Source organism: Clinocottus analis, unplaced genomic scaffold, assembly GCF_023055335.1.
Source record: "Clinocottus analis isolate CAN_PGR_092001 unplaced genomic scaffold, fCliAna1.0.p SCAF_1, whole genome shotgun sequence".
NCBI lineage: Eukaryota > Metazoa > Chordata > Actinopteri > Perciformes > Cottidae > Clinocottus > Clinocottus analis.
Window position 1 is genome coordinate 17,246,262 of NW_027175820.1, and position 144,179 is coordinate 17,390,440.

At 39.8% G+C, this 144,179-nt stretch overlaps 5 protein-coding genes across 14 annotated transcripts in view; all 5 read left to right on the forward strand.

Moving 5' to 3' along the window:
- Positions 1-46,091, forward strand: part of tln2a (talin 2a) — an 80,118-nt gene extending 34,027 nt beyond the window's left edge. The window contains exons 3-58 of the mRNA XM_068596216.1: positions 2,673-2,844; positions 3,547-3,644; positions 4,983-5,112; positions 5,433-5,585; positions 6,271-6,413; positions 6,684-6,811; positions 7,063-7,126; positions 7,234-7,338; positions 9,477-9,632; positions 10,239-10,340; positions 10,769-10,845; positions 12,884-13,064; positions 13,341-13,454; positions 13,682-13,790; positions 14,477-14,685; positions 15,795-15,893; positions 16,135-16,302; positions 17,021-17,155; positions 17,426-17,585; positions 19,152-19,318; positions 21,517-21,645; positions 22,543-22,656; positions 22,877-22,990; positions 23,159-23,293; positions 23,523-23,651; positions 23,852-23,954; positions 24,756-24,964; positions 26,169-26,288; positions 26,563-26,769; positions 26,896-27,035; positions 27,381-27,474; positions 27,588-27,677; positions 27,809-27,931; positions 28,025-28,168; positions 28,797-28,958; positions 29,238-29,378; positions 29,559-29,740; positions 30,371-30,503; positions 31,038-31,139; positions 31,462-31,632; positions 31,722-31,868; positions 33,902-34,003; positions 34,376-34,495; positions 34,791-34,937; positions 36,118-36,284; positions 37,172-37,355; positions 37,507-37,632; positions 38,742-38,858; positions 39,112-39,297; positions 39,419-39,526; positions 40,338-40,443; positions 41,118-41,242; positions 42,705-42,893; positions 42,998-43,180; positions 43,296-43,421; positions 43,953-46,091. Of these exons, the coding sequence (XP_068452317.1) occupies positions 2,709-2,844; positions 3,547-3,644; positions 4,983-5,112; positions 5,433-5,585; positions 6,271-6,413; positions 6,684-6,811; positions 7,063-7,126; positions 7,234-7,338; positions 9,477-9,632; positions 10,239-10,340; positions 10,769-10,845; positions 12,884-13,064; positions 13,341-13,454; positions 13,682-13,790; positions 14,477-14,685; positions 15,795-15,893; positions 16,135-16,302; positions 17,021-17,155; positions 17,426-17,585; positions 19,152-19,318; positions 21,517-21,645; positions 22,543-22,656; positions 22,877-22,990; positions 23,159-23,293; positions 23,523-23,651; positions 23,852-23,954; positions 24,756-24,964; positions 26,169-26,288; positions 26,563-26,769; positions 26,896-27,035; positions 27,381-27,474; positions 27,588-27,677; positions 27,809-27,931; positions 28,025-28,168; positions 28,797-28,958; positions 29,238-29,378; positions 29,559-29,740; positions 30,371-30,503; positions 31,038-31,139; positions 31,462-31,632; positions 31,722-31,868; positions 33,902-34,003; positions 34,376-34,495; positions 34,791-34,937; positions 36,118-36,284; positions 37,172-37,355; positions 37,507-37,632; positions 38,742-38,858; positions 39,112-39,297; positions 39,419-39,526; positions 40,338-40,443; positions 41,118-41,242; positions 42,705-42,893; positions 42,998-43,180; positions 43,296-43,421; positions 43,953-44,081 (7,638 nt within the window). The 5' untranslated portion in view covers positions 2,673-2,708 and the 3' untranslated portion in view covers positions 44,082-46,091. The remainder of the gene's footprint in view (positions 1-2,672; positions 2,845-3,546; positions 3,645-4,982; positions 5,113-5,432; positions 5,586-6,270; positions 6,414-6,683; positions 6,812-7,062; positions 7,127-7,233; positions 7,339-9,476; positions 9,633-10,238; positions 10,341-10,768; positions 10,846-12,883; positions 13,065-13,340; positions 13,455-13,681; positions 13,791-14,476; positions 14,686-15,794; positions 15,894-16,134; positions 16,303-17,020; positions 17,156-17,425; positions 17,586-19,151; positions 19,319-21,516; positions 21,646-22,542; positions 22,657-22,876; positions 22,991-23,158; positions 23,294-23,522; positions 23,652-23,851; positions 23,955-24,755; positions 24,965-26,168; positions 26,289-26,562; positions 26,770-26,895; positions 27,036-27,380; positions 27,475-27,587; positions 27,678-27,808; positions 27,932-28,024; positions 28,169-28,796; positions 28,959-29,237; positions 29,379-29,558; positions 29,741-30,370; positions 30,504-31,037; positions 31,140-31,461; positions 31,633-31,721; positions 31,869-33,901; positions 34,004-34,375; positions 34,496-34,790; positions 34,938-36,117; positions 36,285-37,171; positions 37,356-37,506; positions 37,633-38,741; positions 38,859-39,111; positions 39,298-39,418; positions 39,527-40,337; positions 40,444-41,117; positions 41,243-42,704; positions 42,894-42,997; positions 43,181-43,295; positions 43,422-43,952) is intronic.
- A 4,727-nt stretch (positions 46,092-50,818) lies between these two features.
- LOC137799490 (tropomyosin alpha-1 chain-like) lies at positions 50,819-60,276 on the forward strand. Of its 9 annotated transcripts, none has more exons than XM_068596587.1 (10): positions 50,819-50,932; positions 51,361-51,486; positions 53,798-53,931; positions 55,040-55,157; positions 55,373-55,443; positions 55,575-55,650; positions 55,755-55,817; positions 56,037-56,106; positions 56,727-56,805; positions 58,343-60,276. In XM_068596587.1, exons 1-10 carry the CDS (start codon positions 50,819-50,821, stop codon positions 58,362-58,364), a joined length of 873 nt encoding a protein of 290 aa, XP_068452688.1. In that variant the 3' UTR covers positions 58,365-60,276. The 9 variants fall into 9 exon arrangements, with proteins under 9 accessions (XP_068452688.1, XP_068452612.1, XP_068452759.1 ...); XM_068596511.1 differs by lacking the exon at positions 58,343-60,276 and adding an exon at positions 57,235-57,367; XM_068596658.1 differs by lacking the exon at positions 56,727-56,805.
- A 748-nt stretch (positions 60,277-61,024) lies between these two features.
- Positions 61,025-66,866, forward strand: fbxo22 (F-box protein 22). Its single transcript, XM_068597022.1, has 7 exons — positions 61,025-61,419; positions 61,744-61,876; positions 62,158-62,245; positions 63,609-63,707; positions 64,879-65,031; positions 65,151-65,316; positions 65,558-66,866. Exons 1-7 carry the CDS (start codon positions 61,289-61,291, stop codon positions 65,949-65,951), a joined length of 1,164 nt encoding a protein of 387 aa, XP_068453123.1. The 5' UTR covers positions 61,025-61,288; the 3' UTR covers positions 65,952-66,866.
- A 1,155-nt stretch (positions 66,867-68,021) lies between these two features.
- On the forward strand, positions 68,022-112,597 carry LOC137800085 (transmembrane protein 266-like). The gene is made up of 11 exons (XM_068597141.1): positions 68,022-68,665; positions 69,418-69,543; positions 82,061-82,252; positions 96,217-96,371; positions 98,155-98,228; positions 99,609-99,665; positions 99,860-99,998; positions 103,677-103,792; positions 106,000-106,195; positions 109,861-109,923; positions 110,430-112,597. Exons 2-11 carry the CDS (start codon positions 69,530-69,532, stop codon positions 111,068-111,070), a joined length of 1,647 nt encoding a protein of 548 aa, XP_068453242.1. The 5' UTR covers positions 68,022-68,665; positions 69,418-69,529; the 3' UTR covers positions 111,071-112,597.
- A 14,026-nt stretch (positions 112,598-126,623) lies between these two features.
- On the forward strand, positions 126,624-131,255 carry isl2b (ISL LIM homeobox 2b). 2 transcript variants are annotated; one of them, XM_068574706.1, is made up of 6 exons: positions 126,624-126,745; positions 127,145-127,334; positions 127,699-127,961; positions 129,167-129,462; positions 130,218-130,385; positions 130,582-131,255. In XM_068574706.1, the coding sequence occupies exons 1-6, from the start codon at positions 126,688-126,690 to the stop codon at positions 130,696-130,698; spliced, it is 1,092 nt and encodes a 363-aa protein (XP_068430807.1). In that variant the 5' UTR covers positions 126,624-126,687; the 3' UTR covers positions 130,699-131,255. The 2 variants fall into 2 exon arrangements, with proteins under 2 accessions (XP_068430807.1, XP_068430814.1); XM_068574713.1 differs by lacking the exon at positions 126,624-126,745 and having other exon boundaries at positions 127,210-127,329.
- Positions 131,256-144,179: the final 12,924 nt, after the last annotated feature.

Consider the following 144,179-nt stretch of genomic DNA (forward strand, 5'->3'; position numbering starts at 1 on the left):
AGTAGCTACCTGTATGGATATTGAGACTGAACATTTAATATGATATTCTTTCTTAAAAAAGCATTAAAATCTGTCATCCAAAATGCATTTTCACTATGCAATCAAACTACTGAATGCAAAGCATGAAAAAGAATGTTATCTCCATATGGCAGCAAATGGCCAGGTCATGTCATTGTGCTGTTTATTGTCTCATTAAAAAGATTCTGAATGGGTGACAAAAATGGAACTTTCAATGTGAACAATGTCATCTCAGTCAACAACATGCTCATATTTACAGTATGCAGAAGTTGGAGCTGCATTGTCAGCTGCACCCATGTTGTTTTTGCACCCCTCAAATCCATTGATAATAAGGAAGATGAAGAGTATGTGATGGGAAATTAGAAACAAGTCAAATATTCATAAACATGTAGACAATTACAGCTTCCTCAACAGTTCATACTCTGAAGTCCTGCTGAGTCCGCTAACGGTTCCACTGATAACCATTTCATTATATTTGATCATGTCCTATCCTCATTGCTTCTTCTCGTCTTTTTTACGTCTTCCTGCTGTTTGTCTGCTCATTCTTAAGTCGTGTAGAGGCTGACGCAGAAGGCAGCAATTAATCATTTCTGTGGTTGGTCTATTGTGCAGAGGCAAACCAATACAGAGCCAAAGGTAAAATCCAGACCACTGAGGCTTATTTACTGAATTCACTCGTGTGCTGGTCTAAAATAAAGGGTCATATCTGTATGAGAACGGTGTTTCTCCTCAAAATTCAATCGTGCTCAGACAGTGAGTGATTGTAAGAAAGTGTTTGGCTGTGGTCCAACTGCTATCAACAGGAGGTTTGTGGAAGTGGTTGACTGATTTTAAGACTGAGCCCAAAGCAATAACGCCGACCATTTAACAGGCTACATTAAAACCTCGTGCACCAATCAGGGCAGTTATTAACTCTCATGGCAACTTATGTTGTATCTCAGATGATGTCGTACTAGAGTGTCACCATTGTGTGCCGGACAAACACCTTCACCTCTGTATGTGAACACATCTCGCGTGAAAACCAGATTCTGAATGTCTGAGTCAGGGTCAGAAGCTAACGGAGCAGCTGAGGGGCCGCCTCTGTACTCCTGCCATGTCCCGCCTCTGTACTATAGCCGTGGCCCGGGCTGACCCCTCACCTTCGACCCCGCTGGCACAGAGGGGCCTTGTATTCCCATTTATTCCAGACAGGAGGTGCATTGTTGGGGATGTTAAGCTTTCTCCTTCTTCTTCCTGAATTTAATCTCTGTGAACTACAGCTGTCAAATCATATTTTTATTTTCAAACCGTTTTTTTTTGTTTTTTTGTGCCACTTGGGGGCAACAGAAACGAGTTGTGAACACAGCATTGACAAATCCCCACTGGTGAACAGCTGCTTATTTAGAACAACCAACAAAGAAACCTTGTCATTTATTTGGAGTTGTGTTCATGGCCACCAGGGGAATATTAGTCCAATACTAACTCTTTAAGCTTTGTTTTTGGTCTCCACTAAATGTTGCTGCTAAATGCTAATTCTATGTTCACCAGCTTATTGCTCACTGTATGCCGTGTCTGCCATTTGGTGCAGATTCATCTGATAATCATCTGTGGGTTCATTACTACGAGTGACCCCTGTCACATGGTTGGATCTTTTCATATTAACATTTTATACGTTATTAACATACAAATATGAGATTATAACCTTTTTAAATATAGTTTTCAATTATTTTTTTTAATGCACTGAGACAAGGACATTACGTAATGATGAACCGATGTGGTTTTCAATTTTTTTGTTTTGTTTTACCACGGTGTGTTGTTCACTGTACTTTTTTGGTTAACTTTATTTGTGGAGTATTCTAACAGCAAAACGGACTTTCACTTGAGAAGATGGAAAGCTGGAAATTGCTTTGCTGCCCCTGCATGCATGAGCATCATCTTTTCAAATACAGGTTATTTTTTTTTAATATTTTGGTCCCTGAAAATGAAACAGATTTCAGAAGTGTGATGTTTTATTAAGTGGTTTTTTTCGTGTGTCTCATATGAAAACGATTGTGGAGAGTTGCCTCTCCAGTTCCAGTTGTTGTGGGTATATTCGTTGCTTTATTCGACTGTAATAGTCTCTTGCTCACTATATTCAGTGTCTTGTCTTTGTCTCCAGCAGGGACCAGATGGGCCGTTTCAAAAAGTGATACATTTGTTGTCGGCTCTTTTGTTTTATGAAGCATAACAATGGCCTAACTGTGCACAAATTAGCACTTTCTTCACATTCATGAAATTATATTGTTTATACAAGGGTAGCCGTGCAAAGGAGAACGGTCTGTGTGTGTGGGTGTGGGTGTGGCATTACTGCAAACTACAAGAACGTGCAGATGTGTGCAGAGAATACTGCTTTAGTTTCTGCTTTTTCTAATGGGGAAAATAATAAAGATGTTACCCGTTTTATCAAGCATAGCAGCGAGGCCACAGTGGATTAATGTACAGCATATTCAAATTTGAAAATCACAATTATCCTTCTCGCAAGAGAAATGTGTATCGGAGTGTGAAGTGTATGCGTCAGCAAGTCATTCTCTCCCAACATCTGGCTCATTCGTCACAGTCAAGTAGTTGCATCACTTAAGTTTTGGACCTCCTGGACTTGCAATAAACCTCTGCTCCTCTGTCCTTCTTTTCTGCAGGTGTAGCTGCAGCCCCCGCCCACACCGCCTGCCAAAATGGTGGTGCTGTCGCTGAAAATCTGCATTCGACAGTGCAATGTAGTGAAGACGATGCAGTTTGAACCCTCCACAGCCGTCTATGACGCCTGTAGGATCATCAGAGAGAGGGTCCCCGAGGCTCAGACTGGACAGGGTGAGAAAAATTAAATGACACTCTGAGGTTTAAACTGTAAAAGGGATGCAAAAGGAATAATGAAAGCTACCGAACTAAGTGTGTTTTGAGCTATAATTAGGCAGGCGTTGGCAAAGATAAAAATCTGAATATGTGAACTTCCACTTTGGCGGACAGAAAACAGTTCCTACATGGAACTGCTCAGGACAAGCTCTTTGGTGTATCTTGAGTAACTGGGTTATGATTTCTTAAGGGACATTGCGGTTGAGGTTTTCAAATTTGATTTTTGCCATCTTGAGCACCACAAAGTTAGGTCCATTTATTCCCAATATAATGAAAAGAAGGCAGACATATCTGACCGTAATCTCCAAATATAAGCACTACAGTTAAGAGGAAACGTGTATATTAATAATTAATGCAATACTATTGTCTGATAAACTAATGCTGGGATCAGACTACTGATACTTTTGTCTAGTTAGGCGACCATTGTGAAAAAGTGGTAATGGGACTTTGCCGATAAGCCACATGTTGGACCACAATCGGTCAAAGCGTGCTATCTTTCACTACTTCTATAACGCTGATACAAGTGATCAGAAGGAGGTGGTAGGGTCCGACTTTACTATTCCACCAGGCAGCATCATCGTTCCCCTTTGCTGATCCTGCCATAAGGACTAACTTTCATCACAGTCTGTAAAATGCTAATGTTTCTCCTCACTGTTCCAGCTTCAGACTATGGTCTTTTTCTGTCGGATGAAGACCCCAGAAAAGGCATCTGGCTGGAGTCTGGAAGGACATTGGACTACTACATGCTCCGTAATGGGGTAAATATATACATCCGTTTAAAGCAACAGTTACGCTTAAGCATGTGCATTAAAACAGCAGTGGGATTGGGGGCAACGACAACAACAAAACAAGCTCGCAACAACACAAGCTCACAACTTTACACAAACAGACTGACTCTAGCGATGTAAAGTACTATATAATTACATCATGAAGACAAGTTTTTCAATCTCCTTTTCTGCATTTCAGCATCCGGAACAGCACACGCACACGCGCACATCCTCTACACACACGCGCACATCCTCTACACACACACAATATCCACGCTATCTGTCTGAGAATCACAATAATGAATGTTGATCCAGCGAGCGAGACACTGAACCCCCGGTTGCTTCCGTGGCGCTTTACAGCAGCCCACTGCTCCAAAATGACTACGGATGGGTAAAATGCAGAGAATAATTTCCCCACTGTGGGATTAATAAAGGATGTAAAATAAAAAATAAATACATGCAAATCATGAGGGAATACTAGTCCTTATTTCATGTGCTGTTTGGGATTTTTTGGGATATCACAAACCCGTCCCCAAAAAACGGGATGCACTGAATATGAATAATTATTATAATAGTTTATATGCAGCTCATGTATGTAGTCGTTGTTTTAGTAACCTCCCTACGAGATTGCAGATGTTTTAATGGCCAACTGCTAACCGAGATATCGCACGATGGGATTTTCTTTATTTGAAAAGATCATTAAAAAAATCATCAAATAAAAAAAAATACTTCATTAATACATCAATAACGAGTGGGAACAAACACGGTGTACAGTATAATTCAAGGCATCAGCAGTACAAAAATAGCAAAAGCAGAATGAGAGAATAAAAGCACAGGAGGAAATTTGGAAATCAAGAAAAGAATTGAGCACATCAAAGGATGCTGTTTAAAAGTGACTTTAAAGAAGCGCTCCAGCCGGCTGCAGATCCTTTGCCAGTCTTGGAACCCTGCTGCCAAACGCCCGAGCGATTCCGGTTTGTCGTGTAATTCCTGCCTCTCGGTACATCTGTGCGTTTGGTTTTGCAGCTCTAAATGGTTTCTCTTCTTCAAATCCACCAAAGGCTACCCAGGTAGAAGGCATGACTGTGACCAATTATTCTGAACCAAATCTCTCCTCATTGTTGTGATTGGAAGGGAGCAGCGAGCTGTGATAGTCAGCCGTTAAATAAGGTTTTCTGGCCTATATTCTCCCCTCTCTTCACGCAACTTGGATGCATTTGATCATTTTCTCAGCGGGTACTTCCTCTGCCTCTTTTTCTTACATTAAATTCCTGAATTCCTCACTTATATTTTGGTTCTCTTCTCTGCACCTTTTTTGTCTATGCGCAGGACATCCTTGAATACAAGAAGAAGCAGAGGCCCCAGAAAATCAAAATGTTGGACGGGGCTGTGAAAACCATCATGGTGGATGACTCCAAAACAGTGGGAGAGCTGCTTGTGACTATATGCAGTAGAATAGGTACGTAGATTATTTTACCGTCCCCTTGCTCCTTGCTTTTGGTGTGTGCTGTATAGATTTCAAGTCTTACTTTCTGTTTATTAGGGAAGATCAAATTTAGAATTCACTGTCCTCTTAACCTTGTTTGGCTTGCAGGTTGATCGCTCTAACAGGAGAACATCACTTTTGTTTTACAAGAGCTTTTGCAAAACACAGACAGACTTGAATGTAAAACACAGAAATACTAAACGTGTGAAGAAAATAATCCTGTTAAATTGAACATGTATCCAACCGGATTTTCTGGACATCGTAGATGATTTTCGTTCCTGTTTTGATTCCAGGCATCACAAACTATGAAGAGTACTCTTTGATCCAAGAGACGGTGGAGGAGAAGAAGGAAGAGGGGACGGGTACGCTGAAGAAAGACAGGACGCTGCTGAGAGACGAGAGAAAAATGGAGAAGCTGAAAGCCAAATTGCACACAGACGATGACTGTGAGTTTAGTGGAATTACATTTGACCTGGTGGTGTAGGTGATGCCAGTTATTTTGCCTCAGTGTTTATGTTCAACACTCGTTTGCATGCTCTGATGGCTTGATATTAGAATTAAGTAACATTTTTGAAGACTAGCAAAGGATCAAAGAAAAAGGTTTTTTTTTGTTTATGTAAAGCTCTTTAAATTGTCTTGATGATGATGATGAAATAAGCCATACACATTTTACAAGCTTTTCCTTTTGTTCAGTCTACAGATATGTCATTGCTTACTTGTGCCACTGGAGCATAGTGTTAGTGTTCTGCTCATCAGACACAGTTCAGAAAAGCCTACACAAGCGCACATAACATGACAGTTCAGTGTGTGGTTTAGACACGTCTTTGACTTTTCATAGAGCTGGCCATCAGGGCAAACTCAGTAGCCAGGCAAATGGAGGACTAATGGAAATAGCTCAGAGTTGATAGCCATGTAATCCAGATAATAAAGATAATGCTGAGGACGCACAGATCTCGCACACGCTTATATAACTCACACCCGGACATACAGGGATTTCTCTTATCCCTTTGATTTTAAATCCTTTCTTTTCTCTGGACCTACGTAGATTGGATTAATGTGAGAGAAACCAAATCATATATAACTAGATTTGTTTCATGAACTAATCCCCATGGATGCGTTTTATTTTGTCAGTGAACTGGCTGGACCACAGCAGAACGTTCAGAGAACAAGGGGTGGAGGAGACCGAGACCCTCCTGCTCAGGCGCAAGTTCTTCTACTCCGACCAGAACGTGGACTCCCGAGACCCCGTCCAACTCAATCTTCTTTATGTGCAGGTCTGACCCTCAGGCTAACATGTTTACCACCACAGGAGAAAGATAACTGCAAACCAGGAGGAATACAGTACCATCCATATCATCACCTAATGGTGACACGATTGGCAGTGACAGAGAACCTGGATATTAAAGAAATGTGTACTTCTTGCAAACAGTTTTTAATAATCAGATACAGATACTTCACTCAAAGCTACAATATAAGTAGTTCTCAGTTCATTTTGTTTGACCTCTCACCCAATTAATGAAAGATTACTTTTGTTTTTCTTTCAGGCCCGAGACGACATCCTCAACGGTTCTCACCCCGTATCATTTGACAAAGCTTGCGAGTTTGGAGGCATTCAGGCCCAGATCCAGTTTGGACCTTACACAGAACATAAACACAAACCTGGGTTCTTGGAGTAAGCATCTATCTCACGAAAATAACATTTATCCATACTGAATGATTTAGCATTTTTAAGAAAATAGATCTTTTCACTCCATTGTAAGTCAACCTTTCACCAAAGTCCCAATAGAAACATTAGTATTTATATTATGAGTTCAGTTTCAGGAGTTTATGAAATTAATGAGTTTTAAGGCTGAGGCAGAAAAAATGAGTGCATGCTTTTTGTATGAATGAATCTGATTCTTGTGTGTTTCATTTGCATTCTAGCTTGAAGGAGTTTCTACCCAAAGAATACATCAAGCAAAGAGGAAACGAGAAGAAAATATTCCAGGTGTGGTCATATTGTTCATAAAAAAATGCACATATTGTTTGGTTTACATTTGACAATTGTGCACCATGCTGTTCAGATGCTGAATACATGTCAATTCCAACCTGCAGGACCACAAAAACTGTGGAGAAATGACAGAGATTGAAGCAAAAGTGAAATATGTCAAACTGGCACGGTCTCTTAGGACATATGGCGTCTCGTTCTTCCTGGTCAAGGTAAGTTTTAACATGTGTGTTTATTTATAGAACTTCACAAAAATACACAATTTTAGTAAAGTTTCACTGCGCGATTGTTTTCACTGAAAAGATCCTCTAGCCTGAAGTAATTTGATCCTGTTTAGGGGAAACGGTTTTGGAATTGGTTTATTGTAGTCAGAGCCTTTCATATCTCGAGTGGGGGAATCTGTTCTTTGAGCTCGCTGTCAACTTGGTAAAAAGGTTGACTGCAGTATCCAGCAGGTGGAGAACATTGTCTGTGTCCACCAGAACTTTCAAAGCTTCTCATGTCACCTAAACCAATGGGGAGCCATATTAACATTTAAATATCAATTGTCATTTTACCTAATGTTTTTTGAGAATTGAGAAAATATTTTCATCGACAAATACATTTGTCAACCCTTTCTACAATGAGTCAAAGTCATATCCATTGTTTTTATATTGCTATTTTGACCCCTTCACATCATTTGTACCAAGAGGACATCCTGCATTCGGTCATGGGAAACTTCCCTGTCTGTGTCAATACATTGCTTTCCCATTGTCACCTGTTCTGACTTCATTGTTGAGCTCTCGTAGAAAATGAGATTGTTTCTGGTAATTGCTCGGGGGGAAAAAGTCACTCCTACTGCTGTTACTGACTCTCTGCCAGACAGTTCCTGGTTTTTCCTTTCAGCACCAGGGGAAAAGGTTAGAGATGAAGTATAAAAAAACAAAACACACAAACTTTCTATTTGGCTGGACCTCACCTCACCGAATCCTCATTTGCTGAAGCTCACACATTCCACAGTCCTGCAGTCCACATTGTACATGTGCTTTTTATTCCTATTAAGAGTAAAACTCACAAATCCTGAACCATGTCCCACCTCCTGCCCTTGGATCTGCGTTCCTCCTGATCAGTTTGACATCTTATCTGCGCACCTTTGTCGTTTCCTTCATTCTTGAGTGTAATCCAGTGGAGCAGAAACATCTTTAAAATAACCCTGGAAAAAAATGCAGCCCATAGTCCCGAACTCATAACCCTCGGAGGCCCCAGAGGGTTTACAGGCCCTCCCAGGACTTTTACACAACTCACCTCTTTGCCCTCACGTCACAGCCCATCACAGTCTGTCCATCTGCTCACCGACTGCAGCTCCTGGAGAAACACTTTCTCTTTCCATGCAAGAGAAAGCAAAATAAGTCAGCTGTTCTGCCGGCTCGGAGAGCGACTGAAGTATGACATTAGAGGCTTAGTGAATACAGGGGGAGGTTGAGGGTTTTTGACAGGCAGATAAAGGCATGATTAAGACATAATGCTTTAATTACTAAGTGGGGAAAAGTTTTGTTTTTTTTTGTAACTGGTTAGACAGATGAATACCCATCTTGGCAGATCAGTCTGACAGCAGAATTAGATTTTCAAGCTGCAAGCTTATGAATTTAAATTCTGTCGCTTGAACTGTTAATCTGTCCTTTTTCTATAAATGCCTTTTTATTCAAGTAATACCCTCAGCAGGCCTGGGAATATGGAAATGAGTTGTTTGCTAAAAGGAAGAGAAGTGACATTTTATAAATGGTTTGTTCGCATCCTGAGTATTGGTGTCTTGTTAGTGTGATTAATTCTACCTTTTTATTTATGCAACATTGCCCAATGATGGAAGTATTTTCCACAAGTGTCCTGCAGACATCAAACAATGAAAATCCTATGTTATAGTTGTAAATACAGATGAGATAAGACAACCTGACAGTTGAAGCATGTAGATGTAAGGGGGAGCACTGCATGGTCGCCGGCAGTCCATAGTGATACAAGAACACTATGGTGGATAAATACAGTCCTACAACTAGTGCAGTGTTACAGTATAAGGGCTCTGTGTGTGTGTGTGTGTGGAGGGGGGGGGGGGGGGGCGTTAATGATTGTTAAAATTATTAAAAACAGACATCCAAAATGTTATGTGTAATTAAACGCAAACTATGGCTTAGAAGTTTGTGAAAGCTAAAAATGTCTTTTTAAATGAATGTGAGGAAAAAATAAATAAGGTCTACTTCATCTACATGGAGTAAATGTTAAGTTTTAGTTTTATTGTCCGTGTTGATTTCCTGAAGTGCTAAATGTTTTTAAAAATTTGGAATGGTTGAATGAAATAGTGTTTTTTTTTTATTTTTAGGAAAAGATGAAGAGTAAGAACAAGCTGGTGCCACGGCTCCTTGGGGTCACCAAAGAGTCTGTGTTGAGGGTGGAGGAGAAGACCAAAGATGTGGTTCAGGAGTGGCCACTCACCACTGTGAAGAGGTGGGCAGCGTCACCCAAGAGCTTCACCCTGGTAAGACATGCATACAAACAAACCTACAACATCTCACTGCACGCTGATCCAGTCTCGTACTCATTGATTCATCACTGACTTCTACATTTTTCTTCACCATATTTTTTCCACAAGGTCTCAGTACTGCTGGCTTTGTTCTCTCGGCTGTTTTATCTTTTATTCATTCTGTCCACACCGAGCATGAATCCCTTGTAGTAAATAAGGAGGCTAGGCTCACAGTAAACCCAACTGTTCACTGCAGTGGCCATAAAACAATCACTATCGTGTTCAGTCTGCCTGTCCTTTCCTTCTCTCCCGCACTTCAGTTATTGAACAGACTCTTTTGTCTTGCCTGTCAATAGCCATTTCGTAATGACACACACACACACACACACACAGACACACACAGACACACACTGGTTGCTGTTAATTCAACACTGTGTTTTTGTGACATTGGGAGTCACAATGTTTTTCATTTGTTGTTCACATAGAGTTTGACCTGTCGTGAATGAGATGGGCTCACCACATTGATTTATCGTTTAAGTCGGCCCATAAAAGGTGTACAGATTTCTACTTAAAAAGTCCTTGTGTGTGTGTGTGTGTGTGCATGTGCGTGTGTGCGTGCAGGACTTTGGGGAGTACCAGGAGAGCTATTACTCGGTGCAGACCACTGAGGGGGAACAGATCTCTCAGCTCATTGCCGGTTACATTGACATCATCCTCAAAAAGGTGAGACATTTATCTCTGGAGATACTGAGTCATAATGAATCAATGAAGTCTCGGCTCTGTTGATGTGTTCAGGCTTCTGTGCTGTACAGTTGCAGTTAAGTAAACAGAAATACAGGGCATTTCTTCAAAATACTGAAAAGATATCGCTGTACACCTGTCGAACGGGTAGCACAACTTGAATAACAAGTGAAAAGCTTCGCACTGCTTTGCTTTCATCTGGTTTATTTCATATAACATATAATTACTTTTATCGGGTGTATCCAAAACCTAAAAATAAAATGAAATGTGTCAATCTGAAACCAATCCAGGCCTATTTTTTTTTTATGTCACTCTAAATCATAAGATTTAAGCCTTGGGATTATGTTTTTTAAATCATTGTGAGCTCCCTTTTGAAACTAAACGTTAGTCTACTTTTCTCTCTGCTGCAGAAGCAAAGCAAGGACCGCTTTGGATTAGAAGGCGATGAGGAGTCGACCATGCTTGAGGAATCTGTCTCTCCGAAAAAGTATGTAAATTAGTAATAAGTAATTGTTTATATTTTCTAATTATATATATATTTTCCCGCAGTGAATATGAGTCTGTTGACTCAACAACTGGTGGATGGAGTGCCATTAATATGGCATACACATTTGAATTGTCAAAGGAATGAAGTCTAACATTGTTCCAATGTTTTGCTTCTTGACCTGCAGGAATGTATAGTTTATACATTCCTTTTAACAATTGTCTTTATTGTGTTAATGGTTAACTTGCAAATATTCGCATGCTAACTTTACTGGCATGGTAAACATAACTGCTAAAAATTAGCATTTGACTGTGTTATTGTAAGCATATTAGCATGCAAATGCTATCATTTAGTTCAAAACAACCATGTGCCTAAATACAGCTAGAAAGAGCTGCTACTTCTTGGACAGAGAAAGCTTCACAGAAGCAAGAAAATGGCAAGAAAACAAAAGCTACTGGACAACAACATTTAGCAGTAGGGGCAAACTCAAGTCGTGGCACCGGCACCTCATAGAGGACATGTCCAATTCCACCAATTAGTGGAATTAGGGCCAACTGCTCGTAGTGCCCCGGCATCTGAGGTGGGAACCGGAAGGGCCGTTACGTAATCAGTGGCAACTGCTCTCGGATGCCGGGGCATTTTGGCCAGATGCCCCGGCGTCTGAGGTAGGAAGCGGACATGCCTCTGTAAGGTGCCGGTGCCACGATTTGAGCTTGACCTCTTTCACATTTAGGTTGTATAGATTAATCCTTCCAGTCGACCACATGTGATCCCATTCTCTCCTATAGTTTTATAGTCCAGTATAAACTAAAGTATGATAAGGGTTTGTCTATGAGTTCAACGTATTATTGCACAGTTATGGCATATTCTATTACAACACAATATTCGACTGGGTGCTTTTTCAGTTTCCTTCCCCCCACCGCCCTTGACCACACATCCATCTTCCAGGAGGTTATTTCACCACATGAGCGCGTCCTCAGCTGGACTTTATCTTGAAAGATAATCATGATGCGAGGACATTTTGCAGCACTGGATGAGCAAAGGCCCATTCTGAACATTTCTTGATGAGATGTGTATTGGCTCATTTATCCACAGTGGACTCTCAATGTGTAACTGAAGCCCCGTTTGCTGTCCAGCCTCAATTGATTTCCTGCTTTAAACTAGGACAGCATTTGCTGCAATTGTTATTGTATTTTTTTTCTACTTTTTTTATCGGGGCTTGTGCGCAGGGCCAAAGGCAAAAATCTTTACTACTGCAAACATATAGCAAGTCAAACTCTGGAAGGCCTGATATGAGGACAAACTGAACAAAGCTTTGTCTCTCAGAAGTACACAGTGGGAAGACTCTGCCGCGTCAGTCTGCTTTGTATTAGTGGCCCACTGTCACAAACGAACACAACCACATTGCTTGGTGTTTAATCCCTCCCATGGTCACACTCACACACAATGAACACTAGAAACAGACTCTTTTTTTCTTGTTCTGTTTATTGACTTTCCCCCTCTTTTTGTTCTTGTTCTTGCTGGAGTAAGTAGTTGCTCTGTTCATAGTTTGTTGGCTTTGGTATATATTAAAGAAATAAAAATGATATGGGCTAGTGGAATACAACATGGTATGTTCCTTAGCCTCTGTGCTTTTCTCTTTGTTAAGGATGTCAGTGCCTTAGCGTAGCATGCATGGTGAAAAGGTGAGGGAAGAGGGTCAAACGGCTGAGTGTCATTCAAATGAGGCGGCGCAAAGTGAATATCGGTGGAACTAAGGGCTGTGATGTTGAGCTGAAAATAGACATAAATAAGAAGTAGGCCTGTTTTCACTAAAACACATTTATGATTCTCCATACTGCCCGACAAAGACCAAGAGCAGTAACCAAAACTAATAAATAGTCAATTTGAAGCCAATTGTTAAAGTATTTGCTTTGGACAAGCTTAATAATGTAGGGAAAACAACTTAAGTATCATGAATAAACATGGCTTTTTTAAAGACGAGCGATTATCCCTTAACATTGTTAGATGTTGCACTAACTACCTGTTTGTGTGCCTGCAGGTCCACCATCCTTCAGCAGCAGTTTAATCGTGTGGGCCGGGTGGAGCATGGCTCCGTGGCACTGCCAGGGGTGATCCGCTCCGGCTCCATTGGCACAGAGTCACTCAGCATGGGCACCATGCCATCTGCTCAACAGCAAATCACAATGGGTCAGATGCACCGTGGACACATGCCACCTCTTGTAAGAACAGCAAAATGGCTCTCAGTATGATGTTTGCCGAGTTGTTTTTTTCACATATGAAGTCATTTTTAAAGGTTTATGCCACTCAAACAAGTTTGCCTTAGGTGGCACAACTAAACGGGTGCATTGTCCTTTTTTCTCTCTTCGTGGCTGATACATTTAATGTAAACAGATTCACAAGGGGGCAATCATCTTTCCTCAGCACAGCTCCTTGAAAAATCCCTCTAGGCTGCATTGTGTGAGAAATTAACCTGTTTTGTCTTCCTGTATGTGTAGAGTTCAGCACAACAGGCTCTGATGGGAACCATCAACACCAGTATGCAGGCTGTGCAGAAAGCCCAGATTGACCTCGGGGAGGTCGACAATCTGCCGCCACTGGGACAAGATATGGTACTGTACAGGACGCATACATTTGCATACAGAAATCCTAGGGACTTGTACTTTATACACACGCTATGGTGTTGTAACACTTTCAATGCATGCTTTCAGTGAAACGGCCATGATGGAAAAGCAAAGTGATGAATAATACTTCTGTCTGCAGACTGACAGCAATGTTGAGGTGAATTTATGAATGCAAATGATAGACTTTTGGTTTGGTCTCCCTTCTGTGCACCTAGGCATCCAAGGTGTGGATCCAGAACAAGATGGATGAGTCAAAGCATGAGATCCACTCCCAGGTTGACGCCATCACTGCAGGAACAGCCTCTGTTGTCAACCTCACTGCTGGTCAGTGGCACTGGCGTCACGTTCGTCTGCTAACACAGATTGTATTTACCGCAATTCACTGGATATTTAATGTCAATGTGTTGATGCTGGGCCACATATATCTCTGCATAGCTTGTGGGATTTGTTAGCCCTGAGGCCTTTTCGGAATGCTTAATGAAACCAGTGAAAGTGTTAAGACGTGCCCGCAGTTTTACAAGTACATTTTAGGGGTGCTATTTTCTTCAGAGCTCAAATTATCTGGCCAATTAGTGACTTTCAAGCTGATCCTTTCCATGTGTCTGGTGTTCATTAACATCATTGTAGATCCAGTATAAATTCTAATAGATATCCCATATCCTGCTGTGGTTTGGTTTAATAGGGCCCAGTGAAGGTACCTATTGGCTCTGGTACTGATCCATTCCAGGTTGAAATTGGTGGATTGTTTATTTATTTTATTCGATATGTGCTTTAGAATGATTTGTCCCAAAGTTCTATCCTTTTCCTGCTTAGTTCCCTTTTCTAAAATGGACTTATGTGTTTAGACAGTCTCTAATCTAAGTTAAAGACACACTATTTGTCACTTGGTTACGCAACAGTCTGTGAATCTTAAAAATACTTTAATTTGGACAAGCTTTGTTTTATCCACTTCTCTCTGACTCTATTTATTTGATGGCTCTTATTAATCCGTCCTATCTCCACGTACTCAGGTGATCCGACTAACACAGACTACACCGCCGTGGGCTGCGCCATCACCACCATCTCCTCAAACCTGACAGAAATGTCAAAGGGTGTGAAGCTGCTGGCTGCACTGATGGAGGACGACGTGGGCGGAGGTAATGACCTGATGAGGGCTGCCAGGACACTCGCAGGGGCCGTGTCTGACCTGCTCATAGCTGTGGAGCCGGCTTCTGGAGAGGTGAGCAAAGGAACCCCGGACCATGAGATAATGATGTCTTTTCAAAACATTGTCACTCTATTTTTGTACCATACAGTTTACTGTTATGAAACTATTACATTAGTGTCTTTATTGTGCTTCTGAAAATCAGCCATGAAGGATTTTCTGCCTTTCCAACCTGGCAAATACTGTCTGAAGACAGAATGGGAGACATTAATGGAGACATTTATATGTGGGAAAGGAAGAACAAAATTGAGAATAACGTGTGAAAGTGAAGTCTGACTCTGGATTTTAGCCAAGCAAAGCTTTCACTACTGTGTTCCTTGAAATGACAGATTTTTATGTTTTGATGTCTTTTCTATCCAAATTACTAAAATCTAAAACATGAATAAAATGTGCCATATAGCAGCTCTACTTTGAGACAATGCCTCACCTCTTAAAGATGCAGCGTCTGTCCTGCTCCTCCAAACTACGCCTACTGTAATCATATTATCTTCCTCAGCTGCTGGCCGGCTTGACTAATTGAATTGTTCAGGTCGGTCTAAATAAAGACCTCAGACTGAGGCTGAATGACAGACATTTTTTGCCTATATGGAAACTAAACTTGCTTGATGCAGCCTCCATCTGCTTGATTTGCTGGACTGTAATGTTCTCACTGAGCTCGATTAAGAGTTTGTTGTTGTGGCAGTAATATTTAGAAGTTAATGTACTGTACAGTTGTTGGCTAATAATCTGCATAATGCACAGTTCTGTCGAGCGTTTGGTCAACCCTGAGCTTTACACACACAGCTGCATTATGCATACAAGTAGTTGGAAAGAGAACTTGGAGCCTGCAGGTTAGTGAGGCGGAGAGATGTGGGCTGTTTGTTAGTCAAGTATGTCTTAATGCAATATGATATATTTCTTTGTCTTTAAATAGCTAACATGTTAAGCGATGTGCAGTATGCAGTACTCAAATGGCATTCATGTTGTTTTAGTTGCAGCAAAGTGAAACCCATTACATGCTGCTCAGGAGTCATACCTCAAAAAGAGAGATGACGCCATTTCCAACCAGGCGTCCAAATTTAGTTTCCTGTGTGTGTGTGTGTGTGTGTGTGTGTGTGTGTGTGTATTTGTGTGTGTGCATGCAGCCCAGACAGACCGTGTTGACAGCAGCAGGCAGCATCGGCCAGGCCAGTGGAGACCTCCTGCGCCAGATTGGAGAGAGTGAGACAGACGAGAGGTTCCAGGTAATGCTGCACCCCGTCCATTTATCACCATCCTTCCAACACTCTGTATAATAATTAGATATAGCTCAGTCCTCTGTCCATAAGGAATTATTTGTAAACCTTTTTCTGCACTATCCACATGCCTATGCCACAATAGCTTTCCACTGTTTATGAGAATGAGATAAACATTTTATAGGAAAGACTGATGGTATGTGTGTTTTTTTTTTTTGTTAGTGTTAATCTTTGCCTCCCCTTGTTGTAGGACATCCTGATGAATCTGGCCAAAGCAGTGGCCAACGCTGCAGCCATGATGGTGCTGAAGGCCAAGAACGTTGCCCAGGTGGCCGAGGACACCGTGCTTCAGAACCGGGTCATTGCTGCTGCCACCCAGTGTGCCCTGTCCACCTCCCAGCTGGTGGCCTGTGCCAAGGTACAAGACAAAGTTGGATTAATTGAAATAGAGGAAGGACTGGCATTTTATCGCAATTTGTACGACTTGCGCTCAATTCCCAAAGACGTAATTCTGTTGATTTTATGCAATTTATTGGGTGGTGCAATTTCTTAGGATTTATTATGTAAGGTCTGTCTCGGATTTGAATATTAGCCTTGCAGTTGGATGATAATAACTCCCCATTTGCTTTATTATCATTTTTCATAAGTACATTGTGCAGTGCGGTTTGGTAAATAACAATTCCTCAAAGACTGAAATAAACTCCAATTTAAGTTAATATACCAGGATGCACCAAGGCACCATTAAGTACCCTGTGCCCGCATTGTATTTGAACGTCTTCAATTGAACAACCCACATGTGTCTTAATTAGTTTAAATGCCCTCCTGGTCCCAATCAGAATAGTTACATTAAACCAATCCTCACCTCTCAGTGATGTCATAAAAACTATCTGCTGACTCATTTTCGAATAGTTTTTTCCCCTTTGCTTTTCTCCGTGAAACACAATTTAATGATGTAAAGACTGAAGCAGTGGCTTTCCAATTCAAAATATATTTGGCGTTTCTGCTTGAGTCGCATCAGGAAAAGTTAGATGGCGATAACTTTGGGCATTATTTATTTATTTATTTATTTTCCCCTACCATTTTAAACAGAGACATTCCTGCTTCCTCATCACTTTCTTTCCCCCTTATTGTCATAGGTGGTGAGTCCCACCATCAGTTCACCGGTTTGCCAGGAGCAGTTGATCGAAGCTGGAAAGCTGGTGGATCGCTCGGTGGAAAGCTGCGTCCAGGCCTGCCTCTCGGCAACAGAAGATGGCGAGCTCCTTAAACAGGTCAGCTTAATCCATGTTAAGACCAACGGTACACTGAACTCTGTCAATCCATGGAGCATTTTTAGTTTTGTCTCAAAAGATGTATCGCAAGTTCAGCCCAAAAAATACTTATTGGCAACAAATAAGTGGACTAGTTTCTTGCTTTTGCCGTTTACATTTTTTACTTAGGTTATTCATTATTTGTACGAACACCCAGCTTAAGAAGAAGGCAATGATGCAGTTTAGGAGACGCAGCACTAACGTTAATGATGTGCATCTCCTGTGTTGAAGGTGAGCGCGGCAGCCAGCGTGGTGAGTCAGTCTCTGGGAGATCTCCTGCAGCATGTCCGCCAGTACACCTCAAGGGGAGAGCCCATTGGGTGCTACGACCAGGCCACAGACACCATCATGACCGTCACTGAGAGCATCTTCAGCTCGATGGGAGACGCAGGTGAGTCCAAAAGAAGATATTGATTGGAGGTGAAAGTTAAAGAATCTTAATTGTGCAGCCTCATTCAGCTGTTGTGGGAACTTTTTCAAATATGGTTAATGGTATAAAATGCAAGAAAAAGGCAGAATTTTGTTGAAAGTATTACACTTTTATTTGTGATTGGAGTATTTATGTAGACTACCTCGTTGAAGGAATAAGTTAATTAATTGTCCTTTTAACTAAAAGTTTTTTTTTTTATAATCAAAAAAGCCATTAAAGGTTAACTGTTGAGACAACCCACAGATAGATCATTTCAGTAAGTTTTAATATTTAGATACTATTTTTATAAGCTCTTGTTATGCTTTAAAATGTCTAAAAACCCATCTTTGCCAAATATATTGTTTTCAAAAAAAAAAAAAAAGAATCTTAGTTTTAAAACTTGCTTTCCACAGCTCTAAAGTTTCTTCTTTTCAGAGTAGATGTCTTACTGTGAGTCATCCATTGCATCTTCTCCTCAGAGAGACTGGCATGATGGTGGGTTTGAATGGACTGCTGTCAGCAATGGGGAAGCCACAGAGAAAAGCTGACAGTGATGTTAGCAAGTCTGACAGCAGAGAAAGACGGATGGACAGAGAGAGCTTCACAGAGAATATCCCGGGCCAGTGGTCAGCTTAGCCAATTCGATTCGCTTGATAGACATCTATAATTGCTGTTTGCTCTGCTGAGGCCTGAATACGTGCAGCGAGTTGGCAAATGTCGCCTTTAAACTGGTGTCAAATGTGTCAGATAATGTAACAACGGAAGAAAAAGCAGAGTGAATCCTTCTGTTGGTAGATCAGCCGATTCTCTCCCATGAATTTTTACCAAATAGCTTGTGCGATGTCCCATTCGTCTGCTCCGACGAATAGAATATAGATAACAACCCCTTTTCTTATCATGTTTTGTCTTCTCTCATTAGTCTGATTTTAAAAATAAGTTCAGAGGGAAACTCGCTGGTGGAAAAGTTGCATCCAATTGTGTTTCCACACATCACCTGCAGGTGTTAAAGCATGATGCACATCTGATCAGGCAGAGCAGCAGAGCGGATTCAGAGATTCAACCACGTTGAGCTGAGTGAAAGATGTTTGTGTCGTGGTTTCTCCCATCAGGGTCTTTTTTATGGTGCTGGCGTTGAACTTTCTGTTTAAAAGTTGTCCCAACACGAATCAACTTAATATCAGTTATTTTAACAATAGGCTCAAAATGTGTCTTACTGATGCAAATGAAATGGTGTCAAATATAAAAATATATGAACTAAGATTTGCCAGCATTGCATCATTGGCACAGTTATTATTGCAAGCGCTTAAAGAAATGAGGATTTCTGTTTTTTTTTTCGGTCCAAATTGTTCATGACAATAAGCTCTGCAAGATTTTCTGCAAATGCACAGAGCTATGCAGTTAAATTAAAATATAACATTATTAGCATGCTTTAATTTCTCATTAGTATGACTCCTCCATTAAACCACTGCTGTCACCGTTTTCCCATCCCTCTCCCTCCCCTTCCTCCTCGCCTCTGCACTCCCTCTGTCTCCTCTCGTCTCGTCTCAGGAGAGATGGTCCGTCAGGCTCGCGTGTTGGCTCAGGCCACCTCGGACCTGGTGAATGCCATGAGGTCTGACGCTGAGGCCGAGGTGGACGTTGACAATTCGAAGAAGTTGCTGGCAGCCGCTAAATTACTGGCTGACGCCACAGCAAGGATGGTGGAGGCAGCAAAGGTAACAGCGTGTGAGATACAAAGCATGAAATATTTATGAGGTGTATCACCAGCAGTGACAGCGATGCTGGTGTTGTTTTCCCAGTGTGTGCGTGTGGACAGATTATGCGAGTCTCTAGATGTCACCATTATATTCTTAGTTTCCTGAAGTAAAATGATACTTTAAAACAAGCATTAGTCCAAACATAATTCACTTGTATACATACAGGTACACTTCTGCATTGAGCCCGTCGTCAGTATTTCGGAGCGGTGGGCTGCTGTAAAGCACCCCGGGGAGTTACTTCAGTGTCACCAAAACATATTTTTGTGGAGGGCTTTGGTTTTAATCATAGATAAGGCATTTCCTGAGACCAGGTGAACGTCTACAGGCCTGGGCTTTATTTTCTTGTACAGGGTGACCTTTTCAATGACAGCTGAGAGGAAATGAGCTGGGCCGGCCGAGGGAGGGGGGGGGGGTGTATGTGCGTACCTGCACAAAATAGGAAAAGACCAAGTATGACTGTTAGTGAAGTGATTCTGCTCAGTCTTGTTGATAAGAAGTTGTTTCATAAATGAAAGACGTCCTTTAAAACTTTCTTAAATAGAAAAAATAGGACATGGGAATAGCTTTAATTTTTTGGAAGCACCCCATTGCCAAGGTGTGTTTTACAGAATTTGTCCAATGGTTTTGGTTGGCGAAGTCTGTACACAGACATTGAATTAGTGAGCCTTTTAGAGGTTTGCAGATTTTTTCTTTTCAAATTAGATTTGAATTCAGACTTGGTTGTGAACTATAAAGTGTTTTCTCATCTCAGTTAAAACATGGTTTTACTGTCAACGCAGTAGCTGCAGGTTGTCAGGAATAAATTGAACATAGTTGAGCTTTGCAACACTCCCAACTCGGGTTCAATGACGCTCTGACACCCATTTTGTTTCTGTAATTGTCATCAAATTACTATTAACTACAATACATTGCTAGATACTGAAAGTAACCTGGAGCTTTCTTGGAAACAATTTATTTGTAATCTTAAATATACATGAACAACTTTTTGCTTTAGATATTTAATAAGATGACACAATAAAAGTGCTACTACTTTGCTTGCACGATACACAATATTGAATATAATGTTTTAACATGGTATTTAACAGTTTTAAGACACAGAATTGAAATGTTCCCTCAAGATCTTCTCACATAATATTATTATTATTAAGAGCTCAAATGCTTTCTTCTCAGACTGCTGAAGTACTTATCCCATCATCACCTCTCCAAACTATCTATTTATCGCTCTACATCAGTCTCATTATCAGCCTTCACACCCACACACTGATAAAAACTTTCCATTTCCACCATGAAAATGAAATGATGCCCTCCAGCTGGTTTGATGGTCGAGTTTGATGCCAGACGTATCACCGTTGCAGCTGTAAATGTTTCTGCGTCAATGGAGGCGCACACTTCAGCCAGCCGTTACCTTGGTAACTGATTGATTGGGCTTGTGCAGTTCTGGACGGTATCTTTAACAGCTTCTTATTATGGATTCTTGCGTGTGAAATCTTGTGCACAAAAAAAAAAAATCCTTTTTAAAAAAAAAAAAATGTTTGTACACTTTTATGACTTGTTCACATATTTGTGTCTCTGGTGACTTGTGTTGACGTCTGTGGGTTTAAACATTACCTTGGTTTTCAGTAGCCCACACACACCTCTCGTAGCTGCAGTTGAAGCTACAGAGTTCCCAGTTAAGGAACCCAGTGGCAGCAGCTTTCTGTCCGACTGCAGGAGACACGGAGGTGCCGAGTGATATTAGTCTCCACTGAACCCAGTTACCTTTCACCGCTGGTTTCATAAACAGGAAAAGGAGGGGGGAAAAGCTGCTCGCTAATGTGAATAAACATCATCTTGTGACATTTTAGCATCCGACAAAGAAGTGATGAAGACGAGCTGCAGCTCAGTTTGAGGGCAGTGATTTCAATCTGTGTCATGTTCAAAGGTCTCACTCCACTGATTGCACATTTCAAGATGACTTTTCTGCGCTGGCGGCAGTTATTGTGGCTCTGCTGCTCGTCCAACTCGGTGTGACGAGTGCAAATATTTGGAGAAAGTCACAGAGTTCTTTGAACAGATCGTTTAGCCTTTATTTGTTTGTCTTCCCACCCTCACACCAGCTGTTTCTTCATCCTGCTAACCTGTCGCGTGTCATTGCTGACGCGTGTTTGTGTTCTCAGGGCGCGGCGGCGTACCCAGAGAACGAGGACCAGCAGCAGAGACTGCGGGAGGCAGCGGAGGGGCTGCGTGTGGCCACCAACGCCGCTGCTCAGAATGCCATTAAGAAGAAACTAATTAACAGACTGGAGGTCAGTGACGCCGGCCTGACCGTTACGACATTTTTGTCCCAAGAAAAATGGTTTCTTCAGGATGAGAAAACTGAATAAAATATGACGTTAACACCAGGATCAATCGTAAATGTCCCCTTTTCGAAATCACTCAATGTTAAGATCTCACATCGCCGTCTATTAGTACAGCTGGACACTTTTCTTGGCTGCAAGTATTTAATGTTGATTTCAGTAGCGCGTCTTTTGTCGCTAAATGTCAGTGTTCTTCGACCGCTTTAAATTTGTTGTTGCTCTTTTTAAGTGGTCTCGAAGTAAGAAAAAGACTAATCCATAAAATGGATCGAAAGGGGCTCATTTCCCTCAGGGTTATTTGGCTTGCAGCTCAATTTCTCTTCAAACTAAGATATTAAACTAATTAACAAAGTTTATGAATTTCGCAGCATTTAATGCTAAACTTCCTTGTCCCTAAAATGTGTTACCACATGCAGATGTATGCACATTTTACTTCATCATTATTTGTTGCTGTGATACTAGGATTTTTATTAACTACAATAATGTATTTTTGTATTAACAAGGTTTATATACAACTTTCATTTATGCTGTATTTACAGTTAAATGCATTACAATATGCCGTTTAGTAATGTTTGTATCTTACATTGAGAGATAAGGTGCTTTCAGTTTATCATCTTGTGTAATATTTTAATTTTTTTATTTAAGGAAGCAAAAAAGGAAACATATCAGAACAATAAGTCTTTATTCCTCAAACTCGACAGGACAATCTTTGAACATTCAGATTCGAAAGCAGAAATGTAAACGTAGAAGTCTTTTTTTTTAAAGGACAGACACAGTACTAGACGGAGACCTACTGCTTAACCATATCCGACATGTGGATTTCTTCGGGGTCTTTGTGTCTCTCAGAATGCTGCTAAGCAAGCTGCTGCAGCAGCCACACAGACCATCGCTGCTGCTCAAAACGCTGCTGCCTCCAACAAGAACACTGCTGCTCACCAGCAGCTGGTGCAGAGCTGTAAGGTGAGCGACAGTAGGGTGCTATTTAAACTTCGGTTTGCTACATTGTTCCTCATATTTTTCTTTTATAATCCTAATTGACTAAATCAGCTGTTTAACGCCATTGTATTGTGGGCATTCAAATTGCTTGCATGATGATTGATAGTACCAAAGGGGGATTTTATACAGAGTCTCCCTTTTGACTGTATTTAAGCCTGTGTATGTGCATGTGTGTCGTGTATAGGCAGTGGCAGACCACATCCCTCAACTTGTTCAGGGGGTGCGTGGCAGTCAGGCGAAGCCAGAGGACCTCAGTGCACAACTGGCACTCATCATTGCCAGCCAGAACTTCTTACAGGTGACTATCTATCTATCCATCCATCTATCCATCTACCCATCCATCCATCCCATTCACATTTCTTTAATTTTGTTGGTTAATGCTCCAAGGGAAAATCTAATTCTATTGAACATCTTTTTTCGAGTCTAACCATTTCCATCCCCCCCTTCTTTCTTTTCCATTCTGCAGCCTGGTAGTAAGATGGTGACCTCGGCCAAGTCATCCGTTCCCACGGTGACGGATCAGGCTGCAGCCATGCAACTGGGTCAGTGTGCCAAGAACCTGGCCACCTGCCTGGCTGAGCTGAGGACGTCGGTACAGAAGGTAGAGCACAGACACACAGAAGCATTCGCATATGTGGCCGCGCGTACAGGCAGCCTCTGTGGTTTACATGCAAAAACCCAACGTATTCATCCAAGTCATGCTGAAATTCGTGGCATGGCCAAAAAATATTTTCCAAAGGTGGTTTATTTTTTTCATCATGCTTATTCAACATCAGATCGGTTGACTTAACGGTAGTTTTATGCACTTTCCTGCAAAATACTTTTTTTAGGCTCATGAAGCCTGCGGCCCCATGGAGATCGATTCGGCGCTCACTGCCATCCAGACCCTGAGAAGTGAGCTGCAAGATGCCATGCTGGCTGCTGTCAATGCCCAGCTGAAACCGCTACCAGGAGAATCGGTAAGATATGTTATTTTAGAACCACGAGATTTACTCAGAAACCCAACATGAAAAATGGCAGTTGCATTAAGTTAAATCTAGTTCCACACAATATATTGACTAACGGCAACTCTTGTCTGAAGCAGTGCACAATGGGCTTTGAAGCCCAAATATTTAGTGACTTACAGATGTCTTGTTTTCCTCCATTCCCTCGGCTTTAGTTGGAGAAGTGCGCTCAGGATCTGGGCAGCACCTCTAAGTCAGTTGGATCCTCCATGGCTCAACTGCTCACCTGTGCTGCACAAGGAAATGAACACTACACAGGTTGGTACTGCTGACACACTGGCTTTTTCAAAAATACATTGAACCTCAAGACCAAGGAGCAATCAAAGCCCATGTAAGACCTCCATCCAACTGCTTTCCGGTTTTCAAATAAACATATCTCTTGACTCTTTAATTACAAACTGGTGAACTTACACCATCAGCATGTAATAGGTAATAGAAATCCTTGTTTTTATACTTTTATTGGCTAAATGTGGGGTCACCGCCACATATGTTTTTATATTTTTAGTTACTATAATTATTTGCTTTGCAGTATTCACTGTCCTTTGGATTATCACTTTGAATTATTTACACTCAGATTTATACAGTTTCTAATTCACAGCGTCCAAAGTTTTATTTCAGGTGTTTGCCCTGATTTTACACCGTGCTCTAAATAGGCTGCTTTAGTGAAGCAGTAGGACAAGGCCCTTTTTTTTACACCCTAATGCTGTGTTCACACTGAACGCGTCGAAAAAAGGGTGTTCACGCCAAAAGCAGCATGACTAATTGCGGCGTCACAAAGGGAAAAGAGCGATCTTATCCGCTATCCACTACAGAAGAAATAACCACTGGTGCTGCTTTGTACTTGTTGTTTAAATTCCACATACGTCAGAACATCAAACTTCATCGTGTCTGGGTTCATAATATTATCCGTAGTCCCACAACGGCGTCTGAATGACCAGGATGTCAGTCTTTAGGATGTAAAAATGTGTTTTTGGGAGTGACATTATCTTGTTATAAAATGGTCCTTTTTCTGAGTCGTTTGTCACATCTGTACTGTCTTCTACTTGTGTATGTGTATAGGAATAGCAGCCAGGGAAACCGCTCAGGCCCTGAGGACACTGGCCCAGGCGGCCCGCGGCGTCGCTGCCGCCACCACGGACCCCAATGCTGCTGCCGCCATGCTGGACTCAGCTCGTGACGTTATGGAGGGCTCAGCACTTCTCATTCACGAGGCCAAGCAGGCACTGATTTCCCCCGGAGACGCCGAGAGTCAGCAGAGGCTGGCGCAGGTGAGATGTTTTGCGATTGCTCGGGGAAATGGAGTCCATTCTTCTTGTCTATCTTCTTTAACACTGCGTGGCTCATGAGGCTGCAGGCTGCAACGCTCAGGCCTTCATCTTTCTGTCAGACTACAGCACTAATGCCTTCAATGAACGGCATCAAGTATCACTGCATGGACTATTCTGCAGGTGGTTAAAAATACACTCACAACTTGTGGGTCCATGAAACCTTTGTTTGCAACCAGTGAGTCACTTGTAATTGAGCTGTTATGCCATCATGTCCACCCTCAAAGTTAATTCAAGGAAATGTTATTGTAAATGTATTTTTAATACATTACACATCAAACACACTATTTGAGAGCGAATGTTCAATATTGATAAACATTTCATCAAACTCATTGTTTTTTTTTACATAGAAATAATGTGACTTTTAATGGTGAATAAACAAAATATGTTTATTTTTTAGAGAATAATTCATGCATCCATGTAAACTTGAAAGTAAATTCATCTTTTTTTGTCCAACTCAGTTTAATTCTTTGTTCAATATATTTAGCTAAATGTTGTCTTTTGGATCAAGTCCGAGCCAGATGAATGACTACAGCTGCATGAACGTAAACGGCTGTCAAATATAGCAAGGGACTCGGATAGTAAACCTTATGGCACATTTATAGGCAAAGTACCTTTTTATTATTATTTACGTCTTGTGATCCTCATATTTTCTCCACAAATGTATGTTTCTAAGTAGGAAAAAATACAATCTTTTTTTTCCCCATCTTGAGAAATTACTTTAATTTAGTACTACTTTTTTATTTAAAATTACAATATGAGATGACGTTAAGAAGCCTGCACTGTTCTTTTAAATTATGGTATTTTCTTTGCTTCACTAAAGTACCTTTCATGTTGTCATATGCTTTGGTAGTGGCCTCTCGTCGCACACCCGAAGAGAACATCTGCATGCGCATATATTGGTTATCTATCTATCTATCTATCTATCTATCTATCTATCTATCTATCTATCTATCTATCTATCTATCTATCTATCTATCTATCTATCTATCTATCTATCTATCTATCTATCTATCTATCCATCCATCCATCTATCCATCTATCTATCTATCTATATAAAAGAACAGACTTACATGGGGATATCAATCATTCTGCTGCGTATAAGACCCTCTAACTCAGTCTACTGTGAACCTGGTGTGTGTTCCAGGTGGCCAAGGCTGTGTCTCATTCCCTGAATAACTGCGTCAACTGTCTGCCTGGACAGAAGGATGTGGACATGGCTCTCAAGTGCATCGGGGAAGCCAGCAAGAAGCTGCTGATTGAAAATGTGAGTTGCCTCTGTGACTCACCAGACCTCTGCCAGCAGAATCATCTGGTGTGTCTGAAGTGGCGCACAGCAAAAAGACCCTTGAGGAGTGTATCAAGATTAATGACGCATTAGAAGTGAAAGTGACTCCAGTGTTATCTTAAATCACAGAGAGCTTTTCCACAGTTCCCAATAAACGGGAATTGTGGTCGCCGTCACTCGTATATGCATGTGTTATTTCACTGCTTTTGATTTTGGTTTCATCGTGAACTCCTTCTCCGTGTCCTCCGTTCAGATCCCTCTGGCTTCCAAGTCATTTCAGGAGGCCCAGTGTGGGCTGAACCAAACGGCGGCAGAGCTGAACCAGTCTGCAGGCGAGGTGGTCCATGCCTCCAGAGGCTCTAGAGGCTCCAGCAGCAAGCTGGCGGTGGCCTCTGGAAAGTTCAGCGAAGACTTCGATGAGTTCCTGGACGCTGGTATCGAGATGGCCGGGCACACTCAGGTCTGCCTTGCTGGTTGTGTTTTTACAGAGGGCTCTACCAGCCTTTTTTCATTCAGTTCAGACAGCATGAGCACTTCTCAAATGCAATCAATTCAGTTCAATGTGATGATGTATCTGTTATTTTAGAAAAAGGACGACCAGGTGCAGGTGATTGGTAACCTGAAGAACATCTCCATGGCTTCTAGCAAGCTGCTGCTGGCAGCTAAAAGTCTGTCTGTTGACCCTGCAGCTGCAAATGCCAAAAACTTGCTCGCTGCTGCTGCAAGGTAACACAACTAGCAGCATACACACCTACAAATTGTTTAATACTTTTATCTAATATTTTCTTAGTTTCCCTTCTGAAATTGTTAAGATGCAGCCTGATTGGAAAGTTCCCTATTGTATATGGAATGATAAGTATTTCAAATATTTAAGCTTGCACACAAAACTTTACAGACACGCGAGAATACAATCACAGACTTTGTTATTAAAGCACAAATATCTCCAGTAAATGTGTTCACAAATGTTAAAGTCTGCACACTTTCAAATACTTTGTACCATACATCTTCAATGGCTACGGTGTGATTGTTATTATTTTTTAACTGTTGTTGTGCTTGTCCATTTTGTTTCAGAGCAGTGACTGACAGCATTAACCAGCTGATCACGCTGTGTACGCAGCAGGCTCCTGGCCAGAATGAGTGTGACAACGCCTTGAGAGAGTTGGAGGTAAACAGAACTTTTCAACCTTAAGATCAATCGGGAAAATAATTAATAATATCACCAGAGGACTGATGGTGAGTTCAGTTGACTTATTGTCTCCTGTGGCATTCATCTCCCAGGCTGTCAGGGGAATACTGGACAATCCTAGCGAGCCGGTCAGTGACCTCTCCTACTTCGACTGCATCGAGAGCGTAATGGAGAACTCCAAGGTAGGCCTACAAATCAAACGGCCAACTCATCAAACACAGACGCGATCTGCACACACAGAGCGCAGCATCTTAAGCATTCCTCACCTTTCTTCTGTCTTTGGTCCGATGTCCTGCTCCCTTGTTCTGTCCAGGTCCTGGGAGAGTCTATGGCAGGGATTTCTCAGAACTGCAAGAATGGAGATGTGCCGGCATTTGGAGACTGCGTCGGCTCAGCCTCAAAAGCCCTGTGTGGCCTCACTGAAGCTGCCGGACAGGTACAGAATCAAATGGCCTTTTTGTTGGTAGTGGCAATGCTGGTACGTGCTGCTAATGGGAGTTTATTTTTGTTTTTTTGTTTTCTTCCACAGGCCTCTTACCTGGTGGGTGTGTCTGATCCCAACAGTCAGGCGGGGCACCAGGGGTTGGTTGACCCCATCCAGTTTGCCAAAGCCAACCAGGCAATCCAGATGGCCTGTCAGAATCTTGTAGACCCAGGCAGTAGTCCCTCCCAGGTACATGCACAATGTTCTCTTCATAACGATCACCCAAAAGTCCGTCTGATCTACATTATTACAGGATTAGGTGTTTGGCGGTGTGATCAGACGGGTGTCTTTGCTTTTCTGCAGAGATGTCACAATATGATTTATTATCGGGTCTGAGTGTTAAACTTTAAAACGTTTGACGTACAAAAATATCCCTGAATTCTTTCCTAATGCTGACCTTATCGACTCATCTTTGGACATGTTGCACCTAAGTGAGGCCCACTTCTTGTGTTAAATGAAATAGGTAAAGTAATTGTAATTTCTTACTTAACCGCACGACCGGCAGAACGGAGCTATTGAAGCGGACACAGCCATCTTTTTATAGCCCTTTTTATGCAAATCCCTCTCCCAGATGTGTCCAACTGTTTTGCCACTGCAAGTGTGAAAGTCCCATATTTACTTCATTATCACCTTTTTTTATTTTCATCAACAACATTCTTTGTTGAAGACCAACAGTTTTTTACTTAATTATACTTTACTTAATTATACGCTACCCAAAGCGTTCTGACGTAAGTCACTTTACTCAAAGCTCGCCAGTCTATACGAGAATCCATGCTAGTTCAGCTAATTTACCATCTCGTTGTTCATTATGTGGCAGGTGCTCTCCGCAGCCACCATTGTCGCCAAACACACCTCGGCTTTGTGCAACGCCTGCCGTCTGGCTTCCTCCAAGACGACCAACCCGGTTGCCAAGAGGCACTTTGTCCAGTCTGCCAAGGAGGTGGCCAACAGCACTGCCAACTTGGTCAAAACCATCAAGGTAGAATTTATTTTCCAGTCTAGTCGAAAAGGTTGTCTCTGTCCTCTAATTGGCTCTCCACAGTATAGATATGGATTTAGTTTGGGCAGTAATATATTTTGTGATGGATGCGCAAGGATTTTAGTGAATCCGCTGTTGAATGGATTCTGAAACAATTGGGATTCTTGTTTATTCTGGCACATAATTTCTATCAAACGTCTGTCAATGACTCATTTAATTCTTGCCTTTTTGGTTTGGCAACTTGTGATGTTTGTTTCATGCACCTCTCTCCCTGCCTAGGCTTTGGATGGTGATTTCTCAGATGAGAACAGGAACAAGTGTCGCTTTGCTACGGCTCCGCTAATCGAGGCTGTTGAAAATCTGACAACATTTGCTTCCAACCCAGAGTTTGCCAGCGTCCCAGCTCAAATCAGTAGCGAGGTACGCCCACATGCGTTTTTAGTATTCACACACAGCTATTACATGTATTATTATAATACTAGTTTTTACAACAAATGGAGGCTGAATGAATGGATATACTGGGGGAAAAAAAACCCTGGATATTATAATGAATGCATACATTTCTGCATTCTCGCTGAAGTTTGCGTTGTTTTTCTTTAGGGCTTTGCAGCGCAGGAGCCCATCCACCAATCAGCACGCTCCATGCTGGACAGCTCCACCTACCTGCTCAAGACTGCACGCTTATTAGTTATCAACCCCAAAGATCCGCCCACCTGGTCGGTTCTGGCTGGTCACTCTCGCACTGTGTCCGACTCCATCAAGAGTCTCATCACATCCATCCGGTTAGTGAGCGACATTGTATTCTGATGCCAAGACACCTTGATGGGGAACTAATTCCCACCCATTTTTTCTGCTTGGTTGTCTACACCTTAGCTTTTTACACAGTCATATTAGCATTTTAAGTTCTGATGCCCTCGTACGGAAAATGAAGTACTGGAAGTTTGGCTTGGGCCTTTTTTAATAGCATTTAGTTATACATTGCATTGCCAAAGTATACAAATAGGAATGGACTGCATCCATTCCTATTAGGGAAGGTTTTCCTGTCAGTGTGCCGCCATGCATGGAGATGGACGTTAAACTAAACTTTTTCTGCCGACGTGGCCGGCGCCCACAGACCGCTCGCAGGCTTCAAAGCTAATTTGGCTGCCCAGCTTCATCTCCCTGTGAAGTGACGAGACCCTCCAGGCCACATTTTAGCTGTGTGACCTGAGCTGCAATGAGATGAGGGAGCCGGTAGAGAAGATGTTAGATAGACATCCTGTATGTGGAAGTGTTAGTGTGAAAGTCGTGTGAATCTTTGCACTTCATTTCTCTCTTCCTGTCTGCCAACATGTATCATTTTCTCTCTTCTTTTTCCGACCATTTTATTGCTTTATGTTTCTCTTCTTCTCCTGTTCCAATTTTATTCTCAGGGACAAGGCCCCAGGCCAGCGGGAGTGTGACTCGTCAATTGATAACATTAACAAATGTATCCGGCACATTGAGCAGGCCTCTCTGGCCGCAGTGAGCCAGAACTTAGCCAGCAGGGACGACATCTCACTGGAGGTAAGCAACCGTCAGAACATGACTTCACATTTTCCTCAGACAACTACCGTTATCTTTCTCTGTTTGCATTTGTCTTTATTTGTTCGTCTTTGTTTGGTTGTAAATCTCTATTCAGTTTTGCGGTCGGATTGTTTCTTTTTCTCGTCCTTGTCTTGCTTTTTGTGTCTCTCTATTAAAATTTTGATCTAGTATTTGTTTTAATTAGGTGTTTGTTCATTTTAGGTCACTGACAGAAATCAGATATTTGATTAAATTTAAAAACTTTGTTTTTATTGATCCTGTAGTATCCCACTGGATCTAATTACTCCTCTCCCTGTGATTGATATATTTAAATGCAAAACTGGTCACAACACAGTTTTGCATTTAAATATAAGAGTTGAAGCTTGCATATTAAAAGCCGGAGTGACTTCAGGCAAATGTTTCCATGTTTATTTCTATGCCTACTGCTTTTTAGAAGCTGAATCATTTGAATGTAACTCTGTCTCATGTAAAAAGCAACACAAAAACTAATTTATTTTGATTTCCTCTCTTCAGGCGCTACAAGAGCAACTGACATCCACTGTGCAGGAAATTGGCCACTTAATCGACCCCGTTTCCACCGCTGCTAGAGGCGAAGCTTCCCAACTAGGACATAAGGTATATAGGGCAGGGGGTTAATTACTTTACTTAAATAGTGGAGCCATGGAGCAACACATTAATACTTTAGTGGGTAGCAGTATTACACATTTCCACATGTTCTTTAGACAAACTTGTTTTGATCATTATCACAGCAGTATCTCTATTAATACATCAAAAATATTATGTACCTATTTTATATGCTTTTTAAAATTACTTTTATAAGCTAAAGGCTCTTTTTAAATGATCATTGATGAAGTTTTTTGACTGTAAATCCTCTTGTCCTTTTTGAAAAGAAGGAGTTCTCCCAGACCTCATTAAAAACTTGCACCCTTTGCCTCAGGTGACTCAGTTGGCCCGTTACTTTGAACCACTGATCATGGCCTCTGTGGGTGTGACTTCGAAGCTGAGGGATCACCAGCAACAGATGACTTTCCTGGACCAAACCAAGACCCTGGCTGAGTCTGCCCTGCAGATGCTCTACGCAGCCAAGGAGGGCGGAGGAAACCGAAAGGTATAACAATCGCCGCTCATTCTAATATGTTGTTTCTTCGCCCCCTGGAAGGATTATCTGGACAAATGTCCTTGTGTCCCACTTCACAGGCGGCACATACCCATGATGCCATAGCAGAGGCAGCCCAGCTTATGAAGGAGGCAGTCGATGATATCATGGTGACACTGAATGAGGCTGCCAGTGAAGTGGGCATGGTGGGAGGAATGGTGGAGTCCATCGCAGAGGCCATGGCCAAGGTGAGTGCTGCTGGGCACGGTGTGTCTCACAGGATGTTGGGGGTCAGGGAACACACAGTAAACACACAGTTTTATTAAATGGTTTATTTGATAAGGGGACAGTGTACATTAATAAAAACATTTCAGTAAATAAGCCAGAGTTATGCTGCGTTCACACCAAAATAGTTGTGATTTTTTCGCAATGCTTTTTTGCCCGAGTTTACTTGCTCTACTGGCTTTACTGCGTAAAAGCAGTTACCATTTACCTCATATACCATTAAAATAGCCAGTAGTTGTGCTTTATACTTGTTCACGTCTGTACATTGACTTGTAATCCATACATATAATCTACTCGCGCGAATAATTCGCAACTCTTTTGGTGTGATCGCAACACTGGCCAATTTTTCCTCTGTAATTCCGAGATGTTAAAAAAGAAACTTAAAAACGGAAATCAGATTAAATATACAAGATTGTCAAATGTTGATGCTTTTACAATGCGTGCACAAACATTGAATGAGTGAGAATATTAAAATAGTATCCTTACACAGGTGACATTGTCAAGTACTAACAATACAACACAGAGGCTCACAGATTCAACACACTGGATTTTCCCTGGATACCAAGATTGTGATTGGTCAAATCAATTCAAACTGGTCCTTTTATTGAGATTCAAGACGAGACGTCATAAGACTAAGCAGAAAAGCTCAATATTCTTTTCTGTTTTTTTCTTTTCAACTTCTTGCTGCACGGATTACTGAAATAAAGTGAGAACAAGGTTGTGGTTGCCTGCAACAACAAATCAAATCCCTTTTTGTTCATGCACCATCAAAATGAGTTGACAAAATTGCATACCGGAAAAAAAACCTGTTTTTAGAAAACCAGTGTATTCAATCTGTAAGAAGTGTATGGCGACTACAGGGAAACTTCCAGGAAAGCAACCATCATTTTCTAATTAAGATTGTCTCCTTCTTTAATTGTAATGTCCTGTTACTGTGTAATGTCTTCATTCCAACCTCAGTGTCTCGATGTCTGCTTCTTTGTCACAAGCCATAGAAGCAGAGGTAATTTGACTGTCAATGCAGTCACCCTCAGACAGTGTGAGGTCTTTGGATCATCTTTCCAATTAACAGTCCAACTGCTGGCAAACGCATAAGGTGCGAAGCAAGAAAAAGTCTATATCTCAAGTGCAGACAGAATAGCATCAACTAATTACATCCCTCATCACCTCTCTGGGTGAGAGTTATCGCGGGAGTGGAAAAGTGCCTCAGGTGTGGCTCACCATGGGGAACAGTATCTCTGCGCTACCGTTTGTGTGGGACGTCATTAATAATTAATGGTGGTGGTTAATTTTGGATCTGCATGGTGAGCGCGTGTTTGTTTTGTCCCTGTGTCACTCAGTATGTGCATTCAATAGTTGATTAAAAGGAGATCATCCTTTTTAGATAATTCATCAACGTAATGGTCATCGTTGGTGATTTTAAAGGCTTTTCTGATAAACTTTTTGTCCAGACTGCAGATTCAAAAATGTTATCTCACTCACCAGGTTATGCGAACATCGTGTACTTGCGATATTGTAGATTAATTTCGACACCAGCGTGCTCCCCCCTCGTGATCATCATCTCTCTGGTCTCCTCAGTTTTGAGACGACTGATCGCTGTGTTATTTAGCAGAAATGCCAGAAACAGAGTGAATGCTGCTGCTCAAATCTTTTTGTGGCTAATGCTATTTTAGAGCTGTAATTACATAGTAGATTTGGTGGATAATGTATAATGAGTGTTTATCATTCATTCAGTGTTTATTTGAAAGTAAAATTGTGTCAATGCTGGATTGCAGCTGAACTGATGCCTGCGCACCAATATAATTATTATAATTGAAAGGTAGATTAGGTTTAACATGTCACTGCAATTTTAAGAGCTGAATGATTGATTGTGTTCATGTTTGAATATGTTTGTGTTTTTTGTGAAGGACAAACCAATCACACCTCAAATGAAAATTGCTTTACCATTTTAACTGTGTGCGTGTGTCTTTGTGTGTGTCTTTGTGTTTTTCCTTAGCTGGATGAAGGTACACCGCCTGAATCTGACGGCTCATTTGTAGATTACCAGACCAGTATGGTGAAACACTCTAAGGCTATTGCTGTCACCGCTCAGGAAATGGTAAGCCTTCAAGATTGTTGTTTACATTGTTAGGTTGTTATGCAGATTAGATGAGAAAACTTTTAATAGGAAATGTTTTCAGAATTGTCACGTATAAAAAAATACAGCTAATCAACAGCAGCTGGACGAGTATTTAATGTCTAATATTACATTTCAGATGAAATGTCTACCGGGTTAAATTAAATGTACATGTTGTTCATGACCGACCACTTTTTTAAAATATATATACTGTCATTATATTGAACACATTTAGTGCTTTATAAAGACGCATATTACTATTGTACAGGCAGCCACTTAATTCACAGTTTAGAGCGGTGGAGTAAATGTGTGCGTTCCAGTTTGGACTGACAGTGAGTGTTGTTAATCCCTCAGATGACCAAATCGGTGACATGTCCAGATGAGCTGGGCGGCCTGGCCTCTCAGGTGACCGTGGACTACAGCCAGCTGGCCGTTCAGGGACGACTGGCTGCTCACACAGCTGAGCCGGAGGAGGTGAGGATGGCCTGGGTGTCACCCAAAGACTCATTGTCCACCCTGTTATACAGCTTTGCTACATCAGTCTGATGTTTTACTTTTGAACTGCACATGTATACAAACTGGTAGGTGAACAATTAGCATTGAGGAAATATAACATGGTTGAGCTGAGATACATTTTGTGTGTAAACATCGCAGTAAAGATTGGATTATTTATCTAAATGATCTCTTACAAACTGGATTTCAGTTTTTTTTGTTTGCAGAAGGTTGATCGCTTAGTGAATTGGTATTGTACTGTGTTCTGCGTTACCAGATTGGTTTCCAGATCAAGAATCGGGTGCAGGAGCTCGGGCATGGCTGCATCTTCCTGGTCCAGAAGGCTGGAGCTCTGCAGACCACTCCCTCAGACGGCTTCACCAAACGAGAGCTCATTGAATGTGCCCGTGCAGTCACAGAGAAGGTATTACTCTGTCATTAAAAGATCTGGGTTTGAATTTTTTGGTCTTTTTTTATTTTTAAGAAATTCATGTAATTGTGTAAATGTCTAATTTATTCATTTTTACACGTTGTCCTTTATTATTGACTGCTTATATCCGTTTCTATCTTTAATCTGTTTTTAATTATGTGAATACAAAGTCGTTCAGGGCTGGAGGTTGTATAAACCACAACAAACTAACTGCACTGATTGGTTCTTTACACCAAGTGATTCTGTTCTCATGGTATCAACAATGTGAAAGGCTTGGTGCTATAATTAATTCTATATTATATGCCTCTTGAATTAATGCTTTTTGGAAGATGCGAACGAAATGCTTAAGCTTTAAAAGATGACTGGTTTTAATTCATAGTCCTTGAAAAAAATACATTACTCTGCATACTATATTTGCTATATATGTTTATGTTGTATAAAACAAAAAATGTGTGTGTGTATGTATGTATGTATGTATGTATGTATATATTATGCATAAATCAGGAGTTTATTCTTTTGTTTAATGTCTTCACAACGAGAAAAGAAAGCCTTTGCTGTGTAACCTGCTTGTTCTGTTTTTATCTCCTATTCTTCTCCTCACCCATCATTTCTTTTATGTGAGAATTCAAGTGCCAAATCATTTCTTTTTTTTAACTCGCAAGTATCCGGAAACATCAGTTAATCAATTTCTACTGCCACTCAGGCATCTGTGAGGAAAACAAATGGATTCAATACCAGTTTGACACATACTCATTTCACCGAGTGAGTGATGCGCCAACATGGTGTTTTGCTGTCACAGCATCCAAATCCTCTTGCGACTCGTGTTTTGGGCTTCTCAGTTGAATGTATTATTAGTCATGGTCCAAGAACAATGCATCATAGAAGCGTCAGAATGTATAGCAGCGTGTTTTCTGTTTTCTTTTCTGCTTTGGCAAGTGTGTGTTGGACTCTACTGCAACTGACCAAACAATATAATTATTACTCAACAGTAGTAATTGATAAGAGTAGACTCTGTTAGAAACACATTTTTTTTTAAAAATGGTTGTGATAGATGGATAAAATACACAAATTCAGCTGCTTTTCAAACAGTGACGACATTTAAAATGTACTTTTACGTCAAGATATCTGCGCACCTGTATGATTGATAAGGTGGGTTGTCTGTGTGTGTCCTCAGGTGTCTTTGGTGCTCTCGGCCCTCCAGGCAGGCAACAAGGGCACTCAGGCCTGCATCACAGCAGGCAGCGCGGTGTCTGGCATCATCGCTGATCTGGACACCACCATCATGTTTGCCTCTGCCGGCACACTCAATGCAGAGAATGACGAGTCCTTCGCTGATCACAGGTTAGAGCTGGAAATGTCCCAGATTGTGTCTGCAAACAAGTACAATTGTGTGAGACATCAGTTAAGTCTACAAGTGCAAGCTGTGACTTGAGACGAAGCGTTTCCCTCTGGTTATCTTTTATCTGAAACAGACAGTATGGCATATTAGCTGGTGAACAGGGAGGCAGGAAGTCTCTGCTGTTAGAAAGTACAAATTACCCTCGGGGTTTGAAAGATGGAGAAAGTGTCACATCGCTTACTCTTCTTGCTCTTCGACTAAAGACTCCACTTCGAGACAGAATTCCCATTGTGCTGAAGAAAAAGAAAAAACAAAAATAATTGGTTGTATTCTATGAATCCCATATTGTTTTGCAAATCTTCTGGTAAAAGGTTCATAATGTAGTGTCTGACTGTTGATTAGTCGGCCTGGTTATTTCTGTATGAATTTTCCTTCAGAAAGATACATATCTACTGATGCAAGGCAGAACTTGGTACATTACATGCCGCTATGGCCAAAACGTATTAACCCAGATTCATACAGATAATTGTAATTGAAATGATACTGTACCCCACTGAAGAATCATGAAAGCAAAAATGTAGAGAAGCCCTGTCGGGGCAGGATAAAAGAAAATGGAATCCCTTTTCCATCTGAAGTTATGTCACGCAGCTCGCTTAAAATCAAGAAGAAACTTTGCCACAGCTTCTGACAATCCTCTTGTCAGTTTCAGAGAAATAACAGACACAATATGAAAAGAGAAGTATGCCAGTGAGCATTATTTTAATGACTGTCTCACACATTTACATTTTTTAGTTCTCCGATCAGGGTTTAAAGCCATTCATTGATGATGTGACTTGAAATATGACTTTTGTCTCCATTCATTTTTTTGCCTCCTAATCTTCCGTCTCAGGGAAAACATTTTGAAGACGGCCAAAGCGCTGGTGGAGGACACAAAGATGCTGGTTTCCGGGGCGGCTTCCGGGCAGGACCGGTTGGCTCAGGCCGCCCAGTCTTCTGCCAAAACCATTACCCAGCTCACAGATGTGGTCAAACTGGGAGCTGCCAGTATTGGCGCTGATGACCCTGAGACACAGGTCAGCCACTTTTGTTTTACATCCATTAGTTTCCTGTTTGTTCTTTATTTACAGATATTGAAGAATGAGGCTGTTCATCGCAGTAACCTTTCAGAGTTTCCTTTTCTTCCCAGAGTTGTAATAAATTGCTGCCCGTGTGTCCTTTCTCCAGGTGGTTCTCATAAATGCTGTAAAAGATGTGGCAAAGGCGCTGGCTGAGCTCATTAGTGCCACCAAGGGTGCCGCTGGCAAGGCAGCAGATGATCCATCTATGTACCAGCTGAAGAGCGCTGCCAAGGTGAGGACATTACCGATACTGGTTTTGGTATCATACCAACTACAGGATATATGCATAGTTGACGTCCTCCTCTTCCTCAGGCAGGGCCGTTCATCAGCTACAGCACCTCTCTTGTCATTATGAAACCTATTTACATGAGTTATGTCCCCATAATGTAAATGAACAGGACATTCATGTTCTGGATAAAAAGGAAACTGGGATATTGGTATCAAAGTTAAACATTCTGAATCCTTTGCGTCAACACATATCCGGTGTAGTGGCCATTTGGTAGAAAAATGTAGAAAAAAATCAAAGTGCCACTGACGCACTTTGTGGTATATTTTTAAATCGTGCCCAAAAAACTAGGTGTCCTAAACAACAAAACAATTCAACTAAACAACTCAGTAACAAAAGCTGCCTAAATCTGTCAAATCAAATTTAAACAAACGGCTATAATATTCAAACAATGCTACTTAGGAGTAAAGCGGCTAAATACTGCCTACATGCAGTGTAGTTCAAAGTGTCAGTGTGCTCGTCATCACCTCGAGCTGTGAAGATTTAAACGTTCAGTCTGTGGCAGCTCAGTGTGTCATGGAGTCTTATAGCAGATAATATTAGCATGCCTCACATGCAATTTTAGGACCTGGAAGGGGAAAAAATATAGTAAACCATTTTAAAGATTTTAACTTCAAGTCTTGGTGGCAGTGAGCTTTCCTAAATGGGCTTTGTGCGCCCCCTGTCTTTTTTGTTTGGGATTGTAAACCCTCATAGACTTGTGCAATGCTTCAGCCACAGAAAGAAATTGTACTGTAGATTTAATCAATTATACAAAAAAAATGCCTAAATTTGCTCAATAACATTCTTGAATGAAAAACATTTTATGCTTATGAGTCATGCATAGTGTAAGTTGTCTTATTGTGTTGCAGTGTGAAACCTTACTTTTTATGTCGAGGGTCTTGTCTTTGTTTGAATTGTTCATATTCTCCCATCGTTAGCTCATCATTTTCATAATTTGGTCTTTATGGCGCCCATACACATTCCCACGTACTTCATTGCTCTTAAATGTCGATATGTGCAAACAAAGATTTGATCAGTTTTCTCTTTTTTGTGTTCTCTTGTTTGTCCGCCAGGTGATGGTGACCAACGTGACGTCTCTTCTGAAGACAGTGAAGGCCGTAGAGGACGAGGCCACGCGAGGCACCAGAGCACTGGAGGCCACAATCGAGTGCATCAAACAGGAATTGGTGGTGAGGATGTGTGGAGGGCGTGTGCATGGCTGGATCACTTATCACAGATTGATGCTAAATTGTGTTTTTGGTGATTCAGGGATAACATTTTGGCTTTTTGCCTTCAACTAATCTCATCGTGAAAATGTGACGGGGCTGTCTCAGCAAACATAAATTGGTTTTGTTTGACCGGATATTTTTATTTTTTACCACCGCCCCAATCAAATTTGCTTACTGCCTGCCAAATGCCACCCGCCCACTTTGTCGTGCCCAGGTGTTTCAATCCAGGGACGCTCCCAACAAGACGACCACACCTGAGGAGTTCATTCGCATGACTAAGGGCATCACAATGGCAACCGCTAAAGCAGTGGCAGCAGGGAACTCTGCCCGGCAGGAAGACGTCATCCATACAGCCAACCTCAGCCGCAAGGCAATTTCAGACATGCTCACCACCTGCAAGGTCCTTTTTTTTTAACCTTACTATAAAAATGCTTCATGTTATGTTGTTGCACTATAATATATATGTAAGGAAAGTTAAACCGTCCTCTTGAATCTGGAGCGTATACATTTCTGTTTTTCAGCAAGCGGCCTACCATCCAGAGGTCAGTGAGGAGGTGAAGAACAGGGCACTGATGTTCGGATCAGAGTGTACAACTGGATACATCGATCTACTGGAACAAGTGCTATTTGTAAGTTGAAGATTGCGTCAGTCTAGAAAGAAAGAGAAAGAGAGAGTAAGAGATAGTTTGTGGTTTGCATTCACAAGTAAGACATTGAATGTTCAGAATTCAAGATGTTTTTGTTCTCATATGCACAGATAACAGACAATTACTTTACACAATGAAAAGGTTACAATAAACTTAAGGTAAAAAAATAATAAAAATAAGGCACAAATTATAGTAACGGCGTTGCACAAAAATATGATAACAGTATTGCTCAGTGCATAAAGTGCACTATGCATTGCTACAATGTTGATGGCAAGCAGCAGCGCTGAAATGGAAAAGCATGCTCTTAAAATGGCTTATGCCAAAATACATGAGACTGATTTTCATTCACTTCTTATTCTCCACTTAAATTTTTCTTTTTCAAATATATGAAAGAAAAAAAAATAGGAAATTGTATATTTTATATCTTATTTCTCCAACACGCCTTAGTGACATATTCAAACTCAAAATGCTTTCATTTTAAGGGCTCTGGAAACATTCTAGATTTAATATTTATCAGCTCTTTAGTCTGAGGAAGGACATATTTTCAAGACATTTGGGGACATTAATTTAACCTTTGGTATAGTGTTGTGGTTTTGAATGGTGCTTGGCCACATGGAATTTTAGGAGTCAATAAAAATAAAATCTAATTTAGCTCAAGTGAACCCCCGGAGAGCAAAAATAAGCTATTACTTTCATTATTCCAGTGGAGATCATCCCTCATTAACCAGAATGTTCTTGTTCTTTTCAGGCAGAATAACGTTTTCTAAATGTGTGGTTTTATGTGCGTTTGTAGGTTCTGCAGAAGCCAACTGGAGATCAGAAGCAACAGTTGGCAGCTTGCTCTAAACGAGTGGCAGGAGCTGTCACCGAGCTCATCCAGACCGCAGAGGCCATGAAAGGTAAGGTCTCACACTCTACACACACCGAATCCTTCGACAGTGTTATATGGGATGACCTCAAATAACTTTGAATTCTTTTACTAATGAAGCTTCCAAAAAAAAATCTGCCATGTTTAGAATCCCCAGTAGGAGGCTACTACATCTACAAGATTATACGCTCTTAATTTCCCAAATAGCAGCGAAACATTCCTTTTTAAACCATCTTTTGGTAATACCCCTGTCCTCTTTCTCTTGCCACAGATGGAGGTAAGTTAGGATTGTTTTCTGTACTGTGACTTAATTCACCAGTTGTGACCTGTTCGACACCGCCTCTCCTCGGCGCTAACATTAATTCATTTAATCTCCTTTTTAAAAATTCAGTTGCTCTCAGGCTTCTCAAGTACATTGAGTCAACTCCAACCATCGCGCTTCGTTTAATGTGCCATCTCATTTTAAATAAATCACTCCATTTTCATTGCAGCGAATGGCAGTTTGTGGCCTCCATCAGCTATGCATGGGATGCAGTGACGTGTGACTCTCTTTTTGTGTGTGTTTGGGTGTGTGTGTGTTTGATTGGTGTTGTTGACGTGGCATGATCTTTTTGTCACACCGCTTCCTGAAGTACTTTTTTTATTCTGTTTTCAAATGGAAATCTTAATTGTGTGTGTGTGTGTTTGTGTGCATGCGTGCCTCAGGTTCAGAGTGGGTGGACCCCGAGGATCCAACAGTGATTGCAGAGACGGAGCTGCTCGGAGCGGCAGCGTCCATCGAAGCAGCAGCTAAGAAGCTGGAGCAACTCAAACCCCGAGCCAAGCCCAAGGTGGGTCACCACATTACAAACTGTGACCTTGTCACTGTATGGAGAAGTGAAGCAGATCGTAATTTTACTATAGAGTGGTTCCTTAGAGCAGTAGAAAATAATTGTTAAATAAAGGAAATGTTCAGGGTATGACTCGTAAAACACAAGCTTTCATTGCTGTGAACATAACTGTGTATGTTGAAGGCAGTAGTAGATGAAGTTATGAGATCTTTTAGCAAAGGTATTACGATCACAATGTAAAAATACTCCAGTACGAGTAAAAGTCCCGCATTCTAAAGTATAAAGTCTTTATTAGACAAATGTTACATTACATTACATGTCATTTAGCTGAGGCTTTTATCCAAAGTGACTTGTGCATTCAACCGTGAGTACGAACTCAGAACAACAAGAATCAAGAGAACAATTTCTTCAATAAAGTCAAACTACAAAGTGCTTTAAGTAAGAGCCATCTAAGTGCCACTGCTGCTGTCTTTATTCAAGGTTTAGATGGGTTTTTTGTTCTTTGTAGCAATGCTTTGAAGCATGATCCCTTCAACCTTTTATCAGTGTTATCTGCTTGTCTGTAAATGTCTCCTTGTCAGTTGTTTTTTTGTGTGGTTTGTCTTCCAAGTTGGGAGTGAGACATTTTCTTTTTTTGACATTTACAGAATGTTGCTCTGTCTCGTGCCGTCTCCTCCTTGTTGAATATTTCAATCAAACTTTACTTGACTTTGATCTAAGATCACTAAAATTCACTAGAATCTCTTAATTTGAACTTTCCATAACTATCACTGACATTCAAGTTTAACCCATTATTAACTATCCGTGCCATTCCAACTTTATATCATTGCAGCTGAAACTTCCCACATTTTTTGGTTAAACTCATACAATATTCAGCCATATTCCCTTTTGCCATGTTCCCCCATCCTCCTCCCATCATCCATCCTGTGGTAGTTGTAGCTAAAACTTGTCCCAGTATATGTCCTCTGGCTCCCAGTTAACTCCTCCCCTCCTTCCCTGCCTGCTCCCACCACCGGAGGCCTTCTCTGCAGGGCTCTGTCTGATATGTTTGATATATTAGGTTGTTATTCAGTTCCAACTATATATCAAACATATTCCTACAGTGTCCCGCCCTGTCAACAGACTTGTGGTGTGAATGTGTGTTTTAAACGGGCAGACTAGAGTATGATTGGATGTGTAACACTGGCAGATAATCTTCGTGCCGAGTCCTGTTTCTTCTCTGGTTGCATTTAGTTCCTTATCAGCTGGTAAACAAGATGCCTTGTATATTTTCTCTTCGTCACCAAGTGTGTCCGAATCACATGTAACTTTCTTCATTTCAAAGTTAAAGAAATCTGTATACTTGAAGAAGAATTGTGAGCAATCGGCGATGATTTGACGTGGTATTTTATTGTGCTAAAAGTAGCAAACATCCGCCTCCTTGAAGGATCACGTCTGACTGCTTGGCCTCTTTACCCCTCAGCAAGCAGACGAGACGCTGAACTTTGAGGAGCAGATCCTTGAGGCAGCCAAGTCCATCGCTGCAGCCACCAGCGCTTTAGTCAAATCGGCCTCGGCTGCCCAGAGAGAGCTAGTGGCTCAGGGCAAAGTGGGCCTCATCCCCGCCAATGCTGTGGACGACGGACAGTGGTCCCAGGGGCTCATTTCTGCTGTGAGTATGTAGTATGTGGCCATGTGTACGTGGCCATGTTATGCCTTTTGCAATCCGAGGCACAATTTTGCCGACAACATGTTCCGTCTGCTTTTCCTTTCCAGGCACGTATGGTAGCAGCAGCGACCAGCAACCTGTGTGAGGCAGCCAACGCCTCCGTGCAAGGCCATGCAAGTGAGGAGAAGCTCATCTCTTCAGCCAAGCAGGTGGCTGCCTCCACCGCCCAGCTGCTGGTGGCCTGTAAGGTGAAGGCTGACCAGGACTCTGAGGCCATGAGAAGACTACAGGTGCAGCTCAACTCGCAATGTGTTCTCTTAACATGGAGCAGATGCAGTGTTCTTGTTTATCAGTGTTGTTTGTCTCTTTAAGCTGCTGTTATCGACGGATCTCTTTCTTTAATAGATTGCTGGAAATGCAGTCAAGAAGGCCTCTGACAATTTGGTGCGGGCCGCTCAGAAGGCAGCGTTTGACAAAGCGGATGAAGCCAACGTGGTGGTCAAGACAAAGTTTGTGGGTGGAATAGCACAGGTAATCACACACAACAGTGGAGGGAGCTCTCACTTGCTAACTAACCTGAGTGGGAAGCATGTAAGTTCACACACATGATAGTTCATTTGTTAATTGAAATTTGTGTACTTATTTAATTCTTTTTCATAAATGAGCATATAGACATATTAGCAAAAGATTATGTTTATTTAAACATCCAAACAAAATAAATACTGTCTGTCCTCACTGGGATTTAGGCTTAAATAATTTCCTGTATGTGTCACAATATTATCACGTTTTCAAATTGTCTTTGCTTCACTGTCACACTTAACTGAGCACTGACATTTGGCAGCATTTCTTTAATGCATCTAAAAATGTAGACCACGTTTTTAAATGTGCTCCAGTTTCAAGATTAAAATGTGGGAATTGAAGCTTACTGCGCACGCACACAGTAATTCATATTTAAGTTTGTGTCTTATGTGAATCAAAAGCAGAATGAGTTGAATCGAGGCTGCGATCTCAAAATATGTTTGACAGTTATATAGTAGTCAAAATGTGTTTTTGTCTGTCTAGATCATTGCGGCCCAGGAGGAGATGCTGAGAAAGGAGAGGGAGCTGGAAGAAGCGAGGAAGAAACTGGCTCAAATCCGGCAGCAGCAGTACAAGTTCCTGCCCACTGAACTTCGGGAGGACGACAACTAAATATTCAAACTCGCAGCTGCAAACGCTTTCAAAAGCCACGTGAAGATTTTGTCTGCGTTTGTTACGAGTCGTGTCCTTTTTAACGGCACACAGCGACTTCCGATGCGTTTTGACTGATTTAACGAACCAGTAATGCCCAAGTCTGCAGTGAATCCGCATCACATGGAAAGATCTCAAAAGTCCACTACCTGCAAGTTTCAATCACTACTGTATGGAACTGACTACTTTCTGAAAACTGACAACAACAAAAAACGCCTGAAGAACTGCTTATTGTCCTCATGTACAGCACAACCACTTTGATTGATCCGATGTGAACCAGAATGTGACGTGCTCTGGACAAACTGCACAGCTCACATGCTCTCATGTTTGCCCTTAAGCTACAGTTTCTTCTTTCTTTTTTTCACAAATTGCAGCTCTAAATCATAAACTTCTGAGATGAAGAAAAGATTGTAATGCCATTCATGTGATATAGCCGTTTAACTGCAACGTCACTTTGAGAGCAAAAAGATTCAGCTCTGAACTCTGATATTGTTTAAATGTTGGCCTTTTTGCTACAATTTGGCACCTTAATATCTGTTTCAATCGTTAAGTGTCTTGACTTTAATTCAGTAAGGACACTAAGATGCATATTGGTGTTTCTCAAACCATAGTGTACATTTCAATATCAGACAGTTGTTTTGGGAAATCTGCCTTTAAAGTAGACGATGATGTAAGCGTCTTTCTTTGCTTTCATTTTTTTAATGCGAATATTAATGGGCTCTACATGCAAAATGTCTTTCTATGGTGCAACAAATTCTACATGTTTGTCGAAGCTCTTGAATATAGGTGTCATCGTGTGAAGCTGCTCAGACTCAAGTAGAATGTTTTACATTACCGTACCATGTGAATTCTTTTCTACACAGGACCACATGTTACCGTTGAAGGAATATTTATTACTCCTGAGTTTGTTTGTTTTTTTTAGCAGAGAGGGATCAGAAATGGTCTCTGTCTTATTTCCCACCACTAGCAGAGACTGTGGTCAGATATCTTTCCCAATCCTTCATACATCTTATGGGTACTGAGACCCACACACAGTATAAACTGAAGTTTATCATCATGCAATAACATGGATGGTGCTCTGGGGGGCAGTATTTGTTTTCCTTACACCATGCAAACTTAAAGTAATAATATAGGAGATCATATTGTATAATTAAGTGGTTGTTTTAGTTTTAAGTGTATATTGTGGTTAGAGTAACCAGACGGGTTGATCGGCTACAACATCTTGCAAATTATGAATCCCAGTATCTCGGACTACTTGAATCAATTGAATGCCACGCAGTGCCACTTCTGGGCTTTGTCTGATGGTTACTTCTCCCTGCAGATTCACTTTGGCCCTTCTTCTTGGTGATTTTCTAGTCCTTTCTCCAGCAATACTCAATCACTGCCAGGGATTGATTTGAGTCCATCCACCTCCCAATTCTGTAATTTCAGAAATAGCATATGTCTAAATCGGAAAATAACTTTGCAATAAGCTAATTGTTTCAAATAAAACTGGTTGAAATGTCTGTTAAAATCAGTGGATTTAAAGAGAAGGGACTGCAACACTAACTGCTGCAGTTGATCTCCTTTTCTGGTCCATCAGTCTCCGAATTGCAGAGTGCTTTGTGCGACTAAACTCAATATGCTACTTAGAAGAACTGCAATAGAAGAACCTTGTTGTTGACAGAGTTTGATTGTAGTGTGTTTGGTTCCCTCGTCTTACTTTCTGGGCTGCGTTTCTATATTAAACAACAGTATATCGTAAGATTAGGTCCTGCTGTGAAAATGCATGGCTTTGTGCTTCAGATGCATCTCTTTGTTTATACAGTGGCAAAGTAAAACGTATAAGGATGCACTGAGTGATTCTGACCTTCACGTACAAGACAGTATACCATAGCTAATGGCTCAAGACAGACCGTCACATTACAGTTTTTACTTGTTTTTTTAACAGTTTGTTCTGAATTTAGAGATTCTTTCTGGCATTTAATTTTGTGTGAGTGTGTGGGGGGGGGGGGGGGAGGTGTGGGGGGCGGTGGGGCAGGGGGTCCACTATTCATCAGTCAAGTCTTTAGTGTTATTATTAGTGCCTTAGTCCGTAGCCCATACAGTGTCTAGTCAGCTTGAGTAACAGCGTCACCTCATCGGCCAGTAGAAAGTACCGGACGAGCAATTGTTTGGGAATGTAGGTTCATGTCCGTGGGATTTCTAACATTTAATGTCTCAGTTATTAACATACTGTTCCTCTAAGTGCTGAACCAACTGCACCCCCTCTATTTTTGTCTTTTACACTCTGCCACATGCAAAGCATTTTGGTGGTTGACAGAGGAACTGTCCACCAGTCAACAAAATGTGTTTCTGTAGATGTACCATCAGTATGTGTGTGTGTGTATATATATATGCATACATAAATAATGGACACATTTTTGTACTGCATTCCATGGGCATGTACCACAGTGCTTCTAAACTACGACAGACTTGAGATTTTCGTCTGTCAACTGCTTTATTGTAGGTTATGAAGTCACTGATATTTTATGGATTGGCTTTTTCTCCTTGTGCTTTTAAGCCTCTATGAAAGATAAATGTGATGAGAACATGTTGATATATCTGTCACCATTAAGATGTTGTGGTGCATTTTCAATGAAGTGGATTAATTGAAGTGTCCTGTATGTTTTTCACTCGGAACAGAATCAAATTAAAAAGTACACTACAGTAAAGACGTACAATATAACAGATATTTATCCGGCCTCAATAAAACTATTTTTTTGTATTAACTGAAAATAAAGCATTTCAATGTAACATTGTGTATCAAGATTCCTTTTGTGTTGTTTTTTTTTTTGGTGGAGCAAAGCCAGAAATGTACATGAATTTCACAGCAGGGTATGATTTTTAATTTGGTACATTTGTAATCAAATTTGCGACCTGCAGAAGGGACTTTCCATAACACACCATTAGGTGGAAAAAAAAAAAGTTGAACGCCTTCATGCAACAGGTAAATATAATGAAAATAAAACAAAGATGCACACTTGACCTTACTCAAGTTATTTGGAGCACCTGAGTCACTTCCTTCACGAGCTCAGATATCTGTCGCCTCATCCAGAGTCGTAGCTAACGTTGAGGACAGAAGGGTCGTGTCCTCTGTATTTAGTAAGGTTTTTACATTCTACAATTTAAAACTTTTAGGTAAAGAAAACTAGCTCCGGCTATCAATATTATAACCCAGAAATTTCTTACTTTGGGTAATAAACTTATTTTTACTTTAATACATAAGTGTTGAATAAAGGACATTGTCTTGACTGGGAAACTTTAAATCAGAAATTATCTGATCAAAGAATAATTGAACAAGACACAGTCGACCAAACATTCAATTCAACACACTTTTGACACAATTCATTTTGATTAGTACTCAAAATGTATCGAGAATCAACACCCCGACCTAGAAAGACTCAATTCTTCACCAGAATTATACTTCTGTCACTTTAGAGACAACAGTAATTAAATCTTTATGTTATTTTGAGAAACAAAGTTTACAGAAAGTTGGCTAAATAGATCTGACTCTCCACATGTATCCCTCACGACCTCTTAACAGCAGTTATTGACAGGATACAGAACCACAACAGGTTCTCCAGACTGTGAATAACGGAGAGAGGGAGAATGGAGCGCTGGCAAGCGAACAAGGCCTCTTTACGCGTGTCAGTTGAGTGTCAGGTACGGTATTTCTAAGTCAGTGCTAAACCTGAAGATATATTCAGGCCACGCCATGAAGTGAGAGCCTCGCTAAATCTGTCTGGGACTAACATTTTAGGCGTCAATGTCAATTACTGTGGCACAGCTGCTTTGAACATGGCTTTTACATCAGGAATCCTTTTTCTGCCATTTCTCCTGAAGTTGCTTCTTTATGCTGCTTTTCTAAATGACCGAAATCAAACTATCTGTAAAGCTTTTCATATTTCCCTGAGCCTACTGGGTCTGACTTCTAACGAGGCCCTGTTACGTTGACTTGGCTGGGGAGTAGATGCCAAAAACCCCGTCGAAAAGGACGAGGGCATTGAATTGAATGTGGACAAGCAGCTGATAGAAGATAGCTCATACCTTATTTTTACGCCCTAAATCTAATTATAATAAAAGTCAGAAAGCAGATACGGTTACTGATGACTGCTGCATGCTACTTAGCAAAGGCATGGGCTTTATCCACTAAACACAGTTGTATTCAATACAACATTACCTGTCCTGACTTGTGGGACAGGTACAGAGGACATTCTCAGCCACATTGACTCAAAGTCACTGCTTACTTTTTTTTAACAGTTTCATTTCAATAAAACAACAATTGTCACATCAGGTTGTTGGCTGTGTTAATCCGATGATGTAAATTGACACACCAATGACACGCTGTAACAAGCATTCACACCGGCTAAACCCACTCATCACGCTGATATTTTTACATGACCTCACATACAACCTCCTCATGTCTGAACCTTTCTGATGAGCGCGATCAGGTTGATTTGCAGCAAGAGATGAGTTCTGACTCAGAAGGACTGGGTGCAACACAACATTGTTCTGCCTCAATACTTTTGATTATTGCGGAGGAAGGGAGAAACTCCAGTCTAGACATTATCAATAAAATCCTCACAGTACTCACATTTTTGTGTGAGAGCTTCTCAGCTGTCTCCACACATCTATGTTGAACCATTCAAACAGCACAGGCCTTCTTATAGATTCAAGAGATTTTCACACCGATGAATCATAAATGCATACACAACCATCAAGGTCTTTAAACTTCACATGTGGCTCTTCAAAAGGACTTAAAATCATTGTCAGAATCAGAATCAGAATCAGAAACTTTTTATTTCCACGTGAGTTTGTACAAACGAGGAATTTGTCCTGGCGGAAGGTGCATCACAACACAACAACAACAACAACAACAACAAACAGCAGCAACAACAGAGAACATTTAACTATACAAGAGAAAGTATAAAATAAAATTTGGAAAAACAAGTTATATGGGTAAATAGTTTCCTGCATGATGGGAATTCTGTGAATACTGAGGGTAGGTTAAATTGTATTTGTCTAACAGTGAGAGAAAATGTAGTTTCACACCTATACAGACATTTTATTTTAAATCGGGAAATGGTCATTAAATAAAGGGGTGAATTTTATACAGACTCCCAAGAATTGTATAATTATTTACAGACAATCAAAATCCTAATCTTAATCGAAGTAAATCATTAATTGTTGAACAGGTACAATGTGTCGATGTTCGTCTCACTTAATCCAGGGCGCTTGCGCCATGAGCCTCTCTGATCTCTTTCTATGACGAACATGCTTTTAGGCTGTTTAATAGTCCACAAAACACATTGTAGGATGACAACACAGTGACAGCTGACTGCCTTAAAAAAGCTCCATGTCCATGCCTGGACTACCAAAGAGATGCAAAAAAAAAGAAAAATGGTCAAATCAATTTGTGCAAAAAGTAAACTTCATAGAAAATATTCTTAAAAGAAGTTTCAAATTAATTATCAAAACGTTGACAGCATTTGTTGGATCCTTCAAGCTTCTTCTTCAGTTGTTCAAATCTTATGTGTCTGATTGGGTCACGATTCCTCCTGTTTTTCTCCCAATTAGTTCACAAAGTAACCACTATGATCTGATTTGAAGACCATCTTACATCCCATTAACACCCATTAACTAATATTTAGCCACATATGGAGCTTGATTCTTCTTCTCAAGGTCCAATTCCCCCAACATGAGAATGAATTACCGTAGTTGACAGTAAACTATTATTATTATAACTATTATTACCATCTACCCGTCCAGACCACAGGTTGTGTATGACAGCTGCGGCTGTGCCAGGGGCCCTGTGAATTATCACAGAGGCACGGTGAGGGGGGTTGTCAAAATGCCAATGCTTCTGTATTTTCCCCGGAGCACGCCACTATATCCACTGCGGCACATTTGAGATATAACTTTCAAGCATGTATTAACTGATGGAGTTGAACAAGCTTGATGATATATCTCTACAGAGAGCAAAGCGTATCTGATTGCTGTACGGGTGTTCAAACTATGCCACGAGGGAGCAGTTGAAATCATCCCTGGAAGACAAACAAGCCACATGGCTTCTATGACCCCCCACAGGGGAGGGGAAGAACAATCATATACAGTGTAGTTGTCTTACATGAATAGCTCTGATCCAAATCATTCTAGCTGCAATCTCTATTGATATATTGAAATGTATATGATTTATTATACAGCGACTAAAATCCTTTATTTGAGCAAATCCAGAATTAAAAAGTATAATAAATCGAAAGACACATGATCAAATTATTTCTAATTAGTCCCCTCTGCATTCTTTTCCTTGGTGATAACTATCTGCAAGTTTCTCTCTTTTACCCCCCTTAGAAGAACTGTCTTGGTGTGAAGGGGGCACCCTCCTCCTGCTCCTGACGTCTACACCCATGTAGAGTCATAGCAGTGGTCAAATGTCGAGAAAGAACGAATCACTGAGGAGATCCACAAGAAAAGACAGGTCTTGCGTTGACGAGCAGCTGCAGTGGTTTCCAAAAACGTATTGGGTGTCCATTAACTGCCTGTCCTAATGACATACTTGAGTTACTGAGACTCAGGCGAGCTCGCACTCCAGCTGGCCGTTCAGTGTGGCTCGGACGCTCCGATCCGCTCATTCAGTTTCTTCTTGGTTTACGCGGACACCCCGACAATAAGCAGCCATGGATGCCATCAAGAAAAAGATGCTGATGCTCAAGCTCGACAAGGAGAGCGCCTTGGACAGAGCTGAGCAGGCCGAGTCAGACAGGAAAACTGCTGAGGACAGGAGCAAACAGGTCGGCACCCATTGGGAAACCTGCTGTGGTGCTTTTACGCACAGGCGCCAATGGCACAATGCTGCGTGATTCTGCATGTCTCGTATCCTGCGAATAGGATTCATATATGTGTCTTTATCTGAGTAAATACAATTTTGGAAATAATAATATATATGTGTTTTTGTTGTACTTCATTATTTTGACTTCATGAAGTTGGCAACAAAACGGGAATTGTTTACATTTACTTTTAGATTCCTCCTTGTTTAAAAATAATATGTTATCAGATCAAATGTTAATATTAACAGCCTCGAATGGTTGCGTTTCTAAATAGTTGATATGGAGTTTGTTAAGTACAGCAATTATGAGATATCAGTACTTCTTGTGATTGAGTCTGAGAGTAATGGTGTCTGTCTGCAAGTTAGTACATCTTCTGTTTTTCTGTAATCAAGCTTGAGGATGACCTAGCAGCACTGCAGAAGAAGCTGAAGTCAACTGAGGATGAGTTGGACAAGTACTCTGAAGCCCTGAAGGATGCGCAGGAGAAACTGGAGGTCGCTGAGAAGAAAGCCATGGATGTGAGTTTGGCTGACAGTACCACTGACTGGTGGAGAATAAGAGGGTCACCCATTGTCTAATGGTTTGACCTTGAACCACCTTTTGGGTCCCCTTACAAAACTAAGATTACCAGCGCCCATACAGATTTAGTCAAATGATTTAGTTTTTGCAATTATGAATTATAATAGATATATGGGTTATGTGAATGGTTCAATTTAACTCTTGTGCATTAACATAGCTGGCTTCATTCAGTCATCTGGACAAATCTGAGGTCCAATGTAAAATTTCAGTCCGCTTTTTAAGACAATATTTTTGCATTTAAAATCCTTGGCAGTGTTGTGGTTGTTTTCGTTTCAGCTGGCACTTTACAGCTTTGTCCAACAATGTGAAATTACCTGTTTATTGAGTGGGTTTAATGTTACACCAATTAGGCTTACATCACAATCTGCGACAACGACATCAACAACACAACAATATTATTAGGATAACATAAGACTATACAAGATAAACTTGATTCCAAATATATACTTTAGTGATTGATTAAGAGGAATTAAGATGATTGATAGGGAAACTTAAAAAGTACAAAAACGGATACAAGCGACAGATAAGAGGTGCATTCTGCAATATGAAGCATGAGGAATAATTAACATAGAGGTACCCTTCCTCAATACATTACACATTCCATATAATCACAATTTGAATCAATCAATAAATACATAACACACATATATACAGTATACACACACACACACACACACACACACACACACACACACACACACACACACACACACATATATATATATATATATATATATATATATATATATATATATATATATATATATATATATATATGAGTTAAGTTCATCATGTCTGCATAGCACAACAATATACACTACTGCACGTAGACATAAAATTGTGTGGGGGCTAATCAGTACAAATACGGGTGGACAGAGTGCAAATAAATGGGGAGTATGCAAATAAAATAATAGTTATAATAATAATATGATCTATGTTGCGCTAATTCGACAATTAGTTATATGTACAGTAGGATCATTGTAATTTAGCCCATGACCATGACTGTGTCTTTTGTTTGGAGCTGTGATTTTGATTGGTTGGCTCAAGTTACCAGCCTGATGAATTAATACCAGACAAAAAGTAGAAAAAAAAACTTAATGAATTAAATTGAAAAGCAACTCAAAAGAGTAATCATCACAACTAGAGCACGTTGATTTATTTCATAAAAAATAGTTTATTTCTTGCGTGTAAAAACGGGCACTTCCGGGGTTGTCGGCATGTCCCAATCACAATCTCATCAGCGGTCGATTAAAGGCGGTGGGGGCAGGGATCAAACGCGCCGCATCTCCCAGTGTGTGTGTGTATGTGTCAGCATTGAGGCAGCCCGCACAGAAAACTAGCTTAGCTGAGACCAACAAAACAAAAAAGGAGCAGAAATGGCCGGTGGAAGCTCTCTGGAAGCTGTGAAGAAGAAAATCAAGTCGTTGCAAGACCAAGCCGATGTGGCGGAGGACCGGGCAGCGATATTACAGCGGGAATTGAACCAGGAGAAGAGTGCGAGGGAATCAGTAAGCCGCCCCTAATTATTTAAGGCAATTAGCCTGCAGGCTGCATTAGGCGAAAATCTAGTTAAAAAAAAAGCAGGGTGTCTGGTAGGCCGGGGCAGCGACGGGTGTTGCTCGAATGCTGTCAGGTATCAAGTGGACATGCTTGAAATTAGCACACTATAGGATGCGAGTAATGATGGGGAGATGAAGGGACGCCACCTTGCACGCCCCGAATACAGAAGCAGCCTGTAACAAGTAGGCTAACATTGCAGCAGCAGGTCCTCTGAGATCAAACCTGTCCTTTGTGAAACTCCCGCAGGCTAGCTAGTTGGAGCACATGGGAGTTGTTTTCCGCCCTTCGAATTACTCAATTGTAGCCATGTTTTGTAGCAGTTCATGGGACAAGATAAGCACATTACGATGAGTGCAGGCTTGACTGGACATGGTAAAGACATGGTAAAGAAGTGCGCCTAAAGTAGTCTGGCATTGTCTTTAAAAGGTGCTGTTGACGTGTGGTGGGTTTAAAATGTGGTTTAAAAGAAGATAAATGCCAGTCCAGCCCCTAGCCTGCAAATACAATGCATATTAAATTCTGCAGCCCTCCCCCAGGCTCTTGAGTCCTGACCCAGCCCAAGCTTTCCTTGGAGAGTATGGGATGGGTTGGATGTCGTTCGCTTGCAAAGCCCACTGAAACGTGCATGATGAGGTTAGGCCATACAAATACACTTCATCTGATTGTTTGTGATGTGTTCTGCTCTCCCAGGCTGAGAGTGATGTAGCTTCCCTGAACAGACGTATTCAGCTGGTTGAGGAGGAGTTGGACCGTGCTCAGGAGCGTCTGTCCACAGCACTGACCAAGCTGGAGGAGGCAGAGAAGGCTGCTGACGAGAGCGAGAGGTGGGCACCTTGCACCTGCTAAACAGACCCCACTTGGTCAACACAATCCACTCATGAGACTCTTTGTTATTCCTTGGTATTATACAGAAAATTGTATTTTTATTTGGTTCCCTATCACCTAATGTATTCATTGTTTTGGTGCAATATACTCTTTGACTGTCAAAACCTAAAATATTTTGTCACAAACGCAAGAAAATCCAGTCCTGAATCACTTCTACAAAGTATCAGTTTGGGGCTGTTGCAAACTTTTTGATGTACGGTGGTCCTTCTGGTGCGCAGTGTCTCTACAAATGGGGAAAATGTGTTGGAGTACTCTCGCACCGAGATGTTGCTGTAAAACCTCAGCATACTAAAAATCAAAGATTGCACCTGACTCATGCTTCTGGAGTCCCGCTCCTAACATTTTGCTCAGTTCTGCCACTGGTGGCCGGAAGTCATATTGCACTAATGTAAAGTATTTGTACCAAATTGAAACAAAGGCCTAGAAAAGTAGTTTTTTGAGATGATGATTTTCGTCTTGGCATGACTCATTATCGTTGTTGAGTTGATAGATAGATATAGATTTTTTTTTTATGCAAAATATTTCCTGATTAATAGTGGAAGCATCTTTAGCGGCTGATTGAAAATGTAATGATGACTTCTAGTGCAGGTATCGACAGCATGGTGAATGAAGTCACACACCTCATCATGAGTGTGTGTCATGTTCTTAATCAATCAAACATTTTTTTAATAGCACCTTCATGCAGACTAGTGCAGTTCAAAGTGTGTCACAGATGACTGACACACTGAAAAATTAGACAAATCAAGTGTGACGGCTCTCTACTTGGTGTTTACACGCTCACAGTCCTCACGTACAGTGTTGGCCACCATCATAGGATGAAACCAATATTTCTGTAAAGTATCCAGCTGTTTTGTCAAGATGGTAATACAATGTGTGTGAAAGTCTGGGTAGTCCTCAAATTTCAGCTCACCTTCACCAAAGGTACTGAAGAATGTAATTTCCCGGGCGCTAAGAAAATATACTGATCTTACAAGAGGGAATTGTCTAATCATATTGGCCTTTTGTTGTGCCTGTGACTTACCCACCATGCCGTTTTCTTTCATTCAGAGGCATGAAGGTCATTGAAAACAGGGCAATGAAAGACGAGGAGAAGATGGAGCTGCAAGAGATCCAGCTGAAGGAGGCCAAACACATTGCAGAGGAGGCTGACCGCAAATACGAAGAGGCATGTTTCTCAGCTGTTGACTGCACTCTGAACTATGCATTGTTTACATTCTGTTGTTTTAATGGAACAGCTGACATCAATGGACACTTCCTGACAGATGCATATTATTGCTGCCAAGTCCTAAATAATCAGAGTTATAGTTGTAAAATAAATTGTATTCTGTCTTGCTGTTGCTGTATCAATGTGAGACTAAATTCTATATGTTGTGACTTCAGGTGGCCCGTAAGCTGGTGATCATTGAGAGTGACTTGGAACGTACAGAGGAGCGCGCTGAGCTGTCTGAGAGGTAACAACTTCGTTCCCTTTTCCCTCCTTCTGTTCCTTCCAAGTCGCAACTTTAAATAATGTTTCAGGCAAATTAAATTTAGATTTTTTTTTCTATCTTCCTACTTGTTTGAATAAACCATGAACCAATAGCAAATGCTCTGAGCTGGAGGAGGAGCTGAAAACGGTGCAGAACAACTTGAAGTCTCTGGAGGCTCAGGCAGAGAAGGTAGGAAGACGAAACATTGCAAATAACATGACATGAACCCGGTAAGTGCGTTTTCAAATCATCTTGTATATTTGCCTAACTCTGGCCTTTGTGTGCAACCACAGTACTCGCAGAAGGAGGACAAGTACGAGGAGGAGATCAAGGTTCTTACAGACAAGTTGAAGGAGGTGAGTTAAAGTAATTTAGCATACTAATAGTGTGTATGTGTATGTATATATATATTCCTTCCATAATCATTTCGGTGAGGTGGCTTTTGAAACTAGTGATGAGTCAATAGTTACTTGAATGAAGTATACTATGTAGATATTTTCATTTTTCAGCACTTGAAGTGCATGCAGGGCTGTGGCTATTGTAAACCTCTTCATGCTAACATTTCCTCCACTCAGGCTGAGACTCGTGCTGAGTTTGCTGAGAGATCGGTCGCCAAGCTTGAGAAGACAATTGATGACCTGGAGGGTATGAGTCTTTTCCACTTCATTCTTAGCCATTTGAACAAGTTGTTTTTACAGAATGTAATGGTGCCTGTTACAGTGCAATTGTGATGTACAAGGCAGTTGCTATTCAACAAGCCAACCCTTATTTAGGTGTCCTTATAGAGTGAGCTCTGGTTTTTAGTAATTACTCAAAGGGATACCCTTAAAAAAAAGTGTCTCTTTTTGTAAACACTAGTGCAGTGTGAGGTCATTTATCTGGTCAGCAGAGAGTTAAATGGGCCTCTGTACAAATATCCGCGCTGTCGGTTCTCTGTCATGGAGGGAAAAAACAACGCAGTGATCATGTGAGCAACAACATTTCTCACCACAATGCCATTTGGCATTCTGGTGTAGTGACTGATGAAGGCCAGCGAGTCCGTAGCGGTCCTCACAAGGTCGTTGAACATGTGATGCAGTTTCTCAGTGACTCCTCAGGAATCTGACACACCAGCAGCTGTCTTACTATTTCTGTCTTGCCTCTTTTTTTGTTTCTCTATTTGTGTTGTCCTTTTTGACTTTTGTTCTCTGACTATTATTTGTTTCTTTTGTCTTATTTCATTGCAAATCCTTCACTGCCACCTTAAAATAATTACCACACAATAGATGAGCTGTATGCCCAGAAACTGAAGTACAAGGCCATCAGCGAGGAGCTGGACCACGCCCTCAACGACATGACGTCCATGTAATTCCCCACATGCTGGTTTATGCTTTGTGCCTTGGTTCTCAACACCACTAACCCTGTTACCATTATGCAATAGCTCCCTCTAGTGGCATGTTTGAGTGCAGTGATTTTATTTTTTATTCAACTCTAATATACATGGGTAGATTTTTAGAAATCCTCTTTCACTGCTTGCCTAACCTTGATGTGTGTCTGAATTAAAGGTGCTTGATTCTTAGATTAGATTTGCAAAACCTTTTTAGTTACCTTCTAACTGCATTTCGGAGTGGTGCTAGTCTCTCTATAGCTTTTTGTAACTTAGACACATTTCCTCATAAGCTTCCTTTTCCTTAGTCTGTCTGGCTCTGTTCTGCATCATTTTTTTCATTTAAGTCATTTTATCTACTATACCTCTTTATTTTTCCAACACTTTTTTTGTTCCTTTTTTTACAGCTAAACTTTTACACCCCTCACTCCAGAAGCTGGTTGATCATCATCATCTCTCCTCTGTGCACCACAGCCCAACTTTCTGTCTCTGTACTTCCTTACTGCACATTGGGCTGCTGCCATCCATTTGTTCCGATTTCACACAAACCTTTAAGCCGTATTGCTTTGTGTAAAATAAACATTTTTTCCATCTATGCCAGCACTTTCCCCTTTCTCTTGGAATGTTTCTTCATTTATATTTGTCCCTTTCCATTTGTCCCTCCTTTTTTTTATGTCTCCCATGTCTTTTTAAGTTGTTTTGTTGAGTGGCGATTTGAATAAACTCTGAAGCGCTCACATTTACTGTTCCTTTTTCAGTTTGAGAGGACTGCTATTCGTTACGATGCAGTTGGGGTGTTTATTTATTGTCTTTACCTTGCTCAAACTAGTGATTTAGATGAAGTACGACAGTGTCCACTGTGTCGGTCATGACAGTGTCCACTGTGTCGGTCATGACAGGTTACTTGCTTTATTTTGGCCGTTTGTGCGGCTGCTTTCTGGATTGTAATTACAAGTTTGGAGTAAAAACTGTTTCCAAACTCTGGTATCTTGAGCACACTCTAGTGGCCAAAAAGATCAACTGCACCACCGGGGGATTTAATTTGAAGTATCAACTTGCATCATTAAGATGTCTGCATCCTTCTTTCTAAGGAAAGGAGTTCTATCCTGAAATAAGAATACCATTAGAAATTGATTTTAGTGTTGTCTTTTCCAGTACTATTACAATATCACTGGGTAAACGTTAATAAAAACTTCTCAGTAAAGACTTCAGCAACCACAAAAGGAAAGAGTAGGGCACGTTGCCATGGGAAGCCAGGTCAGATGGTGACAGCTGTTGAGACCTTATAGAAATGTAAATGATGAATGGGGTAAGCTATAGCGTTGGTTTGTAGGGTTCATAGAGCGGGCGGTCCGTCTTCAGTACTTCTGGTAGTATAGCACTTTGCATTATAAGATCATGAGGTACAAACTGACACTTGTTCTGTGATTAGCGTCAAAGCACTAACCATTTGTCTGTTGTACTAACCTGCCTTCTCTTTCCCTTTTTTCTCTTCCCTGCTTCCTGATTGTCAAGACCATCTATACAAGCAGCTTGACAAAAACCGCCTCCTGACCAATGAGCTGAGAGTAGCCTTAAACGACGCGTAAACTGGAATGAGCTCTCGAATGCTTTCATTCTTTTGAATCTCAAACGTCTAGGCATATTGTCTCAAGCTGTGATATAACAAGGGTATAGACAACTGTGTCTATGACACAAAGCTTAAACCAAGTAATGCTCTTAACAAACGTGAATACAATGTAATATGTTCACAATAACGCATGCTAAAACAGGTGGGAGGGCCGGCAACCTCAAGTTATGAAAAGTTGCAGAATGGCTTTTATATGTACTACTCGGTTATCGACGGGGCTGTTGCACTTAAATTGGTGAGGGTGCTCGTGGCCGACATCTGGGGAAGGCTCATACAATGCCTCTCTGGGTCCAGAATCCTTGTAAATCCTCGCTAAACTGAATAGACAAGTTATTAGTTTTTTTTTAACAAATAACCAAGAATTAATTAAATTACAAGGCAGTATCCAGCTGTCCTAAGAACTAAACTGCCCATTATTTAGTTTTTAAAGAATATTTGACTTGCACTTTATTATTTTTGTTCTTGACAGGCTGTCCCCAATCTCACAATTTGTATGAGTATGATTTTGTTTAATGAACAAACCTTCTGAATTCACTTAAGTCGAAATGGTAACAAAGGGTGGAGAATCCCTTGGTTTGAAGTGGGAAGGATGTGGTGCTGACCACGTTACATCTATCGGTTAATATGAGCCTACCAGTTAGAGATACGTTGTTGTCGTCATATATGATTATATATGTGGCGCATGTGCCCATTACATCAAATGGCAATGTAATGGTGCAACTTTTAAGCTTAAAATTAAAATGGCTTTGGTAACAATGTTAAGGAGTTACAAGGGGGAGTTGTGGAGGGTAGACTTTGTGGCAGCAAAGGTGGAGGTCTCCAATTTGGGGTTAAATCAGTGATCCCATTTTTGTTTGACCTGAAAATCCTTTGGAGTGGATTGCATGGACTCGGTACTGGAGGTCATGAGCATAATTTTAAACCTTGGAAATGGGACATTCTTTTGTACTATACCTATTTGCAGCCCTGTCTATAGCTTGAGTATAAACTTCTGAGTGAGTTGACTTACAGTATTGTAGTTAAGAATATGTGCGTACTTTATGAATGCTAGCTACGCTGTTTGTTCTCCTGGGCTTTGTCTGTTTATATCATGTGTGTCTTTGGGCTGTTTGTTTGTTTATGATTTTTAACCCCTGTAATGCTATATTAACAGATGAACTCACACGTGCTAAAGAAGAAGGCCTGAACGTAAAGCAGATGCTGGATCACACTATAATGGAGTTGGTTAACATTTGACCAAGCTCTGTTCCTCTCCTCACATTGCCTCGTCTGTTCTGAATATGGCGGATCTCCATATACGGCTGCTCCAAGTAAATGTTTGGCCTTGTGTTTATAAGTGTCCTCTGAAGAAAGCAGCTCTATACAAGGTAGCACACACTGCTTTATTGAGCTAAAGTTAAACTGCACTGTTTTCTTTGCCCTCTGTAATCAAAGGTCAGTCATAGTTCATTGCATATCTTTAACGATTACATGTATATGTTGGGAGAATTTGCCCTTTTTTGGGGGGGAAATGCACTGCACATAATCGTTGTCATCAAAGCCATAAATTAAGCCACGGTTATATAAAAGGGACTTTTATTATGTGTTTTTGTAAAGTTGTTTGTGTCTTTGTTTATTCTGTATTGTAAACATTCATTTAGTGTGTGACGTAAACTTCCTTGCAAGGAAGGAATTCTTAGCACGGTTGCCGTAGCCTACTGTTTGATCATCTAAGTAAGAAACATTTTCACACTATACTCTGTTTTCTGTTCATGTTGAGAAATCATTTGCTTTTTTGTGTCTCCCATTTTATCTTGGAAAAGTAAAGATCATAAATAAATGGTTGGATCAAGTATACTTTATTCCAGGTCTGGCTTTGTTGCAAATATTTTTTTAATTATTTTTTTATTCCAGCAAGAATTAAGGAGAAACCTTTTAGTTGTCATTGATGTGGCTATGTTATTAAATTGTATTCTTTGTCACTCAATTTAAGCAAAGCAAATTAGAGCTCCAAACTTGTACAGTAGATGTGTCACTTGTATTTCAAATGAGAAACACAACATGAGGTATTACTGTTTTAAACATGAACTATATTGTGTCTCCGTGCATCACCAGTGCAGTGAAATGTGACTGATTTTAATTTATTTTGTATAGCCCAAAATTACAAATTTGCCTTGGAAGGCTTAACATTCTGTACACACAACTTCCTCTGTCCCGGGCCCTCACATCGGTTGAGGAAAAACCTCCCGCCCAGAAAAACTTTTTAAGGGTGAAAAGGGGAAGAAACTTATGGAAGAGCAACAGAAGAGGATCTCTCTCCCCAGATGGGACATATTTACAATAGATGTCATGTGTACAGAATTAACATAACAGTTACAACACATTAAATGCTCATGGCAAATGATTAATGTAATGATGAAAAAGTTACAACTTCCAAAAATAACAGCAACAGTGGATTTAGTAGAATAATAAGTGACTGATGCCAATACAGACTGATGGAATATATTACGGTCTATGGCCTCAGTATGGCTTTTTTTTGCTCCATGTTCTTAAAATAAATTAATTATGAAAAGGTGAAATGACAAGCATTTCACAAGGGAACAAAAAAAAGTATCTGTACAAATGAGAATATTTTGAGCAGCAATGTTCTTTCTTGTATAACTACCAGTCAAAAACAATCATTTAGATAATTAAGTTGAACAAGAAACAGAAAATATAAGGGGAAACTTTAAACTGCCACAGCTCCTCCTCGCCGCAGGGGGGCAGTGTGTCGCAGCGGCGCAGGAGCAGAGTTGAAAGGTTGTAGCTGGGCAGTCTGCAGGAAATCCCCGACCACGACTTGAGAGCAAAATATGGGGGAAAATGAAGAATTTACCGCGTATTTACAAGACAGCAAAGCTGAATACGTACTCAGCAATGTCGCCGAAGTGGTTGAGCGAATTCTGACTTTTGTACCAACCAAATCTCTGCTCCGGATCGCAAGGTAGCGACAAATACATTAACTTAACTAACGGTAATGGCTGTCGAATGGAAGCGAAACTACTTTTTCCACAGACATATAGACCAGATAGAAAACTAATGTGGCAGCCAGAGTGTCAGAGGAGTCGTTTTACTTTGACGTAACGTGTTTGTACTTGTTGCAGCTAACAGGTTTATTGTGTGTTGCCAAGCTAACGTGAGCTAGCCAGTAGCTTAAAGCTGTGTGTGTGTGTGTGTGTGTGTGTGTGTGTGTGTGTGTGTGTGTGTGTGTGTGTGTGTGTGTGTGTGTTTGCGTGTGCGTGTGTGCGTGTTTGTTTCTGGTTCTCAGTGTGTGCCGACTATGGAGAAACTGTGCTCGGAGGGTGCTGAGGACTCAGCAGCAGCTGACCTGGGTGTCAGCTTGTGGGCCGTCTAACACAGAGGCCCACGTCCTCTGCAGCATCTTGGCTGAGGAGGTTGAGGTAAGTGTGTTGTTTAAAGACCTGTATCGTTACTTGGCGCATGCGCAGTTTGCACAATATTCTGAAGGATCGTGGTGTGTACAGATTGCACAAGTGTGGATAACACTCTGATGGAAGAAATTATCCATGCTCCGCCAGAATTATTATATTTTTTTTGTGGTCCTGGGTTAAAATCCCTAGTGTAAAAAAAGAGAAGGGTGTGCATGTTGGCTAATGTAATTTATCCATATTGCAATTCATAAATGTTTTAACACATGCCCTTTACTTGTGATTCTTTGCAGAAAGTGTTTCTTGTGCCCAAAACAGTTCTGGCGTTGGTGGACTTTGAAGGCTTTGCTGGACGATCTTATTGCTACAGACAGAGTAAAGGTTGGTCTTAGATATTGGTATTCACGGCTGTTAGCCTATTTTATATTGTGTTCATGTGACAGAATATGTCAGGTAAAGGGATAAGTACTGTATCATGCACAGTTGTTTGTAAAAAAAAATAAAAAAGGGGGTGCAAGAAATATTCCAATCGTTTATTTAACTAAAAGTTTAATAAACTCCATGTAAAAGACTTTCATTCAAACCTCAATTATGTAAAACTATGTAATATGTATGAGGAACAGAGTTGAGTTTTACTATTTGATATGCTTTTTTAATAATTAATATTACTGCTATATTAATGTGTAGATTGTAATTCAAGCCTGTGAATGTCTAAGAATGCACTATTTGTAACTCCTTTATTTACTGCTGGATAATTTAACAGCACTGCATCACATTCTATAAGATCACCATATATTTGTAGCATTGCTGTCTGTGAGAACCACGTGTATCCACAAAGTACATTTTTCATGAGCTTAGAAAAACAGTCCTGTTTTTAGCTTTGTGAAGATGCGTGTTCCAGCTTACCCAACACTATTTAAAATGTATTATTTACCTTTAACAAGTAGGAAAATAAAAGAAGTTTTCATCTTTAAATTTATTACCAACATTCAAAAACAACAAACTCTTAGATGCATGGTTTTTGCTGGACAGGACATGTATGAAAAATTAGATGATATGTATTGGAGTAAAAAGTACAATATTTGTCTCTGAGATGAAGTTAACTGAAAGTATAAAGTAGCATCATCTAATTGTTGATATGTAGCTATTACTAAAATACAACATAAGTTGGATTGTGTGTATGGGTACCATCATATTAACTGGAAGCCACTATTAATGGCGAGACTACTTAAATTCATAGGATATAGAATTAACATGACTTTCTTTGCAGTAGTCTTCATAACTGGATAGTGATTTAGTGAGCTCTGAGGCAGAGTTTTTGGCATATTATGATGTTGACCTGTTCACTGTTGGTTAGCTCTAACTTTTGACCAGTGTTCATCTTTAACGCTGCAGTTTCAGTAGCACATGTCGTTGTGACGTTAAATAGTCAAGGTTTTATTGTTATGGCTGAGTATTGTGACACTTTTATCATGACTGTTTACTTTGTTAAAAAACAGTAAGTAAACTGAACGTGTCATTCAGGTCTGTTTATAGTCAGTTTGCTTTGTAGTTTATTATAGGTATTGAATTGTAGCAGTGTTTTATCAGACTTAACAATGCTTTGCTAGTGTACATTTTTGTGAATCTAAAATTGTTTCATAATGTGCTCTTGAATTTGAGGTTTATGCTTATGTTTCATATGAAAATAATAAGTTTACAATAAGTCAGTCAACATTCTCAATGTTTTTTTACTTCTCTGAAGCCAAAAAGATTCGCCACAGTCCCGACACGGTTGAAGAACTAAACCTGCTCTTCCCGAAAGGCTGTGACATCATGGGCATCACCACACCAGGCGTCGTCTGTAAGTCTTCCTCTTTTCTGTCTCTTTCATATTTCCCCATTCATATAGAAGAAAACTAATGAAACCCCACTAAAAAATGGGTAGCCTCATAAAGGAATCATGTAGTTAAATGTTTATATAAAAAGGTTTATTATTAGAGCTTAAAAAAATATGTGGCCTAGCATGTTCATCTTGCTAGGGTACTCAAGAAAAAATGAAAGATAACCAGCTGTCTTAGGTACATCAAAGAGGAATAGTTCACCTTTCACCACAGAGGACTACTATTAATCTCCACTGCTGCTGCCTAGTTGTAAAGCACCTCTGGCGGCGGGCGCTTCCCTGCCTTTCCCTCTGACAGATTGCCTCGTCTGCGCGGTGCTGTGCTCCCCATTTTTCCATATAATCACAACCCTGCGGAGAAGTGACTCTCCATCAGCCATATTCTCTTTCCTCGGGATGAGGGCTTGTCAGGCTCTCGTAGTTGATCAGGTTTAATGGCAGCCTCAGCTGTTTGTGATAACACTCATTTTGTGATATTGCAGATGAGGGTCAGCACAAGGTCTCCACACAAATCTAATTCAATTCAATTAAATCTTTGATTGGATTAGGTTGAAATATATAGATTACTTGCAATAAGTCTGTCAGTAGATCTTTGCCTATTGGTAATTGGTTTGCACAGTATTTAAAAATATGACATGTGATACACCTAGACATAGTATTTCTCCGTAACTGCTTATGAATTCCATAAATTGGAGGATGGGGACGAATAAGATACTAATGTGCTGAATTTGCTTATTTTGAATCAGTGAAATGTTTTCCGTAATATACAAATTCAGTTGCATACCAGTGAGCTCAGCAAAAATGTAAACCCCCGGTCTAAAAGGTGTACGAGTGTCTTATAATATTGTAGATAAATGACAATATAGAAAAAGGTTTTCTCATTTGCACGGGGGTTTATTCGTCTGCTGAACTCTCTGAACTGAGCCTGTGTAGAATTGCCTTTAGCGCCATTGATTGAGGGTAATCCAATCATGCCTGGTGTTCCTTATGTACATTTTTTTCAGAGGCTTATGGTGTTGAGCAAATATCCAATTATGTGTCTTCAGTCATCAATGACAAGGGCCTACTAGTGCCCACTGTTCTTCAGCATTGATAACTTAATATTCTACCTCATGCCTGCTACTCTGTGCAGTGACTCCCAGTGGCTCCTGCTCCAGCCTTCCTCAAGAGTACCAGGAGGGGGAGGCTGGCTTTGCACTCATGCTCCCCAGCATAGAAGGTGTCAACATCAAGCCCTTTCATTTTTGCAAGAAGTCCATTTCCCCAACGGCTCTAGAAGAAGCAGGTGAGTGTTGGCTTGCAGCAATTATTCAATAATCTAAACGGAGAAATGCAAAACTTATAAAATCTTCCAGATTTTTTTTTTTTTTTTTAATGTATCAGTTTGTTGTACTTTCTTTCCAGGACTAGTTGACAACCCAGAGCTTCGCGTAGTACTGCTGTTTGTCTATGAGGCATATAAAACTGGAGGAGTACACTTCCTCAGCCAGATACTGGAGCCTCTGGCAAAGACCAAAGCTCTCATCGCTGGAGGGCTGGTAGAAAGTGTCTTCTCTCCTCCCAGAAACTGGTGAGTTTATGTCCTTCACTAAGGAGTAATGCTTTAACACAAAAATAAAAATTGAAAGTTTCTGTTGATAGGTCAGACAGGCTTGACAAAAACAAATCACTTGCAATTGACCCTTTGTGATTTCCTGTTCTTCAGCCATCTCAAACTCCCATCATTTGTATCTTTGTATTAGGAGTGAGATGTTTAAAAAGATGTTTTCAATATTCACAATCTCACTCTCCCATCATTTCTCACTCTGTAGCTGTAGCCAGGGGTCATATGGTGTGGTGGGTCTAGCCTTCAGTGGCCCTAAAGTGCAGGGGGCGTCTGTGCTCCTGGACCAAGACGTCAGCAACTCAAAGGCAGCTGAAGCCACGATCCAGCGGCTAAAAGCAGCCAAAATTCCAGAGAGGAACACCTTAGGATTCATGTTCGCCTGCGTGGGCAGAGGCCAGAACTACTACCACAACCAGACCAACGTAGAGGCGGAGGCCTTTCACAAGGTGTTCCCCAACACCCCGCTCTTCGGCCTGTTTGGCAACGGCGAGATTGGCTGCGACCGAATCGTTAAAGACGACTACACGCTGTGCGACACTGACACGGACAGTCTGCAGCATGAGTACACTACAGTCATGACCCTAGTCCATTTAGGCTGACGGACTGACCCACAGTGACAATGACCAAACGGTAGTAAAAAAGAAACCGCAAGTCGGAACAAGAAATATTTTGTACAGTGTCACTCAAATTAAATATTGCTGTCACCATTTCCGCTCATAAAGCAGGAAAATGATCCCTTTCGCCAATGTAAAGGCATGATTTGGGAAATTGTGTCCATTTGAGACCATCAGCTTCATATTAAAACGAGAGATTCACTAAGTTTTAATAGTATTAGTATTAAAATGTGATGGAGCTCTCTTGTAAAAATATATGTGTATATATTTTTCCTAAATTTCCCTCATATTCAATACATATCTTACCCACTGACATTAACACCTCGTGTTCTGTTTGTTTTGCGGGTAAGTTAAAATATACACTTGTGTGTCCCACAAGCTATTGTTGTAGTTGGTGATTCAGCGCAGGCACTTTTTATTCATGTAAGTAAGAGGAGTGTGGTCCCTCTTCCACACAATCAAGGCAATCTTCATTTAAAAGCCTTTTCTTGTTACTTACATTTTACACTTTTGGTTTTTACAATAAAAATATGCGTTAACCTACAAATAAATACTCTTTTGCTAGATATCTATATATCATGGTTCAAATGGGCATGGTGGCGGCATTCAGAATCTTGCAGTGCCTCCTTTTTGTTGTTGTTGTCCACATCAGGTCATATCGTCTACTTCCAACTTTTAATGATTGGGCTTCATGCTTATTGCGTCTCCTGCAGCGGAGATCCCCCTGAAACAGAAGAGAAAGTAGAGCAGAACGGCGGCCCTGTTGGCTGTGTAAGTGACACGGACCAGCAGGAACGCTGTTTCACCTCACTTAAGTCTCAGCTCTGTTACAATTTCAAATAAATAGTTATACTTTACAAAGTTAGAAAATAAGATTAATTGACGTAAAGGATGATGATGATGATGATGATGATGATGTTTTTTGTGTATATTAATGGTTATTAGTGAAATCCTGATGGTACACCCTGAGACTCCAAATGAGATCAAAATGTGACACATACCTTTATACAATAGAATATTGGTAAAGATTCATTTATGCTTTATAAATGTGTTATTTTCTCAATGGCTCTGTCATTGATTGTTGCCACACTTTTTCCTCACAAAGAATAATATTCTGATGACACGAAGGTGCAATTTCCAGTATGTGTATATGTTTGTTGATCAGTTACGACTACATGTTGAAGTTCAGCTTTCAGATAACAGCTGCCACAGTGGTTGTTTTTTGAGAAAATTCCAATATGTTTCGAAAAAAATAATTTGAAGGCTTCTTTTGTATTTTAATTCACAAAGATGCCCTTACAGGTTTTGAATGGGAAAGTAAACAGTATTTTAAGCTGGTGTTTTTGGCTCATTTAAAACGTTTTGCCGATGATGCACTTTTCTACATGTGCCAAATATATGTTCTGCTCATTTTGCTCAATAAATGACATTCAATACGTATGTTTGCGAGTCTTCCTGTCGTTCTTTACCGCCACCACTACGGCAGCAGCTTTACACCCAGTCCCTCAACACGCGGGGCGTTACGTATCCCTCCTCGGTTGTACTACAGACCTACTACTTTCACCACTTTTCCTTATTTACGCACACCCTGAAATGTGAGCCTATAACATCTCCAGCAGCCCACGTCCAGGCGTGCTGAAATAAAGGAAGAGACGCTCGAGATTGATTGATGTGCGGTTTAACCATCGACTGGCTAATGCCGATGAATGACAAACGGTTAAGCCAATTGCTGTAAAGGCAATTTATATTCCCATAGTATCTTTATTTTGGGAAACCATAAAAAAACGCTCATGACACGGAGAGGGACGACCTACCAGGCGTAAAGCTAATAAAATCATCTGTGGCGATAATCCGCTCTCAAATTGCCCTCAATCGGGAACTGAGAAAATCCACTCTCAGGCTTTTATTTTTTCTCTCTCTCTCTTTCTCGCACTCACACACACACACACACACACACACACACACACACACACACACACACACACACACGCACACACACGCACACACGCGCACACGTCCACCCCACAGACAATATTTTTAGACTGCTATGTCGTGACCAGAGCGATGCAAATGTCACACGCTTCATTGGCTACTGTCAGTCTCAGGCACGAGAACGTCAGTGTTTTGATGGCGTTTGGATAAAATCGTGTTCCCCGGCCGCTGCTGCTGCTGCTGCGTGGAAACCAGGTGGGAGAAGACAGAGAGCCGAGGCTGCGGCGGGCTCGCTTCAGCACCTGGACAGCTCCTTTCGCAGGGTTCCCCGCTGCGCTCGCCGGGGAAACCCTCGGCCGAGGAGCGGAACCTGGATCTGAGACAGCACACGCAACCCCTCACCGCTCCGAGCCAGGAGGAGGCTGCACGTAAAACAAACAAAAAAAAACAACAAAAAAACGGTCGTCATTTGCTCAGTATGAATGACACTTATAGACGCTACTATGATCTTGGCGAGTGACAATGCTTCTTGCGTTTGAGCGTCAGACCCCCTTTTGGTTTTGCACTGAAATCCAAGCGGTGCAAGTGGGAGCAGCGGAAGCAGCGGCAGTGCTCGTCCAATGCAAAAGTGCTAAGGATAGCTGCAGCCTACACACACTGCGAGCCTGCTGCTTCACTCACTCTGATCATCACCGAGGGAGACATTACTATCAGCAAGGGGGCAGCGGGAGGCACGATTACCCGTCAACAATGTAAATCTCACACAGGTAGGTCCTCTGCATGCGAATACATCATGAATGCAGCCAGGAGCTCTCGGTGGTTGTGACCAGAAGTCTCTTTTAGTTGGAATCTGATAGCAAGTAAATCGTTTTGATCACAGATGCATTTATTAGTCTGATGGCAGGATTTGAAAACATATTTGTGTTGAACGTTTGATCCCGGAGCTGCAAGCAGATACATGCTTTGAGGCTGTGATTCAAAGTTTACATTTGCAAAAGTTCCCTTAAGTTTGGGGTGACAACTGTCTTTTTTTGTGGACTATGTGCATTATGGCCTTGGCTCTATTGGCAATGTAGTATTTATTGTTTTTTGAAATTTGTATGGCATTCAACTTTTCCAAAACGTCTTCTTTGACCGATACAGCTGCAGGGTTGGGGTTTTCTGTCACCTGGACATTTATCACTGTGGCTGATATACACAGTTAGTTGATATACCTTATCCCTCAAACAGCATCCTCATGGCTAGTCAAGCAGGGAGAAAGCAATTACTTCCACCAATTTAATATTTTACATCATCAGATAAAATAAACCAATTGTAGAGGATGTAGTTTAGAAGGGGCTTCATTTGGCTGTTCAATTTTCTTTAAATGTTTATGGAATACCCATCAAAGTCACCAGAGAGCCAACCCGAATATTATTCGACCTGTATGTAAGATTTGTGAATCTTGCTATGTTTGCATATATGCACTAACTTTTATCATAAGTTCTTTACTTACAATAATGGCAATGCTTTTCCCCAGGTTCAGAATGAAAGCACCGTCTATCAGGTGAAAAGGTGAACTGCAGCCAGAACTGAGAGAAAACCTACTGACAACCATCTCTACATCTCTCCACTCTCCATCAGCCAGCATCATGGCGAACACTGAGTGAGTACAGTTAATTGCTTCTAGTCTTCCTTACTTTCTTCTCATATTCAAAACCAATACTTTTTTCCTTTCTGTTTCTACATATGGCGAAAGAAAATGGGTCAAAGTGTAGTACATAAAAATGTATGGTCAAATGTCAAAAATGCAGAATTGAGTGCCCGTTGGATATGGATCACATTCTTATAGATTCCTTCCTGTTGCTTACACTTGGTTTACTCATCGTGCTTTTTTAAAATCTCAACTTCTTCTCTTCACACAGTCTCTTCTCTTCACAGTTGCCCATGTTTCTGTGCTTCCTTTTCTACAATAATGACCTTTATTCACGCAGACACTGCTACCGTTGAGGTGCCTCTGACCCTCGTCACTCTGAATGCTAAACGCAGACGCACACTAAGATGCAGAAACAAACCTGCACAACGCTGATTACAGAGCGTCCATTCTGTAGCCGTAGGTCACTATGTTAATCCTCGCTGTGAAACAACATATAGATTATTATTATCCATGTCTATTATGAATTAACACATTTTTCCAACAACTCTTTTCCACCCCCAGTATTCTTCCAGCTTTCCATTTTTAAACTGTGCTCTCCAAGTGAGAACAGCTGATGCATTACAGAGGGAGCGTGCTGAAGCTTGTGTGTATGCATGTGATTGTGTGTGACGACAAAGTAAAGAGGAGAGGGAGAACGCTGAAAATCATTATTCTTTGTTAACTCATGATTCTGCTGACATAGCATGACTCTCTAATTTGTCTAATCTTAACTCACTGCATTTATTCTCTTGACCTAGATGAATAGCCCTAACTCATTGCTCCCTTTGTGCTTTTATAAGAGAACCAGTTCTGCTCGTGGTCCCATACAGAGCTCAGCGGGTTTCAGTAGCAATGTCATATCATGCTGCTTTTAAGGTGAAATGCATCCTGAAACAGATGACTATAGCTCACAGTTGCTTTTGACAGTCCACCAGAAAGAAGCGTTCACTCTTGAAGACTGATGATCATTTACTTGAGAAACTGTAGAAAAACAAAACCATCTCAAATGAGAAACACACATGGGTTTTATTCCTACTTATTTATTTATTTTTTTAAATGTTCTGTCAAATCAGTCTTTTTTTTTTTTTAGCTGTGGGAGAAGTACTAAGATCTTTTATTTTGGTACGAGCATAACAGTGTAAAACACACACAATTTAGTAGTTATAAAGTACTTGAAATCTAAATAATGAAAGTACTGGTTCTATATCAAAAATGGCCACTTTCCAAATGTTATCTTTGGTGATATTTGGAGCCATCCTTTCGTTTTTTTCTTCAAGTGAACACCTATATCATTCCAGCTTCATGCACCATACATCATTATAACATTGTCATTTTCAAACTAATCAGCCTTATCTGTGGGGTTTTACGCCACTAAATTGTTTCTGGAAATGCCATCATAATAATACACTCAGTCTTTCCTGAATTAAATATTCAGAATTAAAAAAGATAACAGCTGTTGCTATGAATTCTGCACAATGCTCAAACTGTCACAGGCAACACCTCAAATGTAGAAGTACAGAATTGACTTTGTCTCTCGTTTTCCGTCGATGCAAAAACACAAGTCAGTCAGTTTCACAAGTCCACAGAAATCTGACTCCGTAAATCTTTCAATACCTGTATTCCCTTAAGTGTCTGTTTAAATTAAAATAATCTATTATTGGAAACTGACAAAATGTAAAAAGGTCCACAGACCTCTTTCGATTGTAAGTAAGGCTTATGTTCATCTGCCCACATGGGTCTCTGTGTCTCCTGTGTCTCACACAGCTTGTATCTGTAAAGGTCAGATAAGAGGCTGGTCACACCAGGGCCAGAACAGTGCATTGTGCAGTCCACTAATTCATCACAGTTTAATCTGCAATATTATTAATGAGCTAATGTGCCTGGCAGACTCCATTAATATCCACTGGCATGAAATTACGAAAGGTCCTCTGGAAGTTGAATGGGGTGTTGTAGGAAATTACCTGAAGCTATCTTTAAATTCTGGAGATGTGACACATGTTTTGCACTACAACATGAAGACTGCTAAACATCAAGTAATGTTTTCGAAGCTATGGCCGTGACAACCCTGTTGGGTGAATGGACCAAGGTGTATACTGACCACATGGCAACCGAAAGGTGAGGTGAAGTATTGTGTTTACTGCAGGTGTTGCTGTTTTAGCTTCGTTTAATCTGGATGCCAGTGAAGTCCCGTAGGTGAAAGTTGACAGTTTTTCTTTTGCCTCATCTTCATCTTTTGATGTGAAATCCATATTACGTTGCATGTGAGTCAGCAGCAAAGATGACAATTACACACAGTGTTCACCCTCATAGCAGCAAGAAAAATACATTTATTTAGTGTATGGCGCAAGTGTGAAATCTCTATATGCTGTTTTAGATCTTGAGTCTAACTAAATTGAGATTTTAGGAATGGTTTGCAGTGATTACTGTTCCACAATCATTGTGCTTACTCATATGTGATGATTGTGTAACACTAATATACGATGATGTCCAGCTTCTTCAAAGTTCCCCACAGCAGCTGGTGGGAGCAGAGAACATCTGCTTCTTGTCTCCATGTTCTGGCCAAGTTTGGGGTGTGTTTTTGATCCTCAGGCGTTGTGGTCAGCCTAATCTAACGTGTGTGTGTTGAACCTTTGGTCCACTAGAGCTTTGTGGAGTGTGGTTCAGGATGAAATGTGCCCAGATGGAAATGCATTTTCTTTATTCCCACAGAAAGTTTATTTTCAAAGCTGCCGTTACACTTTTCAAAAGGAGGTGATAAGCAGTGATAAACACCTGTTTAATATAATGTGTGGGTTTAAATATAATTTCTCAAAACATTAAAGTAGGAAACGTCAGATTCATATTTTGTATTTGCACATATATTATGGCAGCATTTTCAACTGTACTAGACTAAATACTACCGAGACATACACATATCCAGAACACAAACACTGCTAATAGGACTGATATCTAGTCGATCTAAATCAGAGAAAAGTAGATCATATTTTTATATTACAAAGTGTACGTGGAATTTAGGATTTATGAAACGTGTCCAATAAAAGTTTAAACAGGATATTAAAGTTCACTTTGAAGCCAAATTAAATTAAAAGTAATCAATATCCAGTTCATGTCAGGATTTTCTTTCTATGTAATTAGGCTTTTAAAGATTTTTTGTGTGGGATATTTATGGCTTTATATGTTATCCAATAGTAGAGAGATGGCCCCTAAACACGATCCAGGCAAACGGCTATGTTAAGTTGTATAGATGTACAGCACTAGCGTTAGCATGCTCACAATGTCAATGCTGACATGCTGATGTTCATAAGCAGCTTTTGCTATTAAACAAACAAAGCATTATTTTTCATTTCCCTGGGGCTGCTTGTAAGTCTGTGTTACTGCGTAGGGGTCACGAGGGTCATGAGCGAGACACCTCCAGTTGTTGAAGGAAGAACATTCATCAGCGCCAGTGCCTCCCAGTTACTTTCATGACCTTCTGTTTTGGTCAGTAAAGTCCCTTGAGCAACTTTTGTCACATAATGACCTTTCCTACCTGGCCCACAACTCTACAGTCCACAATGTACTTTTATCTGCCGGCCCCAGGGAATCCTGCTCCCCTGAATATCACTTCTATCCCGCGGGTGCTCTTCTGCAGTTACAGTCTTATTAGTGTTTCCATAAAATAATCTTTTTGAGAGATTCAAAACTGCCACTTTCTGTAAGATAAGAACATCAGGGATTCTCAGAAAGGTCACTATTTGTATTCAAGACAGCAACAACTTTATATTTATATTTGCACTTGGATGAAAAATGTTTGTCTTTTGTTATATTTCATTGACAGTGTTTGGATTTTGGTGCATAAACTTTATGACCATGTATGAATGGTAACAATATTACTAGAATGTTGGTCTGCAGAGTTTTATTTACTTTGCCTGGTAGTTTGATTCTTGGGTTGTCATTAGATCACGCAAAGATTGTCAGGCAAGTAATGCGTGGGCGACTGTTAGCATAGCTTTAGTTATATCAGAACTAAAGAGTATTTTGTCAATTAAAAAAAAAGAGCAAAGAACAATACGATTGATCAATCAATCTAGGAATTCATTGGCTATCGGTTTGACAACAGGCCTTTGGTTGCAAGGGGCTATATTTCTGGGGTCCCAGTGTGGCCAGTTTATATCCTGGCCAATACTTCCTTTTCGGAAATGCATTCTCGAATTGGAGTTGAGAGACAATGTGTACGACTGGAATGTTTTGGTCTACGAGCACATTTTAACCAAAAAGCTAAATCGTCATACGAAAGCCGATGGGTTCTGAGATTGCATTGCGGCTAATGCATTTCTTTGCTCTCCACACAAACCGTTTACCTGCGTTCAACCAAAGCCGGCTGCAACGTGATTAGTCACTACTACTCTGACTACAAAAAGAGACAAGAACGCTTCTGGTGCCAACATCTTGTCCAATTGCCCACAGATTTTACATATAAATGTATTCTCCCCAAACCAGCTTCACTATTTCTGAATATCAGGAACTATGATGTACTGCCCACTTTGAAAATGAGTCTGCATTTTCACATTTCGATGCAGCATTGATGTAACTTTGACAGAAGATTAAGTCTTTGTGAGTGTAGCAGAGTAGCAAAAGACAGTCCCTATATTATCCCAAATAGCTTCAAATGTATGTCTAACTCTATTGCTTCACATAAGAACACTTTACTGAACATCGTACAAATCCATAAGCTGGGTCAGCAGCATTACCCAATATCTCAACCGGCAGCCAGGCAGCACACCAGGTACATTACTGTAAGCTGTGAGCTGGCGGGCTCTGGACAGCTTGTGTCTGTCATGAGTGGTTATGTGTACGGTCCTGATTGTTTGGAAAGAGAGCCAAACCTGCTGCTGTGCTGCAGATGAGAGGTGGTATGGATGAGATGTTGTGTGGAGAAAAAGTGTGGAGAGGGAAGCATCTATCGGGTCAACCCGCTGTGGCGTCATGCTGCTTAGCCACAGTCTCAGAGTGGTAATTAAGTTTTTGAAAAAAAAAGTAGGTGTGGAGGTATTTGTCGTAGAGGCACGCTGACAACGTGCATCAACGTACTATAGTCCAACGTACCCTAGTCCATCCTGACATACATGTACAATAGTTGAACATATGATGACTTTGCATTGCCTTTGTTGGTTGGACATTTTTTAATTGCAACATTGGTTGCATAACTAAATAAGTAATATGTTGCGCGGAAGCCAATAAAGGTTTTCATGTTAGGAACTGGTTTGCTTGAAAGACTGAATAACTGCAGTAGGGGGATTTGGCTTTTACAATATATGCAAATTATTTCAGTTTTCATTTTAAAATTAATGTTATACTACTGTCCATAACCATAATTAAATGTGTATTAATCACTTCAAAAAAACATCCTTCGGTATTATTTATCAAGAGTTTAAAAGCCAATACTCAACAGTGGCGTTCCATAAATATTCATAATTAAATATGCATTCATCACATAATTTCTTTTTTATGTATTAGGAGTTTAACAGCCAATATTTGACAGTAGCAGGCAATCTTTAATCACATTGTGATTTAAGTCACGATCAATCCTGATTTGTGCTCAGAAATACACCAGCACTGAGCCTCGTCCACATAACAGCAAGAAGATCCCTGACAAAATACACAAATCTCTCCTTTAAGATTTACAAAACTGTTACAGCGTTTGGCAGAAAACCGTTGTTAAATTGAGTTTATGTCCGACCACATCGCTCATAGTAAGAGGGGGTTGAATAAACAGGTTTTTAGGGCCTCGAGAAGAAAATAAGGAGTGCCAAATTGTTGCTTTAATAGATCATTGTCAAGTCTGCTTCAGAACGACAACTTCCTGCAACAGACATTCTTGCATCTTCACAACTTGTTTGAGGGTATAAATCTCACGGATGCTGAAGTCATTTTTAAAGTCAATTTCTTTTATAAAAAAAAAACATATTTTAAGCCAGACTTTTTCAAACTTACATTTACAGACTTTCTTATAACTCGTGTTCTGCTATCTATCATGACATGACTGATATTACATTTTCGGAGCAGACCTACAGATATGTAATGTTCTGTTTTTTACTTTAATATCCATTTTGCACTCATATAATGCATATTGCACTGTACATGAGTCAACAGCACCACAGCCTCTGGTGACTATCTTTTTGACTATATAAAGTACGTATCTTCAAAGAAAGGTAAGGCTCTCTTGCCGAGGGAAATAATCCCATCAAATTGGGATGAGGGCAGCAACTCTTGAGACCAGACTGCAATATCAATTCTTTTTTGAAAACAGGGTCTTTATTAATGAAAAACTTGTATGCTACACATGCAGAGATGACTACTCTTGGGAACGGCTCCCTCTACTTTTTAAAGAAGCGTTCGTTCTTAACTTTAACATTCATATTAGTATGAAGTCTGTATTCTATAGTCTGTTATTTTTAATTAAGTGTCATAACTTACCTTAGTGTTCTCAACATGCTTCAATAATGTTGACTGTACTTATTTTTTAGGAGGCCTGGAAGAACAAGTCGTCTCTTTTATTTAGCCGTGGTTTACTGCTTGTGAAGCTGACCACTACGTTCTCACATGCGTTTGAGCTTAAACGATACATAGATAAGTCTGGCCTCAGCGTTGCATTGAGAGTACAGCTAAAGGTATTTGCAGCACATGCTTACTCACCTGAAACTGTTTTTGAGAATACACCTGCTTACAATAGCCGTGACTCATTCATTTGGTTGTTGTGTTCAGTGGACTTGGTGTGGCAACATAACTGCAGCTGGTGCCTTTCTTCTTGTATTCACGCTCTGTTGGGTTTCACCTCACAAACTGTCTATTTGTTCTCTTGTTGGCTTTAATGGGTCGAGGCTGCTCTGCCTTGCTGTTGGTTCAGGTTACACTTACACTATACAGCAGTATACCTTTACTGCTGGTTAATGTGTCGCTATAGCAACGTGAGCCAGTTGGATTTGTTTTGTGTGTCTTTTGGAGCCTTACATGGCCTTTCTAATTTAACTTACATAATTAAGAGACGCCGTTTGGATGCTATAGTGTTTGGCCTCCAGCCGCTACTATTATGAATTTGAATGATAACCTTGGATTCTTTTCAAAGTTCATCTGTGGCTCTTTTGGTATAGATTAGTAAAAGTGTCTTATAGAACTGTTATAAAACTACCATTTGAAGTGTACGTCAGCCATTAGCGTTGCACTTATTTACCATTTTCGGACAGTTCAAATCAATGCTGCAGAACCGGAGATATTATATTTTTAATTTCATGCATTCTTCTTGCATGTCAAAACCTGTCAAAACCCACAATGCTAATGGACCACCGAGGGTTAAATCAAAGATTTGGGTGTGTTTTGCTAGTAGCGGCTGATGTAGCCTCAAGTCCTACGCTCAAACAGAATTGAGGAGCATACTATAGAGGTCTGACTGATTTCATTCTAACACCACAACTCCAAATTTTTCTCACTTTCAAACTGGTTGTCTTTAGCCTGAAAATATGTTGACTCAAGTGACATCACTTGAGAAAGCTTATCAGACCTTTGCAGTTCCCTCTGGAGACACAAATGCTTTATACAATTTTTTTTCAGTTGGATTTTCTCAAGACCTGTTAACAGGATTGGATTGTAAAATCAAGTTCCTCTTTAACGAACATGGGGATCACAAATTCATAAATTTACAAGTAGAATGTGTTAGACTGAAGGTATGATTAGATCAAAGAAACACTGCACATTCATTCCAATGAAAAATACAAATTTGCTTCCTTGTTTATTCTGCTCATAGTTCAATCTGGTTTTGTGCTTCTCGCTCAGTTAGGAGCTGCTTGGTGCCTTTGCTGAATGTGGAAGAAAGTATTGAATATGTTATATACACTTCCATAGACCATTTATATTTGGCTGATTGCATCCTTACTTTCCAGTGTTGAGGTCACAGAGTTTAGATCAAATCAGCCTTGGTGGCTTTGTTGATGTCATTATGATTCCCATAACAGGCGGTCCTGCCAAACACACACACACACTCACAAATGTTAAGATGCCCTTCAACAGCACAGGTCACTCCAGATGGCATCAAATTCCTTTAATGTAAACATTAACACTGTATATTTTATTGGTTAGGGGGTCATAGTGTTGAGAAGGTATCTGTTATCTGGCCTGTCCTGTCTGTTTACCTGTCCTTTCCTAAAGGTATGCTTGTCTGTCAGATTGCGTGTCTCTCTGAATACTGTGGGTCACTCAGTGCTGTCTATCACAGCAGTTTGAGGTTGTTTGTAGGAGGGAGGATAGGAAGTGAGAGGACTTCAGAAACACTAAGTGAAAAAGTGTATTTGGACTCTGTGTATGGCAAATGGCTGCTCGGGAAACCCTTGGTGTTCTCTTGCACACAGCCATCATTACAATCAAGCTGAAGTTATTCTTTGTGTTTTATGCCTTAGCCATGAGGTAAATAGAGAATGACTTGCAATATTATGTCATAATGAAAGCACAAGAAACACTCGTCTATGATTTTTCCTGCCCTTTTCACAGTGCATTCTTTTGGAATATAATATTTGTATTCGTGAGTATTTGGAGGTATCTCCCCCTCTCTTTTTTACCACCTGTTTTCTTCTTTTTTTAATTGTCTTATCACCTCTACATTTGCACTTTCTTTTTCACCTTTTCCTTCTCACTCTATCTACCCTTACGTTTTTCTCTCTATACTTACATTTTTCTTCACTGTCTTACTTTTATGTATGACCTCTTCTTCTCGTCACCAATCCTCCTCCTGAACCTTTGTGATCCCCTTCACCTCTTGTCTGTTTCCCTTGCGCCTCTTTGGGTTACAACCCAGTCTTTTAGGCCATTTCCCCCCCCATCTTCTCTGCTTTTATTGTTCAGAGATCATTTTTTCTTTATTGCCGTCCCCTGTGTCTTCTTGTATAACCCCTATCTCTTCTCCCACTCCTGCTTTAGTTTCCTCTCCCCATTCACCCTGTTCTTGACTTCCTTTGACGTTTGAAGGAGAGTGGGGATCCACTCAGCTGACAAAGGGAGAGGCGATGACGTCACAGCAGACATGATACACCAGCATCTGCTCTGGTCTAAAAATACACACCACAGGGCACACACAGTCAGTTTGCAGCTGCACTCAGCATTTGTTTCCACCTCCACGCTCCACTGAGATGGCCCAGCTTTTACACAACTGGGGCTTGTGGGCACGCAGGGTTACGTCTGAGGAGCCTGGATGTGTTTACATATTAGGGTTTAAAGACTTGGTGGATAAAGGTGTCGGGTGGAAGTTTGCTTCTATGAACACAAAGGAAGATTGGCATACTTATTATATTAACATCCAACCTGTCATGAACAGCACAAATTAATTTGAACTTAAAACAAAAATCAATGGCCTCATTGTAAATTTCATGAGTTAAAACTGAACTAGAAGGTCGTATACTGTTATAATGTGTTTATCCTTAAAGGCATATGGGTAAAACAAATAACAGGCTGTTTTTATGTCAATATTTTAGTATTTTATATTCCAGGAATTTCCCAAAATCTCATAGATGTAATGTACTCAAAATGGGTCAAAAATTTAATGGATTGTCTCTCAGTTACTTTTGCAGGTACAGTAATCACCAATCATGGTTTTACACAGAAAAACTATTTGACGTTTGATGCATGCAATCTATCATTTTTATTACCTCAGAATAAATAATATTCACTGAGTTGATTTTTTTCTCAGGATTTTTTTTACATTAATTACAATAACGTATTGAAAACAGTATTTACCATTGTATTGAAATGCATGCTAACATTAGCTTGCTAGCTAACGTGACTGGATGAGCTGCCACAACTAGTAGCTTAATTAGCTTACTTGCTAAGAGGCACATCTTGGAGAGAAAGACTCTTATATTTGCAATGATCAAATTAGCATTACAAATTTAGGATATTGCTGGTGTCACATTTAAATAATTATTTTGAGAAACATGAAGATTCAAAGATTGCACAGAATCTAGCAATGACATCAATGTCAGTGTAATAAAGATAAACCTTTAGATTACTCCTCTAATCTTTAATAATTTCCACATTGTCTTCAATGTATGTACAAGTATCCCATAGCAGGTATCTTCTACCTCTCACTACACAGCTGACCTCATTTTGTCTCTTGTCACCCCTCCTCCTCTTAAGCTGGTTTACTATTGGACAACGATGGCAAAGATTTTTAGACAGCTCGAGAAAACCATCGCAGCAACACAAACACTCCCCCAAATAATCTCTGTCTGTGAGCAAGGCACTGTATACCTGCAACTCCTCGGGTCCTCAACAGTGGAGGATTGTGTGATTTCTCAGTAGCTCCATGGTGCTGAGTGGGTGTTTGTGTGTGACCCTCCCTGACCCTGCGTTTGCTCCCCGAGGCCATCACTGTAAATAAGAGTGTGTTCATATTGAAGTTGCTGGGCTGAATAATTAGTCTTTTTTTATCTGCACTGCTTTTGTGCTCATACGTGTATGCTTCTTCAAGAGCCCTTATCTTGGGCTCTTGTTGATGGGCGAGTGTGGCTTAGTGGTTAGCATGCCCGGTTCAAGCCCCGACTCTGCTGGTCTCAGTCGTATAACCTTCAATTGCTCCCCTTTGCTGTGTCTACGGTGTTTAGAGCAAAAATGTAAGTCACTTTGGATAAAAGCGTCAGCTAACCCTGTAAGACCCAAACATACAAATAATGGCTAATTTTTTTTTAAAGTCAGATGATGTTGTAAGAGTCTTCTAATGCAGATAATGAAGGATTTATTTAAAAAAAAAATGTTTTTGTAAGTTTTTAGGGCCTCGTTGGTGGCAGAATTTCAACATTTGCTCTCAAACTGTCAGAACAAATGCACAAAACAACTACTTGTTAATTTGGAGTGTGCATTGCGTACATAGCAATATAACAGTACATTTCATTAATCACCCAACAGTCATATTTTTATGAATCATAATATATTTTAAAAACATAAAAACTGTATAAAATGTTATAGAAAACTTCAAAGATTCAGTGTCCGTTGTTTACTTGCAATGGTAGTCGCAAAGCAAAATTTCTCCTTGGGGATTAATAAAGTACTTTTCATTCATTCATTTCAAAGCAGTTCCTTTCCTCTGAAAAGCAGAGGCGGAGATTGCACTTTCTGCAGAGCGTATTGGAATATCCTTTCACGCAATATCTGCAGCGTCCTCTTGTTGTATTCACCGGGAAATGTGCAACCATGTTGGTGGTCAAGTACAACTAATTCCAATGCAAATTAATCCTAGTCAGGCAATACATTACACTGATGGCACACAATGCTGTCTGGCTAGCCTAATTGCTCTCTACTTACATTTACAAGAGGAAAATACAACCCCACCCAAAACTCTTACATGCCACCCCCACGTTCCAAAACATTCACACTTGTCCCTGCACAACCATCCTCCAAATCATTCCACAAACATGATCTGGCTTGTGTAACATGAGATCTTTGGGCAAACAAACAAAGTCCAGATGAAAAAAAAGTTGACTATATCACATAGAAATAACATAGGCTTAGAGTTACCCTAACCCATTTAGAATGATTCAAATCTGGTCTAAACTTAGAATTATAACAAATAACCCATTTGTAAAGTGTGACTCATCAAATACATCATAATTCTGTAATTATTTATCCTGTATCTGAACATTTGAGAAGTGGAATGTCTCCATGTAGTGTGCAAGCTGCATGCTATTTTTAGCTACCATTTTCATCCAACGTTGTAAAATTACAACAATGACATAACAAGCTATACATCTAATGTGATGCATTAATTCCACAATAACTTAGTATTTACATGAACTACATACTCTAACAATCACCCAACAAATATTCATGGAATTTATTTACTTTAATTTGGATATATCCAGTTGAATAAAACAAGGTGATGCGCTTGCAGGAAAGTTTGCAGGTAGAGTGAGTTCAAGGCCTTCTGGCCAGACCTATATACACATTTACAATCCAATGGCATTGCAAGGCAAGACAATAGGACCCATTGACTATGTAAATGTGGTCTTTACTCAAAAAACGTTTTTGCAAATGTATTTTTTGGAGAGATAAAAGTGACGTTGTCATATTACAACAACGGGTCTTACAAGGCTAAATGAAATGTAATGTAATAATGTAATCTTTCGCTCTCTTATCTTGTCTAGGTCCGCTACTTTTACGATAATTGAAGAATGTCATTATAGTTTGGTTTTGATATTTAAACTATTCAAATATTTACCAGAAATGTACATTTTGAGGCTTATTTTACCTGTGAATGACACTAATCAAACATGGCATCCACTTATTTCCAGATTCTATATTGATTTTACTGCTGAGACGTAATATTCCAGCACAGATTTAAGAAATGTAAAACATTTTTAAGTAATGTCTTTCTCTGTTTTCTCTCCTATGTGTGTGTGCGCGCGTGTGTGTCCCTTTCTGTCTGTTTGTGTCTTTTATCCATCTGTTGCCTGTGCTGGCATGTAACTAGGGAAGTGGAGCACGCTGGTCTGTCGGACTTAGAGATCATCTCCCAGCCAGTGGAGGATGAGAACCAGTACTTGGCTCCTCCTGTCCAGCTTGTGAGTTTTGGCTACAGAGATCTGCCCCTCGCAGCTCTTGACCTCTCGCTGGCTGGCTCGCAGCTCCTCTCCAACGCAGATGAAGATGAAAACCGTGAAGGGTGAGTGATCCAATGTTGTATAGTGAGCATTGTTTTATGAGATGGATACATTTGATTGGTCTGTTATATCTACAAGGAGGATTGAGTGTGTGAGGGTGCACCTCTGTGTCTGTCAAGGGCTAATCTCATATTATGCTGCAGCAAACTGCTTTATGCTTTGGGTGGCCAGTTATGACAGCATGCTCTAGAATCTCTCATGGTTGCAATGAGTGTCAGTGACGGAGGGGCAATTCTAGGTTTCAATCCCACAATCCAGCAGTGGTCGTTGCAGAGACACTTGGCGAAGATCTGCCCTGTACTGAGTGTGAATTTCTGTTTTTTAATATAATTTGCCTCTTTGGCAAGTGTGAGTGACAGACGTGTGATCATTTATTGGTTTCAACAGCTTTTTATGTGAATTCACAGTGACAATGATTTGCTTCTGTGAACAGTGTGGCAACAGGGAGGTGTCAGTGACACACTGGAGGTATTTTTTCCTACTGTTGGGGACTTTTTAGAAAAAAAACTGACACAAACACACAGTCAGGGTTCAGCCAACAGATTCCTGCATCTTATGAAAACACTCACTCCTTACCACAACTAAACATTTCACTCTTTTGAAAAGCCCAATCAAACATTAGTGTCTGTATTTAGATTTCAATTTTATATGTTTGTTCGAAAAACTGAACATCTTTTTGGTATTACATTTTTTACTAACTTAGTCTTGTATGAAGATTATTTTACTTTATTATAAAGGTTGCAGTTAAACTCATCAAAGAAGACCATGATGGCATGCTGTACGATGGCACCTGCAGCTGTTTCAAAACGCATTTACTACACAAACATTCATTCTCTCTCTCTCTTTCTTAAATGCCACATAGTATGCATGATTATCATCCATCATGTATTAAGTTTCCCTCCCCAGGTCCTTGACTTGCTGTCCCTGTTGCTCAGTGTTACGTCCATTTATCATCAAGTGACAACCTCTAGGTCGTCCAGCATCCATAAGAGAACTGAGATCAATTTATCATTTCAGACTAAATATCCGCCCTGTTCCCTGTGCCTGCTGACAGTACGGGCTTTATTGTAAGTGGCATTTTCTAGTGCAGGAGCCAATAATATCACACTCCTAATTTTGTGTAAGTCTTTTGTACTGTCTCACTATACATGCTGTAACGTTGAATTATTTTATTGGATCTCACATGGGTGACCAAAAGCTGTCTGTTAAAAGAACACTAACTGCGACATCGCCAGTTGTTTGATGCCATTAATATAATATTTTTTAGTCACTCATAACATACAAATTGCCACATACTGTTATTGACTGATGCATTGATTTCTGTATGATTTCTATAAAACCATCATCATCACTTGATGTTTTTACTATTCATACTTATATTTTTCTTCTTGCACATATGGGGCTCAATTAGGTCTTGTCAACTTCAGGAGATTAATAATGAAGGCAATATCAATTAACAATGCAGATAAAAAAATATATATTATGATAGTAGTTTTCAAGGTTATGACACCACTACAAAGGCATGTTAAACTTCCAACCTGCTGATTGTGGTTTTGCTTATTCAGCTTTTTCCGCTTTAACATGATTGTGTGAATGCTGGTATGGCATATGGATATGAGGTCACATCACAGTTGTCCTTTTGATTAGTCACAACGTTAAGAGATCTTTTTTTTACTGTGCAAAATATGCTTACAGTCCATTCTGTCCAGCAACTCTGACTCAAACCTGGCTCTTAGCACAAGTTCTCACTGGGATGCACACAAACACCATAAGCCGTAGTACAGAATCCAACACACACACGCCAAATCCACACACACCACCTCATCCAAGTGCTGCGTTTGACACCAAATCAGGTCTCACTCCATTGGTTCCCTTCAGTTGGCCAGTCAGAGTCAGAAACAGATGGATTTCACAGACATATCATCAATAGTAGGCGGTGCCGACACTGACACTGCACTTGTATCACAGCCCGTACAACGCTGGTGTGTCCTATGTTGTATAAGTTATTGCCTGTATATGTATTGCTATGCATAATGGTTAGATGTGCATATGCTTAAGATGCTTGTCTTTGCTGGTGCTGTTTGAAAACATTTAGTTTGCACTAAATATTTATGCATCCTGTATTTCCTATTGTTGCTCAACCTGTGAAATACCTGTAAGGCTGATTAGGCAAAGAGTCGGCCTATAAGTGGGTCACAAGCCTGCGGTGTTGAGTAATCACAAAACAAGACTACCAATATGTTCAAATGAGTTTGGGTCCGGAGGGCAAGAGACTAAAGTTCTAGTCCAGAGGCTGAAAAACTGTAAGAACCCCTGCTGTAAGAAGCTCTATCAACACAGCTGTGAAGGTTATTTTACCAGTGAGCCCAATTTACTCAAACTGTGCTTAGTGCGATGGGGTCACTATTTCATATTCAAGTCATTAGTGCGAAATGTCTTCCTGTAAAAATGCTGCCAGTGGGAGTTGTAAAAGTCATCATTCTTTCGTTTAGCTTTAATGAAATTCCATTTAAATCCGCCAGGCATGAGCTCCAGTAATGTGTGTGTTACATCTCCACTATACCTTAAATGCTATACTAATCTCTCACATTAATCTTCATCACCTATACCTCTTGATTGGTGATGATGACGATGAAATATCAAAAACCCTTGCTGTTTATATGTCTTGCGTCACATCAAGTGCTTTTTATCAACCTGTGAAATCTTTCGACAGAATACATTGAAATAGTGGGAATCAGCACTGAAAGAGAAAAAAACCTGACAACGTGTGAAGAAAAGAGGCCTCCTCTGACATTAAGGCCTCGTCATGAGAATCAGTAAGATGTAGCGAGCGAGCGGCTCACTGATTGTGTCAGTCATCCCGCTGCCCCCTGGATTTTATTCTGTGGATTTCAGCACTGCTGGGCTTTCGGTGATTACACCTGTGCCTCCGTCTCCTCATTACTGTATCGATCCACCTCTTGAACAGACAGCGGCCATTAGCCTCATTAAATGACATTCACGAGCGCCACGCCCGTGCACCATCATCATGTTTTACGACGGCCTCCTGCGGCAGTGGGCGTCTTTCTCATGTCAGCGCTTAGACATCAGCTACCAATTGACTTTGTTGGGTTGTAACAGTATGTAAGCACAATCGGGACCTGTGTTTGCTTTCAGAATGCAGATCGAACAGGCTGGAGTTGATCTAGCACAGAGACCAATTGCTAAACTCACCTGAAGGTAAATGGGCCAGAGGAAATGAACCTTTTTTATGGACGTGTAGAATGATGAAGTGAAGCTAAGAGAATGCAAGACAGCAACAGTGAGAGAGCAATCCACAGACACCAAAATGAAAATGTACATGGTAGAGGAATCAGTTAGCTGCTCCACTGACTCTACCTGGAAAAGTGGATTGCCCCACCACCACACCTCAACCGCTTCACTCCCAGTCTGCATTAGCTGGCTCATTGGCTTCCCGAGACAGTGAAGGAGTGTCATGAAGAAAGCTGTGCATGGGAAATGTTTAGGCACGCTCTTGTAGTGATGTTTTGCAAAAAGAGAGCACCCGCTCCTGAAAGTGAAAATGTCACAACCACGGTAGAGGCGTTTCATCAGCATGGTGACGGCTCATTGGGTGAGGGGTGGAAGTCATTCTTACTGGCAGTTTGGGAATGCCTCGCTGTCAGCAAAACTTTTCTCATCTACTTATTCCAGAAAGAAAATGAAAAATATGCAAATTGAACAGATATAGGTTTTGTTGTGGTGTGTTGAAAGTTTACATCCAATTGAATGTACCACCTGACTCAATGTTATTGAAATAATCAATTTTTTTGATGAGCCCTTGAAATTGAAACTGCGGGGTGAAAAGGAATCCCACATTTACTTGTTGGGAGCAAGAGACGACATGCAGGCGGCATTTCTCCTCACGGGTTTACAGATTAGATGCTGAAAGAACACAGTTTTGTGTTATTACGGTTTGCCTATACTGTATGGTTGCAAAGTGTTTAATAGCAGAAAGCAAGCAGAGGGGATTAATCAAGAGGAAAGGCTCCTGTGTCAAGCTGCCACTGTGTGATGAAGCACCTACTGTCAGCCATGTTTGCATATCATAGCCTGTAGCATTGTGAAGGTGGAGCTGACCTTACTGCTATCTCTTGTATACTGCACGGCCCTCCCTTCACATGACGGAAAAACAGTCACTCATACACTGCTCGGCCTCTCTCCCACACACACACACACACACATATTTGAACATGCATGAACAGAAACACTGAGAGAGAGAAAGAGATAGAGAGAGAGAGAAAGAGAAGGGTAATAATGGCGGGCCTGAAACACTTTATCACTGTACTACACAGTGGTTGTTAATCTAATCCTCTGTAATCATGGTTCACTTCATATTCCAGTTAATACTGCGCTGTCACATCTCATTATGAACAATAGTATTCCTTCATCAATGCGTCTTCACAGGCTTTCCCTCTCTTTCACCACCATTCTACATATTTTTATATTCTTTATGATTTTTCTCTTGCTTCTCTTCCTATTGCTTGTGTTTACTCTTTTCTTTTTACAGCTCACTGTCTCATCTTTTGTCATTGTTTTCTGCCCTTGTTTTCACACAAAGTAGGCCTTTCCACGCTGAAAACCAATCTGTGCTGCAACTCAACTAAATGCCAAAAAGCTGAGCATGCTCTCTATAAACCACGCTGTCACACTGACCTACCAAAGACCCCTTCATGAGCCTCTTGGTTCACAGTCCTGTGGTGAGGGTAAGGATAGGTGGACAGGTTGGAGCTTTCCAGCACTCGTTTACTGGATTGTTGTCTAACACAGTGTTCCTATCAGGAGAGATGTGGGCGACATTGTGGGAGGTGGTTTTTCGAGCTAGCATCAGGGGGCAGTTGCAGTGTTAGCAGTTTTGGCGTCATGGTAAGTGGAGTGTGGTTATTAATAGAGTTGGGCCCATCCATCTTCCTGTCTAGGAAAAATGCTGGGAGGACCAAGGTGGCGTGGGCTTGTGTTCAGCACTTTCATGGCCGCCCACTCTCCTCCTAGTCATCAAGCTGCTTTTGTTTGTTTGCTCACTTTTTTTTTAGGTTGAAGGTTTTTTTGGTGCATTTCAGCTTGTATCTGTGTAAGCTGCTGCTGCTGTGTGTGTGACTTTGTCGGGTGAAACAAAGAACGTCAGCGAGGGAGATTTGAAGGACCAGGAACTCATCTGCAACTTGTATTGATGGTTTGAATTGGTACGTCACAAACAATTTTTAACATCTTTAAATTCAATTTAAAATATCTAGTTTGCTGACTTTTGACAAATGTATTTCCTCTCAGAGAAACAGTTTGAGTCTTGGACAAAAATAATGGACATAATACTGTAGGCAACAACATGCCCAGCCATGTAGATTATGACAGGATACTTTACAACACTTTTTTTGATCAACTTGGACTCTGTTTAAAGGACAGGAAACAATATTTAAATATCGCCCTAAAACTCAACTCCAACCTAAAATCAACAATATGTAAAATGCTACTTTTCAACATAGCACCTGACACTCAGCTGCTGCGATACCTGCTTGTGGCTGAATATGCTGCTGCCAGCACGATACACACTTACAAAGCTAGAGAAAAGGTCAGGCGTAGAATATGACGCTGACAATGTGATAAGGGGAAGTACCTGAACTAATTATTGTCTGATAACACCTGGATAAAAGCCTGCTCTGTAGAAATATCTTAAGATTCAAGTTGCCATACTGGTTCACCAGACCACCTCACCCTCCCCCACACCTGAACAGTGGAATGATGTCACCTCCCATCCCAGTGATGGCTGTGCGGCTGCCAGACACAAAGACAGAAGCATATGTTGCTGATACGGCTGTTCCAAATGTGCAAGGAGTCCAGGGTTTGGTACCAACAGCAGATGGTTCATCTAAATCTGTAGTGAGCAACGGGGGGAAAAGAGGAAAAAACAAGTGCTCCTAGCCTCTGCCTCCCACCAGTTTAAGGCCAAGGATCCAAATGGGACATTTTGGAAAAAAACTACTGGCCCATTTGCACGTTTCAGAAAATGGCTGAGGAAGGGAAATAAAAATGGCTCTTTGCTTATAATCACAACTATCTCTGGGGAATGTTGTGGTGGGCATGGCTTTGAGAAGTTATGAATTTTGTCACAGTAAAGGGATATTTAGTGTAAACATTGTATTCCATATTCAAACCCTTGTGCAATCATTTACTGTGGGTTCATCCCTGCATTTTTACTTTACATGCTGCAACTTTGTTTGAGGAGGGGGGAAAAAGTCAAATGTTGAAGTCTTGCCTTTTGAAATTATGCATTCTCTGATGGCTCTCACCTAGTCGAGCCAATTTGGCCTGATTTAATTAGAGAGCACAGGAAGTCGTCTGAGACAACGACCTGGGAATGACCGGCCTCCCTGTTATCTCCCTGGCTTCTTAATTCCGCTGCCACAGGGATGGCTGCTGGCCAGCGTAGTGTACAAGTTCATCGTTTGTCAAATAGATGGTTTCTGTCCGTCTTGAGGATAAACCTTTTACGTCAGAGATTCTCCAAATGTTGAAAATGTATAACATAGTACTTTATTATTTGTTTGCTGCATCTTTAAATTAGCTTCTTACCACCTTTTCTTTCAGATCAACTGTCACGTCAGCTAAGATTTTCTGGCTAACTGCAGTCAGTAACTGCAGTATAGTAACTGTATACAGATCTAGGCCGACTCTGATTGGCTGTCCACGTGTGAATGCACACATATGGTATACAAGCACAGAATACAGAATACAGTACACACACACACACACACACACACACACACACACACACACACACACACACACACACACACACACACACACACACACACACACACACACACACACACACCTTGCTGTGCCCTTGCAATATATACAAATTAGTTTTTCCCCAGCATTCCCACAAGTCTTTGAGGCAAAGCTGAACACTAGTTGCCCTTGTTCATTGTAATTATCATATACACACACACACACACACACACACACACACACACACACACACACACACACACACACACACACACACACACACACATAGTAATAATTCACTTATCATATTTCTTTCTAGTTATTGCCAAAGTGGGAGTAAAAAAAGAAGAAAGAGAAGCTGCTGTGTCTCGAAGCAGAAGTCAGTACCTCAGATATTTACTGTATATCTTGACTCCACAATCAATCATTTATTCCTTTGGTTCTGTTTCCACTGGAAGTGCTGCAGGAGTGCTGGGGTTGCCTCTTCAATGCTGATGTGTTGTGATCAATGGTGCACAGGCATGGGTAATGGGGAACCTTTCAAATGTAACATTAATTACCTGCAATCTGACAGCATCAGGGAAACTCAGCATGTATTTTATGCTTAGTTGGTACTCCCCTTTTCCACGCTTTCTTTAGCATAAATATATGTGTGTTTTTCAGTGTGTGCATTGGTTGTGGAAATGTCTGCTGGAAACACATAATTTTTTTTACAGAAAGATAGGATGCTGCCTGTCTGGTGTCTGCGTTGTCAGGTGAGGCTGACTTCGGCATTAGCGGACTATGATTTAGTTTGAAAGGAAACTTTTAAGGAGGAGGAGGGTCTTCTTGATCCTGTCACAGGTCTTGTTTCCATCTTTTAACACAAATTCCATGAGTAGTGAATGCTTTACGTCAGCATGTTTCTTGGCTGTAAATACAATGATTTTACATTGACAAACTCTGGGCCCGGTGCCTTGAAGCCACTGCTGGGACCTGTGGTTGTAAATAATCTAGACCCACATTCATGATGTTTTTTTTTGTTTTGTGATTGTGCTACTAGCATATGCAGGAAAAATATATTTCTGTTTAGTCATGTAAATAGTATGTGCTGTGAGGTCAATGTATAGAGTCCAGAAATATATGTTTTCTTACTACATTGACGGATTAAGCATGCAATAGCGTGCTCCTACGCAACGTGGATGACGTAGAAAAAAATAAATATATATATCTTTTTTTTAGCAGAGGGTACTCTCATTCACAAAAAGCAGCTATTTGTTGTTGTTTTTTGTTATAATATATACATACTGCATATCATTTTCAAATTCTACGATATTTGCTTCATATTAACTTTTTTTCTGTGCACTACATCTTGAAGAACAGAAATACTGCATTTCACAGATCAAAAAACAAAAAACACATTCACACATTACCTGTATTTTAAATACAGGTAATGTGTTTCAGTCTACTGGCCTGCTGGAGCTTTTCTGTGTGAAGACGTAATTTCCAGTGTCTGTGTATTTCATCCAGGTGCTTCAGTGGACTTTCCTTAAAACACCTAATTAGGAAGCTAAGGAAACTATAATTATAATAAAATCAACACTGGTACAAAGTGTACGTAAAAATATAATTTCTGAGCTCCCAAAGAAATGCACTGATCATAATATTATTTCAAGAAACTGTAGTGCAATTCTCCAATTTTCTTGAAGTTGCTGATAAAACGGAGATAAATTGTGTCCATTAGAAATATTGATGTAATATTTTCCAAATTTACTGCACTTCCTTAATTGCTGTCTATTGGATTAAGGATTAATTTATATTAAAACATTATAAACCCCTCCACTGTAGTGGAGTACTTTATCCAATAAGACCATCAGCTGTGAGTCGGACTGTCCCAGTGTTTGGTAGCTCACTCAACATGCTGGTATCGATTATTTTTTCTGATTTAATCTCCTTCTTCTGTTTTCCTGTCCAGCTCCACTCACTGACAGGAGGAAGCAGTGACATATATATTGACCAGCTGAACACACACTAATGTAGAGAAAGAGAGATTTAAAAAAAAACAGAAATGCAGAGAGAGAGCAAATGAAGAAAGACCATTAACTCCATGTAAATGTCCAAAAAGTCTTGTAATTTGACTAAAATAGCTGTATTTATTTTTAGTAAATCATTATTATATTTCAAAAAATGTGAACATCCATAAAGCCAAGGTGAGTTAGAAAACTAGTAGTTTGAGAGATGACCTTGTCCATTGCGTGTCTTTGTCTACCAGTGACTTGTGCCAGGTGGTTCTGTCAGGCCGTCAGGCCCGAGCGGGTCAGAGAAACAACGTTTGCTACTGTTCTGTTGCTTTATTAAGACTCATTAATATACCGCATGTGTCACCAGCAGCGTCTGACTGTGTCCCCTCTGGGCCGGGCTAGTTTTGGCATGACATGAAGTAAGGACACACACATTTAATGAATTATCAAACGTATCAAAGCTGAGTCTTTGCACTTCCTGTGAACTTGCATCCCTTATTCATCTGTGTGTGTGTGCACGTGTGTGTGTGTATGTGTGCATGTGCGTGTATGTGTGTGTGTGTGTGTGTATGTGTGATGCTTTGGCTTCTGCACTAGCCTGTTATGAAGACCTGTTATAAATTCTGGGCAGATTGTAACACAGATCTTTATTGCCTTGTTGACTCATTAAATTATCCCTACATGATGGATTTGATCTTAGCCAAGATGCTGCCTTCCGATGCGTTATATACGAACAAAGTACTCTTCACTAGATTTTGATCATGCTTAACACTACGAGTCTACGGCAAAGGTTTGCTGTATATTTAAGACTGCTAATGTGGAAAATGTACTTGCTGTTGCGGTGCATAGATTTTCAAACTAGCGAGTATATTTGACCTCTTTGCAGTTCTAGTTGATGCAGTTTTTTTCCCTTTTAACCACAGACAAACTCATAAATACCTTTTTCAATTATGTCTGGACTCCTCATGTTGTATGTTGAGATTAGCTTTAAGTTGAATTACTACTGGATGACTTGATACCATCATGTCAAACATTTCTATTTTAAGGATTAGTTTGACATCTGGGGAAAACACTTTGAAGAGAAGGTATAGAGATACCTCTCTTATCTATCTATCTATCTATCTATCTATCTATCTATCTATCTATCTATCTATCTATCTATCTATCTATAGATATATATATCTATCTATATAGATCTCTCTCTCTCTCTCTCTCTCTCTCTCTCTCTCTCTCTCTCTCTCTCTCTCTCTCTCTCTCTCTATATATATATATATATATATATATATATATATATATATATATATATATATATATATATATATATATATATATATATTTCCAAAGGAAATATCTGTCTCCTTCCAAAGAGAAAAATACATCGGCCTACCAGCACCTCAAAAGCTCACTATAAACATATATGCGCTGGACTACTTATTTGACCCAAGACCTAAAATCCTGGCTATTGCCCTATTTTGGGGGTATGGAAGATAATTGTGAAATGATTCCAAAATTGGACTTTAAGTATTCATTCAGTGAGGTTTATTGTGAGTGGCTGCACTGTTAAAGCCTGAGGAGAATGTACCCTTATAAAAGTTTGTGAGAAGTATTTCACTTTTCACACTTTACTACTCCCACTCATGGAGTTTTATTGTTTGGGTAATTCTTTCTTTTTTTCTTTTCTTCCCTGCAGCAGTTGAATGAAGCGTGAAATCATTTGATATGAGATGCACTTTGATGGACTATCTAATCATATGGTTGAAGTTTGCTAAACCATAACCTCTGGAAATGGAGGTTGTTTGAGTCAGTAAAATGTTTGGATGACTGAAATGCACAGATTTCCTTTTTTTCTTTCGTTGTTTATTATCCAAAATGTGCTACTATTCTCACAGTGTAAGAATATTCCATTTATCAGGTTCCTACATATTCATGTAGGGCTGCACGGTGGTGTAGTGGCTAGCACGGTGGTGTAGTGGCTAGCACGGTGGTGTAGTGGCTAGCACTGACGCCTCACAGCAAGAGGGGCCGGGGTTCAGACACTGGTCAGGTCCTTCTGTGTGGAGTTTGCATGTTCTTCCCGTGTCAGCGTGGGTTCCCACTGGGTTCTCCGGCTTCCTCCCACAGTCTAAAGACATGCAGGTTAGGTTAATTGGACTCTCAATTGCCCGTAGGTGTGAATGTGAGCGTGAACGGTTGTCTGTCCTGTGATAGACTGGCGACTTGTCCAGGGTGTTCCCTGCCTTCATCCATGGACAGCTGGGATCAGCTCCAGCGCCCCGTGACCCTAAAACAGGATAAGCAGTTTGGATAATGAATGGATGGAGGTTCATACAATCAGATCTGAGAAAGATGATGTTGTGTGCCGTTAGGAGAAGCCACAAATCTATAAAGGTGAGAGAATGTTATTTCTGTAAGTCTGGTGCAAATCCCCATTGTCTCATGGACGATGTGCCTGGAAAGGGCGAATGAGTTTCTTTCATCATAGCAGTAGCAGCTAGTGAATATTTGAATGGAAAGCAATGCAGAGCTGAAGGACATCATTCACTCAATTCTTATTTTAAATAAAACAAATAATACTTTATATTTCGTGTTTACCGTTCATATAGAGAAAAACATAAATGATTCAGGTCTCCCAAATCCAACTCTCCCGTTTATTGCATTTGTGTTATTAAATATGAAATTATATTACATTGGTACCTATTATTTTGTTGATTTCTCATTGCAAGAGTTTCTTTGGATGAACAATACACTTCTTTGTTTTCACAATTGAGAAATGAACTGCTGCAGGTGTTATCAAAATTAAAACTGAGAATATGTGACTTGACACTGAGTAGTACATTTTTGGTTAAAAGGATTGTAGTTGTGTGGTCATTTGGTTCCTGGCTCATATGACAAGATACTATTGCAAAGACCCTCTAACCTTCATCATACAGTTGAGCTTGATATGTATATTATAGGTTTATGCAATGGGTTCTGATTCAGAGTTTAGATGTTAGATGTTTAGATGTTTTTTCTCTCCTCTTTATTTTTTTATATTGTCTTTATATATGCATGTGTGTGCAAGTGTGTGTGTGTGTGTATATATATATATATATATATATATATATATATATATATATATATATATATATATATATATATAGACTGGCTCTCAGGATGGCACGATACCTGGCATCCATAGAGTCTCGCCAAGACTCTGGTGGAGCAGATTCTGCACCATCTGGAAGTCGCACATTAGTGCTACCCCACCCAAAGCCAAGAAGATGATTGCTATCAGCATGATTACGCCTTTATTAGATTAGCTGTGCATTGTTTACAGGCTTGTGGCTCTGGCCAAGCCAGCCTTAACCGAATAAATACTTTCCTCTAAAAAACCAATGCAGTGATCAACTCAACAGCAGCTAAATACATTTCCCGCATTAGTCCATCAATTTATTTCTCTAGAAGAACATCATAATGATGTTTGATATCCTGCAGACAGTTCATTCTTCAGTGATATTGTATGGCTTCAGAAACGTCTTATTGGAGTCAGACAAATTCCTAAAACAGGTGAGAGATTCCACTTTGACTGGTGATCTGTTGTGGAGCTTGTGTGCAAATTGAATTGAACTGTGGAATTTGGCAATTCCACAGTTCACCTTGATAAAATCGTCAAAGAGCCACACACACACACACACACGCACACACACACACACACACACACACACACACACACACACACACACACAAATTGTGTGGCCACTTCTACCGACTAAACAGAAGTGTCAGAAACGAGGTGACACGTAAAATAAATGTAAAGCTCCGAGGCAATTGAAATGTGCTAGTTAAACATAAAATAACATAAATAAATAAAAGGTAAAAGTAAGACTTGTATTATGGATTAATTTGTTACATTCCTGTACTATAAATCTGAAGTTGATGATAGATGTTTATGAAAACTAATTTCAAAGGTAAAACACATTTCAAAGTGAGAATGTATGGGGCTATAACTTGTATCAAAACAAATACATTACCCAGATTATTCATTAATGATTGCAGCATAGTCAATTTTGTCACAGTGAAAAAACGGAGCCATTTTGCCACCGTTGCAGCTCATGTTAGTGCCACGCCAAGGAATGAAGACTTGATCAGAGGAGAGAAATGCTCTGCCAACGTCTGCCTCCTCAATGCCAGTGCATGGGGAGAAGGGAAAGGTAGCCGGCAGAGCCAACTTTCCACTCCAGCTGGAGAGCCGGCGAGAGGCATGGTCCCTCTCATCTCCTACTGTCAGCCCTTGTAGTAGCTGGTCTGTAAGACTAGCCACTATTTCTAAATAGCGTTGAGTCATCTTGCCAGACACTTTAATGGCCTAAATGTGGGATTCTCACAGTACCTGGCAAATTCAGCTTTTGTTTTTTTCAAGTCTTGTTAACCTACTATTTCGTCTGGAGTCCATTAAAGGCATGCGATTGTAAGCTAACGTGGTAGAATTGAAAATATATATTCCATAGATAACTACAATTCTCACATTGAAATGTAGATGTGTGTTTAAGTCAAAATGTATATCAACGGGCCATTGATTTTGCCGAGTGTGAAATCCTGTCCTCGAAGCAGCATCCTACAGTGACTCCCTTCATTGGCAAGTAAAAAGGAGTCTATCAATATTCCAGTCACTCCTGCAGCTGCTGGTTCAGTCCCTAGTTCACAGAGCTTCACTGTCCCTCTCTCTGTCAATGCTGTCTCTGACCACACTTCCTTTCCCGTTGCTCTGGCCATCAGCAACAAACTTTATTTGGACAGACGTGACCTTTCATAAGTGTAAACTACCACCCTCTGTTGGCCATGTCAAGAGGGTGAAATATCAAACCAAGCCATTGAGATTTTGTTCAGCATTGCACTCTAACTGGGAATCAATACAAGCATCGATTCTTCCAATACCAGTAGGATATTATTAATTATTCACCTGTCAAATCTTAGTGTGTAAATGTTGTCTAACAGACAACATTGACTTTAAATAATTACATTTCTGTGTATGAGTATTACATATTTAATCAGGGGGTTGAGCCAAGCATACATTTATGAGATGTAGTACATTTTTAATTCTTTTTAATATTATGACGTTAAGAAATGCAATAGAATAAGCCATACTTTTACAAATCTATTGAATATGTAAAAATAAGTTTAAAAAAAGCATGTTTTTATTTTTTTTAAATTTTTTCTTTTAGGTCCAACTGGCTGAAGCCTTGTTGCGGTCGCCGGGTGGCCCTGTGGCAAGTGTGTCTGCTCAGCGCTGGTTTCAACTGTATCCTGGTGGCCTGTGTCATCCTGGTGGTGCTGTTCCTGTCTTTGGAGCTGCTGATAGACACCAAACTCCTACAATGTAAATATTGTGCAGGGCTACTTATTTATATCATCTATGTTAACCTTTATTTTATCAAGAGGGAGGTTTTCTGGGCATGCATATTCTTCTCCAATGACACTGGAGCATAGACTGTGTGACGTTCATAAAACACTTGGGGGTCATCCAGTGCAGCTCGCAGGAGTAGCTTCATAAGCAGTGGGTAGTTAAATGCTTTAGAGTCCTCAGTCGTTTAACTGAAACTTTAATAACTTGACTTTTTCTGCACTGCGACCTACCGGCCAACAGGCTCAGATTAAGATTATTCATGAAAACAATGTGTGTAATTATTCTTATTACTTATATCATATCATAGCTATCTTGCTGTAGCTACACTGGTACAGTCTTTAACTTATGACTTTGAGGCCGTGTCATGATTGATATAATAAGTTGTAAGGAAGAGCACATCATAATAAAAAGGTACTGGTTTCAAAAAGTACCATACTTTAATAGAAATTTTTCAGTTCATCTGAATCAGAATTGTTTATTATGTCTGATTCTGGTTCTGATAAACTGCTAATTTACACTTCTACTTCAATAAAATTCAAAGGAAAATATTGTGCTGTTTGCCATATGAATTTTACAACTGTAGCTACACGTTACTTTCCAAATACAAATGTATTACATAAAAACTATGAAATATAAATATGAAAACCTAAAATAATAAGATATATTGGTAAGTATTAAGCCTGGTTATAACCTTTTTGGCTTTGAACCATTTCAGATGTCTATGAGTTAGTAGTTACTTCTTCCAACACATGCTTTGTGTTGTGAGTTAGTAAATTGGTGCAAAAGGGACCCTAAACTGTCGGTGAATATTACTGTATATAGGACATTGTACTGAACACTGTAACAGCAACACACAGTGGACTTTAACAACGAGAAACTCAAATAATTTACATAAATTAGACTTCAGATTTAGTTTCTCATTTTATTTCACAACAGCACATTGACAGTGATTTACAAAGATTCAAGTCTGGTAAGTGTAACAGTCATGTGATTTCTTCCTAAATAGTCATGTGTAATGCATTTAGTGTCTCCTCTTTCCATCAATTCTGTGTGTGCGGTCTTGCCAATCACAGAGGAGCTGGTGGTGCTGGATGGTAAATGGTTGTGATGGAGAGTGATGGAGAAAGGTGATAATGAACCTAGTCCCTTGTCAATAGCAGCAGGCACTCGTCTCTATCGATTACTGGCGAGCATCCAGCTCCAGTCTCGCTGCGGGGACTGCAGGACTCTAGTCACTTCAGATCTGCTGTAATCCGGTGCTTTGTCTGCTGCCACTCCTGCAAGACAAACAGTGGAGTGGACAATAAGGCGGGAGGGAGTGCACAGAGATATTAGAGGCCTAGAACATGAGTACATACAGGTTGGCATTGTGATTCAAAGATGGGTCCTGAGATATGGGAAAAATCAAAATACTGATGGACAGAAGGAGAGGAGGAGCATGTCTATTTTTCAGGAGCAGCTTTAGGTGTGATATGGGTAAATAGTTCAAAATGAATTCAGGCTGAAAATTTAATATTTTTATCTTCGTACTCGACCTTCAAAAATAAACATTACGAATTATATTTCGATTGAATGGCAAGACACATGCTTATACAAGATAATGTAAGCTAAGAAACTCAAAGGAATTCAGACATCTATTATTGTTTTATTAAGTTGCTCACCTCATAGGACCACTTTGCTTCCTTGTATTGTTTATTGTGTGCTCCCCTTTTGGACTCCGCAAGTTAACATCTGTCCATATTTCTTCTTTCAATAGTTTCCAATGCTTTCCAATTTGCCAGCATTATCCACTGGATCAGCCTTATCATCTTGTCACTCTTCTTTTCAGAGGTAAGACAATTTATTGTTGTCCAGAAAATGGTAGTACTAGCGTTAATACAAATATTGCTCTTGGTCTTTTAAATAATGTTACACGATCACAGAAGTCCTTAATGGGCACAACAACCCTGATATTTGAAGTGGCACACTTTATTCCGTTTTAATTCATTATTGAATAAAACCAAACATAACTTTCTTTAACTAGATTATATCCAATGCAAACCAGGTACAGGCGGAAACTAGAGCTGCCGTTTAATTTCCTTCATGTAGTCCATCGTCTTCTCAGGATTCAGCTTTAGCCTCAGAAATGCTACCTTAAGGCTGGATGGCTGGTCTGTTGTGTCATCATAATCATCATCATCATTGTAATTAGTCTTAATAAAATTGTAGTTATTGATTGATAAGATAGTGTCTTGTCATCACTCTAGCAAAAAAAAAAAAAAAAAATGGAGAGGGGAGAATTTGGCCCACAGGCCTCCACTCCAGTGCAAACCAATTACCCTGACAGACTCAGCCCCAACGCCCTAAACCAAACATTAATTACCAGTGAGCCACTAGGAGCAATAATTAAAGCTGAGCTTAATGAGCAGTAGGGATGGGGTTACAGCGATACGATCCATCCAAACACCTCTCCCACTGACATCACAGAAGAAGAGTCATCTGGGAATGGTGTTAGGTAGATGTAGCTTATCACCAGCAGGCCCCTCTGCTCCATACGGAAAACAGAATTCGAACATGTGGGTGGAGTCCCTGCACTTCTCATTTGACACCAGCACTGTTGTCCAACAAACGCTTTGGATGATGGATTAGCAGGACTAGTTATACATGATACCACATGCGTATTGGAGGATAAATCAATGACCCTGTTCAACAAAGGTTCCCACAACTAACCAAATCTAAAAAGCACAATGTAAAATTTGATAAGTGATCGTGATGTTCTTCTAGGTCTAAAATCAAGAACACATTTTTCCCAGATATAAGTGCTTGTAAAAGGACAGTTTTATTTGTTCTCTGAGATGTTTCTGTGACGTGTCATAGGAAAATTGGTTGTATTGTTCTCTATGTGTGTATGTATTTACTGTTTTTCAGCTGCAACACATTTTACACTAATGAAATAGTTATATTTTGGGCTACTTTAAGGTCGTCTCAATTCACCTATAGCATTCTAGCATAGTTTTTATTTTATTTAGACAAAAATTACATTTGAAGAAGAAAACTACCACACAGGCCTCTTCTCTGGTTTTAGTCTAGGTTCACACATCTTGACAAAGGGTGTTGGGTGTGATGACAACTCAAAAGACTAAGAATATCACAAGAGCTTTTTATATGTATCATCAACTCCCTCACCTTTCTATTTTAATGCTTTTATTTATCTCTCCCCGTCTGTTTTAGACTGTCTTCAGAATTGTCGTACTCGGGATCTGGGACTATATAGAGAACAAAGTTGAGGTTAGTGTCGTCGTTTGTTTATTAGCAAGTCTTAATGACCAGGTTTCCATTTTGTCAGTATTCAATATTATTTTCGATTTTGCCACTTGTTCCTCCATAGATATAGTTTAGCGTTTTGTGAAATAGACTTTACACACAAAACAAAATGTGCACATATTTACATTTTGTATGTGCTTGTGTGTGTGACCTCTCAGGTGTTTGATGGTGCTGTCATTGTGCTGTCCCTGGCCCCCATGGTGGCCTCCACGGTAGCCAACGGGCCCAGCAGCCCCTGGGATGCCATAAGCCTCATCATCACTCTTCGCATCTGGAGGGTCAAGAGGATTATTGACGGTGAGGCAGACAAAAAGCTTGTGTTATTAAGGGGCCTGTATGTGAGACTCATTTTGTGTAGCAACTCAAGGAAGTGTGCAATCTTTATTAACTCAAAAGTATTACACAGATGCACAACTATACAACCAATATGAAAGAGCTAAATGACCCTGTTAGCTATGTAATTATACAAATGATTTACTATTCAACGCAAGATAGCTATTGATCATCCCTCGTAAATTGCTGCCACTCTGCTATTCTAACTTGTATTGATTGTAAGGGGATGGTTAAGTAGATTCAGAGAGGCCATAATGAATATAGTGGTTGTTCTCCCTTATGCTAATGAAGATCGGTTCAATATCTGTTCAGAGGTCACCCTCACCACGGGCTTCTGACTGCATACAGGATCAGCTGCACACCAAACACACAGGAACTTAGTGTGCAATGCGTTCATGTCCAATGAGACAATGGATGAGTAAAGGGCTGTTTTCCCAAATGTTTCCCCTCATAGCAATAGTTTAAAAAAAATGAAATTTTAAGAAATATGCTCATTTGCTTTCTGGAGGAGACAGATGAGGCTACAGCCAGCAACTGGTTAGCTTTGCACAATCACTGGAAAACAGTGTGAAACAACTAGCTTAGCTTAGTTTTAATTCTTAAATGTCTTAAATAGAAATTTCTGTCTTGGTTGATTTTAAGATCTCTTTAGTCCAGAATGTTAATCATACATCAGTACATTGTTTTAATGGATCAAATATATTGAACTAAAAGGGACACTTCACAATGACACGGTTAATCATTTCAGTAATCCATATGATTCAGCAGGAGCATGTATCCTACTTCTTAACATGCAGCTGTTCTGTTTTCCAAGGAATGAACTTGTGATTTTTTAGCCTCACACCTCGACCTGTTGGGTTTGATATTTGTGAGTGATTGAGTTTCCTTGTTAGGCAGGCGGCAACACACCTCTGAGGATAAAAATCACACTCAAACCAATAAATGTACCGCTGAGGGACCGGCTAGGTTATCATAGGTGAGGGCTTGAGTCTCTTGCAGAATTAACTTGACGTATGAAGTGCCAATGTTTGTGTACAGAGGAGTGAACTGCAGCAAAATTTGTAAGGACTAGAAAGAAGAATTTATTAGCAAAGTTATATGTCAACCTCTCAAATACGCAGAAAAAAAAAATCTTCAACTGTTTAATGTCTTGTCTTTTTTTTTTTTTTACATACAAAGACAATACAAATAATGATTTTGCTAGTTGTATTCACGGGTTAAAAAAAAATTCAGAAATGACAAATCTTCCTGACACAATATACAGAATTAGGTTTTCTCGGTTGGTTGTAAAATGTAAGTCTCTGGTTTATGTGAGAAGTGAAACACCTGACTCCAGGTGAGAGGAGAGTGGAGACGAGCCATGTGTTTGCCTCAGTAAAATTGTGGTGTGAATTACACTGTTATGCATGTGCTGCCAGCAACAGTCAGTAATGCTGTAACACACGCACACGCACGCACACACACACACACACGCACACACACACAATTACCAATTTACACTTGCGTAAATACTTCTGAGAATCTGCCTAGATAGTGCTACGAAGACGCTACTTATGAATGTGCATATATTTTGTATTGTTTTTAATAGCTTTTAAGTTTATCTCTTTAATATGAAACCCTTTAGGGGGGTAAAGCAACCAGGGTTGAAAAATAAAGATGTACATGAAAAGAGTTTTCAGGATCTCTACGACAGCTACAGTATCATGGAAAATAACAATATTGGACCCTGAATTATCATAATTTATTGTTTTTTGACTAAAAATAAAACAAGAATGACTGCTGTTGGCATGTATGCATGTGTATGCATGTATGAAGTATTAATGTGTGTGTGTGTGTGTGTGTGTGTGTGTGTGTGTGTGTGTGTGTGTGTGTGTGTATATATATATATATATATATATATATATATATATATATATATATATATATATATATATATATATATATATATATATGTGCATGGGGGTGTGCATGTATGTGCAAGTGAAGTATTACATTGTGGCAAATAGGTGGCTTCTCATGCATACTGACACAGATACAACATGCAGGAGACCAAATGTATTTTTACTGTCTATGGTGTGAACCTGTGATGAAGCTTTTCATGCCTTTTTAAATTCTGACTGGACTGACCCCATCTGATGCCCCACACTTTTGCTATGTGTGTGTGTGCGCCAACACGACTATAAATAGGTACAAGGAGCATGTGGCGATGGCTTGTGTTGTTGCTCTGCCCCTCTCAGTACCAGAAAGGTGGTTTCGTTTTTTGACAAAGCTGGCAGTTGAATGTCGTGATAGTACAGATCCAGATCCACTATCACAACAACACCGATCCTTTTTTTTTTTTACTTTCCCATGCTGCTCCTGAAAATGTGCTGTAAGATTGTAAGAAGTGGAGTTACTGATTGTTCAAGATGTGATAATGTGAAAATGTTGGATGAATCAGTTCCAGCACATATTTCTGACCAAATACTTTACCAAGTAGCCTTTCATAAATATATGAATAAACAAATATACAACCAGTCAGTTGCAGTTTTGTAGCGAGTCTGATTTAAGGATGGCCAAAGTATGCTGGCAACACTTTAGTGCAACACTGTGGTAGGAAGAAGAGGAAGCTGAGGTGACCATGTGACCACAGAGACTATATAACTAAAAACATTTCCATAGTGGTACACAAAGTAGCTTTGCGTTTGAACAACATTTGAGATAGATGCCTTCAGGCTCATTGTTTTTACTGCTTTTTTTTCTCAAATGGAGCAGTTTGGACTCATTTTCACTGGATTTTACAATATGTCACATGCATCCAAATGTATTTGTGTATTGTTCCAAAAATACATGATTACTTTGTTTTGCGTAAATTAGCTGTCCTGCAACAAGAACAGCTCAGAAAATACTTCCAGACAACAAAAGTTAAGATTATAATTGTGAGAAACTGCAAATGAGCTGCTAATTATACAATTGTCCCTTGAACTAAGTCTGTTAGTAACTAAAACCTCAATTACGAGTGTTTTTTTTTTATTATACATTGTCAATTTTGATCATCCTTGGTGAAACTGAAACGCACAAATACTTTCTGAATTTATAAAATGGGATGAAAATGCAACCATTTAGTTTACATCTTATACCCCAATGACACCGCCACTGCGCCATTATCTGACACTGCTTCCACGAATGTGTCTTTAGTTTATACAGATATTGTACACAGCCGATGTTAACCCAGTAAATACATTTCTAATCAGGTGGAATGGGATGTTTAGGGTCAGTGTAGGTTGAAAATATACAAACACCGTGCTACACTATCAAGTCAGCATGAAACCAGATTCCTGTGGAACATTTCATCACCTCGACAAATTCATTCAGTATAGGTATAGGATTACTGGCAACCAGTAATTAATGAGGTTTTCATGTGTGATGACAGACAGCGCAAAGGACACATGGTGCACCAACACTGACCTTGGACCATAATGTGCTTGATGTATTTTACCATAAATACCTCCAGCAGCTGTCTCAGGTTTTTTCACGAAGAAAGTATTGATGCCTCCTAAAACACCTGGCAATCCGTTGCAGACCATTAAATCATAAAGGGAACAAAACAAATATAGTTTTTCTTTTAAAACTCTCTCTCCCTCTCTCTGTCTTTCATGTTAGCTTATGTGCTACAAGTCAAAGTTGAGATGGAATTGGAGATTCAGCAGTGTGAGAAGACCAAGGCTGTGCGAGAGGAGCAGCTGGAGCGTCTTACTCAGATCTGCCAGGAACAGGCTGTAAGTAACAAAACACCTTTTTTCTTTATGTATATGGGTTCTCATTCACAACACATACCCATACCTTAAAAGGGTTCAGCACGAGGACTGAGACAGAAGTTGTGCAACAATATTTTGAAAAAAAAAACGGAATTTTGACACATTTTATGACACATCAAACTAAGACACAACAAACTACTCTAAGACAGTTTTATTACATACAATACTATGACTTGTTTAGGAGATATTATATTATGCAAGAATTCAAGGACAATTTATTGTTGTTACACAGTGTTATAAAAAGAAATGCAGCTGTAGCCTATTTGATACAAAAGAAAAACGTCTGTATGAATGTTAACAACAGCAACAAAACAATTATCTGGACAGATGATATGGCTAGCATCTTAACATTAAACGAGGACTGGTTAGCAGAAAGCCTCTGGTCGCTGGGTTAACTTAGCTGTCATCTCGACTCTCCTCCTGCGGCAGACTGGGTGGTTGGAAGATGCCATCGGCAGTGATTGCCTAAAACATGCTGCACGTAATCCAATTGTCCAATGTTGATGAGTGTGTCTCTGTCAAGGACCATGCATGCTGCAGTCATAGACACGAGACAACAAAAATGTTTCAAAGTTCATGGGGGCTACCGGTCACTGCATCTACAACTCTACATAACACTACTATACTTTTCTGACCTACTATACTAAGATATTTTGGTCATAATATACATTATACTACGCTTTGACGTTGCTTTTCACTTACATTTTACTATAATATTTTTAAAGACATATCTTACTATCACATTCTGGTGTCATACTATTCTGTGACGTTTTGCATAGCATATTGATGACATCCTGATTTTCATGAAATTTCAATTATATAACTCTTTATGACATTTTATACTATGAAGTTTAAACGACATTAATTGACATTTTATGATATTCTATAATACAACATTTGAAGACATACTACACTGACAGTTTGTATGACATTTTTTATGACCTACAGTTTTATGACATACTATACTATGACGTATGATATGTTTATGATATTCTATATACATTATGGTATTTTTTCTAATATATTGTTGGAGAAGTGGGAAGTGGATCATGTTGCGTAAAGTTTTCCACACTTTTTTCGACTTTTAATATTTGTCCACTACTGCATCTCAATACTGCATGACGGTAGAAATGCTTTAAACTCAGCTATAGTTTTACACAATTAATGTATGTTTTACTTCATGTCAATAATAAACATGTTCTAATTAAATTGTAGAAGTCTCTCACTCTCAGCTGGATCCAGCTAACAAAGCTGACACAGGAAATGGTTATGACCTCATAAGCCTATAAAACACTATTCATTTACCACCAGAAGAGGGCAGCAATACCTTACAAATAGGTCCAGTCTTTCCACCCATTTTAATATCATTCTTCAGATGACACAAACTGATGATTCATATGGCAAAATGCAGACTACAATACATATTGTTAAAGAAAAAATAATTGATCATCTAATTCAGGTCTGAGACCAGACCTGAAATGATCAGATCTTTTCAAAAATCATGTTTATCAAAATGTTCTTCATATTATATATATATATATATATATATATATATATATATATATATATATATATATATATATATATATATATATATATATATATAGGTAATAGTTTCCATTCACTGCTTTAATGTACAATTTAGGTGATACCTTATCCTATGGGTTCATGTATAACTATATTTGAAAGTATAATTTATATTTTAGTTACCTTGTGCATGTATGATTTGTAAAATCATCTCAATGTGTTTTCTTTATTTTGTATTCCCGTACTTTTACAAAATCTGCTGCTGAAATGTTTTCTTGTCGATGAGTTGCATGAATTCTCTAAGCAAGTACACTGGAAATCAATACATAGGGACATAACAGAGTTTAGCCAACACATAATAATGCACTTGGTTTAATGCTGAAAACAGCTCACTATTAATGAACCTTTACGCCTATAAGAATAGATGCTATGTGCGTCTGGGACGTTGTCACGGCGCATGTTACTGTTACTTTGTCACGCCTTTCTCCCTCGTTTGCTCTTTTCTGTCTTTTATTTATTACCTTCCCCATCAATTTTTCCATCTCTGTCCTCATCACTCATCCATTTTACATTCCATTGCTACATTCACTAAGCTGCTGTTTTCCCCTCTCTTTTTCTATGCATACACCAACCGTCTCCAGTTTGAAATCAGACAGCTGAGGGCCCATCTGGCCCAGCAGGACCTGGACCTTGCGGCCGAACGTGAAGCAGCCATGCAGATTCATCATGTATGGGGCAAACAGGGCAGGAGTTTTCAGGTTGTAGAAGGCTTGACTCCCGGGGAGTCTGACGATGAGGGCGGCCAGAGAAACCCCAGGGAGCCTCATGTCACAGCAGGTACAGTATGGTCTCCGGAGCAGAATTTGTAGGACTGAGTTGCAACGCCAAATGTGATAATATATTAATAGCTAAACAGTTGAAATAAATGTAATCGATAACCCTTTCTCGTACAAATTGTATCTACACAATGTTCTGCAGTGAGGTTACTGCAGTAGTTTAGTATGAACACAATATTTCACAAACAGAAAATGAATGCATCGAAAAGCCACAGCATCAAAATACAGCTTATTTGAATACACACCATGTTAGGTGCAGTGTTTGCCTGAAAAAGCATAATGACAAACCAGAAGAGAGGTGCAGCATAAAGTATGTACATAATTATGTGGAACAAAAAGTCTCTAACAGTGTAACATCAGGTGAACTGGATGCCAAAGCAGTGTAGAGTTAATCTGGAGCAGTAGCCCTGGAGCATCTTCCAGTCCGGGCTCTTAGCCCTCTGTGCTCGCCCGCAACACCCATCTGCCCGCAGGCGCTCCGGGATCAATATGAAGGGTAAAAAAGCTTTTAGGATCTGGTGAATCCTGGAGAAAACAAGCATGTTCTCTGACACTACGTCAGCTTGCATGGGCTTCTGTCTTACCCCAACTATCTCTCTTACCGTCCCCCCCGCCCCCCTTCGTGGCAAGGCCGACCTAGCTATCCCAGACCACTATTTCAGGTACAGAGTGCTGTGTGCATTGTGCCTTGTTCGGAGACAGTGGGCTCCTGTCAACATCTGTTCCCCTTCACCTGCACACCACAATAGTGCACCAGGAGGCTCCACGGCGGCCACAATATTACCCCAAGGGGATAGTGGGAAATCTGGCTCTCAGAAACAAGTGGGGCTTTTTACAGAAACATGTTCACTGGGATGAGCACTTTGGCCACAGGGCTCAAGTCATGTCAGGTCAGCTCAAATCAAGCCAACTTTATGTGTATTGCTCAATATTTCGCGCCCTCGATGGGCTTCTCCGACACTCACTCGCATGATGCCGTCAAACTATCAAGAACTCTCATCAAGGCAATACCCGTCATAAGAATGACTGACACAGGAGGTTAAGGGTGCCGCCTTAAAGTACCAAACCTTGTAGATTTTAAGACCATCCAGTGACCATCAATGAGCCAGGAGTTTACTCTTAGATACTTACAGAAGAGTGTAGCCAAGATATTGACTAGAGCAGTGCTTTGAGCTAAATGATAACATTCTCATGACAATGCTAAACTTGCAGGTATAATGTTTACCATGTTCATTATCTTTATTTAGAGCGTTACCATGCCAACACCTGCACCATAAGTGCAGCTCAGGCTTATGGAAATGTCATTTGCAAGTCATACCAATGATGTCACTAGATTAAAAAGTCAGAGGATCATTAACGTTATTTTTAATTCATCCTAAGAGGGACATGAAAGTCTTTAGCAAATGTTGAATGGCAATACAGTTATTGAGACATTTTACTCAAAACTACAAATGTCAGCCTGCTAATGGCCCAAGAGTAAAATTTACAGGATGACTAGAATCTTCATCTTTTGGGGACCATAAATGGTTTCACAAGCAGACAGACAGTCCGACATTGCCATAGGCCCTCATCACAGCAGGGTAAACACAGGTGTAATTGGTGAAATGAATTATGGTCCTGTTCTATTTCATTAAATTAAATGTATTTTCTATAGCCCAAAATCACAAATTCCAAATGTGCCTCAAAGGGCTTTACAATATGTACACATGCAATAATATTCTCACATCCTCACAGGAAAAAACTTCCCCCAAAAAAACTTTAAGGGGGAAAACAACAGAGGAGGATCCCTCTTTGCCGATGGACATAATTACAAGAGATGTCATGTGTACAGAATGAACAACGAAACAGAGTTACAACACATTCATATAATGACTAAGTGTGCCACCGCCTTTCCATTGAGCCAGCATGCACAATTTGATACCAGGGCCTTTGCCCACCTAAATGGAACAGGGCCATAATTAGTGTTATTTATTACACCTGCTTTGACCCTGCAGTGACATGTCAAAATGGCTGCTGTGAAAAGGGCCTCTTCTTTTGGGTATAGCTCTCTCTACTGTCGTCCTGCTGCCTTATCTGTATCAACATTAGCTTGCTAATCTTCCTCTCACACTACTTCACCCGTGATGTAGAACTGATACCTCACCCATCACAATTATATTTCAGATTTGAACTAAAAGGACCTCAGCATGCCACCTCTCTTTTTACACAGAAAGATGACAGCCCAGTTACTTGACTGTCACAGAAACAAGGGCAGAGCCTTTTTTATGTATGCTGGACAGCCCATTCTTTTTTTCCTAAGACTCATGTGTTATTAATTGTGGAGTGATTGTCTCGGTCTTGTTTTAGTGAGTGCAATGCCTCCTCTCCAGGGGTGGCTCAAGGATTAATATTTTAGACTGAAAAATAAATGAAATTACCCATCAGAGTCTGCAGCATGTCCCAGGGGACAGGGGCTAGCACTCAGGGTACTCTGGGTTCGCACTCAGCCAGCGGACAGTGAGCTCAAGACCAATCAAGCGGACAGAGAAGCATAGCAGATCACAGCCATTCACCACGCACACTGAGGCCTGCGAGACTGGAGGGATCGGTGCCTGAACAAAGAGCTCGCACTCGCTCTCTTTTTTATTTCCCCCCATTCCTGTCATCCCTAAAACCAACCCCACCCTGTCCCAGTTTATTTCAGGTGCACTAGGGTGCAGCTAATGCACAGCGTAGCACTGCTTGATCCTGACCACTTGACAATGAAGTACCTGTGGCCTGGGGCAAAAGTCATCTCTGTCAATATTATGTTGTAAACATAAGAGATATTTTTCATTTGCACTACTTTGAGTGGTTAACACTGAAACAGACCTACAGACAAAAAGGTATGAAATCCAATTGCATTTTCTGCCATGCACAAAGAGTATCAGGAGTATCAGTCGCTCACACTATATTATACCATAATTTGAATGGTCATTTCCTGTAATACACTTTGTATTAATCTTATATAAACACACACACACACACACACACACACACACACACACACACACACACACACACACACACACACACACACACACACATGTACATATATATGTATATATATAAATATATATATATATACATATGTATATATACGTATCCATTCCCTGTTTTTCTTTATGTATTATTCAATATTTTTACAGCCAAACATTGCAATTTATACTGTAATGAAAACATAGTAATAACAGTGATAACGTACATTTTTAGCATATTATGCATATCTTAGAACAGAGCAAACATAACATATTATTTCATGGAGGGGTAGTGAAAAAGAAAAGAGGGAATCAAATGTATGTATGCAGATGTATGGAGGAGTATAGTTTTCCAAGCAGTGAATATTTTCAGCACATTTTTTCATGTTTTGTGCACAAAGTGTTTAGTTGCATTTAGTAATCAGATTATGGCAAAAATAGAGAGGGGAAATAAAAAGCTTTTGATGTACAACATTTAAACAAAAATAATTATTATAGTGGTGAATGCACATCCTTGTTATGGGACTGTAATTTTATGAATACAGTATTGTTTTAAAACATTGAAACATGTCACAGACATTTAACCAAATCAGCCACTATAGCAACACATTTGTGTTGTTATTCACTAATAAGGGCAATTAATTCATACATCTTTTCATTATTAACTTAGATCCAGTTGTGCGTGATGACATGAACAACTACATCAGCCAATACTACAGTGAAGGAATCAGTGGTAAGTTACTGAACATATATACCTCTCCTTGCACATTTAAATACAATTATAATAAATGAAGCAGTGACTCAAAAGGATTTTTGGGTGGTTATGATAAGTAAAAGGTAATTGGACAAAACCCTATAGGTTTAGTTAGAGTCGACTGATGCACGTTATCATATTACACGTTTACAATCTTAAAGGTGAATCTTAATCTTAATTCTGTGCTAATGGTGGCTTTTATATAATGCAATTGAAAAATCCATTAATTTGAATGTTTTGCCAATATGACTAACATAAAGTACACTGTTGGGCGATGTGTCCACATTGCGCTTTTTTCTGAGAGCCAGCATCTTTTTTTTCAATTATTTCTAGAAGTACTACTCACATCCTGCGGCAGCTGTTCTGCCAGAAAAGGGTGCTCTTTGGACACAGGGACTCATGCACTTACACATGTTTGAAGTAAAGAGCATATTTGTTTTTCCTATGTGGTTTGACTTTTCCAAATGCATGCAATGTCTTTCTAGATGCTGGAGCTTCTGGCTTGGGTGCCCGGGTTATCACCATGGCAGCCATCGACGTTCACCCCCCCACCAATCCAAACTCCATTCAGTCAAACCAGATGCTTGCAATGGAGCGGGTGGGCAGCGTGGTAAGTGACATCTCAACCAGCATATCACGGTCCAGTGGCAGCCTGACGGCTCGCCCGCTCAGCCTGAGTAGCCACAACCCGGGTTCATCTATGACAGTCTGCAGCAGCAGCACAGCTCAGGAGCTCACTTTGAGCTACAGCACCCATCGCTGCTGTCCTACGTCCTACTCAGGCCAGGACCCCTGCAGGGACCCCGGTATGGTGGTGCAGGAGCTACTCTGCTCCCTCTCTGAGGACTCCTGCCTTGCTCAAAAGGGGCTGGTAGTGGACCCTGTCAACCTTAAGCTTCCCAGTCCTACTGGCTCAGAAAAGGCCAGTCCTGAGCTGGACAACAGAATAAACATCTTCAACCGCAGAAACCAAGAGGAGAGACGAGGCAGGGGAAGGGGTTGTGTACTGTTGCAGACCAAGCCGCTGATCCACCTGCAGAGCAGCACCACTGAGCCATCCCTGGAGGAGAAGTACCGGCTACTGGGACCAGCTGACACACCTCTGGGGCACTTGCCTGACACATAAGCTGCATTTACACAGAAACAGAAGTATTTTCCTTTTACTTTACTGCCACCTTGGCATATATCTAAAATGTTGTGGCAGGAGAAGCACATAAGATTAAAAAAAAATGATTTTCCTGTTGCTGTGTAATTTCAATCTTAGCTCATTCACAGAAAGCTTGAGCACCTTCGAGCTAACAGTGATGCTCCTACATTTGTGTAGACGTGTACACATGTTCAGAGATCAAAAAGTAGAAATGACAAGAACTCTTAGGCCCTTTGCCATAATGTCCAACCTCCCATGTTTATCCTCGATGGATTTTTTAAATCAGACATTCCCTGATATAGCACAACAAAGACTATAACAACCCTGTGTGGGGGTGTCTAATGTGTTATTGGACACATTCTTCATCAGGAATTCTTACTTTCAATAGGTCCTAAATGCACTGAATTTTAAATGAATTAAAACCAGCAAGGGGCCATTCAAGCCTATACCGAACAAAAACTTTAATTCTAACCCGTGTTGCGAACCAAGACACTGTTCTCTGTTCTTGGGATTTCAAGCAGTTATAGGAGTTTTTTTCTATTGTATTTTTCTTGTTTTGTTTATTTTAATTTGTATTGATCAAATTTAAGATCAGGCATGCTGTTCTTTGTTCAAACAGCTACAGGGTAGATCAGAATGGCTTAACTATACAACCAGATTTTTTTTTTTTTTTTACCTATGCTTTTCTATCACCTATTTGTTGGATTTGAAACCATGGACCATCGTCAGTAGTTATTGAATCACATTTTTGTTCACTTGTTCAAAATTATTAGTTGGGTATATTTGTGTGGTTGAAATGAAAAGGTACGTGACTTGATTCTTTACATGGAACTATAGATTGGAGTGCTTGTAGCATGAAAGATGTGCTCAAAATGGCAAGCAAATTCTTTGCACTTTAATGTTTACAGACATTTTTGTAAACTTGATATGGAGGAAGGTATTGCCAAATGCAGGTGTTGTCATTTGAATGAAAATAGCAAAAATAAAAATTAGTATTTCCTTAACTGCTCTCAGTTTACTGAAATTGAATAAATAATGTTAAATAAATTGAAGCTGTAAAAATATATAGTGCAACATGATAAAACCTCTAATCAAATAATTTCTTCTCACAGGTTCCTTGTTACAGGCTGCACTGTACAACATTATTTCATTAGCATCATCTCCTGATGTGCATATGATTGTGAAATTTGTAAATTATTTAAGGTTATTAACATTGAAAGACCTGTCACAGCAACTGCTAATTGGTCAAGTCATTGTAAGTGTGTCGTGAGAAGTATCAACCCGCCTAATTACTCTCTCATATCATTAATTTAGATGATAAACTGCTGTACCATTTTGTTGCTTGTCAAATGTTTACAAGTATCGAGAGAATGTTTTAATTGTTAATAACTATTATGGCTACAATTAAGATATCAACAAAAGTGTTTTAAATGAGCAATATTTGATATTCAGAGCATTATTATAGCAGCAAATAACTCTTATGACGATAAATTAACGTTTTCCTGAGCCGAGAATGAAGTTGCTCTCCCTCTGTGTGTGATGTGTTCCAAGTTGCTTGAGCTGTTGTCTTTCAGCGTGCAACACTGGCCGGGTCATGGTCACCGTTTTTTTCTGCGCTCATACAACTGACAACGATGCCGTGGACGTTTAGGACCCGCCCTCTGGTTCCCCCTCAGGGGGGTTAGCTCTGTCAACTTGCTTGCCGTAGCTTGTGAGAGCCACCGGCTCAGGCGTCAACATGTTGAGAGCTGTCGAGAGGCAATAGAAATTGCTCCGTTCTCTTATTTTGCACCTTCAATTGGAAGATCGAGGTGTGAGGATTGTCTGTAACAGCCTTATTTAGTTAATCTGTAAAAATATTACAAATATTGTTGTGGGGCACAGAAGAATATGATCAGCATTAGTTTACAATGATTTTGAGTACAGCTCTTTTTGGAGACACAAAACTGAAGTCTCATCGCCCCGAGTAACTGATTTGAAGCCTTGACACTGAATTTAAATGCCACTGACCGTAAGACTTACGCTATAGACGTGATTGGAAACAATACATCAAACTAAACTGTTTAATAATGGTTATTGCAGCCCAAAAACTGTATCTTAATCCCAAAATAATTACTGTGCAAACTGCCAATGTCATCTTTTCTGGCTATGATGTTTCTATTTCATTTTGGAGAGAGTTTCACAGGTGTATTTGAATTGATGGGGAATTGGAGAACCTTTTCTTTCATTTACGGGTATATATGGGCAAGGAACGTACCCATTCACAACATATAAAAGTAATCTTTAAGATTGGACATTTGATTCACACAATATTTGTAATGTTAAAACTAAGCAGCATATAAATACTTTAGTTTCTGATATACACTACAATACTCCTGGAAAGCTTTTTAAAGTTACATTAGACTCATGTCAACATACTGTATTATCAACAGATAATACAAACAGACCTACAGTCAACAAAGACTTAGCTCAATGACAGCAAAGTGGACTAAACTAGAATCAGTTCCTACTTGATCTGATCATCGGTGTTACTTTAATATTCTTTTGAGGCTTAAAACCGTGTGGGATTCAAACTAACACGGTGCAATCCCTAAACTGTGAGACGACTGTGAGCGACAGTATCGTACATGGTCTCAGTGTCTTCTTCTACATCATGATAATTCAAGGAAAACGTGAAAGCAAATGCTAGCAGCTTGTTTAAAACAATATTAAATAAATACCAGGTTTACACAGGTGCTAAATCACCCCCCAAAAAAACCTGTTTTTATTGCCTTCAGCAGCCAACTGTGCTGTGTGTTTTTAAGAGAGTCAATATGAAAGTTGATGATCTGGATCCATATCTTTTAGCGATAGACCCATCACATCGATCTTGTTTACAAAAACAACAATGCCCACTGCATGCCAAGGAACAAGTAACTAAATAATACACACACACACACACACACACACACACACACACACACACACACACACACACACACACACACACACACACACAATGGAATTCTGTTGAATATAGGTGTAAAACCCTGGCTCAGCCTCTATCTGCCACAGCTGCCTTCATATTAATGCCTCAAGTGAAGGTGCTGTGCTTCTAATCTGAAGCCTTTCCAGCTCAACCAGCCATGTAAAAGAAAGTTTCAGCTCCACCCTGAGCAACAGCGCTCAGTGACGAAGCTAAAGCATTTGTATGCTATACAGATTGCCGTAAACAAGATGTGATGCCAAATGTCTTTCCTCTAATATAAAGGCACAAATGAAAGGTGTGCCTAAATGATTCATATGAACCCAATTTGTCAATACGTATCATGCCAAGTCAGTCCGAGTGAAGTGTTCAATTTTGACAGGCAGTCTTAGAGCAGACCTTCAAGAGACATGCTAATAAGTAAATTGCTTTTGGGACCTCTGTGACGAATCAAGAGGCCCGGTGCCTGTCACACTCACAGGACGCTGAGTGAATTAACAGTGACCATTAGACACTTAATAATTAAAATGTTTTAATAATGGCACAGAGGGAGTCACTTTAACTGCATTAACATTACATGATCATTGTTGATTCACATCTACCGACTCAGGTACGGTACGATGAAGACCTCCTTCCAAGGTAGAAATGTGAATTCTTAATCTATAACACTCTTGTAACAGTGTCACAGGTGTGAAAAGCTGATCTAGAATATTTCACACTAGATTAGAAATGTTTTTAACTCATAATAACTTGATTAATACATTTCCTGAAGTCAAACCTTAATGTTCAAAGGCAGACTGTGGTTTAAATTAGGTTTTCATCCACCAAATCCGAACAAAACACAACATTTGGTGGGTCAGTGCTGCAGAGATCAAAAAGACATTGACACATATGCATTTTGACTTTTGTGGACACATTTTGTGTCTACAATAGCACACACAATGTGGACCACCTTTACATGTCTGCAGAAATGGAGGTAAAATCCAAATATATTTCACGTGCAGTGATTTATAGCGTTCATCATTTTTGACATATATTTTTACAATGCTCCGGCTTTTTATGAATTTTCTTTGGACATATTATACTCCAATTCTTCGATGACATTCTTTTATGACTATGGCTTTTTATGATTTGAACACAAGCATTACACATTTTATTACTGCACAATAAATCAACAGTTAACATTAAATGAAATCATCATACTGTTGGCAATGGTTGTTTTACTTTGAGCACATTATGTGTGTGTAACCCAAACCAAGTCTCCGCTTTACCTAACAAGGCCGGCCAAATATTAATTCAGGTGTTTTTGCTTGTGTTTACATACTATACGAACGACTTCTTTATGATGCTTCCTGCCATACAATACGATGACTTCTTTATGAACTCAAACATCAAAACTAAATTAGTTGGTTATAGTGTATATTATGACTTTTTTTGACCTGCTATACTATTATTTTGTTCAGTGTACTATAGTGTGATCATTCACATTACTTTTTTTAATATACTGTAATAACAAATGTTTTTTACTCAACACTATTATCTTTAAATTACTTTTTTCATATACTTTTCTATGACCTAAAAAAAAAAGAAAAAGACATGAGGACATATTATGACTTTATTACGCCTTTACTGACATCTACCTTTTTTTTGCCTTGTTTTGAATTTTTACAAAACATTTTTTAGATATAGTAGAACTCTTTTAATGTATTTTTCAACACACTATACTGTGACTTTTTTAAATTCACTTTTATTCGACATGCTTCTCTTTTTTGTGACTTTTTTTGATGTACTTTATTATGTTTTTTTTAGATAATACAATGTGACTTTTTAAAGAGCTTTTCTCGACATACTACATTACTTTATTTCTGGGTCTCAAGCTGGAGGAGCAAGGAGCAAGGAGACAAGGAGACAAGTAAGCACAACATTGAGAAATGAGAAAGGCCCAGAGGTGAGTGACCAGAATACGAGCATTAAAAAATGTTATACCAGTATAAGCACATTATGTGTGCCTAATTCAGGCTGAGAAGAACCTTAAATATTTACCAGACACATTTCATTCATACAATAAAACGTGTCAGAAAAAACATTTAACGCCTTTGAGTTTTTGTCTTATTTCTTTTAGCAAACAACAAACAATTTATAACTTTTACTTATTGTTTTGTGTATGCTATGCCTACACACTATATTATAATGTATTACATTACTTTTTTGAACATACTATAATACAAAGAAATTAATGACTTTTCCCACATACTAAACATTGAGTTAATACATTACTTTGTTTCACATACTGTGATGACTTTTCAATGTTCTATAAGATTTTTCTTTTACTGTTTTCAACATGCTCTATGTTTTCTTCACTACAGTACGGTTATTTAAATGCCTTTTTTTCAACACACTACACTATGACTTATGTATGACTTTTTTTTAAAACATTTTATAACATTACTTTTTGGGATATCCTATAATAAGATTCTTTTTGACTTATTAAATAATGTTTTGTAACTTTTTTTTGTATTTTTTCTAAACTATGACTTTTTTTCAACATTTTATGTTTTTTTGACATACTTCACAATACTATATTTGGATGGATGGAGGATCAAAGATTGAGGAGACAAGCAAGCATATATACATGTGTGTGTATTTTTATATATATATATATATATATATATATATATATATATATGAGATATGAGAAAGGCTTAAATAAAACATGTCAAAAAACATGAACCCCTTTGAATGGGTGTCTTATTTCTTTTAGCAGTCAATATTACATGTATAATGTATTAATGACTTTTTTGACATACTTTACTTTGACTTTTGTATGACTTTTTTTCAACATAATATAGTATGACTTCTTTATGACTTATTTCGACATATGATACTGTAACTTTTTCATGACTTTATAAGCACTACACTATATTATGTCTTCTTCATGTTGTTTTGTCTTTTTCGGCTGACAACTGTACTGTTTTGGCTCACTCTTACAGCTCTCGCAGTGTCATTTTTAGTAGCAGCGGGCAGCTGTCTTCACAGAGAGAGCTCCAAAACACACTGACAAACTGTCCAGCACCAGCCCCAGTGACAACGCTAAGCTCTGAAAGGTCACGGACAGTTTTCAAAACTGGAAATGCCTTCATGAAGCCATGACCACAAATCACAAACTTGCCTCTGAGGGCTTCAGCCATGTTAACTTAAGTGGTCTGATGTGTCAGTGTAATTTATGCTGCTCAAGGTGGCAAAATAATGTCGATTGGAGGTTTATTGTTTTAATCCCACTATATCTTTCTGTCAAACTTAACTCCAGATGTGCATTTTAGTCATTCAAGTAAATTGTAATTTACTTTGCCAAGAACAATGACAATGATTCTGCATATATTGTGACAAGAACATGACTAATAACCATTACAATGAGCTGACAATAATATACAGCATATTATGTTTTCAATAGTTTTTCCAAGAGACATTTACTGATACACCCAAAGGGTTCGTTTATGAATGTGATTTATTTTCACGTGCTTTAAAAAAGGTTTTGAACTCTGCCTTATGGCACAGAGCAGCTGGGTATATGTTGAAAAAGGTTAATCTCATTGAGAACAAACAGATGTGGGAAGTATGACTGCATTACTGTCGCGGTCTGACAGATTCAGAACACGTCTCATACAGGACACTCTTTGGAGAGGCTCTGCAGCCGGAGAAAAATACAAATAAATTATACATCATTCTTTAAAAAGCTTCTCAGGTTTTCTTTTTGAAACATATTTTTTAAGTGCACAGGATCCAGGGGTTAGCTTGGTGGAAGAAATCTACTCAGGAGACTGTTGCCATGGCTACAGAAGTTTTTTTTCTTTTCTTTTTTTTGCATTAACATAAAATCCGTTCATACCTTCCCTTCATGATGGCTGTAATGCTACCTGGAATAAAAGTGGGTCATACTGAAACTGGAAACGAGACCCGCTGAATGACCAATGCTCAATCATTTCCATCCTCTTGAGATATAATATTAATTATTAAATTGATTTTAGTGAATAGAAATAACAATTCTTCATTTGCTAATAAAAGAAGCACAAGCAAACTATGAATGGAATTAAAGCCAAAAAAATATTCTTGAGTCTGATTTGCTGCGTGTTAAGTAAAGACTCTTGCCAACTTTTTCCAAAGAAAAAAAAAAATTAAAAAATCCTTATTACTTTCTCTTATTGCTCCTGCACATGTTAATCAGAAGAAGATAAAGACCCCAAGTTGGTCATGTATAAACATGAAGACACAACTGAGATGGTCCTTTGGGAGATAGGACACTACATCACTCTGCTCCAAAGAACTGAATAAAATAATCTACAGAACATCAAAATTAATTCAGAAATCCAACATGTAAGTGTGTTATGCATGACTTGCTACAACGATGGGTAAATTAGCAAACATTTCTCAGTAAAAAGCCCAACTCTTCAGGGAAATAGCTGCCAACATTTTTCAAAATCATATTAAAGCCATGTACAGTGCCTACACATTCAATGTCTTGCAACAAATGCGTAAACATCTTGACCAAACATTTACAGTAACGAGATGTGAGTGCAAACTTATTCAGACAAAAAAAAAAAACAGTAATCTTTATTCTAAGAGTGAACACATAATTCCTGCTTTTCTTTATCTTCAAATGACATTGTTTGTTTCTTGTTCCTCACATAAACATTTATAATGAATCAACATGTAGATATTACAACATCATTAGTTAAATAGCAATAAGTACTGTATTAACATGGTAATTAAGCATGTTAAATATCGGAGTGCTTATTGTATCCTAAAGTAATAACAAAAACTAAATCTCACTGATTAGCATCCACACCCTGAAGTGTTTCACAACAGAAGTGGCTATTTGACAATTTAAATCCCTTTTGTTCAGTTTTGAACCAGTGAGTGGTTTTTCGACTGCTAAACTGCTCTTTTACAATTGCATATTTTATTTGTCTTAAAAATCCTTGATAGCCTTGATGTTGCCAACTGGTTTGTGGCACAAGTCACCACATATTTCATCTCTGGCTGCGAGCGCAGACACTGACATCAGCCCCCCTGAATCCGGTTGCATAGTCTGACTCGGTGGCCTTGGCTAAATCACAATCGTGGTCCCGGCCAGAACTCAGGGTGTCTGCCAGCGCTTGCTGGGGCCCTGCAACATTTCCATCTGGCCTCTGGGGAGTCGCACATCAATTGCTCTCAGCTAAATGCACTCACATATGAATATTTCAGCACAATTTAATGTTTCAGCTACAGCCCCAGAGGAGCAGAGCATCAATTTGTGAACACAGTTCTCTTGGAGTTAAAAGCCAGGCCGGATAATACAGTATGAAAGGCACTGTCAATCTAAAGGGCCTTTTTTTTTTTTTTACTTGAGCGAGAGAAAAAAGCACGCCCCTCTGCCTCTGCGTACAAGCAGCTTTTCAAAGTTTCCTCTGGAAAATAGCCGACTGAGGCGGCAGCAGGCAGCTTTTGGTTCACCAGAGTCGCCACTTGATTTGGCGAGCTCGGACAGTTTTCCCAGAGCTCTGGTTGTCTGCCATTTGGTCTCCACATGCTCTCACACACTCGTACACACACAGCTGGTGGAGGGAGTGGGTCAGGGAGTCGTGCACCTGCTGTCCTGTTAATAAAATACCCCAAAGTGATGCTGAAACCTCTTCCTTCACACAGCAAAGCTTCCCTCAGGTGTGAGAACATGAGTGCTTTACAAAACAGGCAGATTGTGACACAAGTGAGTTAATCCACTGGTCAATAAGCAGAACACTGCGGCGCACGTGGCACACTGATGAAGCCTTGGCTGTTGACATTTTCTCATTTGAGAATGCTTATCAAATGATAAATCAATAATCCAAAAAGTTGCAGATTACATTTTTGTACAGTCAACATATAAATCAATGAATTGTTTCAGCTCTAATACAGCAAATTACAAAAAAATAGAAGAGTTCAGTTTCAAATATATAAATTAATACACTGCTCATGAAAAGAGACTAAATAAGATGTATCTTTTAACAAATGTTAAAACTGCAAAAAAGAGTGTGTTAAGTAAAACATCAGCAAGAAGCTGCATCAAATTCTAACAACTCTTGCATTAGATTGCATACAACTATAAGGTGTTCCTGTTGTGTTGTTCACCCGAACACAACACGGTTGTTTATTGCCTCACCATTTGAAAGCGTCACAGCAAAATCTGTAGTAAACTGTAAATGCAACTAAATGGCTAATACATATGAATCTATTAATCATAAAACATCATCCTTTTTTTGTCTTGTCTGTTTGTTTTCACTGGACAAAGTATTTAAAGAGCAACTGTGTTGTTTTGACTGATCCAAATCGAGATGCTTCTCTCCTCATTTCAGTGACACCGCCCCTTGTTAAAGCTGCTGATAAGCAACAAGACGCTGATAATAAAATACAAGACGTGCATTTGTAAAATAGAACAGCTGGCTGACAGTTACACTGACATGGTAATAATGGCACATACTCTTCAGCCTAACAATGCAGAACTGACCCGAGGCACCAATCAAAAATTAATACTAATTATCATGTGAATACTGCATTAACTCTGAAGTATTATGAATTATAAATCTGCAACATGGTTCCCCTCTCAGAACGGCCTCGCTTGCATGAGGATGTGATTTTCTATTTTTTTTTCTTTCTCTGAGACATTTGTGTGGTCTCTAGCTGTCACACAATAATAAAAAAAATGCATACCGTCAATGTTGTGATAAATAAAAAATAATGTATTCTGGAATATGCTGTATTAATGTGCTAAACGTATACTTGACTGTTTTTACCAAATGATTTAGGCAGCTATCTATTTACACATTTTAAATATCTTATGATATGAGTGGTTGTATTAATTTCTCTTTTGGCTGACTCTGAACATAAGAGTGGTTTCAAAGCACTTAAAGATAACTCACTATTGGTTCTGGTAAATCATTTAGAGCTTTAAAACAGCCACTAACTACATGTCAAAGGTTTTCGAGGTTCAAACGTTGCTTTATTTAAGGCAGTTTTTTCATGAACTCATTCAAATGGTTCAAATTATTAAATTAAACACTATGTATTCATACACTCTTATTGTCTTAAATGATGTGAGCAGGCATCAGCCGGAAGTCACCAGAACAAGCCATGTCTGTGAAGTCTGATCATTGCAGCACATGAAAAAATACAAAATGTACCAAAGTGTGCCAAATCCTGTTTGACAAACATTGATATAATTATATTTATGAAGAGGTGTCCTCATTTCTAAAGGAATGTAAGTCCTAATATTCATAAGTCTCAATCTTTTTCTTTGTATTTTTTTACTAAATTGTTATCGCGACAGATTGAATTGTTTTATGGAGGAAAAAGAAATATCGCACATTTTGAATTCAGTCTAAAAAAAATGGTCTCCAAGAAGTTGATATATTGGAAAAAGATAACATAAATCATTTAATACTAATCGGTGAAAAAAGGTTTATGTTGTGTTTTCAAGTTTTTCAATAATTTAAATGATCAAAATACAACACTCATGATCATTTTGGGAGGGAAAAACAAGCAAAGCATGTATGTGATTATTGACTTAGAGGAAGCTGCAGCAGCAGAAGCTCTCACTGCATTTTAGAAGAGGAGGACTATTTAATACAATGTTCTCTCTCTCTCTCTCTCTCTCTCTCTCTCTCTCTCTCTCTCTCTCTCTCTCTCTCTCTCTCTCTCTCTCTCTCTCTCTGTCTTTCTCTCTCTCTCTCTCTCACGCACATAAACACACACACACACGCACACAAACACCTTACGACAAATATGCAGACATCCACAGGCCGGTGCACACACACAACACAAATATCACATCATATCACATGTGAAAAAGAAAATACCTTCAGTTTATCAGACAGCTCGGACAGCAGCTTGAAGTTGTTGCCACTCGTCCAGAATAAACACGTTTTAATTCCCACTGAGACAACATGTTGTAACGCTCTTATGCTGCTACAGGTACCGATAAATACTTATGCGACAGTGTGCTTTTTTTTTTAACACAATAAGCCTCGACGACTGAAAATAAACAAACAATGTGTGCATTATAATTCTCATTATACTTCTCAGCCCACTGCATGTGTGTTCCAAAATTGATGATGGACATGATAACAACAACACAAGTAGTTAAGACTGAAAAGAAATATTCAATTAAAAAAGACCAAAAAGCCTTTGTTTCTAAGAATGGAACTAAAAGGTCTTATTTTACCTCCAGATAGCACTTTAGCACTGTGAGCTCAGGTGTGTCACTGCTAGTCTCGAGTTCAGCGGGAGCCATTAGGAAAGCCCCGCAGGAGAAACTAGGGAGTGTATGAATACAAAAATAAAGATATACAAATACAGCACACTGAAGTGTGTCTTTTGAGTTCTAATATGAATTTAATAGTGGCTGGACAATGACGGTCAATGAAAAAACATTTGTATTTAAAGAATGTGTTTCTTAATTATAAGCCTGTCCAATAGCAGCACACCATGTGGTAATGAGACTGATGATGAGTATCGCTTGGTTTCTTTTAAATGATTTAATTAATGAATTTGTTCGCCCATGTGCATTTTCATATATTATATTAATTGTAAAATGCATCTTAATTAAGTACATACATTAGTTGCAGTTGAAATTGTCACTAAAATAGTTGGAAAAATTGTAAAAATTACAACAACAACAAATCCATGGCATACATTGTAAAGCTATATAAGGTTTTAAAACAAAGTCTGATTTCACCCAAAAATTATTGAATAAAGAAAGAAAAGTATATTTCAAAAATAAAAAAGTTGTACCGTGTTCAATAGCAGCGCATCCTTTTTTATTATCTTTTTAAATGAAGTCCCTCCAACAGACATAAACAAATTGGCACGACTTCAACTGAATGAAGCCCGGGGAGATCGAAGGAATTGCCATTGTGAATTACTTATAGGTCTGACAATAAAGGCAAAGTGCCATTGAACCCTAAAACATTCAACAGACAACGAGTCACTGTGAAAAGTTCAGTAATGCAGCCCCGGAGAGCCCCCTTGAATTCCAAACAAGAACATTTTGCTCTTGCCAAAGTTTAAGTGGATAATTTCAGTCACACATATATATTTCATGAGGTTAATGGGCCCCATCAAATTGTGATTAGAGATTCTTCAGGGAGGCTCTCATGCCAGAGTGACAGCAGCGTTTGATCCAGCGTTCATTAACAGGTCGCAAACAAGAATGCTGCATGGGACATTTCCTGTCACTGTGTATTGAGACGGTACGAAACCCTCGTAACCCCTTGAGCTGCAGCATTAGCAAAACAATGGAAGGGTGCATAATAATTTAGTCTATATTCAATATTTTATCTGTCTGGGTGGTCTTTAATATTGTGGAAAATGCTGAAATTCAATACAGCACGCATAAATAAGCCACAGCATCAGGATCCAAACTTTGTTTGAATGATTAAGTGCACCACATTTAATGCATGATTCTACAATATTAATCAGACCGTGTCTATGACACATCATTATGATGAGTTATCATAATATTGGTTTCTTACGTATCCTTGAGGCTAAAGTTGCAAACAAAAATAAGCACATTTGCTCCAAAGAACCTTGAGCAAAAGGTTGCATAGTATTCAACTGCATCAGTTTGGTTGGTGTGTCTTTTTTTCTGTCCTCCTTACATGTTTGTTGTTTACGCCACTTCCTGCTTTTATCACGACAGGAGACGAATCAACGGAAATGATTCAAACAGAAAAAGTCTTGGGGTTTGACCTCAGTGATGTCTGAAATAGTTGCCACGTTTCCAGCTTAGCAGACACTGGGCAGGAGAATCTGTAAAGAGAAGCACAACATATTTAGACGTACAGCACAAAGCTCTCACAGATCTTTAATGACAGTAACTGAGACTATAAAAGGTAATGTAATGGTTATAATGAGCGCTCTACGGACAGGGTGAAAAGGTTATTTAAATGCATAAAAGAGGTAATGCTCAGTCTAGTTTTAAAGCTATCTACAACAAATGTATTTTATATTCAAGCCACTTTTACGGTAAGAAATAAAAATGGCTTGAATATGATACTCTGAGAAACACTATACCTATACTATAAATTAAAGTGACTGATGCAAGTGAGTCCGTCACATTGAATTAACAACACTGCACCTTTTACTACAAAACAAAGTAAAGCCTCGAAATAAAGATCAATATGAGCTGTATTAAAAAAACTAAGATTTAATTTAATACATCCTAATTCAATTGAAATACCATTAGATGTTTGAGCTGACAGTCCTATGAAACAATCAGACTACAAGATGAAGTCACTCATTAAAAATATATATATTTTCGATGCATTAGGACATGGAGACACAATAGCAAAATCCAATATGCATATCAGATTTTTGCATGCTTAGACACTAATTTAATTTCAGTAGCCAACAACATTCACAACTTTCTTTTGTGAACTCGAGATAGCAAACTTTTTTCTCTCCTGCACAAATGTTGGGGAAGTTAAGCGTAGATACAATCTGGTAAATTCCTCTGAGTTGTGACCTTTGATGTGAGTCAGGTTCTGCCACAAGTATCTTCAAGACTGCTTTGAAATCCAAAGAAATAAAAGCACTTCCTGCCAATTTATAAATGACCTCAGTGAGATTATACCAGTCCATTCATCCTAACTGAACTCATTACCTTCATGGCAATGTGTTGTAGCTTAGGTTGTACACTCTGCTCAGCTAGGTCGCTTTGATTTCGTGACGATGGATTATTCTCCACATCAGTGGAGGAGATAAGAACACACAGACAGAAGATACAGGAGCAGTATAACTCCAGCGCCATTGCAAGACAGCCGCAGGTATTATTTGAATCCTTGTATTCCTGCTGTTCGTTTTAGGTCAGTTAGTTATTGTTGTGCTCTGCAGCAAAAAGCGTGACCATGGAGATTGGCCTTTAGTGAACAATTTAAACATTCGTGAGTTAAAAAAAGTAACTCACCTGTAAAGCAGCGTAAAGGGTTAAACGCATATAAAATATAACCCTATGAAAAGACACAGCCATGCTGGTATCACCTTATTTCTGCAGGACAATAACCACATTAACAGACACATTTGTGACTTAATTACATTCATATATTTGTTCTCACCCCAAACTCCCTGTGTGTATTAAGCATCTGTGTGACTTTCAAAATAAAAGTCATCATTATGGCGGGAACCGTTTTGACAGTAACCTTGTCTATTAACATATCAAGCATATATAGTTGGTGTAACCTGTTAAAACCTGTTTCACCGTGAAACAGCTCTTGCAACACAGGAGAGGCCGTTTGTTTGGTTTAACTAGCTGAACTCACCTGGACGAAGGAGACACAGGAGTAAACTTATTTTTGAACATATTAAACATCGACATTGTGAAAATGTTTGGAGCCTTAATTAAAACAGATCCAACGTGAGAAGTATGTTTTTATGAAACAATGCATCCATGTGAATCTAATAATTGAATCCAAATTTAGTTTTTTATAATGGCACATTTATTTTTCAGAACAATATTTTTTTTGTATATTTTCATTAATTCGACACTTTGATATAGCAATTTAGATAATTCTTTAGTAGCTCTGGTAGAGCCATGGATCGAAGTTAAGTCTGATGTTTGAATGTAGTTATGCTTTTCCTCCAATAGATGGCCACGTTCTCGAGTAGATGATGAACCTGGAGAGACGGAGCAGAGAAGGCTTGTCAACTGTCCTCTGATCTTCATGAAATGATATCCCAAAAACAAATGACTAAAACCTAAAAGGTATCGTGTTTATTGACGTCCTTCTTCATTTCTTTGTTTAAATAAATTATATCAAAACAGTAATCTGGACTATACTTTTGCCTCCAAGTCAAAGACCAACAATGCGACTCTTGGGGTCTCAAGACGTATCAGTTTCCCGTCATGACATGGGAAATAATGTTGATGTTGAATGGAGATATATAGTAGAGCTAACGTCTTCACTGTAATGGAAGCGATGTGAAAATTCAGGTGGAGCAGGACAACACTTTTAATACTTTTCAATAGACATGCAAGCATTTGTGTTATGGCCCAACTAGTAATTATAATTACTGTCAATCATTGCTATTGCTTCATTGACCAAGGCTTGTTTAACTAAACATACTTTGTTTTGTTGGTAAATATTATTGGAGGGTTTTTCTATGATGATGATGATGGTGATAGTGATGATCAGCATTATGCAATATTTGCATCTTTAGATCTTGATCGAAATGGCTCCGTGGTATTTATTATTTTCCTATATCTTTCATTTATCGCTGTTAGATGAACCATAATGTACATATCTTCATTCTCAGTATCTGACCAACATAAATATTCATGGGACTTTTTTTCTTTCTAAAAGATTGAGAGAGAGAGAGAGAGAGAGAGAGAGAGAGAGAGAGAGAGAGAGAGAGAGAGAGAGAGAGGCAGGCAGTGGGGCGATTGGCGAGCCCACTGCTGACGTCATGACGTCAGAGCAGCAGCGTGTGGGACCCTGGCGCCCCCCACCCCTCCGTCACCCTCCCAGTCCGGAGAGACACACGTTATCAGGGAGGCAGCCGAAGGGCCAGTCATCTCTCACATCTTTTCTGCATCTACCACAATCCCCTTTATCCGTCCTGTATGGTGGATATTATTTTCAGCTCTTCTTTCTTGGGTGATATGGGGGATCATTCCAAAAGTAAGTAAGCTAAACTGCTCGGTGGACTTTTAAGTGGCAGACTTTGTTTTCGTCGCGGTGGCATTAAGGGCTACATGATATATTCAGCAGCGCTCCGACTGCTTAAGTTATTTTCTTAATGATGCAATAGTGGACAGTAGCCTATCGTTTCTCTGACTTACGCTTTTCTATTCGTCAAACAATCCAGTGCTTTACTTGAGGAATGCTAGCAAAAGTCCCCATCTGTTACATAACATCAAGACTTATCTAGTCTGCAAAATAGAGGAATTCCCAGGAAAAGTGAAACATATTGGACTTACTTATTTTTAATTTTTAATTTTTATAAATGCTTGAGATAGTGTGTGTTTTGGGGTCTCTGCGTTTCAGTTTGTACAATTCAATGTTGTTGGCTCTTTGCAGAGAAGTCAGGATTCGCGATGTGTGTAGGATGTGGAAGTCAGATCCATGACCAGTACATACTGAGAGTCTCTCCCGACCTGGAGTGGCATGCAGCCTGCCTGAAGTGTGCAGAGTGCAGCCAGTACCTGGATGAGAGCTGCACTTGTTTCGTCCGGGACGGCAAAACCTATTGCAAAAGAGATTATGTAAGGTAGGAGTTTGGAAATATTCTCTTTATATAGACTGGATTATGTTTAGTGGCATCAAATGTAAATACAATACAGATTGATATTGTGAAGCGGTCAAACTTAATTCAGGAAAGACCAATTTGGACATTTAAAAAAACGACGACATTTATAAAGCACACGATACTAATAAGTTTACAATATAAAAAAACAAGAAAACACAATACGCAGTATTTTGTTATCCATTCAAATTATAAATACATTATAGCAGCATTAAGATAAGCGACAACTCAACTCTGAGTTGTCGTCTAAACATTTTCTTCGTTGTTTTTTCTTCTCCATTTTTTCGTCGATTTTTCATTCTTTGACCATGTTCCCTTCATTTTCCAGGTTGTTCGGAATAAAATGCGCCAAATGCAACCTGGGCTTCAGCAGCAGCGACCTGGTGATGAGAGCCAGGGATAACGTGTACCACATCGAGTGTTTTCGGTGCTCGGTGTGCAGCAGGCAGCTGCTGCCGGGGGACGAGTTCTCCCTGCGGGAAGACGAGCTGCTGTGCCGGGCGGACCACAGCCTGCTGCTGGACAGGAGCTCCGCAGGAAGCCCCATCAGCCCCGGACACATCCACTCCAACAGAGCGCTGCACTTGGCAGGTCGGATTATCAATGTTACTATTATTATATACATATGATCCCTATTTTTTGGGGGGGACTTAAGAAAGTCGGCTGTTTATTCTTGAATTATAGCAATGCACTGAAAATAAATTGTAGAATGAAATGAAAGGAATTCGCATAGTTGACAATTAAATACCAAAAAAAGAAAAGAAACGATTGTTGAAATGTGTCAGGGCTTGATTTTAGAAAAACGAAATGAACAATCAATACAAGTTCAATTATTAGTATTTTTTTGTCATTTAACATCCAGATAATTTGTCTTGTGGATGTGTGGCTTGGTGTGTGTGTTTGTGTTTAAAGTGTGTGCTGCGATGTTTCTTCAGGCTAATTTCATAATTGATCTCATTAGCATTTACCTGCTCGGTTACCATTATCTGAATAATCCGGTAGGCCTATGAGTCTTAACTGTGGCAGCGTGCTTGTGTGTGAGTGTGTGTGTGTGTGTGTGTGTGTGTGTGTGTGTGTGTGTGTGTGTGTGTGTGTGTGTGTGTGTGTGTGTGTGTTCGCAGAGCTGTCATCCTGAGGGCTCCTGCCAATAGAAAGCACAATGCAAATGAGTGAATAATGTTCACCAACTTCCTGCTTTAAAGCACTGAATACTGACACAGATCAGCCAAGTGTCAGCAGTGGGACTTCTTTCTTATTTCAACTGCGTTTTTGTTTTGATTTTAAATATAATTGTGTTGCGAGTAGTCCTATAGATTCAGCGAATACCAATACAAAATATCACCTCCTGTTTTACGATGGGGTTAATGATTATTATAGGCTGACAAGAAACAACGATGCAAAGCGTGAGCTGTTAAATTCAAACACAAAAAATGTAATCATGTACAACGTAAATGTAGGTTATTGAAACTCACGTAAACCGCTTTCACCTCTCGCCATAAATCTACATTTTGTTTGTCATAAATTCTACATTCATTTAAATTGTTCCATATTAAGACTATCACATATCTGCCCGAGTCTTAAATTATTGCAGACATGTATTTACATGTAATACAACGTAATGGCAGGCTGATGAATATCATCGCGTAAAACACGACAATCCAAGAGATGTAAAAGGCCAAACAGCGAGGATTGAGATTATCAGGACGCTAAATAACGGAACCACAGTTTGAACGGCTCCTTCCTGAGGCCTTTGACCGGTTTCTGACGGACGTATTCCTCTCCTCCGTGCCCAGCAGACCCGGTCACGGTGCGGCAGGCCCCGCACCGGAACCACGGCCACAAGCAGTCGGAGAAGACGACTCGGGTCAGGACGGTGCTGAACGAGAAGCAGCTGCACACGTTGCGGACCTGCTACAACGCGAACCCGAGGCCGGACGCCCTGATGAAGGAGCAGCTGGTGGAGATGACCAGCCTGAGCCCCAGGGTGATCCGGGTCTGGTTTCAGAACAAGCGCTGCAAAGACAAGAAGAGGTCCATCCTGATGAAGCAGCTCCAGCAACAGCACCACAGCGATAAGTCTGTAAGCATCTTCGTAAGTTTGGACCCCTTTAATTACTACAATCATTCAGTCACCCGTGGATTTACGTGTTTGCTTGTTATTTTAAACCATGACCAAGATACATTTTTAACTCAGTTACCAGTTGTTGTTTTTCACCTTGAGGCGTTTTACTATTTAGTATTAAACGCATAGGGACAGACAGATGCTAACCTATTAATTAGTTTATGTTTTCTATTGGTTGTTTGCCTGCGGTACTCCAATTATGTTCTACCATTGATGTGAATCACTATCAGCTTACCATTCTACTCTTATCTAAACTTCCGTTTATAGTTTACTTACACTAAAACGACTGCTCCAGTTGGCTCCAGTGCTATTCTTTATTCAAACTTTAGGCCAATGAATAATGAATCAACTGCTTTGGCTTCAGTTTCTTGACCTGAAAGATAAAAATATCCTCTGAAAACAGGCGTGTTCTCCATCTTGGAAACATCTCTTGATCTGTAACTATAATCCAATCTTTGCTCCTCATCAAGAAACCTTTTAGGTGGAAAAGTGCATCCCCCCTCCAAAAAAAATAGCATTTATCATAAATGTTACATGCAAACGTCACTTTTCAATTAAGTTTAGTTGAAATTAAGTTTTTTTTTTAATTCATTTTTTTAAAACAACAACATGTGTTTAGGTGTAATGAGGACAAAGTATTTATTTTCACTAGTGAAAGAAGTGACAGATACTTTCTTGCAGGACACAGACACATGATGCTGTGATTTTACCATTCTTTTTGACAGAACCTGCAGGGCCTCACAGGGACACCTCTTGTGGCCGGAAGTCCTATTCGACATGAGAGCTCTGTGCAGGGAAACCCAGTGGAGGTCCAGACCTACCAGCCTCCATGGAAAGCCCTCAGTGAGTTCGCCCTGCAGAGCGACCTGGACCAGCCAGCCTTCCAACAATTGGTGTGTGTGTTAGATGTGCATATTTCTATCTATCTATCTATCTATCTATCTATCTATCTATCTATCTATCTATCTATCTATCTATCTATCTATCTATCTATCTATCTATCTATCTATCTCAGATTATGACCAGATTTTCAAAATAAAAGCCTAAATATCGTTGCATACTTTGACACTTGTTATTCTGTCTGTTCAGGTGTCTTTCTCTGAATCGGGGTCTCTCGGAAACTCCTCCGGCAGCGACGTGACTTCTTTGTCCTCTCAGTTACCGGACACCCCCAACAGTATGGTACCCAGCCCGGTGGAGACGTGAAACTGGGCCCCTCACACCCGTCGGTCATCCCTCTTGCAAGGACAATTGCAGCATGATCCCGGCCCCCTGCATGTGACCAGCTCATCACATCGCCCGAACTACAAAGGAGAGTTTTTTTTATTTTTTTTTATTTCAAGACATGGAGGGGATGGAACCAGGATAGCCCCGGTTGACTCCGATTTCTTTTTTGTGGAGCTTTCATTGACAAAAACTAAGAAGAATTATTGCATGACTTGATACGGAGAGAGATGTACAGAAGACCTCCTGGTGGATATAACAAACCTTCCCTGAAAAACAATTTGGAAACATTTACATGTCGAAACAGATGGACATTCTGCGACTTTATTGTGATATTGTGTCTTGTTTCTTCAACATGAGAATTTTTGATACATTTATTGCGTTGTTGAGTCCTGTTGACTCTGTGTCTTAAGGTCCGAGCATGGTAATCTGCAAATTATTCGTGTTGTAAAATACTTTATCTGAAGGGCAGGTTGTTTGAGCTTCTTGATAAAAAAAAGTAAATTATTGTTATATTATTTATTGTTAGGTAAGCGATTCGTAAAGGGATTATTAACTGAAAAGAATTAAAAAAAAGATGAATACATAACATGTCTTGATGATCAATCTTTCAGCCGCTTGGTCGCTTTGCATAAGCCAGTGATTTTATTTATTTGAAAATGCTTTGAAATGAGCAAATCTTTCATTGGAGCAGTTAGACCTAATTACATTCTGTAGTATAGTGCTCTTAGACAAAGTCAGATTCACTGTTCAGATCCAAAGCGGTAACAGGTCGTTACTCCTCCTGACAGCGAATCATTTCTGTTTTGAGAAACGTGCAATCAATACAAATATTCTACAGCCGTGGTTGTAGAATAAGTAAAACACATCATCATTCTAGTTACACTAAATATGTTGTTTGTCCTGTTAAAACTATGAAGTTGTCCTGCCGGAATTGAACCCCGCAGGCTCCGTTGTCTTATCGTCCACTTCCATCTGTGGTGTTTTCTCCTGCGGCTGTGCAGCAGGACACGGACAGTGGTCATTTACTATCTCGGGGGCAAAAACCTGCTGTAAATTGTGCTCATTCCAGTTACTCTGGTTGAGTCACAAGCTGGTCTAGACAGCGCGGGGGGATCGGCGACCCTTTATCTAGTCCTGGCATCACCTGCAAGCAATACACTGACTAAAGCCACAACAAACTAAACACCCCCTCCGCACACACACACACACACACACACACACACACACACACATGCACGCCATTCCCCCAAAGCCCCTCGCATGTGAGGGGAACAGAGAGAAGCCCGTAAAGGGTCACTTCTCCTCCTCGGTTTATTTTTCTTTCAGTGAATTGCGTTATGGCGCACGGGTCAGCCGAGATGACAGCTCCGGCTAAATGGAGTGACCTCCTCTACACTGTGTGCAGGACAAAACAAAGCTGCCATCAAGGCACTGGAAATCTGTGGATAAACCGGTTTTTCAGACAAAAACGTGTTTTCTTCTTCTTTAAAGTAAGCATAGAGGAAACTCCATTAAATACGACGTTTAATCTGCTCTGATGCGTCAATCACGAGGAGGGATTTTCGTTATGTTTGATGCAGTTTGCGTTTTTCTTTTTTTTTTTTACAAACAGGCAGAGAAGGGAAAATATGTATTTAATGCCAAGAAAATGTGTCTTTTATGAAATCTTTAAATATTTAGAATGAACATATTCTGCTGCGTGTTCCCCCAGAATGACTGTATTTCAACAAAACTGGACTCAAGGATTCACAATTATTGCTGACAGTATTTTGATATTTGAATCCTTTTCGCTTTGAAAAATATTACAAGAGTTGTTTTTTTCCTTCCACTGACAGTGTCTCAATCGGAAGTTTGAATGACAAAAGACAGATAATGGATTTGTAATTGAGCTATTTCAAATAAGATAACTAAACAATGCGATCAGATTAAGATAACAGAGATAAGAGGAGAACAAACATGGCGTTTACAGAAAAGAATGCAGGCCTATTAACCGTCCTCCAGCAGAAGAACCATTGTGGGGCCCTACATGTTTCTAAAACAACATATTTCCAGCACGGATATACGGTGTATAAATCACCCCAATAATGGCTCACACAGATCACATTAAAAATAAATAAAACATATCACATTATGAAAAAATATATGAAAAAATGGCTTGTGAACATTTTTAATAAATGTAATCATTTAAAAACTTTACTTCAGATGCGGCAGGGAATTACACGAACAAAATAAAATATGAGAAACGAAGAAACTAAAAATATTTAGTCAGCAAACGTTCTTGAAAATGTAAAAAAAAATGCTCCTGAAAGGAAATAAAAAGGAAAAGAAAAATGCAGACTACATTCACGCACAATTGCGTCCCAAACACCGACCAGAGATCCCGTCCTCTGTCCTCTGACACACATAAAATGACGCTTGAGTACCTGCAGGCCATTTATCTTCTATCAAGTCGATGGGCGTAAAACAGGAACCAAAATAAACACAGTAATCCCTTTGCAGAACATACACACACACACACACACACACACACACACACACACACACACACACACACACACACACACACACACACCAACGCACCCACACACACACGCGCGCGCAAATTTGACTTGCAAACAGAGAGACCTTTTTTACGTCAAACTTATTTTTCACTTTTTTTGTGTGACACACAGCAACAAGGTATCCCCCCTCATGCCCATTATTTAGGATTAGCTGTGAACTGTCTGCATGTGTCAAATTGCCTCGATGCAACGAGACGCCGTCACAGGGAATGACACCGTATCATTAATGATTAAGCGGACGAGTCCATTTAAAGGTGTGATGTAATTCTCTAATTGGTGGAGGGCTGCGCGTAATTAGATCATCCTGCGTACTCGGGAGGGATGCAGCGCCGCTCACGACCAGAGTCACTAAACGGTCAGTGACTGACAGACACGTGGATCAGTATGTGTTTTATCATCCTGGTTTTATAGACCAGTGTGTTTTTTGTTATTGTGGGTGAAGAAAATAAATAAAAGAGAAAAGACATTGCCAGATTAATAATAATTAAAAGGTGATTACACGGCCATATATCGATGCATTTTTGTGGGGTGATTTTAACCAACCAGCCCAAATTATAATTAGAGCTTTATTTTTTAAGCGGCATTATTATTTTATTTAAAGCGTCTATTTTAGGCATGACTTTTCAAGCTTGGCTTTGTAGGCTTTCAACTCAAAATGTCATTCCTGAACCGAACTGGAAATATATTGAAGGTGTGATGATGCCAGAGCAGCTCAGTGTCAACTGCAGCACATCAATAGCTGGTTTATCAGGTCCATACAGCTCAAAGTAATGCAGGGCAATACATCCTTAATGTTCACGTTTTGTTGGAACTGTTTTAGAGAGATGTGTTTCTAAGTTCACATTTCTATTAAAAAAGGTTGACTAAATATATAAGACCCACTTCTCAGTGTAATTCAGCAGCTTGATAATGTACAGCCAGGTTTCAGTTTATTATTTTCAACATTGTTCACTAAACAGTACTTCATTGATCAATCAATTTAGCAAAGTTGTGATGGTGTATTATCATATTAATTTAAACAACTTCCTGAATATAACAAATACAAAATAACATGCATATATATTAAAGACTTTTCTTATGTATAAGACCTTTTTAAAAAGGGAAAAATAAAATATTTTAGGTTCATACATCTTGATGACAATGTTTCACAAATAAGTTTACACACTGTAGCATGTGTCAAATTATATGTGAACCACATACACAGAGTTAGTTTAATTTAAAGTTGATCATTACTTTTCATTTTTAAATTACACGTTCAAGGCAGAAATCACACAGACCATCCATCTGCCCATGCATGACAGATTGCCCACTTTCACATTAGAACTATATTTTATTATAAATTGAATATGTTAATATCCCCATCAAAAAGATTTTCATATTGCTGTCTGCAAAAACAAAGGTTTTGTGCATCTTCATTCAAAGGGATTTAGAAATGTATGATAAACGCAAGCTATTCTTTTTCAATAGGTTTTACTGTCTTCCTCAGACTCTGTCTGCTACACCGTCTGAACCCTCTTGTTGCATTATTGTCCTTATAGATATTGAATTAGCATTCCTGACAAACACTGTATACACATGTGTGTATGTGAGATCTCTGTGGAGAGTCTGTGAAAGTTTGAGCACACTGTGACCTTGCTCCTGCACTGGGGGCCACCAGCAGAGGAACTGCCGAGACGAACTCCAAGTCCAAAGCTCTCCAGGGAAGCATTCTGACAGGCTGACTTAATGCAGAGATTGAACTGAGCTTTTTCTTCTGCAAGACAAAAAATAAGGGAGCGGAGGAGGGGAGAGTGTTGCACTTGAGTGGAGGCACAACGCTGAAGGTCTCAATATAAAAATGTAATATATATTGTGAAATTAAATTACACATTTTGACATTCATCAGTAAGTAAAACATCTAAGAAAAAAAATTGTAAAAAAAACAACAACATAAGACACAGAACTTATTAAGATGATCCACACAATACAGCCAAACAGACATTTAACTCCTGTGTCAACATCATTAAATTGTGTAAACTGTTTTGCACCTCCTGTCAGGTGTATTAATGGGAAAGTTAAGGACCAATTCATCTCAGATGGATAATGGCCAATTTACCATCTGGTGACAATAATTTAATCTGCTCTACTCTTAGGTCACACTGATAATGAAAGGGCAGCGTCAACATCTATGTGCAGTACGGAGCTAGTTTTGTACAATCGATTCAAGGGAATGAATGCTGCTTTTATGGGAAACTGACACAACGAGTAAATATACCACACAGTATCCTTTCAACATTTAAAAGCACTGGGGCCAGCAGGGGTGGAGGTATTTTAGAACACTGCATTAGAAAAAACAAATATTGATTGAAACCCCTGTCCCCTCAAAAAACACATTTTGTCTCAACGTTTTTTTTGGACATATTTCGACCATCATATTTTACATTTTTAAAGCCATCGTTGTTAAAAGAAAACAAAGACAAAGATATTTGGTGAGTTTCTGAGCATGCTGCTCACACTGTGTGTAAGTGTGCGTGCGTGTGTGTGTGTGTGTGTGTGTGTGTGTGTGTGTGTGTGTGTTTGGAGGGATGGTGCGCAGACCTCAGTCTCACCTGGAACACACAGAGAGCTGCGATCAGCCTTTCTGCTCCCACTGCTGAGACAGTGTCAGAGCCCCGTAAATCACAGTGCCCCACCCACACATAAATCTGCTGCAAAAACAACACACCAACGCCCATTAGGGGTAAAGAGGAAGGTTGTAGCCGCCCCATTCGACAATGACTTCCTATAAAACACAATGAAGGTTCACCTGTACTTTGACAAGACCAAACTGTCATTAGCCGAAAAAGGAAGACAAACACTTGTCACTGGAAGCAAATAACGAGGCAGCGAGCGTGAGTCACTTCAGATGTGAAGCAGCATCAAAAGGTTTCAGAGAGACACTCTGGCGTTCATCAGGTTCATGTAAGTGTCATGAGTTCAAGAATGTTTTAAGGAAGTCTTCGTGTTTTAGATTTAGTGCAAAAGTTCAATTAACCTCCTGACTCATGAGTTAGGATGGAACAGAGACTAGCTTTAATTATAGCATGCAGCGCCGAAACCGAAATGTGAATGCCATATGATATATTGTACCTGTCAGAAGAAAACAGTGAAGAAAAAGAGTTGAATTTTCACACGATAGGGGAAATTTACTTTTAGTTTATAATGATGAGCTTTCATTTCTCATTCTCAGAAACATTTCGCATTGTGCACAAATTGTTGTATATTATCTGTTGAAGATGATAATCTAATTATCCACAAGTGCATTATACAACTTGCTTTTGTCTGTTTTTATGTAGAGCAAGTTTAATGGACAGCACATACCGTAAATGTCCAGGTTAACTTTCAATTTAGGTTAAAAAAGAAAGCAAATCCTCTTCAACAAGACAGTAATTACATTGTGTCTAGTGCCACGGCAGCAGTCTGGAACCGCACACAAACAGGGACCTGCTGAAAAAAATAGACCACAACAGCAAGGACACACAAAGAGCAACACAAATGGTCCAGAGTCATTGAGAGATAAAGAGAGTCAAATCAAAAAGGGAAGGGAGGGCTCTGCCTGCCAACTGCTGCAATCCCCTCGTCCCACAGCGTTCCTGCCACTTTAAGAAATGAAGCAATATCATTAATGGAGGCCTCCAAGGGCTGACATCTTGCTCCAATTCACCAGTCCCCGTCCATCACACCATTACGGTGGGCCCAGCAGAATTAAAATCCAATCACTCCTCTGGCTAGTTTGATTAAGGAGGGCAAGCGCACAAAGAAGGGGCTCTGACCCATTGTTGCCTCTGCCAGGGAGTCCCCAGAGGCTGCAGCAGGTCTCTGGTCCCAGGCAGCACCCAGACAAGCCCTGGTCACTGTTGAAGATTCACAATAATCTACTGTGACACCTCACTGTTGAATGTTTTGAAATGTTTTTAAGGCTTTCTGCCGTCAGCATGGTTATAGACAGCACTGCTCGGATATAAACTTGGAGAATGTGACTTGGGGGATTGCACATTTGAAAATGAAAAGAGATTGTTGCGTTTTGTATGAATTTATATTGATGCAACTTTTCAATCTAGGAGGTCGAGAGCGAGCAAATGTGATCTCAAAGCAGGCTGTGACAAAAAATGACAGATCCAATTTCATGATAAATTAAGATGTGTATTGCAAAAAATGCAATGATTGTATCCCGTATGGGCTATGATTTATTTTCTCTGTGCATTATAGGGTTTTAGGCATGTTAGCATGCTGATGTTTGCGTTAAGCTCAAAACACCGCTGTGTCTAAGCACAGACTTGCAGAGCTGGTGTCATGGACGTGGACTCTTGGGGATAACAGGTTTTGTTTTGTATCATGTGATCTCCTAAGTGTAGATGGAGCGGTGACTGTGTGTCTGTATCTGGCTTGCTTCTTAGTCACATGGATGTTTGCTTGGCACAAACTTTGTAGCTCGGAACTTTGCATCACTAACATTCCTTTGAGAAATTTCACTGTGCCGACATTTAGCTCTTCCTTTGAATATTTCTGGCACTCTTTTAAATACAAATTTAAAAAAAAAAGAATCACTGATGAAATCTATCTTTGCCTTGCCGAAGGCACATTAACGTCAGCGATTGCAAGAAAATGTACCAGCACCCTTCTACCTCCTGATATATTATGACAAATATTTTGATATGGTTTTGGACTTTCGTCTCTAAATTTGAGGCTGCCACAGCGTTGTCCCAGGAGAGGGTCACATCGGTCAAATTATGTCTGGGAGAAAAAGGCAGCATCACAGGTACAGACTCTGAAGAGCAGAGCCTCAGCCAAATTAAAACCAGAAGGCCAGGGTGAGCCTCTTCGGCCACAGTGACATAAATTACAGGGATTTACAAGATTTCGAAAACACTTTTAACAATACTCCCCTTTTAATGTGCTCTCTGTTTAATAATGCACTTTAGGTTTTAAGAGCATGATAAACAAACCAATAATTCACTTTTTTTATCATCTGAGGGTGAAGCCCTTCAGGACCTCGTTCTACAGCAGCGTTCAAAGGGGCCTCGAACGGATCAAATGAAGGGCTGTCGCAAGATGTTTTGGCCAACGTTTGAGATCTTACTGGTGATCTCTTTGCTCTCTTGAGGATAAAAGTGCACCGAGGTTCATCTTCCCCAGTAATGCACAACATTTAAGAGGGACACTGATACTGAAAAAGAATAAAGACTATATTTCTGTTCGAGGCCCCTTTGAACAGAAGTTATCAGCCAATGTCAAAGGATGAGGCAGAGTGTCTCGGGTCATGTGGATGACACAGTGGTTATCAAACATAAAATAAAAATATAACGCTACTATTTAAATCTGAGATACAATATAAAATGGCAGCGAGGAAATAGAAAAACTACTTCAACACACTGCTTATAGTGGAACATGCAATAGTTTTCTTGGCATATGATCTTCGTGCAGCCATTTGCTTGTGTGTCAGTAAAGTCTCTCAGTGTGAGATCTGGGAAAGCTCACAGTAGCAGTTTTCAGTGTGTGAGGCTACACAGGGTAAGCCAATGGTTCTCCTGGCTGCCAAAACATATAAAGAAGAAGGTTTCATAAATCCTGAAACAATGGAATTCAAAGATTACTAATCTTTCAGCAGGTAATGAATCTTATAATGTGGAAAATAAAGACAAACATGTCACAAGTGTCTTCCTATAGCAGCTGAGGGACCATTGTCATACATTTAAGACTGTCCTGAGGAAGCAAGGTGGAAGACAACTGACGTCTGTGTTAGAGCGAGGACCTGGAACCGCGTACACACACCCACACCCACACACACGCACGCACGCACACAAACACACACACACACACACACACACACACACTAAATGCACTCACACACACTACCACACACACTTACTCCAACCCACTACCAGCCACCACAAATCATTGGACCATCTCATATAATCCTCCACCAGCCAGTGCCGCAGCATTAACATCCAAACAAATTGTCCTTCGTCAAGTGCTCGCTGCAGGAAAAGACATAAAGCAAAAGCAGATAGCTGGGCAGGGCCAGGAGGATTGGATCAGGAGCGGTGGCAGCCGCTGCGTTGCTCCAAGAAACAGGATGATAATGTCTCGGCTGCTCTCAGACTGTCAGCCTGCATTATAACTGGTCTTTGCAACTTTTTGTGAAAGAGATTTCAGGGATAGCAGAGGCATTGAAGAGCCACTTGATACGTTGGTTTATTGGAGTTGGCTGAAGTAAACCGTTGCAGTTGTTTAGAGTGAATTTGACAAACAATTCCCTTTTGAGGAAGATAGTAGAGACGCATTGCAGCAAGTTACCAGGATGGTCACTTTTACAGACTTACAGGTTTTTAGCTTTGCTTGCAGTGTGGCTGTATGGCAATGCTCCTGAAATATCTCAAATAAACCCGATGGATAACTATGACATTTGGGACATATGGTGCCCTGAGGCTCACACTATGCTAAGATGGCAAACACAATATGAGTTTGATACAATTCCAAATATAGATAAACTCTTAAAGGTAAATGTTTACTGTCATCCGATATGATGAGGCTGTATATTTATGATTTAGGTGTTAGATTTGAGATGTGTTGCAACGGACACCTTGTCGAATATCAGCCCTGTAAGATTTCCCCTCAGCACACATATCTCCATCTTTCTCCCCAAACTGGAAGTGGCCATCGTCAGGTTAGTGATAAGAGGGCAGCATGTATCTGGGAGATCTGAGAGATGCCGAAGGCTCTTGTGAAAAGGAAGTGAGACTTAAGCTGCTGAAGGGACTTATCTTTACAGTTTCCTATACCACCTACCGACAGACCCCGAGACTGTGTAAATTCCTCTGCCCCCTGAAATGACTTCGGGCAGACAATGTGACGACACTTTGTGTACTGATGTGTCATATAACAAAGAGAACAGAGAACATTTTACAAGGTATGTGGGAGACAAAGACAAACACAAGCTTGACGTGTTGCGAACTGTGTAAACCAATGAAGCATGCTTTATGCCCTCTATGAGCCACTTCTATGATTCATCCTCCCGGAGACATCAACATGGCATGCATTTGATGCGTTGCTCAACAACTTTGCTTTCATTTTATTTTTAAATTCATAGAAACAAGCATCACATTTTACATTGAAACATCCCAATTAAAAAGTAATTTAAGATTCATTGAGGATGATCCTCTATGAGAAAAACACCAAGGTTAGAAACATGGCCCAATGTTATTGTAGAAATGACGGTGTATAAGTCACTCCCGAGATGGCTTTTGTACTATTGGGAAGAGTTATTTATATCCGAAAAGCAGGGGGCATTTATCATCCGGGGTAGTGGTTCCCCTTCAAAGTTCTCCTTTTTATGACGTGCATTATTTCTCGTGCACATACATAAACAAAGCCAGGGCTGCCGGCACTGAATCAGCAGACTGTGTCACTGTGTGGCCCCTAGGTCAGGCCAGCTTTCTTGTGCCGCCAGTGCTTACATTAGCATGTGAAAGGCTAAAGCTGTTCCAAATATTCCCTCTAAACATTTAGCCTGACCGAACCTCGCATGGAAAAATTCCAAGGAGCGGGATGGATCCAGCGAGCAACAGGAGGAGTTGTACTGCTCATAACATTTTGTCTTGATAAATCAATTAACACAATGATGAAATGCATTTTTTACTTATGGAAATAGGGATTTTTTTAAATTTTGCTATTTGAATTAAAGAAAAAACAACATTTTTAAAAATAAAAAGTTTGACAATAGTCTATATGTTTGCATCTTATTTCCAGATTTGTAATCTTCAAATGGATTTATAGGTTCCACACGTCTTCTGCCAAGACCGCCTTCATCAGCCAAGTCGCGTCTGTCTGTAATGTGGCAGGCAGGCAGGCACCAGCAGTCTGTGTTTACATTAGAAGTGTCTGGAAATGAACTTCCCCACACTAGTCTCATTTGTCTTATCAGTCTGTAAAAGTTTTGCCTCGATGATGGAGAAACATATTTAACACATTGGAAAAAGTGTTTCTCACATGCTCAACATTGCCCCCATTCCACTTTGACGCACAGTAGTAACCACTGAGGAGCAGCCAGAGGGGAAGAAACGGCATCCTGTGACTTGCAAGCACCCAAGTTTAGCCGCCGCACATTTTTTAAATTAGCAGAGTGCGTCTGCTGGGGGTGACCATGGTGGAACATATAAATATTCAAAAGGCACATGTCGTATTCCCAGTCTGCTCATTCTGTTAACTCTTCCACACGGCAAGCTGAATCATCTGTCATTCACCCTAATTTAATCATCAGCCACTCTCATTCAATTATCCAATATAATATGCAAATGAGGTGAACAATGGCTAGCTCATGCTAATTATGTACATCACAATAATTAAATTGGATAGAAGTGGTGGAGGGGGACTGAACTATCATAAAATGGGGAGCAGATTCTTTAATTAAGGCTGCAAATTTTTTATTAGAATCTGTAATCTGCCCGTAAATTGTTGAATGGTGGCCGTGCACAGGGGGGACATTACTCTTATTGGAAAGCGCTCCCTGAAGACTGGCTCGGGGAAGCACCGAGGGACATGGCTCATATCAAGGGCAAATCCAGATTCACATTCATACATTTATTATGGCAATCTTCCTGGACTGTGAACAACTTTGTTTAAAAGACTGAAAACCATAAAGCCGATAAAATGCTAGAGACACAGACTGAGAGAAGCCAGTGGTTACAATTTTGTTTTGTAACACTGCGAGTATGACTAGATAAAGTTAACTAAATGTAATATCTTAAACAAACATTCTTTGCAATACTTTCAGTGGTTCGAGACAGAGCAGTTAGTGGTCAGATAGCACTTTCCCAAAGCTATGGAATAATCTCAACTCTATTTAAAATCACTACATTTTAACTTTGCGGCGAGCAGAAATAAATGATGTAAATTGTGTGTGCTGTGCCAAGGCGGCAGAGCATGCCTGGCAGCCAGTTAGACACAGAGAAACATCAACTCTAATCCTCTGCTCTGCTACTGCATGCATGCAAGCACCGCTGCCTCCCCACAACAGACCAGCCATGTCCAGCAGCACAACTCAAAACAGTCTGCTGTGGGACACACAATGGCTCACTCACAGGACTCAGCAGACAGCGAGCAGCAGGACCCTGCACGAGTTGCTGAAGCCACTGAAATATTTACAGAGGCGTGTTTTGTTGCTTTTGTGGCGATTGATTGAAGGGGGAGACCTCTGAGGCGGTCTCCTTCCCGGCTGACCGTCTATCTGGCCTCTTGGTTAAAGCGGAAGTCACTGGAAAGAAGAAAACAAAAAAGCAAAACACAGTGATTATTACAATTCAAAATGATATTTTCTTTAGAAATAATGATTTTCTCCCTGAATTTTTGTCTGTGTATTTATGTTTTTTTTTAAAGTGAAGAAATGTGCAGGGGTGTTTGGAGTTTGAAGATATTGATAAGAAAGCTTCATGTACTCCATCACCTTCTGTGTGGACAGACAACAACACCTCTGCTGTATCCTGCTCCGGCCTGACAGTATTTGTTAAACATGTCAGGGTGACAGAACAGCAGTAGGTCGGGAGCACTGTAGATTAAAGCGGGAGTAAGTTTGAGCGAGGATGTAGAGACATGTAAAGTGACACATGACACAGTACACAGCAGTGATAGCCTGTCCTCTATCTCTTCCTGTTCTAATACATCTACTGTGAATGTGCATATAGGAGAAAGGCCATTGTTTACATTGTGCATCCTTTTTGCAGTACGTGATGTAGCCTGAATGTGCAATAACTTTAATACAATATTAACACAAAGTCATAGTTATAGTCAATCCATTCAGTTTATTTATATAGTCCAAAATTTTGCAAAATGTGTCTCAGTAGGTTACAACCTGTACACATAACATCCCTCACATCGGATTAGGAAAAACTTAAAAAACCCCAAAAGATAAAGATAGTAAAAACCCTTTGACAGATAAACAAGGGAAGAAACCTGAGGAAGAGCAACAGAGGAGGATCCCTCTCCCCGGATGGACTAAAGCAATAGATGTCATGTGATCAGAGTGAAATAACATAACGGAGTTACAACACATTCAATAAATATGACAGAAATTATTTATATAATGAGTAGTAGGCATTGACCATGATCCAATTAACCACAATCCATGTCAGCAGAAGAAAGTCGAGAGTAGGGGCATCAGTAGGGCCATAGGAGGGGGCAGGACCGGTTTCAGACAGCCATGATGCATGGAAATTAGAGGTGAGGAAGCACAGAAGCTCCCAGAAAGAAGTAGAGTTAGTAATATGCATTGAAGAGGCAATAATTTATCCATAAGGAAAGATAAAAGAAGAGAAGAGGAGAGAGAGAGAGAAGCTCAGTGTATCCTAACATGTCCCCCAATAGTTTGGGCCTATAGCAGCATATTGAGGGGCTGGACCAGGACTAACCTGAGCCAGCCCTAACTATAAGCTCTATCAAAGAGGAAAGTCTTAAGTCATCTATTCTTAAATGAGACACCACCAACCAGACGTCAATGTTATCATAATGTTATATATGTATTTATTTCTTATCAGTTCAATTTCTCTTCTCTTCTCTTTCTGCTTGAATTATTCATATCTTGCGTGTTGTTAAGTGTTAGACTTTTTAACCAAGATGATTTTCTTGAGGAGCAGAGAGGTCGTATTAAATTGTAGCAGTTGTACTTTTAATTTTAAGCATTGCAAATTAACATTTTGTGGCAGTGGAGATGCTTGACTGCAACCCCCTCAACCTTCATTCCATCAATACACTTTGAAAAACAGTAATGTTACAAAATAACTTTTTTTGTTAATATTGCCTTGTGTTTTGCAGATATGCATTGCCTTATAAACAGTTTGTTCACAAAGTGACTGAGGAAAAACTATTTTCAAGCAATTTGGACTAACA

Excerpts from the sequence above, each read along its gene's own strand:
- LOC137799490 (XM_068596317.1), top strand. The coding sequence starts at position 50,819 with ATGGATGCCATCAAGAAAAAGATGCTGATGCTCAAGCTCGACAAGGAG. Across the intron at positions 53,932-55,039 it reads GCTGCTGACGAGAGCGAGAG|AGGCATGAAGGTCATTGAAA; the intron begins GTGGGCACCTTG and ends TCTTTCATTCAG. Across the intron at positions 55,444-55,574 it reads CGCGCTGAGCTGTCTGAGAG|CAAATGCTCTGAGCTGGAGG; the intron begins GTAACAACTTCG and ends ATGAACCAATAG.
- isl2b (XM_068574706.1), top strand. The coding sequence starts at position 126,688 with ATGGTGGATATTATTTTCAGCTCTTCTTTCTTGGGTGATATGGGGGAT. Across the intron at positions 127,962-129,166 it reads CAGAGCGCTGCACTTGGCAG|ACCCGGTCACGGTGCGGCAG; the intron begins GTCGGATTATCA and ends CGTGCCCAGCAG. Across the intron at positions 129,463-130,217 it reads ATAAGTCTGTAAGCATCTTC|AACCTGCAGGGCCTCACAGG; the intron begins GTAAGTTTGGAC and ends TCTTTTTGACAG.
- fbxo22 (XM_068597022.1), top strand. The coding sequence starts at position 61,289 with ATGGGGGAAAATGAAGAATTTACCGCGTATTTACAAGACAGCAAAGCT. Across the intron at positions 61,420-61,743 it reads TCTCTGCTCCGGATCGCAAG|TGTGTGCCGACTATGGAGAA; the intron begins GTAGCGACAAAT and ends TCTGGTTCTCAG. Across the intron at positions 63,708-64,878 it reads CACCACACCAGGCGTCGTCT|TGACTCCCAGTGGCTCCTGC; the intron begins GTAAGTCTTCCT and ends TACTCTGTGCAG.
- LOC137800085 (XM_068597141.1), top strand. Across the intron at positions 82,253-96,216 it reads GAAGATGAAAACCGTGAAGG|GTCCAACTGGCTGAAGCCTT; the intron begins GTGAGTGATCCA and ends TTTTTCTTTTAG. Across the intron at positions 103,793-105,999 it reads AGATCTGCCAGGAACAGGCT|TTTGAAATCAGACAGCTGAG; the intron begins GTAAGTAACAAA and ends AACCGTCTCCAG.